At 49.7% G+C, this 140,903-nt stretch overlaps 6 protein-coding genes and 1 long non-coding RNA gene across 14 annotated transcripts in view; 3 read left to right on the forward strand and 4 right to left on the reverse strand.

Moving 5' to 3' along the window:
• HPS4 (HPS4 biogenesis of lysosomal organelles complex 3 subunit 2) overlaps positions 1-5,993 on the reverse strand; it is a 22,100-nt gene extending 16,107 nt beyond the window's left edge. The window contains exons 1-4 of the mRNA XM_081037789.1: positions 5,914-5,993; positions 4,022-4,561; positions 1,905-1,995; positions 274-417 (exon numbers count right to left, since the gene is read on the reverse strand). Coding sequence (XP_080893915.1) covers positions 274-417; positions 1,905-1,995; positions 4,022-4,062 — 276 coding nt within the window. The 5' untranslated portion in view covers positions 4,063-4,561; positions 5,914-5,993. The remainder of the gene's footprint in view (positions 1-273; positions 418-1,904; positions 1,996-4,021; positions 4,562-5,913) is intronic.
• A 14-nt stretch (positions 5,994-6,007) lies between these two features.
• On the forward strand, positions 6,008-14,110 carry SRRD (SRR1 domain containing). The gene is made up of 7 exons (XM_081037749.1): positions 6,008-6,198; positions 7,987-8,027; positions 9,420-9,679; positions 9,782-9,880; positions 11,028-11,182; positions 11,919-11,964; positions 12,381-14,110. The coding sequence occupies exons 1-7, from the start codon at positions 6,044-6,046 to the stop codon at positions 12,600-12,602; spliced, it is 978 nt and encodes a 325-aa protein (XP_080893875.1). The 5' UTR covers positions 6,008-6,043; the 3' UTR covers positions 12,603-14,110.
• Positions 12,890-26,837, reverse strand: TFIP11 (tuftelin interacting protein 11). Its single transcript, XM_081037748.1, has 13 exons — positions 26,750-26,837; positions 24,936-25,153; positions 22,813-22,966; positions 22,328-22,484; positions 21,681-21,808; positions 20,001-20,153; positions 17,896-18,423; positions 17,668-17,774; positions 16,802-16,970; positions 16,113-16,356; positions 15,489-15,631; positions 14,872-15,037; positions 12,890-13,324 (listed from the first exon to the last, which is right to left on the reverse strand). Exons 2-13 carry the CDS (start codon positions 25,142-25,144, stop codon positions 12,969-12,971), a joined length of 2,514 nt encoding a protein of 837 aa, XP_080893874.1. The 5' UTR covers positions 25,145-25,153; positions 26,750-26,837; the 3' UTR covers positions 12,890-12,968.
• Positions 26,838-33,560: 6,723 nt separating this feature from the next.
• Positions 33,561-83,803, reverse strand: TPST2 (tyrosylprotein sulfotransferase 2). 5 transcript variants are annotated; one of them, XM_081036613.1, is made up of 7 exons: positions 83,695-83,767; positions 45,811-46,013; positions 44,262-45,167; positions 41,210-41,408; positions 38,354-38,404; positions 35,933-35,981; positions 33,561-34,103 (listed from the first exon to the last, which is right to left on the reverse strand). In XM_081036613.1, the coding sequence occupies exons 3-6, from the start codon at positions 45,101-45,103 to the stop codon at positions 35,940-35,942; spliced, it is 1,134 nt and encodes a 377-aa protein (XP_080892739.1). In that variant the 5' UTR covers positions 45,104-45,167; positions 45,811-46,013; positions 83,695-83,767; the 3' UTR covers positions 33,561-34,103; positions 35,933-35,939. The 5 variants fall into 5 exon arrangements, with proteins under 5 accessions (XP_080892739.1, XP_080892740.1, XP_080892737.1 ...); XM_081036614.1 differs by lacking the exon at positions 45,811-46,013 and adding an exon at positions 49,873-49,944 and having other exon boundaries at positions 83,695-83,760; XM_081036611.1 differs by lacking the exon at positions 45,811-46,013 and adding an exon at positions 54,025-54,195 and having other exon boundaries at positions 83,695-83,755.
• A 6,666-nt stretch (positions 83,804-90,469) lies between these two features.
• On the reverse strand, positions 90,470-100,118 carry CRYBB1 (crystallin beta B1; the record flags this gene model as incomplete). The annotated part of the gene is made up of 5 exons (XM_081037117.1): positions 90,470-90,653; positions 91,865-92,007; positions 94,326-94,458; positions 98,446-98,564; positions 99,945-100,118. 5 exons carry the CDS (start codon positions 100,116-100,118, stop codon positions 90,470-90,472), a joined length of 753 nt encoding a protein of 250 aa, XP_080893243.1.
• A 5,701-nt stretch (positions 100,119-105,819) lies between these two features.
• Positions 105,820-112,039, forward strand: CRYBA4 (crystallin beta A4; the record flags this gene model as incomplete). The annotated part of the gene is made up of 5 exons (XM_081037198.1): positions 105,820-105,858; positions 106,509-106,627; positions 108,452-108,593; positions 110,160-110,302; positions 111,892-112,039. The coding sequence occupies 5 exons, from the start codon at positions 105,820-105,822 to the stop codon at positions 112,037-112,039; spliced, it is 591 nt and encodes a 196-aa protein (XP_080893324.1).
• Positions 112,040-126,885: 14,846 nt separating this feature from the next.
• LOC308492578 overlaps positions 126,886-140,903 on the forward strand; it is a 16,813-nt gene continuing 2,795 nt past the window's right edge. The window contains exons 1-7 of one of the 4 annotated variants that reach the window (XR_013992528.1): positions 126,886-127,052; positions 127,556-127,685; positions 130,092-130,175; positions 131,849-132,047; positions 133,411-134,668; positions 134,868-134,946; positions 135,473-140,903. The exon at positions 135,473-140,903 is cut by the window's right edge and continues 2,795 nt beyond it. This is a non-coding gene — a long non-coding RNA (uncharacterized lncRNA). The remainder of the gene's footprint in view (positions 127,053-127,555; positions 127,686-130,091; positions 130,176-131,848; positions 132,048-133,410; positions 134,669-134,867; positions 134,947-135,472) is intronic. The other 3 variants (XR_013992529.1, XR_013992530.1, XR_013992531.1) reach the window with 3 other exon arrangements.

A 140,903-nucleotide genomic window follows, 5' to 3' on the forward strand; every position in this document is an offset into this window, starting at 1 on the left:
TTTCAGAAGAGCGGAGAAACCCGCCATGTGCAATGCAGGATATGTCAGAAATGTTTTGGGGAGCACTCAGTTATGATGGGCACCGGCGGAGAGTGACCCAGGAATTGTGGATGATACTGGACAAAGCACATGGGGACAGGGTAGGAGATTGTAGGCTTGAGAGCCATAGAAAGCATTACTTTTGTAAACCTTATCATCCCAATTCTTATCACCAAGACAAATGACTCATGGTAGAAGGAACCTGTCGGCACTGGTTCTGCCTGGTAAACTTACCCAAAGGTAATCTCCATCAACCTTTATGGCGAACTTAAGTTTCCGCAGACGAATGAGAGCGGGAGGAGAGCCAGAGATGTCAGAAACACAGTGGACAACTCCAGCAATCTGTCCACAAAGCAACTCCTGTTGGTCAAGCAGGGTCTACGGGAAAGGAGCGAATTCCACACAGGAAGTTGAAACTGTTGAACTCTTGTGTCCTACCTTAGAGCAGGGGTTGGCACACTTTACAGCCTGCAGGCCAGATCTAGTTGGCACCCTGTTTTTACATGGCCCATGCGCCAAGGGTGGCTTTTACATTTTTTTTTAATGGTTGTCAAAATAACAACAAAGAATACCTGACAGAGACCTCAGGTGGCTTGCAAAAGCCTAAAATATTCACTCTTAGCTCTTTCTAGACAGCTTGCCAACCCCTGCCCAGATGAATGAACTGTCCCAGGACACCCACCGTGAACACACAGGTGACTGCACAGGACTACATTTTTGTTCCCAGGATTACATCCTACAAGTTAACCCACGTGCATGGTAGAAGCACGAGCCTTTCATCCCTATTCAAATCCCCTGCAGAGCGGCCAGAGCAGCATAGGATAACCCCAATTATCCAAGTCAGAGGGTAATCACATGAGCGAGTACATGTATACAGACACCCTAGTCGATCTTAGCATCAACTCAACAGTGGGGCGGCCACACATTGTGTGATGGACAGAAAATGTATGCCCCGCCTAGGAAGAATTCTTGCCTAAAAGAACTGAACTTGAACCTAATCAAGGCTCTAGATCTTACTACTAGTTTAAAGGAAATACAGCAGAGGGAAGACACTAAGTGCCACTACCATAAGGAAGTCATCAGCCAAATCCAGAGTGGGGACCTCACATTCTACTGCACAAATAACCGGGTTTCTTCAGTAATTCAGTGGTCTGGGGGGGGGAAGGATGAGTGGGTGAGGAGTATTAACAGTAAAAGGGATTTAAAACACAAAAAAACCAAATGGAATATGTGGATCTTGTTTGGATCCTGACTAGGAAAAAGAGAAAGGGAGAAGGAAACAAAGATGGAAGGAAGGTACGTCTAAGTAACATCTAAGGTAATAAGGCAAAATTTGAATACAGGATTAGATGATAGTAAGGAATTATTGTTAGGTATGATGTTAAAAGTCCTTTTCATTTAGCGATGTCACCTGATACCGGTGAGATGACACAATGTCTAGGATTTGCTTCAAAACACTCCAGGGGAAAAAAAGGAGGGGAGAGAGGTTAGGTGAGGTCATATAAAATTGGCAGTGTTGACAACTGTGAAAACTGGTGACAGGCATACGAAGGTTCACGATATTCTCCTTTCTACTTTTTATATGTTTGAATAAGTTTTATTTTTTAAATGAGGCGATCAAACATTGGGAGCAATGGGGGCAGACAGAAAATCATCATGGTAACAGAAAGCTAGAGAAGATGGAAGAACTGAGCTGCCTGGAAATTTTAAGGTCAGAACAAGAGACAGTACAACTAAGAATAAGAGAGTAGAATTGCCTAAGTTACCCAAAGGAACTTGTCCCAATATAAACCCTATACTTTTGAAAAGTTGTCCACTTTGAGGCCGAGGGTTCCCCACAGAACAATAACATATATGTGGCTTACCTGAGAGGGATAAAAATAACAAATGCCAGCTCTTGTTGGATCTCCTTCTTCCTTTACCTTTGAACCATCATAGAGGAAAAAATAGTTCCACCTGGCAAGAACACAGAATGGAGCCATGTTTTCTTTCAGCCAGTGATCAGGGCATTTGCAAAACACAGTTTCCTATTGAGTTCCCAGCCCAAGAGCTCATTACTCAAGAGTTTGAAAAGCCTTCTGGTGGCCCCAGAGAAGGGACTCAGAGGCTACAAATAGATAAAAACCATTTCGTAAGTGCAGTTGAGTCAAACTAAAAATATGCCCTTATCCAGCTGTCAAACCATCTGTGTGAAAGACAGACTAGTGGCTAAGGAAAAATGGGGCGCCCACAATGACACCTCTTATTTGAGACGCTGAACCATAACTGTCTAACCACATGGTTTGGTAAGCTGTCTTTTCAGGCTCTGAGAACACAGTAAGTTAGGGATGTCACAGATGCACTCCTGCTGGGCACGATGAGCTCCTGAATTGTGCTTTTGACCAGGAATTTATCGATTCATTTAACAAGCATTACTGAGGGCCTACAGCGGGCACTGCTTTTGCTGGCCCTGGGGCCCCTGGATGTTTCAATGCAGGATGGTGAATCTATAATGGGAAAAACAGGGGCCTGTGTGAGTTCACAGAGAAGGAACGAACCCCTCACTGTCTGTCAAAACCTTACAAGGAGGGCCGGCCCGGTGGCTCAGGCGGTTAGAGCCCCATGCTCCTAACTCCGAAGGCTGCTGGTTCGATTCCCACATGGGCCAGTGGGCTCTCAACCACGAGGTTGTCAGTTCAACTCCTCGACTCCCACAAGGGACGGTGGGCTGCGCCCCCGCAACTAGCAACAGCAACTAGACATAGAGCTGAGCTGCGCCCTCCACAACTAAGATTGAAAGGACAACAACTTGACTTGGAAAAAATCCTGGAAGTACACACTGTTCCCCAATAGCGTCCTGTTCCCCTTCCCCAATAATAAAATCTTTAAAAAAAAACAAAACAAAACGAGGACAACCCAAACATGAACCCTCATCCAACTTCTGACCCCCCGAGGAATCTGTCTTCTCCATTTCCACAACCCTCTGTTCTTCCCTAAGGTCGTGCAGTCTGCTCTGCAGGATAATGATAATTACTTCTTTAAGACCACAAAGCAAACTCCACTAAGGCTGGACCTGAGTTTTACTCCTAAACCTCCGAAAGCACACCTATCAGGCTAGAGCCTAAGGAGGAGGTGCTGTGACCGCTCTGTGCTCTTCTCCCCTGCACCCCCTCCCACCCTCTCTGGCTCCCACCTTACCTTGCTGATAACAAGCACTAACTCAATTTCCAATACTCAGTCTGCTTTCCTGAGTTCCAGATGTGCAACTGGCTGCCGGACAACTCCAGATCAAAAAGCCTTAAAAATGTTTCAAACTCAATTCGGAAACCCCACGGCCGGGCCCCAATCTTTCCATATGTTGTCTGGGGGAAAGCGCCCCCACTCTTCCAGGCACACACAAGAAAACCTGGGTGTCATTTCGAACTTCCCCATCTTTTTTACTTCCACACACATACGTCAGTCACTAAACCCCGCTCTTTCTATTTAAACTATGCCTTTCCATGCTCATCTCCTTGACTAATGTTTGCTGAACCCAACTACGCGAGAGGCTTAACTCATTTGGGGTTGAGAAAGCAACGGAGCTGCAGGCAGACGTTGCATAATGCCCTTTGAGAGCCAATCTGAAGACTGGCCAAACATCTCCTGGTGTAATTCTGCCGTGCAACCACTTCTGGTCTTTCAAAAGTGAAGACTCCCGTGCCCACAATAAACATTATCAAAGCCATATTAGCACGATCCAACAACCATGGCTGTCTCTTCTATAATCCACCAGTAATGCCGGACTCGTTTGAACAATGCAAGAGGATTGCAAGGTTACAACCTGTCAGCTTTGGTGAGAAATGGCTCACACGCTTCATTCAGCTGCTCTGAGGAAAATGGCTTTTTATTGTTTTCTGAATAAAATCAAGGTCTTCTGGCTGGGGGGGGAGGGGCTTTCAGGTAACCCCAAGCATCTGTCCAGCAGCCCGCCAGGAACTAAACCCTGGCAGGCCTCGCTACTCACCAGGAGCCTGACTTCGTCTCCGTTGAGGTAGAGGTGGCCATTTACTTTCCAGTCGCCTTCATTCTCTTTATTTGTGCTTTCTTTTCCAGTGATGGCTTCTTTCTCCCCAGCAGTGACCGTTCCTCTGTGCCCCCCGATCCTATGAATCCGGATGTGGGAGGTTTGGGTGTTTTCAGTCACAACTGTCACTTGCTTAGTTTCCACTCAGTATGAAAGTGCTACTTCCCTCCTCGCAGGCCCTGGGTTCCATGCATACCTCCACGCGTCTGCAAACTCTGGGAGAGGATATAAGAGGGCAAGAGAATTCTACCAGGAAAGTCAGCTCCACTCATGCGGTTCTGTGAGCATCAGCTCTCTGGCTCTCTGCAGAATCAGCTCTTCAAAAAACGGTTCGACAGGAAAGCCCAACAGGGGAGGTGCATGCTCGAGGCAGTGTTCTGGGGTGATTTCTCGTCTGATAGCTTGTCGGGTTCAAAGCGATTCCGGAGGTGCTTTTTAAAAAGTTTTGAAGCTTCCTGTTCACACATCAGTGCCTTGGCACTAAAATAAACACAAGACAGATTATTTCAGAAACCCACGAGAGAGCATGTGACTCAGCAGGGTTCAGCAAATGGTATACTTCAAAAGAGCTTTCTAGAAAACTTGTTTCAAAACAAAAAGAGATAGGGGAGCAGGATTTCTGAGCAAATCCCTTCGTTTCTCGAACAGCGACAGCTCACAGAAGGTTAAATACCGAGGGTGAAGCCCTGGGCGTGAAGGACAGCTGTACAAATAAGGCGGTGGCTGCAGTGATAATGAAATTCAAATTGAGGAACTGTCCCCTGGACAGCCCCCAAATAACCTGAACATGTAGAATTCTGGGGGCGGGCACATTTCCAAAAGACGGACAGGGAATTGAACAAGTGGCTGTCACACTCCCAGGGGGAAAGACAACTCAGACTACCGTGGAATTGCAGAGTCCAAAGGGACCCTGGCATCATTTCCTCTAACCCTGTGTCTTATGCTCGTCTCCAAAAAGGACCTGACTGTGCCTGGCTTAGTCCCTGCAGGGAGACCTAACGCAGTGTTGACTTCCTCCTGGCCCCAAGCTCACACTGTCCTCGCAGGAACCTCCACACGCTGGCCTGCAGGACACTGTCCAGGCAAGGAAAACAAGGTCTAATCCTTGCACAAGACGACCCTTTGTTCCCGCAAACGGGATGGCAACTGTCGCTTTCTCCAAGCTTCGAGTCCCCAGCGCCTCGGTTTCAGGCGCTTTCTCCGCGTCCGTCGCCCCTGGGGAACACAAGGGCGTGTCTGAAAGCGTGTTTGGTAGAAGGACGTGTCTACAGAGGCCCCCCCGGATGTCCGAGGCCGGTACAACCTGTCTTCTCTGGGCTGTCACCAGCTCGGGGTGGGTCCCCACGGGGCGACACTCGTGGTACATGGGGGTGCCCGTGGAGAGCACCCCGTTTCCGGGAGACGGGGCCCTCACTGCCAGGGTCCACTCCGTCTGAAAGGTCCGGCGGAGGCTGCAGATGGCCCCGGGGGAGGACGGGGCAGGACGGGGCTGGGCCGGGGCCCGACGAGGCCGCGGCGGGCGGGGAAGCGGCGGGAGGTAACGGCCCGCGGGGTCCGGGCAGGTAACGGCCCGCGGGGCGCCGCCGTCTGCCGAGAGCCTGGGGGCCGTCGGTCACCGTCCCGGGCACCAGGAGGCTCTGGCCTCGGCCCCAGGGCGCTGGGAACGCGCGAGCCGAGGCGCGGGGGCCCACGTGGGCCCGGTCACCGCACGCAGAGGCGTCCCGCGCCGCCCACCCTGCAGGGCAGCCAGTGAGCCCGGGGGCCGGGGGCCGGGGGTCGGGCCCCGGAGTGCGGGCGGCAGCGGGGCGCCAGCGACCCCGCCCGGTACCTACGCGCGCGGCGGAGAGGCCCCAGGGTCACGCGCCGCCGCGCCTCCCACCTCCGGCGCCGGAGGTTCCCGCGGAGCCGGCGCGCGGCGATGACGTCACCGCGTGCGCCGCGCGCGCACGGCCTCTGGGGCCGATGGCGGCCGCGGCGCTGGGACCCTGGCGGGCGGCGGCTCCGCGGAGAAGACGCTCGGCCGCTCGGCGTCCGCGGCCCGGGGAGGCGTTGGCCGCCGGGGGCCCGGAGGCGGAGGCGGGCCGCGGAGTTGTGCTCCGTCGCCTCCGGGAGGCCGGGTGAGTGCGGGACCGGCCCTGGGTCCCAGTCTCCCTGCTCGTGGGAACCGCTGCGAGCCTCAGTCTCCCCATCTGTAAAGTGGGAAGAACTGCAAACCCTTTACGGGGTGATTGGGAGGATTCCGCGGAGGGAACGAGTTCGTTACAGGCTGGATTATATAGGCAGCGCTCAATCAAGGCGGTCTGTGCCTCTTCCTGCCGTGACGGCTGCAAGTTAGGGCATCTCCGCCTCGGTTTGCTCATCTGTGAGGTGGGCATGAAAATAGTCCCCACATATAGGCTTGTGTTAAGAATTCAGTGACTTCGTTCACGTAAACCATTTCACACAGCGTGTGCGCTCCGCTCCCCCAGAATTAGGGTCAGGAGGCGATGGTGACCGAGGCCACCACTGAATTAAAATGTTGGCTGACCGGCTGACTGAGCCTGAGAAAACAGGCAGCAGTGACTTTTTCTGGGATCTCAGAAGATGCCAATCGCAATGAGTGTGGAAAACTCCTAAGGCACTTGCCGTACAACTTGACATTGTTACCCCTCCTCAACTCTTTCTTGTAGTTTGTCCACTTTGTTGTCATATAACTGTTCACCATAATCTCTTCTGACCCTTTGTATTTTGGTAGTGTCTGTTGTAGTATCTCTTCTTCCATTTCTGATTTTATTTGTTTGAACCCACTCCTTTTTTTTCTTGGGGAATGTACTAAAGGTTGGTCAATTTTATCTTTTCGGAGAACCAGGTTTTACTTTCATCGGTCTTTTCTGTATTTTTAGTGTCTTATTTATTTCTGCGCTAATCGCTGGTATTTCCTTCCTCCTACTAACTTTGGGCTTATTTTTTCAATCTCTTTTGTCGTTCCTTGAGATGTAAAGTTAGGATGGTTATCTGAGACTTTTCTTGTTTCTTGAAGTACGCATTTATGGTTACGAACGTCCCTCTTAGAACTGCTTTAGCTGCATCCCACATGTTGGTATCTCGTTTTACAGTCTGTTTTGACTGATACAAGTATGGATATCTCAGCTTTCTTTTGCTTTCCATTTGCATGAAACATCTTTTTCTATCCCTCTCCTTTAAGTCTGTGTGTGTCCTTATATCTGAAAGGAGTCTCTTGTAGGAAGCATCCAGATGGGTCTTGGTTTTTTATCCATTCAGCCGCTCTGTGTCTTTTGAATGGCAGATTCATTCAGTTCATTTTAATACACTTTTGACTATGTTTTGCTCTGCGTTTGTGGAAACAGTTGACTTGAGTAAGGAAAGCCTGGACACTGGGTTTGTCTCTTCTCTTACTTTCCCCTTGGAATTATTTATCATAACAAAGCCTGTTTATTGAGTACCTGCTGTGTACGAGGCTCTGTGCTGAGTGTTAACCATTTAAGTAATAGACAGGTAGTCTAATCTCTACTTTATGGAGATGAGGAAACTGAAGCTGAGAGAGGCTCCTTTTGTGCATTGAACAACTATTCACGGAGCTGCGCCTCTGTGCCAGGCTCTGTTAGGGACCAGGGATACAGAACAGACCAAGACCTATTCCGGGAATTGGAGACCTTCTCCAGGAGACCCCCTCTGCTACCCTCTGTGAGCCCCTGCTGCCCTTTCTGAGCCCCAGCAGTCTGTACTCTGACTCGGGACATGTTCGCCACGTCCTCTTGTCACTCAGGAGTGGGCTCTGCGTCTGTGTGTACGCCATCATGCTCCCACATCCAGATTACGGTCAGGAGGAAGGTCACTCACTGTTAGGGCGGCCCCGAAAAGGATGAGAGATGACCGCACCATTTTTTGTTTGTTTGTTTCATCAGGGAGGACCTGCTTATTTCCGATTTCTGGAGTTCAGCTCTAGGTGAGTACCACCTCACCAAGGCTGGGGGTTGTGGGGTGGGAGGAGGGCCTGAATGTGAGCAAAGACAGGAATCCCACCCTCCTTTGATGACAGTGTGCTTCACGGAGCAGCAGGGGACATGCTGGGTTCTAATGCCACTTCTGTCTTCCTTACAGCTATGTGTTTGGGGCACTAACGCTGACCCTCAGTTTCTTTCTCTGTGGAATAGAGATGAATATGTACTTATCCTGTTGCATAATTTTGAGTATTAAACGATTATTAAACTCATAATTTTGAGTATTTGTGTAGTTAAGTGCTTAGAACAGGGCTTGCCTGCTGCACAGGGATAATAAATGTTAGCTGTCATTATCATTCTTGTTGAAATTTTTATTTATCCTGCTCTTTTTTCTTCAGATTACAGTACAGACTTTACCACCCCCTGCCATGCAGTTGTAATCTCTTCTTAAACAATATGTGTGGGAACATAAATATTAATGCATGGAGTGAACATACCATAGTTATAATTTTTATTAAGGAACTTTTAAGTTTGTTTCCTTTCTTTGTTTTTTAGTTATTTTCATAACTTTGCAGTGAACACCCTTATGCATAAAGCTTTTACCAAATTTAGGATGATCTTCTTAGGATATATTCCCAGAAGTGAGATTATTCAGGGAAAGGCAGTGACCAATCTGATGTCCATTGTGAAGTGTTTTCTAAAAAGCTTTTTACCAATTCTTTTACCAGCAAGGACTAAAGGAGCAACTTTTCCTGACTGGGGTCTGATTTAAAGATATCTTTGCTAATAAGTGAAAATTGGTATCTTATTGTGGGAACATATGGCTTTTTGCTTTTTGTTTTGCATACAGATTTGTGCAACTAAATTCAGCACCCGTATAATAAAAGGAGAGACAGGAGAGCCCACCACTGTATGAGAAGATTTAAACAAAGTATTGTTCATTAGACTCTAGAAGCCCCAGCCTTCCATTTTTCCTTTGAACTTTTTACACATTGAATATTCCTACTTCCAGCCATTAATAGTGTGATAGAACTCTGCCCCTCTATTCTTTGTTACGATAAAAAAGTCCGTACTTCACACCATAGCTTGCATTTACCAGGTACCTCATATTAAACACGAATGAGTTCACATTAGAGTGGTAGATGGAAACTGTGTCCATAAATGAAGCCTGTTTTGTGCTGAAACGTTTTCTGAGGTTGTAGGCCATGGGTTTCCAGAGACCAGGACATCCTGTCAGTTTTGATGGACATGTCTCAGGTGTGTCCGGGAGTGGGCCGGCTGACGCTGCTACTGCCCTGCTCCTTTTCTCCCTGGATCTGTGGGCTTCTACTGTGGATGACTTGGTTCACAGGGTCGGAGCATGCCCTCTGACTAGATCCAGGGGCCTGTTCTTTCAGAAACCATCAACAAATGTCTTACGAAACATCTGGAACAACTGAAGGCCCCAGTGGGGACTCTTTCGGAAGCCCTTGGAAACCTGCATCTTGACTCATCACCAGAGGAGTCAGATGTGGTCCCTGGCTCCATCCGAGGAGAGACCCTGCTCACGGGAACCTGTCATTGGAAGTGTGTGTGTTACGGCATTGGGAACTTTTCCACCTGCGTCATAGCTAGAAACCAGCTCACGTTTTTGCTTCTCTTCCTGGAAAAGTGCCAGGTATATTTTTTGACTCTTTCTTTATTGCCCTTCCTTTGGTCTTGCATATGGTGTGCACAGGTATTTGGATTGAAATAAACAACTCCTTCTTCCCTTCTGCAGATTCCCAGAAGTCATTGCTGGGTGTATGACCCTCTGTTTAGCCAACTGGAAATTGCAGTTCTTAATACCCTTGGGGTGATTGTTCTCAGTGAGAACGAGGTGAGTGGTTCAGGGAAGTGGGATGGGGATGGCTGTGTAACTGCTCACCAACTGATCCCAGGCTCTGTTTCCTCTGAAACAGCAGTTAGTTATTCCTTCCTGCTGCTTGCTTGCTTCTCCTAAAACGCTGCCATTTAACTCAGGTCATCTTTTCTGAGTGCCTGCTCTGTGCTCGGCAAGGAGCATTGGGGAGACCAACATCAATGGGCGCCAGTCCCTGCCTCCAGGGAGCCCACGGTCACATCAAGGCATGTGGCCTATACACAAGTAAACGATGAATCAGTGAGGTCAAGTCATGTGCTAGGAACTGAGACGGGAAGGAAACCTGTGCTTTTGGTGGGATGGAGGGAAGTTCCCTGCGTCTGAGCTGGGATTGGAAAGGCGACCAGGAGTTTGCTAGAGGGACAGGCCTACGGTTGCAGGCAGCCTGTGCAGAGCTGGCCGTGTGTTATTAACAGAAAGGAAGCTGCCGAGAGAAGAGAGGAGGGGCCCAGGGGTAGCAGGAGCCAGACAGCGAGGGCAGGGCCTTGTGTTCCCTGCCAAGCAGTTTGGCTGTGCGTGGAGCAGTGGTTCTCAGGAAGGGACATTTGAAAAGGACTGCTATGGTAGGGATCAGCAGAGACACAGGAAGCATGACGGATTACCAAACACAGTATATGGGGACAGTAACTATTGCTGGCCCTCCTGCCCTTGCTGTCACGGACCCAAGAAGTCCTTTTGTTGATCCAGAGCTTTCTGTGTTTGTGGAGCACACGTTTGTTAAGTAAACAGTTCTTTCTGGGCATGATTTCCTGACGTTCAGTCCGATATAATTTTATAGATTTCATACACACCATTAATGTAACTATTCCACAATGGTACTTTTTTTTCTATTTCATACTTGTTTGCTTTCCTCCCAGTTCATTTTTTCCTGAGCTATTTTGATGTAATTGACATACAGCATTAAGTTTAATGTACAGTGTGATTGGTACACGTATGTATTGCAAAATGATACCACAATAAGGTCACTTACCTCATCTGTCACTTCACATGGTTACTTTTTTACTTATATTTTTTTGTGGTGAAACCTCCAGCTCATTCATCTGGCTTTGCCTCTCGCTCACCCTGTTGTAAGAAGTGTTTACGTCTATGCATACTGTATCCCCAGGAAGGAAAACGGAGTGTCTGTGACGAGTGCACCATCTTTTACATGCTCCATTGTGGGTCGGCCCTGTACAACAATCTGTTGTGGAGTAACTGGTCAGTAGACGCCCTTTCCAAGATGGTCATCATTGGGAACAGTTTCAGAGGACTAGAGGAACGGTAAGCCCGAGTACGCCGAGATTCTGGCAGGCCCTGAGCGGAAGCCCATTCCTCCAGGGGATCCACAAGCAGTATGCGTTTCCCTGACTGTGTGGTCCCTGGAAATGCTCTTCCACAGGACAGGGGACAGAAGGCTAGAGAACGGAGGTGTCAAGCCTGAGTCAAGCAGTGAAGCAGGTTAAGGAGTCTTTCTGCCAGTAATCCCTCCCTTCCCTTATGATGAACAGCAATTTTTTTTTTAATGAATTTTATTGGGGAATATTGGGAACAGTATGTTTCTCTAGAGCCCATCAGGTCCAAGTCATTGTCCTTCAATCTAGTTGTGGAGGGCACAGCCCAGCTCCAAGTCCAGTTGCCGTTTAAAATCTTAGTTGCAGGGAGCACAGCCCACCATCCCATATGGGAATTGAACCAGCAACCTTGTTGAGAGCTCGCGCTCCAACCAACTGAGCCATCCGGCCAGCCGGGAATTTTTTAATGGGAAAAAAACCATTGAATTTTTTAACAGCTACATACCCTCCTTCTGTTTTGGGACGCCTAGGTGTTTGCTCTGTCACCTCTTTTGATGAAATTGGTAGTTACTGGGGCATTCACATTTCCTACTGAATATTTAACCTACTCTACAGCCTTAATTTTTTAAATTCTTGCTATGTTTAAATCACCTTGTCTTTCTCTAACTCTTTAATAAAACTACTCTCCTACCTCTTAATCGTGCTTTAAATTTTTTTATTTCTAGGTTATTGACAAGGATTCTGCAGAAAAATTATACCTACATTGCAAAGGTATCTCTCTGAATGAAGGGGCTGGGATGGGAAGGGTGTGAAATCCTACTTCTCCAAAACTGTGAGGGATTCTGCCTCTCCATGTAGCGGAAGCTCGTGATGGGCTAACAAGGCAGAACGAACTTACTGCACTGTCAGTGAGCTCCGTCGATGGGTCTGGTTCCAGAAAGCTCTAACATGTTAGCGCATCTCTTAATTTTTTCCTAATTTCCTTTATTTTCAGTATCATATTCCAATGTAACCACTGCCTTTGGGGCTTCCAATGCATTGCACAAAAGCACTTAAAATATCCTATTCCTTTTCTTTTTGCACAAAGGATAACATGGAGGGTGAGGGGGTGACCAAAACATAACCCAGGAGAGCGGGGTTTACTGTGACTATCAAGTTTATACTTTTTACGTTTGAATTGTGCTCAGATTTTGAAAGGACTGGAGGAGCATGAGTTTCCTCAGACTTCCCAGTACGCGGACGTGTTTAATGATACCTCCGTCCACTGGTTCCCTGTCCAGAAGCTCCACCAACTCTCTGCGCACACGTGGGCGTTTCGGGAAGAACCAGACTATCGGGACTGTGAGGACCTTGAAATCATCAGGAACAAGACAGAGGATCTTTCACCTACTGCCTCGAACCCGCTGTAATGTATTTGAAGTGGGCTGAGGCGGAGGCAGCTGCCACCAGAGACTGAAGGGGACGTCGCCATGGCGGGACTGCAGAGAACTTTCTTTGCAGTCAGCGGGCCAAATTTCGAAGAGGACAGGCAATCCCTCAAGCTGGCTTTCCTGTTTAGAGGACACTAGGCTTGTGGAAGGTCGTGGTATAAAGTGTACGCACGTCTAAAGTAGCATTATCATGTTTTACACCCTTCGTTCCTCGCTGACCTGCTCGGATAGGGAACAGCTCCTGCAAAGAGAAGCTACTCTTTCAAAGGTGGTTTAAAACACTGTTTATTCACAACCGGGGCCCTGTCAGGTCCAGGCACCCAGCCCGCGGGCCTGCCAGGTGGCCTACTTGGCCATGTCAATCAGGCTCTGCAGGGAGGTGGGCACCCAGGTCTTCTCGCCCTGGACGAACACCACTCCCCGGTCAATATAGATGACAATGCGGCCGAAGGTGTAGAGCTGCTTCCCTTCGTGCCGCTTGCCGATGACGGGCATGAAGACGATGTTGTGCTCCTCGGCCTTGGTCTCGATGAGGTCCTTGAAGTTCATAGGCACGGAGCTAGTAGCCACGCCGATGCCCCTCTGGGCCATGTTCTCGGCCTCCCGCCGCTCCTGCATTGCCTCGTACTGGAAGTCCTTCCTCCGCTCTGTGTGGGTGAGGTAGGCGATGTTCTCACGCGCTCCGGGCTGCATGTAGGCACCTGGGAGACAGGGCAGGGTGAGGAGAGGGAGGTGTTCCAACACGCCCGGAAACAGACCGCGACGGGCCAAGTTCTGGGCATGCCCCAGGTGCCAGCCCCATAAAACCTCCAGGCTCACGGAAGGGCTGCTATGCCTCGGAGACACAACGCACTAAACAGATGATCAAATAGACACCTACACACTGGCTGGAATCCCATAAAAATTGGTCTGAAGACTCCTGGCTAATACCTAGCAACCAGAGAGATTATTAAATACTCAGCATAATATGAAATCTCTGCGAGGGACTTATCCTTCCCGAGCTGGAGACCTGTCAGCCATGCAGTTGTTAGCCACCACTCTGTTCCAGTCTTGCTTGGTAGTTTTCACTCCACACTGCCACGTGGGCAGCTCGGAGAATCTAGAAAACATGGCCTACACTAGTTCTACTTTTAACCTACCCATACAGGCCCCTGACCCTGGAAGAATTTAAAATGTAGGTGGAGAGCTGAAACATAGATGTTGAAGGGGAGAAATTACAGGACCACAAAAGCCCAGCGCTAACTGAGGGGTCCAGACAGGGAGCAGTTCCAGGAGCTTGGGGCCAGAGAGGCTAAGGAGTTTTTAGATGAAAGTATGAAAATGGAGATGGCCCACTGACGTCGCTTGAAGGACCTAGGTAAGCAGAGTGCATACAAGTAAATTTGCCTCATAAACATCATATAATTACATAACCTATAAATTCTAACTCTGTTTTCATATAATGGGTTTAGCAGAAAGAATTAAAGGCTCAGGAAATAGAAATTCCCATCCCAGTTGCCACTCTTCAGCTGTGTGACCTTGAATAAGCTCTTGGCCTTGTCGAGCTTCTCTGTGAAACAAGGTTGGAGTAGACACTCCAGTGGCCTCTGCTGCGAGAGGTGAGCTCACTGTGACCCGGGATTGGTGAGGAGGCCCCAACTCCTGATCTGGGCAGAGGGCCCCAGCTAGACCTGAGTCATTTGGGGAACAGGTACTAAATGAACAATTAACTGCCTACTTCTGACATAACAGGCACCACCTATTGAGCGCTATATACAAACAGCAGCTCACTTAATCCCTCTAGGTTTTTAAATAAAACCTAGAAGGTAGGTATTGCTGCTCTTTTACAGGTAAATAAAATGGTCTGAGAGAGGTTGGTAACTACAAAGAGTTAGTATTTGCTCCAGCGCCGTGCTATGAGCTGATACATGTCAGTAGCACCCCCAGTGCTGGCCGAGCAGACCGAGGGATGAACCCTAAAAAGCCACACAGCACAGGTTACGAAGGTGGGCCCCAGAGGTGGACCCACATGGTGTGAATCCGCCTAAGTCAGTCTCCATTCCGGGAAAGACGCCCCTCCCAGGAGAGCTGGCCGTGGGTGCCCGCTAACTGTGTAACCCAGTCTGGTGGGTAAGAGTCAAGGTCCGTCAGAGCTGAGGGTGCGCTAGCTGTAGGCAGCCCACGGGTACCTGAGAACTCTGTGCGTCATTTCTGTGTTCAGAGACGTGGAGCCCAGGGCCAGGACATCCACAGCAGAACCCCCACTCACCCACATTGGAGGACACCGCCCTGTTCATGATATCAAGTGCTTCATTGAACTTGTCCTTGATGGACGGGTGTGCCAGCACTTGGTCTGAGAACATGGACTTCCAGCCCAGGTACCACTTGGTGATCTCCTCATAATTTGGGCTGTTACTGAGCCAGGAGCACAGCACCTGCCAAAAGGAACAAATAAGAAACTTAGATCCACAATGGCAACAAATGGGGGCAAAACATCCAAAGAGGCCATTTGTTTTCTTTTGGTCCTGGCCCTATAAGCCGGTGACCCTTTAGGGGCTCAAAAGCTGGCACTTAGGAGTGTGGGGTTGGGAGGCAGCCTGCTAGCTAAGTGCCCCTGCACGGAAACTCTAAGCCTCAGCCCCCCGTTTACACAACAGGGCAGCACAATGCCTAGCCCCAAATGCAAACCAGGCTTGGGACATCTGGCACGTGGCAAATGGCCAATAAATGGTCACTCGTGTGATTGCCTGACTTGTTCCTATCCTGCCGTGCCATTTATTTTTCTTAGGTAATTGGGGCACTGTCACCTGACAGTTATCCCAGAATGGAGTGAATCCTCCCTGCCTCCATCCCATCCCCTCAAAAACGAAGCAAAACAAAGTGTACCTGAAGCCACTTGGGAAAGAAGTGCTTTTCAAGCAGCCCCACCAGGCTGGAGACGGAGATCATCCCCTCCCAGTCGATGACCCAGTAAAAAGCATCCATGTGTTGCTGGTGAGGGTTAATGACTAACTCTCCAAGACACATCCCTAGGAGAGAACCCAGTGGCTAAGGCCAAGCCCCGAAGCACAAAGAGCAGAGTCTTCAGCAGACAGTGTTGGTCTTTGGTCTGCCCTGAAAGGTCTGCCATTAACTCCTGACCTGGTAATTCTTACACATCGTTCTCTAACCCAGAAATAACTCTCATATTTAGAACTAAATACCATGAGGATTTCAGAACACCACTGGCTATCCTGTTACCGGAAGCCCAAACCACACCAATCAGGAACCAGGAGACACGCTGAGTGTGACATGGTCACTATAGCCTTTAGTCACTGCCTTAAGGATTCTGGTTTCATTTATATTCAGCCTGAGTGCACAAAATAGCACCTCTCGTACGGTGAGAAATGTCACGTGCTAAGCTTTGTCATCCAGCTTAAAGGCCACGTTTTAAGAACAATCATGACTAGTGGCCACAGAAACCAGGGCACCGCAGCTGCTGGACTGGGTGCGTTTTCCCCGTATCCTTACCCAGCTTGGGCACTATGTTCTTGACCATGAATGCCTCCCAGGAGCCAGGGGTGAAGACATCTTTCCAGGGCTGGAGGATGAGCTTGGCAGAGGAGTCGCTGGGGTGCCACTTCTGCAGGGCACTGGACAGCTTGCTGCGGATGGGGGAATACAGCGGCTCCAGGCGCGCCTGCATGAGGGGGAGCCACGGGTGGATCCAGGAGTGGATGGGGACGGTGTCCGTCAGTGGGTTCCAGCTTTCCACCTGCAGGGGGAGTGTGGGGGAAGCAGCAGTTCACGCAGCCTGCGAGGCCGACTCAGGATACCCTGTGTAGTTAGTGGTGAGGAGGCCACAGACTCTCCTGGGCCAGGTCCAGCCCTTTGCACGTGTGGGGGACACATTAGGTACAAAAAGGCAGCCAAGGTGCTTCGCAGGCATTCTGTACTACATTTCCCCAAAACAGAGACACTGACTCGCAAATAAATGCACCCATGCAGTTGTATTAAATCTCAGAAATGGCACAGTTCTAATTTTAATAAAGAAACCAAGAAAATGAATTCCTATTAACAGGAGCTTTGGGAAGAAAAGGGTTGGAGTTAACAGAGGGCAGTAGTTGTGCCGACAAACTGTAACTGCAGGTGTTTCAGCAGCACTGACATGAAGAGACATGCTGACCGCGTGCCCACGCTCTCCCAGGCCCCGGGCTTACCTCCTTCTGCAGCTTGGGGAAGATGAGCTGGTCCAGAATGTTATCCAGGACCCACACAGGGATAATGTGCACCCAGCTATCCAGGAAGTCCACCATCGGCTCACAGTTCCTGGGTTGCCACTGGGTGACAATATTTCGAACAAAAGGCATCCAGACTTCCCATATCAGCCTATGGGAGAAAGGCGGGCTAGCTGACTGCGCCGACGGTTTCACAGTACAGAGAGTACACCACCACCCACTTCTCTACAGCCAGAAAGAAAAAGGCAGCAGCATGGCAATCCAGTCAGAAAACCCGCAGGCCAGTCCCCACCCCGGCCAGACCTGTGCCTGCCTCCTCCTGCTTCCCATCCATCGGGCCTCATTCTCCTTGGCAGTACCTGCCTGCCTGGCAGGGTTGCTGGGGGCTCACGCAGGCTCATGGCTCCCACACGAGGGCTCGTCTCCAGGTGTCCTGTGCCTTCCCACCCACAGCTCTGCACAGCCGACGCCTCGCCCTTTGGCTCACAGCTCAGATGTCACCTCTCAGAGACCTCTGCCTCAAATCCTCCCCACCACTCCCCCAGTAGGTCCATGCCCTCGTTATTGTCTATCACATGCCCAGTGTGCACCCCGGGCTTCTCTGCCCACTTCCTGTGGACACAGGCTGCCTGCTTTATCCCAGGGCAAGCCTAGCACAGGCACCGTCTTCACCGGATACCTGGAGTGTAGGGTGAGCTAACGGATGAGACTTGAGATGCCCAGAGCAGCGCCGGCATGCAGCCGAGGTCTCATAAAGACATCACGCACCCCCCAACCCCCCTGCTGGTAGCGACCCTTGCCAGGCCCCAGGGCACGGCGGGAGTGCTGCGCCCGCCTGTGCTGAGTACCTGTGAAAGGCATCTGAGCACAGGTCCTGCCCACCGTGAGACAGGAGCTGGTCATTCTCTAGGAGGCTTTTCCACCTGGAGATGATCTCGGTGCCGTAAGTACAGTCCTGAGGAGAAACACGCAGCAGCTGAGGGCCGGCGGGAGACCAGCCCTCCTGCCCTCTGACGGTTTTCCAGCCGGGGCACACCTCAAACCAGAGGTGGAGGCAGGTCTCCCCCACGCCTCACCCTAAGGGGATCCCACTCCTTGAAGTGCTCCTTCACGAGCGGGTAGACGATGGCCACGGCCAGGTCCACGCGGTCGGACATACGGTACTCCTCGTAGTACTTGGCCTGCAGGGTTTCGAAGGTGCGGGCGCACTCGTCCAGGCTGAGCGGATGGCTGCAGCCGGGCTGCATGCGCCGCTCGCACTCCTCCACCAGCTCCAGGACCTTGCTGAGGTTGGAGATGGCCCGCTCCTCGTGCTCCAGGACCTCTGACATCTTCTCCAGCTCGTGGGACAGGTTGACCACCATGTCGCGCTCGTACCGCAGCTGCCGGTCGTTCTGGATGATCTCCTGCTCCGTGAGCTCGATGAGCAGCTGCAGGTTGTGCTCCAGCTCCGGCAACGCGAAGCCGGGAGCCTTGGCCTCCCTGCCGGACTGGGGCAGCTGCTGGGACGGCGGCGGCAGCCCGTCGTCGGGCATGCTGTGCTTGTGGCTGATCTGACTGTAGCTGTAGTAGACCTTCTGCTCCCGGCCGGTCATGTCGATGACCTTGGAGAACGGCAGAGGGGACACAGATCAGCACTTAGCACTGCTGCCCCATGAAACACCCCCCCGAAGCCAGGGCGGCACGACACTGGCGGGAAGGTGGAAAAGCACAGCGCTCGGCAGAGCTGCAGGGGGGCAGTGCTTCTCAGAGCGGGGTCCGGGTTGCACTAGGTGAGAGGAGGCTCAAGGGCAAGATGATTGGGTGCTCCCAGCCTGGAGCCCTCTGGACAAAGCAGGGACAGAAGACTTTTTAGAAAAATTGGTAAAATTTGAATACAGACTACCGGTTGAGATGAAAATCTATTTTCATGGAAAAGTAGGCTACTGATCAAAGCAGGGAACAAAGCATGCAATCAAAACACACTGGTTCAAAAAGTGGATATTGAAGCTAAGATCTGGAAGGATATACATCAAGGTGTTAAAACTGGGGAGGAAGGAAAATAGTATTTTCTATATTTTTGCCTCTATTTCCTAATTGTCTAAAATGTACTACATACTGCCCTGTAATAAAAAGTTTTTTATTTTAAAAACATGCAAAAAAAGTTATTGGACAAAGGCAACCTAGGAAATGAGCTAATTTCAACATTTCAAGAAAACCGAGGAAATCTGAGTATGGCCTGTAATGGAACCGAATCATTGGTCATTAATTTAAGAGTGTGAGCCAAGAGCCATCTGCATTAGAATCACATGGACAAACATAAACCCGGAGTCCTCAGGCCCCGCCTAGATCTGCTGAGTCAAAGTCCCTGGCTGGGGCCTGGACATCTGCATTTCTGACCCGGCCCGCAGACAGTCTGATTGATGCATGACATCCTGACACTGAGAACCAACCCCATTCAAGACTCTGAGCTGTGACACATGCACACGATCAATCCTACACCAACGACCACAGACAACTGCCACCACTGTTCTCTGTCTACTTGCGGGACAGAAGGAGAACTTAAGACCGTGCACAGAGCAGTGTCTGAAAACGTCATCTCTTCTTAAACAAGGAAAGACTCACCGCTGGTTGCCCTAGGACTCTCCTGCACTCCTGGTCAGGGGGTGAGGGCACCCTTTCCAGTATTTAAAAGCCATAGAGATCTTCCTCTTCTCTACCTTGGTGATTATACTTCTAAGAATCTATCCTTAAGAAAATGAAACAAAGATAAGACTTTGTTTCAAACAAAATACAAACTAGCCTGGCAAAAACCCAAACCAAACCAAACAAAGTTAGAAGTCTAGCAACAGAGGTGGGACCTAGGGACAGAACAGCCGCTCTGGGATTATGCACTCGTTACAGACGGTGTTCACCCGAGTTGTTAGTAACAGGAATGTGGTTCAACCACTGGCCCGAAGCTCCAGAAAGAAGGGCACTGTCTGACCGAGCACTCCAGTGCCATGAAGCGTACCTGGCACACAGTACCTTCCTCAAGTGTGAGTGCAGTGAACGGGAACATGCTGTTAGCAAGTGACAAGAGCCCAGACAGAAGCCACCAAGGGACCTTAGAAGATGTCTGGTGACTGTCGAATTATGTGTCGAATCATTTCTGTGTTTTCCAGCGTCCCATCCTGGACCAGGTGTCCAAGGGCTCACATACCTTGACCTGGGAAAGCTCCTTCTGGGGAGTGGTGAGCTTCTTACTAATCCTGCCCTTGGCTTTCAACTCTTCCACCGTCTTGTAAGAGTATTTGGGTTTCTTCTTGCTTCCGCTGGGGTCTTTCCTCCACTGGCTCAGCTCCTTCTGAAACTCCTGAACCAGAGGGATACAGTCCGTCACAAGACAGCCCACGTTTTACAGCAGGTGGGGTCACTGAGACCATTAACAGATACTCACTAGTTACGCTCTTAGACTTTCACAACGTCTTATGCTAAGGATTGTGCGGAAGTGACACTAAAACCACCTAGATACTCCTGGATACCCACTCCCGCCCTCACAAATAGTGAAGTTCAGAAGACAGGTGTACCAGACTCGACAAAGAAACATAAAGGCAACATTTACAGAGCACCCACATCACGTCAGGCAATATGCTAGTTTTAAATCTACCTCATTTGAAACTTAGAAATACAACACAAAGGATTTTTTTGTACTCAAAACTCTGGCTCTAATTCAAAAGAAGAGTAAAAAAGCAGGCCCCCAAGTTTCAAGGCAAAGATATCTTTTACAATCAGTGTTTGCACAACTTCTCCAAAGGAAGATCTAAAGTAACGGAGGGAACGGTTAGTCTGAGGGTGGCAGAGTCCAGCCCTCAGAAGTGGGTTCTGCGGTTGCCATTTTGTTTTTCTCACACTGGTTTAAAACTTGCCCTTTTTCTCAAAAAAAAATAAAAAGAATCTGGACTTCTACTTTAAGGAAATCAGAAAATCAGGCAATACTGAGCCCACCACACGACACTAATCGCCTCGTGCTGAACAGAGAGTCCCCCTGTAGATGGGCTGTGCCCTCACCTGTCTGCCTCAGGCCCCCCCATTCCACTGCCTCACACCGAGCTCGCCTTCCTCACTTTTGTCGGTGTCTAAGTCAGAGCCCCCAACTCAGGAGTAACCCCGCATTATCAAATGTCACCTTCCTCAGGAAAAGCAGGGGGTCAGCGACAAGAACAGTAACGACGTGTGTCTTTCCCTCATAAATGCAAAGGGGGAAAAAGTAACACTTCAGTCAAGAGAGCTGGCCCCTCCATCAGTGCAGCAACGCTCCACAGCCCGCGGCGGACGGCTCCCTGCTGCAGCTGGAAGGAGACCCCAGCACCTACCGCGGCCTTCAGGGCCGGGTGGAGTGGCCAGCCATCTCAGGCACCACCTTCCCCACCTGCTTGCTGTACGGCCATCCTGCCACAGCATCTCCTTCCCGGTTCCTCACCGCCACACTCGGAGCTGCTTCCTCAGTGTGCCCTGGCCGCTTGACTCTCCCTACGGCTGACGCCCTCTCTCCTGCCAGGTGCCAAATGACACGCTTCCTTCCTAAGAGGTCTTCCCTGACCACCCTATTTATTAAAAGTAATACATTCTTTTCATAATACACCCCTGCCCCCAGCCTTCTCCTTTCCCTTGGCACCTCTCAGCACCCACTGCTCTTTCCCACCCCACTGCAGCTGCCTGGCTGCCGCCGATCTCTGTCCACTGGGCTCTAAGCAGCCCATGGTGCCCCCAGGCCCAGCAAAGCGCCTGGCACAGGGGCAACCACCTCCTGAAGACTGAATGGATGAATGAACGCATGCGCGGAGGAACACGCACACGGAAGGGGTGCAGGCCCCAGACCCCCCGGCTGCTGACTCGTTACCTCCTCGGCTTCCTCTTCCGAGTCGGCCATGGGGAAGTCCTGCAGCGACTGAGTGGTACGCTCGGAGCCATATGCTCCCACGGCGCCTTTCCCCTGCCTCTGCTTGGCTTCGATGGGGTTGATGATACCTGAGAAGTTTCAGCAGAAAGAAAAAACACAGACTTCTGATCACAGCGATTCTGGCACTTGAGTAAGCCCCTCGGTGAAATCACACTTCCTCGGACCTGACACACAAGGACACACGACCCGGGAAGGACAGTTCTTCTCTGATGGTGCCAGGTGGAGCACGGTTCATGTCCTGTGTGATGCAAAACTGCTGGGCATTTATGCCGCCACAGAAGTTTGCTGACGTCCAGTTACCTAGGTCAACTTTTTTCAGAAACTCTGGACAGGCCAAAAAAAAGCCTATCTTCAACCTACGAGCCCGTGGTGTTTTTGACGCTAACCATTTTCCTCCTGCTGTAACAAGTATTTTATTGAGTTTGATAAGGCTAGGTAGCTTAGGAGCCCAGCTAGTCTTGTGCTGGCAGATCAGGCTGCGGGGTTTACGTGCTTTCAAAGGAAAAAAGGCAGACCACGCCCCAAACCACTCTTCTCTCCTCTGCCTTGCCGCCCTTGCTCAAGACGCAAGGGTGATGGTGCCATACCTTGTGCATTCTTCCCAAGGCCCCTTCCAGGGACGTAGCCCATCTTCTGAAGGAGCTTCTGTCCAATCCCTTTTGTATGTCTTTCCCAACTGCCAAAATCCATGAAAGATTTGGTTCCTCCAGCAAAACCTTTCTGGCTGGGTTTAAAATTGCCACCCTGAAAAGAAAACTCAATGCTTAGTTGATGGCAAAGAAAAGGAAGAAAAATCTAAGAAAGAAACCTTGGTTGATAGGAAAATGGCCAGCAGTCACAGGGCAATATGAAAAGCATCATGTAAACTGAAAATATGTCTGTGGTGTGTGTTAGGCAAGAAACGGACTGCCCCAAACACTTCACACCTCGCAGAAACCAGCACCACAAGGAGAAACCCACACAACCGGCCTCCAGCTGAGCCCCCCAGGCCCCAACTTGCTAGGAGGTGCTTGGGCTGAGATGACCTTCCAAGGACATTACTAAGGTCACAGTCCTTTGATGAAGACACTACCGTTTTTAACTTCTTTGGTCCGAAATCCTTAGGAAATTCATCCTGCTTCACAGGTTTCTCTTCATCGTCGGAATCTTGCAGCTCTGCCTCCTCGGCGGCAGCTTTCTTGAGCCCCGCGCTGATGAAGTTGACTGGCGCGGAGTAGTCGCGGGCCCTGCAAGCAAACACAACCCCCCACAGGGTGGGCCGTAAAGACCTCTTCTGCAGCCACCCGTGGCAGAAACGTTGCTGGCCAGAGAGAATTCCTTAGCGTGGACCTCACGGGATCCATTTTAAAAGAGCAACACATTCACTTATAACAGAAGGGCCCCAGATCTGGCTTCCTGTGATCACACTTAACATTTTATCTGACGTGTTTGAGTCATCTCTATGGCTGAACAGCTACCGGTATCAGTGTAGACTTGACGAAAAATTCAAACTATGATGTGATGATCCAACTTTCCTTTTACATTTTTTAAAACTGACTTACTTCAAAAACGCATTTGTTTTGGACACGATTTCAAGTACAAAAATCAAACAAGAAAAGACATTCTGATAGATAAAAATCATAAATAAAAAACATTAAGTGATTGTATGAATGGAAAGTATATTAGCAATGATATCAAACTCTAAGAAAAAGTTCATGTCCATTAAATTCATTTGTGTATGAAAACTAAACTAAAACACCTAAGAAATTAACTCTGTGAGATGAAAAGTACTGATTTGAACTGATTGCCTCAAGAATAGTACTTAAAATAAGTCATTAGCCGCAGCTCCCTTTTGGATAAACTGAAGCCAATGCCTTTGTATTGGTTAAAGGAACACAGAGAAAAGGTTCCAATGAAAAACCCTGGGAATAGTACCAAACAGTACCAAAGTGATGCTTTATAAAATGACTAACCTAGTCATTAAACATCCCCACAGCAGCTGTCAAATTGAGAGAATTCTTTCCTCAAAGATGCAACGTAACTTAAAGGTTATGAGCCCAAACTCTACGGTCAGGCCAGGATTCTCACAGCCTAGCTGTGCAGCCTTTGGCCTCAGTTTCTTAACCTGTAAAATGGGCTGATGATAACGGGGCCTTTCTAAAACATAAGGTAAATGAGACCAGGCATGTGTAGAACCCACAAGCAAGCAGCCAACATGCTGGCTGCTCTTACTGCCTTGTAATTATGCAGTCCTTGAGCCCTGCTCTATTTATCATCCACTTTTAGATTTCCTTGCCAGATGAAAAGAGGTTGAACTGCACTTTCTTCTCGGGCTCCTTTGTGAAAAAAAAGCATAATCTCAGTGGGCTGGAGCCTCAGAGGCCACGGATGGGGACAGGGAGACAAACCCAAACCTGCTGCACACTCTGCTTGAGCAAGTCGCAGCCCACACGTGTACATGACTTCACATTGAGGAGACTTTCGGCCTCAGTCCTTACCTCTCTCCCACCATCCTAGCCCAGGCCTCCACCACTTCTGCAGGGACTGGTGCCTCGGCCTCCTCACAGAGCTTCCTGTCCACCGCGGCTCCATGCCGAAAGGTCTGCATACCAGCCAAAAGGTCTCTAAATGTAACCCTGCCCCATGTCACACTCTTTCTACACAGAGCCACAGGCTTCTTCTCAAGCTGCATTCTGCTCCCTTCCCTCTCTCCGCTGCATTCTGCAAAGTCATTCATATCCTTATGGGTACCCGGGTGCCACCCATCAAGGGCCTTTACATACTCGTGCCTCTAGCACCTTTGTTACCTTCTATTTTTCTATCAGCTCAAGGATCACTTCTCCAGAGAAATCTTCCCTGGCCTTCCAGAACAGGTAAAACACCCTAAAACATGATCTCCCTCAAATTCTAAATCAGTTACAAACTTCCATTGTGTGAGCTGTTGAATGCCTGGGTCTGGGCTCTGAGCAAGGACTAGGCTTACAGCGTAAGGCCCTACATATATGCTCAATAAACATGACTGATTAAGTCAGTGAAAGAACAGCACTCAAACCTAAAGAGGAAACAGGGCCTCCCTACTTGATGTCATAGCTAAGGGACGCAGGAAGGCCGGGAGAGAAGTATATTTAGTGGGGTATCTCCCCAACTCCCTCCCCATGAACCTGAACCCTACCCCTTCTCTAGAGCAAGGGGAAGCAGCCCCAGGCTAGCCAGTACCGTTTGCCTCCAAAGCTGGGCCTCTCTTCATCCGAGTCTCGCTCTGCCCACACTCCGTAGATGGCCTCTTCCTTGGTCTGCCAGTGGCGCTGCCGGTTGGGGTTGAACTCATTCTGCAGATCCCAATCAGTGATCTCGAAGTTCTCCCGCTCGTACTCATCATCATCTATGTGGCCTTCCCCGTCCCGATACAGGTGGGACAGCGACATGGCCAGTCACTAACGGCAGAGACAAAAAGGGCACAGTCTGTGACGAGTCCTGAGAGCAGCAAGAGAAGGCTCCTTTCTGAGTTCCTGCTCCTTGCTACCTTTAGAACTTCCTCCAAACTCAGAGTCTGTTAAAATCATTGTTACAATTCAAAAAAGCAGACATTAAAAGCATGTTTTGGAAACCCATCAGTCCTAAGAAAGGTAGAACAGAAGACTAGTCCAACAGTCTACGTGATTCTTAAGCACGTATTTCCTTGTCCTACTGTCATCAAACTTCTCTCATACACACTCACACAAACCAAACAAAAATAATTAAGTTATTCTATATATTATTGCCTTAGAAATTGTGCAGACGTCATCCCAGATCCACATTTTACACTTTTTTTTTTTTTCTATTGTGAAGAGTTACATCTGGACCTTTGGCAGTCCCACAAAGGGATTTCTTTAAAATATGCTTTGAAACACGTTACTTGATGAGACTCTAACAGTTAGTTTTCCTGCCAAACGTGAAGATCTGATGAGCTGGGGGGCAGCCGTGATTAAGAACACCACCTCACAGTACAACATCTATCGACTGGAGCAGAAAGTTCGGTTCTTGGTAGCTGAGCGATGAGACCCCGCTCGTTCCTAAATGCACTGACTGCCGTCCAGCCTTAGAGAAGGCTCGCAAGGCAGAGTCAGAGAGGCGGCACGTGAACTCAGAATCTAAGCGTTCAGGGAACAGTCGCTGTCACTGTAGCCCATGCTTCGGTTCCTGAACGTCACGACCACCGGACCGGGGAGTGAACCTAGCTAAGTGACCGTGAACCCAGGTGCGAACCTCCCAGCCTAAGCTCAAAGCCCCACTCCACCAGGCACTCGGCGTGTCCGGATTAAAGGCCCGTGAAGCTCTAAACAGGGCGCACGGCCCAGGAGTACATTCCACGGACGATGGCATCGCGATCCTTCTCCACCAGCTGCTGCAGGCGACCCTCCGGGCCAGGGAACCCACTGCGTGTACGGGCAGCTCTCCCTGCGCAGTCTGCGCACCGGGGCGCCGGCTCGGGGCCGGCGGACCCCACGCACCCGGGAGGGCCGCGGAGGGAAGCTGCTGCGCGCCGAGTCTCGCGGGGCACGGTCTCGCGGGGCACAGGGCCTGGCGACAACCACGGCGTCGTCGCGAATTAACGAGCGCTCGGCTGGGGCTAGGGACCCGCGCGGCGTGGACAGCCCACCGCGCAGCGCAAGCCCGAAGACACTTCTCGGAGGCCGGGTAGCGCCGTGGGCGTGTCCGCGCTGCGGGTCCGAGAGGTCCGGCGCCAGGAAACCGCACGCCTTGCCCCCAGTTCCACGGTGGCGCGGCGCGACACCAGCTGGGCCTGACGCCCGACTGCAGGCGGCTGTCTCCCGACCGCCCAGGCTTCGCGGCGGACGGTGGGCTCCCCACGCCGCCCGGGCCGCGACTCCCCGGTAACCGCGGGCGGGCCCGCCCCTCTCCCGGCCTCGGCGGAGCTGTTTGCGGGCCGGCGCCCACCCCCGCGCGGCCGAGGCGTGCGTCCCGAGCCTCACACCCACTCCCCCCGCTGCGGAGCTCCCCCGTCCCCTTCCACTCCCCGGCGGACTCACCTAGCCTGCGCCCCGGCTCCCAAAGACCAGGTTGGGACGCGCGACGCTCGGACAGTCCGAACCCGGAAGTGCCGGAACCGGCGCGCCGGAAATGACGTTGTCCGGCAGCGGAAATGGGGCGCCGGTTGCCATGGCAGCCGCGGAAGGCTTCTGCGGCTCTGGCTCTAAAGCACCCCGGCTGAGATGCTAGAAAAGGAGACGCGGCTTTTCGGGGCCCCAAATGGCAAGGGGGTGCTTTCCCGGCTCTGTCAGCCCCCCTGCCGTGCCCGCCTCGTGGTGGCGCCCAGCCTGTAATGACTAGTGTGGACGTCGCCAAGCCTCCGCGGCGGGCTCCTTTGCCGGCCGGAAGTTCTACTTCTGTAAAAGAGGGCTAGAGGACGCGCTCGTAGGACAGTCGTGAGGGGTCGCGTGAGACGTTAAGGGGGCGGGGACGCGGCGTTCCTACGGGAATAATGGAGGTCGAGACCGCGTCCTGGATCTTTGGAGCCTCAGCGTGAGCATCGTGTGCACACAGAGCGGTTGCCGTATCGGGGCGTTTGAGGGACTGAAGGGCTGGATGGGTCAACTCGAGAGTATTCCCTCCAGGGAATCTTTCCATTCGCGTTCTTTCCCACGGGTTGGTCAATCCCTTCATTCGTTCGCTGATGGAATAAAAGTACATCGAGTGCCTACGTGGCGCGAAGCTCAGGGGACACAAGGCACAAGGCAAGCGCCCGCCGTCCCAGGGAATCGGGCCTCGCCAGCCCCGGACTCTGCGCGCACGGGCCCTGGAGCGCCAGCTCCGCGCGGCCGCCTTCCATCTGTGGACCTTGCGCAAGTCTTTACACCTAAGCCTCAGTTTCCCGTAAAAGGGTTGAAGATCCAATGGACAAAAAAAATAGAAGCAATTAAAACCATCCTCGGTCCACACAGTAGGTGCTTAGGAAGTGTGAGCTGTTAGTGTTTACTTGTGTCGTCTCTCCTCCCTACGATGGAAAGAGCCAAGAGGCAGTTATGGGAGTGAGCAAAGAGCACTGGACTTAAGAGTCAAAAGACTTGGGTCGAACCTCCCAGGGTTGTAATTAAGTAAATGAGAACCTACACGAAGTAAATTCAATGCCAGCTTTTTGGGAATGGGGACTGTGACGCAATGGTCTCTGTCGCCTCAGTGACATGTTGTGTCATTGTGCCTGACACGAAGTATGTACTCAAGAAAGATACCGGATAGCGCGGTTTTAGTAGAGGAGAAGGCCAGAGAGAGAGCGTCCAACAGACTAAAGTTCCACTGAGAAGCAGAGTGAGGGAAACAGGGAGATGAGATAAACCATTTTTGAGTCTGGGCCTGAAAATGTGCATGCATCTGTTTATAGCCCAAAGCCAAAAATATAAGTAAGCTCAGCTTGGCTTCTCTGTGGCTATGTCTATGGCTTTACAGCCAATTTTCTGGAGCTGCAGTTACTTTGATCATGAGGGACCGATGGATTTGCTTCACTGAATAGACCCCACCATGTGGCCTCTGGAGAAGAGACCTTAATGGACCGTTGTGGGGTCATTAAGAATGCAGGCTCTGAACCGAATCACGAGGATAGATCAGGCAAACCCAAATAAGGGACATTCTACAATACAATCAGCCTGTAATCTTCAAAAATGCCAAGGTCGTGAAAGTCAAAGAAACACCCTGTCACTGTTCCAGACTGAAGTAGGCTAAAGAGACATGGCAATTAAGTGCAATCCCACGAACTGGACCTTTTTGCTATAAAGGAAGTTATTGAGATAACTGATAACATTTAAATGGGATCCGAGGTTTCCATGGTCGTCATGTGCCCGTTAATTTCCTGATTTTGATGGTTGTCCGGTGATTACACTGGAGAATGTCTTTGTTTGTTGGAAATACTAAAGTATTTGGGGACGATAGGAAACTTAACCTCAAATGATTAAGAGAACAAAATGTTTTCTCTATGTACTTAGAACTTTTTTTTAAATGAAGGTTCTGGAGTAAAACTTCAAGGATCCCAGTCTCCTTTTGCTGCTTCCTAGGTTTGAGAGCTGGAGCAGGTTGCTTCACCTCTCTGCACCTCAGTTTTCCTATCTGTAAAATGGGGATAATGACAGTATGGCTCTAAGAGAGTTGTTTTCAGGACAAAAAAGAGTGGGGGAGTGTGCTAATTAAAATATGTAAATCTCCTGGTATAGTAAAAGCTTTGAACATGGTTGGGGCTATTTTCATTCAAAAGACCCAATCTCATACCTTTGTGAGGCAGGTTTCTCAGCCTCAAAGGTCAGTGGTTTTTCAGAATTTCTGGGTTCAAATGCACAGACTCAGGAAAAGCAAGGAGAGAGGCAGCCAGAGGTTTAGATTCAGGATCTTATATCTATCCTGGTCTCCTGTTACTGTCCAGAGAAACCCTTGCTTTGGGACTCAGGGACATCCAGGCCCAAGTGTAGATTCCCAATGAGGTATTCAGATATGTGGCCTTCCCAGAAGGGGTTGCTAGGCAACAAGGATCATCAGCAGGAACCTGGCAGGGCCCTTGGACACTCATGAGTGCTTCCCTCTCTTTTCATAGCTGAGGTGATGGAAGAGGCCACTCCTCGAGGAATGTGCCCAGGGCCACACAGCGAGTTTAAGGACAGAGCCAGGCCTGAAACCCAGGAGTTCAGACTTCTAGGCCAGTGCTTTCCCTGCTATGCCATGCATGGGGCCCCCATGCTATCACTTCCTATTAATTTGAGTTAATACCTCTAGAGTGATTCCTGTCTGTTCAAGTCACAAAAACAAAGCCTCTGCATATGTCACCTCTTAGGTTCCTGAACCTTCCAAGGTAGTTTCTATTATCACCTGAGTCCACACTCTTAATCACGCCTTTATGCAGCCTGTCCCATACAGCACAGTTCCCATACTGCCTTCAAAAGATTTGGGGGAGGAAATCCTTGCTTAGTTACAACTTTAAATAGTTTGGTACCATAGAAACAATCTGTAAGTGGTATTTCAAAGCTGATATATTTAAAGTCTAGCACAAGTACCTTTTCTAGGACAGTGACATTATACAATTGCACATGGCTTATTCTTATTTTGAATCTTGTCACAAAAATATATTTCATGCCCTGAATTGAAAATCCAGATCTGCCGAGATTAGCAACTTTGGTTTCCCTTCACTGTTTCTTACAGATGGTTTCTACTCTTTCAAAAACTTATGAACACTCTATCCCTATATAGAAAGCTGGGACATGAGGTTCTGTAGGCCTACGGCATTATCTGTAAAGCAAGCATCCTCAAAAGCACACAGGTGAGATGAGGAGCCACAGCCTTCATCCTTCATACATTCATTCATTCATTCACTGAGTCACTCATTAACAAGTATTTAACGAATTCCTGTGTATCATCTACTTCGATGTAACAATTGCCTTCAAATTGAGCAGCTGGGAACAACAGTGAACATTACCTCACAATTTCTTTGGGTAGAAATTCAAAAGTGGCTCAGCTGGCTCATTGGGACTTCTTCCTCGGGGTTGCATTCACGATGTCAGCTGGGGCTGCAGTCCTCTGCCAGCTGTACTGGAGCTGGAGGAGCCACTTCCACACACGTGACTGCAGGCTGGTGCCGGTTCTGGGCCCGAGGCCTCAGTTCCTTGCCACGTAAACCTCTACACAGGGCTGCGGAGTATCCCCGTGACATAATGACCGGTCTCCCTGAGAGTGAGTTGAATCAAGAGAGAACAAGGCCGAAGACATGACCTTTTTTTATGATTTCGTCTTCAGAGTCACACACTGTCATTTCCCTAATACCTGACTTGCTGCATAGTCAGCCCTATTTAATAGGGTTGCCCGATTGAGTAAATCAAAATTCAGGATGCCATGTTCAATTTGCATTTCAGATAAACAGTGAATAAGATGTTCGTGTATGTCCCATGAAGTATTGTAAAATACTAAAAAATGACTCATTGTTTGATCTGAAATTCAAGTTTAACCATCCATGTTGTATTAACCTGGAACTCTATTCAGCGTGGAAAGGGACAGCATCCAAAAGGGGTGTGCATACCAGGAGGAAAGGACCACTGGGAGCCACCTAGGAAGCCGGCTCCCATGCCCCTTCATATGCTAGGCACAATATGGGGATAAATGGTGAGCGATGAAAAATAATGGTTCCCAAACTCATAGTGTATAGTCTAGTAAGACCAACTTGAATCAAATTACCAGGCAAATAAATGGAAAACCTTGAGTATGATAAAGTGCTTCAAAAAGAAGTAGCTGGAACTTGGGTCAGGGATGGGGTCCTTTTCAGAACAGCCATTTTTATGTTTTATATTAATAGATTGAGCTTTTACATGTGACTGGGTTTTTATGTGCGTCGGGGGCAGTATATGGAAGATTCTGCCCCTGAAAGAAGGAAACAAAATCCTGAAAATACACACACACACAAATACCGTTTCCCCCAAAATAAGACCTAGCCCAACAATCAGCTCTAATGAACCTTTTGGAGCAAAAATTAATATTAAGATCCGGTGTCATATTATATTATGTTATATAAGACTGGGTATTATATTCATTTTTGCTCCAAACGACGGATTAGAGCTGACAGTCCACCTAGGTCTTATTTTCAAGGAAACACAGTAAATACAAGCAAAAAATGGTGAAAACTGAGTAAGGTCTTTGGTCTGTAGTCCGCAGCATTGCACTGTTTCCTGGCTTTGATACTGACTACAGTTGTATCAGATGTTGGCCCTGGGGAAACTGCAAGAAGGAACTTTGTCTTACTTTTGCAACTGTCATTATCAATCTACAATTATTTCAAAATAAAAAAGTTAACCAACCACCCATTTAAAAAACCAGCAACAACAGAAACAAGTTTAGATCAGAATGACCCAGACTTGTGGAAGGACTTACGTTGGAGTCGGGCCACTTGGTCAAGTGCACCCCTAGGCAGGTGGAGCTAACGCTTTCACCTGAAGGAAGGGGATTCTCCTTGTTAATTATGCTGAGAAGTGTTTGATTAGAACAGAGAAGGAGGATGGAGGTAAGAGATGTCCTCCTGGTTCTCCGCCCAAATTTCAGCGTGGGGAGACCTGGAGTAGCTCCATCAGTGAGAACTGTCCCTGGTCCCAAGGCGGAGGCTGAGAAAACCCCCCATGAAGTCTGGGGTTTTGGATGACCTAGCCTTTGGGAGGGTCTGGAATCACTATTTCAGTAGTAAAGGTATGTCTTTAGTTTGTACTCTAATTGAAGCAAGGGAACATCTGATGAATTCATACGTTATTTGATGATCTCCAGGTGAGGCTGATAAATTGGTTTTTATGATGACTGTAACTGATTCTATTTTCCACAACACCTGTCGCCTGACATGCCCTTCTGCATCGTGACTTTGCCATTCCGAGAGGAGTCTATTTCTCTGCTCCCTTGAACGTGGGAGGGCCCTACGACTGCTTTGACAAAGCAGAAGTGACACTGGGCTAGTTCTAGGCATATCCTGTAACTGATCAGTTGTGCAGCGTTGGGCCTCTTGCAACACTTGCTGTGAGGCCAGCTGCCACGTAAGAATTCTGACTATCCTGAGGTCGCCATGCTGAGGAAACCCAGGCTAGTTGTGTGGAGAAGCCACCCGACAGAGATACTCCCCTCCACCGCCCCCATGAAAGCCTCTAGATGCTTCAACCATCCCAGCCCGGGCACCAGACATGTGAATGAAGAAGACACCATCTGATGGAGAACCACCCTGCTCACGCTAGTTAACTCCCAGAGCTGAGAGATGTTACAATAGATTGTCTGAGGTCACTATGTTTTGGACTGGTCGGTTTTGCAGCAATAGGTGAGTGGAACCATGAAGGAGGCTGGATGTCTCGTGTTTCCCAGTGAGTGTGGACCATGAACTCCATCAGTGCCCATCCCACCACAGTCTCAAGATAAGGAGGACAAGACTCGTTTTGCACGGTGGGCTCATCACATCCCAAGCGCCACTGCCCACGTTACCCATCAGCTCCTCCTAATAAACCCAGGAAGTTTAACTTCTCCATTCTACAGACCAAGACAGGAAGGCTCAAGCCCCTCAGCTGGCAAACTGGCCTGATTCCAAAACTCCATGCCTCAACCACTGTGAGTCACTTCCTTCCCAAAGCCTGTAAGGATCTGACATCTTTCAAGATTTGAAACTGTTCTGAGCCCAGCGGATCGCTCAGCATTTGGGAGCTGTAGTACAAGGTTAACGCAGCAGACGTGGAGCGTTCAAACCCCACACATGCCAGAGACAGGATGGGCCCGTGACCAGCTCCTGGGAGGATCACCTCAGCCTCTGGAACATTCTCTAGTAAGAGCGTCCTTGAATACCTGGGACCTTGGACCACACAGTCTGTGATAACAATGTGACTTCTGATGGGGACCTTGGGCTGTGCTGTCTCGCTTGGCCCCTGGAGGACTAATTAAGGGTAGTCATACATATGGTTGCCCCACGCCTACGTGACTGCTGCCCCTCCAAAAAGTGCTGGACACCGAAGCTCAGGTGAGTTTTCCTGGGTGGCAATACTGCATACATGGATTTACTGGAACAATTAAAGCACATTCATAAGACTCCATGAGGAAAGAACAATTGGTAGCTCATGCTGGTCTCTCCTGGACTCTGCACGATGTGCCTTTTTCCTTTGCCGATTTTAATCTGTATCCTTTCATTATAAAAAACCACCACCATGAGTCCAACAGGTTTTCTGAGTTCTGTGAGTCCTTCTAGCAAATTACTGAACCTGAAGGTGGCCTTGGGGATGCCTGACACAGGAGTTCAGCTATGCCTTGAATGGACCTATTCTCGAGCCTTTACTTACCATCAATCCATCTGACAAAATTCAATATGGAAACACAAAATCTATTCACTCTGTAAAGTGAGGCACAGACAAATGAGTTCCTGTTCACTTTATTCAAATAATGTTATTTTTCCTCTGTGAAATGGAGTAGAACCAAGGAGGAATCAAAGAAAGCCTCATATATTAAATTCTTAAATAGATTCTTTGAATTCAAAAGGAAGGGTCAATAGGAGAGGCACAGGTGTGGGCCTTGTCCCAGCAAACAAAGCCACCAAGGCAGTCCTGCAAAAGAAGGAGGCGGGCAAATCCATTTCATAAAAAAAAGTTCTAGAGGGGAAAAATATAAAATACCTAAGTTTCAAAAGCCAGACTACTTCCACACTCTTCGTTCTCTAACCCGTGAGGGTCCAAAGATCAGAGTGTTTCAAGGAAAGTTTTCAAAGATTCAGGCTTTGCAAACATATGCAAATACATTCCTCATTAGCAGTCCTCTTTTGGCGATTAATGGCAAGCAATATGCTTGGATTAGTAGTCCGATTTCCACTCGAATGCAGCTTCTCTTCTTGGCAACAGAGCCACTTGCAGAGACCTGAAAGTCAGGGAGAAAACCACTTTAGGCCCAGAGACACAATTCTGAAATAGATCTTTTATATTTATACGTGTGATTGCAGAATGTACGGGGCTTCATGCATTCACAGAAGGTGTGAGGTTATCTATACGCATCCCAGATGGCCGGAGAGAATTTAAACTACGTTTTTTTGGGTTCTTCTCACATCTCCACCTGCACCCACCTGACCTCAAAGACACACTTTTCTTACTTGTGAAGAGCAAATGACAATGATTACAGGATAAATGCCAGTGAATGTTTCGAGTCAAGGGAAGAGTTAGCATTTCTTCTAGGCCAATCCTATACCAGGAATCAGCTAAAGCACCCTGTATACGATATCTCGTTTAAACAGTAAAGCAAAGAATATATCTGGCTTTGGTCAGCAAAAATGTTTGGGATTCAACAAATGAACCTGCAGATAGAGAGCAAGGGGAATAGAGTAAGGGAGAAACACACACACAAAAACATTTTTCCGTGTGAGGGTTATTTTCTCTGGAATTAAACAGAACTCCAGGATCTTAGCACAACTCAAGGTGGGAACCCTTCTTAGACAAAGGCTAAATGTCTCCAGCCTTGCAGGTTGGTGGAAAGTGGATTTCAAGAAAAAAGAAACAAAATATATGCTGATTATTTAAAAACAAGATAAGGAGACTAAAAATAGAATCTTGGCTAGAAGCTCTGTTTCTATCTAAAAGACTAGGGAAAATACCCATGCAAAGTTGGTTCTTTCTGTGAGGCCCATTTCCCTGAGCCTGATCAGAGAGGCTGGGGGACCTAGGAAGTGAGCCCACTCCCTGGAGCCTTAACTCCAGTGCCCGGGTCCACATCGATGGCCCAGCACTGCCACCCAGGCCATTCCACCTCATCTCCAGGCCACCCTTGGAAATGGACTCTGATGAATTCCCATCCTCCAGATGTGGAAAACGGAGGCTGCAATGAGTCAAACCTGAAGTGCGTTCTCAAATCTTTGATTTCCCAAATTCACAACCCGTTTCCCTACCCACTAGCAAAACATACGGATGGATAGATATGCCCTTAAAATTCTTCATTAAAAGACTCCAGGGGAGATGATTTTGGGAGGGAATTCTGCCATTTGGTGGCTCTGTGGCCTTGGGTAAGTCAAAGCCCTTCTCCTGCTTGATTGGGAAGCACATATACTAAAATTGGAACGATACAGAGATTAGCGCGGCCCCTGAACAAGGATGACACGCAAATTCATGAAGCGTCCCATCATTTATTTAAAAAAATTGAAAAATAGAAGGCAACTCTGGGGGAAAAAAACAGCCCTTCTCTGGGGCTTTGGTTTTCTCCTCCGTAACATGGGACAATCATGTCACCTGCCTCCCAGGGATGCTGAGGGTTAAATGTGTAACCCAGGAGGAGCAATTGGCCCAATGCCATGGGGCTTATTCTTAGACCAGAACTACTTGTGGCTATTATTAGAACATTAATTGCTTTGGGCCAAACCTGATGCTGTTTATAGAAGCTGAACTGGCAGACAGCATTCTGTGCAAAAATGGTTCTAGTCTCCCCCATCACACTGGTCCTCGGTACCCCGCCCTAATGGCAGAGAAACCTTTTTCTGGTTGGCTCAGCATTAATCCCTGCCCCCACCCCTGTCTAGAGCGAGGAGACTATGCCTTGATTCTATTCATAGCCCCCAGCCTGTCGCTGTGGAAACACCCAGAGGGCTGGGTCAGCCCACCTTGGTGGACACTCCTCCCCAGGGAGGCTCTGGAAAGACACGCTTTGGAAAAGCGGCTCCTGGGCTCAGAAGTGCTCGGAGCCCCCAGTGAAGTCCGCAGGCCTACCTGGAAATCATGAGCTTCCTAAGTGGGAGGAGGTGCTGTTCTGGTTCACCTGGAGGGAGAAAACATATAGAGGAAAGGGTCATGGCCAAGTCGGGGTGCCAGGGTCTCACTGCCCTGAGGTTCACCCCTTAGCATCGAGTCAGGTGTGCACGTGCACACACACACACAGACACACACACACAACTTACTCATTTATCAAATATTTACTGCACACCTACTATGTGCCAGGTGCTGGAGATATGTGAATATGACAGACCCAGTCCTATTCTCATGCAGCTTACATTCTAACAGGGAGAGAGACTGTTAAACAAACGCATAGGCAAGATAATGTCAACTCCGGGCAACATGGACCGATATGAGTGACTCTTCTCAGGGCCAGCTCATGTCGGGTGGTTAGGGAAGGCCGCAACAAGGGCCTAACATTTAAGCTGCAGCGCAAAGGAAAACATCTGATCTTTGTCCTGGATTCCTGGAACACAGCTCCTAAAATCCTTGGAATCCCCAAGCATCTTCTGTATGCTAACGAGATGACTCGGGGTTGGGGCTGGCCGCCAGAAAGACCAAGGCATGATTAAAAGGCTGGACCTTTCGGCCCCATACATTGCGATGTATGAGCTGCTTTGTTTTGCTGCCTTGATATTTTTCCATCCTTTGGGTTTCACGATTACCATTTTGGGTGGCTAGGTAGTATTCTATCGAAGGTATGTGCCTCCATTTACTTAACTGGTGCCCTAAGATTGTTTCCAATTTTTGCAAAATCCTGAGTGAAGTCATATGCACAGGGGAAGGCAGTGGAGGGGATGAGGGCGGAAAGCAGGGGAGTGACGCAATGTGCAGGGCAGCTCTCCTGAGGGTGGGCGTGCTTGCGATAACGGAGCACATGCCATTCCTTCAAATTTTGTTCCTTATAAAGCAAAAAACAGCCCCAGGCCAGCTGGATGTCTTGAACATGCCCTACACTGCAGAGGACTGTAAACTGGTCCAACTCTTTTGCGAAACAATTTTAGCCTTGTAGTTCAAGAGTCTTAAAAAAGATCTGGACCCTTCCACCCACTGATTCGACTCCTTAAACATGTATGCTAAGGGAATGATTCAATAGAACTCCCCCGCCACCCCTCGCCCCACCGAAGAGAGGCAAAATTAGGGTGATGGGTCCATGACATCGTTTGGGATATTTCCAAACACAGGCAACGAACTTAGGACAACAGTGAAGTAATTGGTGGCACATTACAATAACGCATTCCAAAGGACACTGGGTAGCCATCGAAAAGAGCAAGAGTGAAACCCACAAGACGGAAAAATATTCAGAACGCAAAACAAAGCAGCTCATACACTGGAATCGCCCTGAATGCAAAACTGCATATTTGGGTAGGCAAGAAAAGGCGATATGCAAAAGTGAAAAAAATGGTTTCGGATTGTGGCTATTCCCCTCACCCCGCTTCTGTGTGTTGTTCTTGCCACATCATCTTTTTGGTTAAAACAGATAATAAAGTAGTACTGACTTAAAAAAAAAAGTGTGTGTATATGTGTGTATATATATATATATATATATATATATATATATATATATATATATATGCACATATATATATACATACATACATACATATATATATAGTACTGACTGATTCCAGCAACATTTTTTCACAGTGGCAAGAGATGAGTCTCTGGTTCCCACAAAGGAAGCATGGACTTCTCCCCCAGAAAACAGAGATGTGCACAAAAGCTGTGTTCCCCGGGGAATCAGACTGCATAAATTTGATAATTAAATTGGGGACAGGCACAGGGTGGTGGCCCACCCTTTATTTGCCAAATTACATAAAACACATAGAAATGAAAACTACTGATTTTTAACCCTCCCTCCCCCCACGTCCCTTAAAAGGGAGTCCTTTAACAGCACAAGGACTACGGCTATCGTGCTGATCAAGGGGCACTTCTTCTTGACGTGATCCATGGATGGCCTCCCAGGGACAAGGGACCTAGCCGGGATGTATGAGTGGCACAGCTGTGGGGATGTGTACGGGGACCTGGGAACACATTTTGTCTACATCTGCACATATAACCACGTCACGTGACCTTCCTGTTACTCACTTTTTAGTAGATGGAAAATTTTGCACTGGGTCATATTTGAGAACTGCTGCTTTAAATAAAACGGATTTTGACATTCAAGACAGAAAGCTCCCACCCAAGTCCCTCCAACTGCATTGAAGCAAAGTGAAGAAAAGGGCTGAGGCAGAGGGGCTGCTGAGACCTGGCCCCCGCTGGCTCCGACACTAAGAGAGCCTCAATCCTGACCGCCCCCACACCAATTTTCTGATAGGGAAACTATCATCTACACTAGAGAAGTGAAGGATCCAAGGGCATACAGCAAGCTGCTGGTACCGATAAACAGTATTCGGAATTCCTCTTGGGGTTTCTAACCTGAAAATATCCTTTCAGATTGGCTGGTGTTTTATAGTCCCCTTTCAAGACCTGGGAAAAAGAAAAGAAATATCACTATCATGGAAGTGATCAAAAAATAAAATTTAGTCCATTATCTCCACATCCATCCACCCTCCCTCCCACCCATCCATCCATCCATCCATCCATCTACCCACCCAACCATCCGTCCACCCACCCACCCACCCATCCATCCCTCCAACAAATAGTTATCGAGTGCCTCTTCTTCCAGGCCTCATTCTAAGCTCTGGGGGTACAACATTAACCAGACAATTGAAATTTCTGTTCTCTTGGAGATTCCATTCTAGAGGGGAAGCCAGATGATCCACAGGTAGTAAGAAGCCCATATAAACAAGAACATATCACACCACGGGGAATGCTACAAAGAAAGTGAAACAAAGGGATGTGGCCAGGAGTGAGCGGGGGCTTCTTTTGAGTGGGTGGTCAAAAAGGGCCTCTTGAAACAGGTGACCTTTGAGCTGAGATGTCAAGACAAGGAAAACTAGCCAGGCTAAGCTCTGAAGGAAAAGCGTTCCAGGCAGAGGACGCAGCCAGGGCAAAGGCCTGAGGTGGGGGACAGAAAATTCCAGGCCTTTCCACTATCTCGCGATACAGAAGGCACCGTATACACCAGTGCTGTCCCATAGAATATAATCTGAACCAACTATAATTTACTGTAATTATAGTAAATTTATAAATATAGAGAGTAAATATATAATTACTAAAATAATTATATAAAATGTATATAGTAAATATATAATTACCAAAACTAAAATTTTCTAGCAGCCACATTAAAAAAAAGTGAATCAGGGAAAATTAATTCTATTACCTTCTGTGTAACCTGATACACCTAAAATATTAACGTAACATGTAATTATATAAACACGATTGAGAAATTGTACATACTTTTTTTGTTTTTTTGGTACTAGGACTTCAAAATCCAGTGAGTATTTTTCACTTCGAGCACCTCTCAATTTGGACTAGTCACATTTCACTAGTCGCAGTTCAATGGCCACACACAGTTAGTGGCTAGTGGCTACAAGGGACAGTGCAGGTACAGACAATTTCGTTAACATGGGGGTCCTTTCAATCACGGAGTTGACTGCACCCCAGGATCCATTACAGGCACAGACTGTCTACAGTATATGGACACACACACACACACACACACACACACACACACACACACACACACACACACACGGCTTTCAGAGGACACTTATCTTAGTAGCAATAGCAAAGCCACTGTGAAGACAAAACAAGTGACAAATGTCTGGCACTTGCCAAGACTTGTGGAACCCCCAGGGAAGATATCTCTATGGAAGAAAGCTAGAGACATCTTTCATTTTAAACACACAACCAAGGTCCAAAGAGCTGAGCTTAGCCATCAATGGTCAACATTTTTTTCTACAACACACAAGGTCACGGCTTTACTCCAGGGGCTTCTGACCCACCTTCTGGGGCAAGCCAGTGGCATCTGCCTTGTAAGGCAGAGGAGTTGCTGCTGGGCCCCTGGCTGAGAACGTGGGGAAAGGAGAGCACTGCCTGGGGGTGCTGCAGTCCTCATCCTGCCCCCACTGCTGCTTCTGAGAAGCACGTGGGAGCTGGAGTTCAAGATCATTTCAAGATTTCTTCTTCTTTTTAATCCAGTTCATTGACTTTTTATTGTGAAATATAACACATATACAGAAAAGTGTATAAAACACATAAGTGCAGTTTAAAGCATGAATGTTAAATAGTAATAAAAATTAATGGATAATATTTATAATAAAAATAATGAAAATAATAACTGCAAGCGTGCACACGGTTGTTGTGGTCTGGGGGTCTACACTGGAGCTCTGAGGATTTCCTTCCAGAAATGCGAGTTTGTAAAATCGAGTGATGTCACCGGGAAGAGCAAGTAATGAGACCCACAGAGGGGCTTACAGCTCAATCACAAGGGCAGCGCCCCCAAAGCTCAGCGTTTATAAATTCTGTGAGAAAGAGAGCTCACACATTGTCAGGAGAGGTGTGAAAGGCTTGTTAGCACCAAATGGAGTCTTTCTCCTTGAGTCAACCGAAGGACTAAAGGAGACTTGAGAGTCGAATGACTTTCTTTCTTTGTGATTCAACTGCTTACTTCCTAATATAAGGCCATGATTAAAATGCTGAGCTGACCTTAAATGAAAACTCTGGGTCTTAATAATCTAAGAACTAGGAGGGCTCTCCCTTGGGCCTGGGTCCCCTTTTCAAATATTTTCACTAACTTAGTGCCTCTAAGGAATTCAGAACACAGCACCCCAAATAAGCTAGAAGCTGTGAAAGCAACATGTAACTAAGATTATGAACCTGTGAACTCTTCTTTTACCCAGAATTAGCCTACTTTTACGCTTTCAAAACATACTGTCAAAGTTGATTCTCTTGACCTTAAGAAAAACTTAAAACTTAAAAAGTAATTTAAACTGCCCATCACTCATATTTGTCTGAGAAATCAACATTAAATCTTATGGGGGCAAAAGTTTATTGATACCCAATCTCAACATAGACTTGAAGTGCTTTCTAAACAAACAAACAGCCAGAGAAACGAGAGGGAGGGGGAGAGAAGGGTAAATAAGAGCATAAATAAAACAGTATTAGTGCACCAATGGGCCTGCTGTTAGATGCTCAATAGAGACAGTTGACTTTGCGCTTCCTGGTGGCCCAAGCGAAAACGGAAATACAAGCAGTCATATGATTCACCAGGTCCGTAAGACAGAAACAAAACAGCGCTTAGGATTCAAGAGACTGTTTTCTCAGATAGCGGGAGCTTGCACCCATCACCGCCCAGGAGCGTAGCTCCACGTGTGCACGTGCACTCACCCGGTGTGTGTTGTTGATAACGATGGGGTCAGGGTTGCCGTAGTTGGGTGGGTTTGCATAGGGGTCATAGCCGAGCCGAGCCAGCATGGGGGCAATCTGGGCCATGTCCCTCACCACGTCCCCAGGGATGTGACCGGTCCACCTGGAGAGCGCTTCCAGGTTCACCGGCTTGATGACCTGGTCTGTGGATCGCTCGATCCTGGGGAGAGAGGACAAGCTGGATGTGGACTCCGCAGACCCAGATGCTGCCTGGGTGGGGTCCCTGCTCATACACGCTGGGGCGGCAGGAACGGCTGGAGGGACCTGACCCCCAGTCAGCTCTGCCCCCATCAACTGTGAGACTGGGGGAGTCACTTGGCCTCATCATACCGCCTCTGTACAATGAAGATAAGTGTATGTGGTGGGAAGTCAGAAGGAAAGTACTAGGCAGTGCACACCGCTAACGTTTAAATTCTGCTTCTCTGATGTCTCTGACTTTTTAGAAATAACTGTTATTTATGTGACTAAGGTGGATATTTTGTTCCACAGGGACTCAGTCTTGGCATTTTGGAGCACATCCTTTCAATCCTTTTTCTATGCTTTAAATAGTAGAGTGGCTAAGAGCAGACTCAGAAGCCAGACTGTCCAGGTTCAAATGCCAGCTGTATTGACACTGGCTGTGTGGCCTTGGGAGAGTTACTATACCTCTCTGAGCCTTAGTTTCCTTCTCTATAAAGGGAAATAATGATAGTATCTACCTCACTGGGCTGTTCTGGGGAGTAAATTTTAATAATAGAAAAGTATATGGTACATTGTAAGGTCTCAGTAAACATTAGCTTTCTATTTCCCTCTCCCTCTCTCTCTCTCTCACACACACAGAAAATCTATGGTTTTGTCTGTAGTTTCTAAAACACAAATTATATGCTATATGCATTAGTAACTTTTTTTTTTCCTACTCAACATCTCAGTCTTTTTTCCAGCTGTGTAGCCTTCCTCCGTAGCTTATTTTTCCATTCCCCTAAAGATGGACAATTAGGTTGTTTTCCCACTTTTTGCTGTTACAGTGGAACAACCTCATCTTATGCGGGCTTCCTTACTCTCCCCTATAATAGGCTTACCCAGCCATCTGAATCAGGAAGATCCTACCATTGATGGTTCAGGGGTCCTGCAGGATGGCGGGTGGGGAATTCCTGGGATGGAGGGTCTATTTCTAGATGCTTCCACCCCAACTAAGAGATAACTTGGAGAAGAAGAACAGAAACAAACAAAAAAAATGTAGCAAAAGGGAGACAGGACGAGGAGTGAGAACTGGGGAGGGTGAAAGGGTGTGGATCGTGGGAAGAGCGTGGATTTAGAGTCTGCAGATCTGGATTTAAATCTCAACTCTAGCCAATATGTCAAAAATCTCAAATATGTATTTGGCCTTTGCCACAACCCTTGTATTTCCAGGACTGTATGGGACAGAAATAACATAAGACACATCCCCGAACATGAATGTGAGCAATGCTTGATGTGAGTCAATAAAACTAGAAATAACCAACGTGTTCAAAAACAGGGAGTATTAAATAGAATATGTAATAGAATATTAAATAGAATCTGTAGAGTGGATTATTATTACTCGGCCATCCAAAATGACATTGCAGAGACATGCTGGGGGGGTCATAGGCAAGTGGTCCCAAATACAAAGTGAAAAGAAGGTTCCAGAGAAACATGTTCAGTAGGACTCCGATTTTGTCAATACACCCCAACAGGGGTTCAGCAGGCCATATATCAAAATAGGGATCGTGGGATTCTAGGTTGTTTTCCTTTCTTGTTTTGTGCATTTTCCCAATTCCCTACAATACAGATGTGTTCCTTTGGTAATCTGATGTCTTCTCATGAGAATTTATAAAACGGCAGCTCCAGCACCAACCTAGCTAGGGTAGGCAACATGTGGGCACGTCACTGACATGGGGAGGGCTGCTGTGAGCCCCCAGCTCCACTCAGGAGCTGTTGGGGATGGAGCCTGGCAGGGACCAGCCATGAAAGAAACAGGGAGGCATGTCTTGGAAAGGACCATCCTTTCACTGGACTCTCTGGGATGCTCCAGCCGGATCAGGATGGAGACATAGAGATGGCACACTTCGATTCTGCACTGTTCGAGTGCTCTGTGTCTCAGGAGAGGGATGGCCTCCTGAAAGGAAGAAGGCAGAAACCAAGGGACAGAAGGAGGGTGGGAGGAGGGATCTGGACACAGAGAGTTTGAGAGCACATGCTCTGGAGTCTAACACCCCTGGGCTCAAATCCCAGCACCACACTTTGCTAGCTGTGTGGCCTTAGACCAGTAACTTCTCTCTGAGATTCAGTTTCTTCATCTGTGAAATGGGGATAAGTTCCTACAATGTCTTCAGGTTGCTGTGGGGCTTAAAAGAATAATGTTCGTTGGGGGCTTAACTCAGTGCTTGCCACATAGCAGGTACTCCTTAAAAGGTAGTGACGGTGAGGATGATGGGTATAGCAATAAAAGCAGTATCAACACTAACGAGAATAATAATAATAGTAGCCCCTAACAGGTACTACCCTAGTTGAGGCTCACAGGTATCTATCTATAAGCTAGACAGATTATATACAGATGAGGAATTGGAGGCACAGACGTTAAATCACTTGCTCAAGGTCACACAGCTGGGAAGTGGCAGAGGTGGGATTCGAATCCAGACAGACTGGTTCCAGAATCTGTGTTCTTAACCTTTACCCACAACACTCTTACTACAAAGCACGGTTGAAGCTTGCTGATTCTGCCAGAAAAGAGAAGACTGCCCTACTTTTTTTTAGATCATGAAGCTGAGCCTCTCAGAGGTACAGTGACTTGCTCCATGCCACAGAGCTACCAGTTGGGAGATCCGGTTCAAGGCCCCGGTCCTAACCATTCCCCTTCCCGGATCTTCTCCATTACAACAGAGGCAGCTGAGGCTCAGAGAGGCATAGTGACTGGCCCCAGGCCACAGAGCGTGGACAGGTGGAGCCCGTCTTCCCACTGACTGCCTCTGACTCCAGGGCTAGGGGTCTGGGTGGAGCGTCAGGGGGCTCCACTCACTTGGACAGGGAAACGCCGCCCGGCTTGCCAATGAGGTCCTCGTGGTGCAGCACTGCGTCGCTCCAGGCAATGCCCAGGAAGTCGAGGATGAGCTTGAGGGAGCGTCTAGGGTGCAACACCAGCTGCTCGTAGTACACGGGCAGGCACTTGTCCTTGCCCACCTCCATGCACTGGGCGTACATCACCTCGATGGCCTTGTTCCACTTGGTGAGGCAGTCGCGGTAGCTGCTGAGGTCGAAGCCCGCGATGGTGACCTTGCGCGTGATCATGGAGTGCACCGAGGCTCGGCCGTCCCGCACCATCAGCAGGAACTTGGAGTTGGGGAACAGGCGCGACAAGTAGACCGAGGACTTGAGCGCGAAGGGGTCCTTGTTGCAGAGCACGCGGGCCGGCTCCCCGTGCTTGGCGATCACCTCCAGGATGAAGGCCTGCATGGCGGCGTCCAGCACCTCGTCTGTCACGCCCGCCTCGTCCAGCCGCAGCTTCTCGCGGCCGGACTTGGACCAGGCCTGGCGCATGGCCAGCACGCGGGGGATGATGCGGGTCTCCTCGCCGCAGCGCACCTCCGGGTGGGCGTCCAGCATGGCGCGCATCAGCGTGGTGCCGCTGCGGGGCACGCCGCCCACGAAGATGAGCGGCATGGCCTTGCCGTAGCGGTACTCCACGCGGTCCGTGCCCATCATCACCAGCTCCTCCTGCTCCGGCCGCATGGCGCGCCGGGGGCTCCGCGGGCCTGCCAGCAGCGCCCGGCACTCCAGCACCTGCTGCCCCAGCTGGACTGCCAGCACCAGGGCCACGGCGCAGCCAGCTGCCAGCAGCGCCCTCCTCACCGACAGGCGCATGCTGGGCCTGGGGCGGGGGGCCTGCGTCAGCGACAGGTCGGGGGGAGGCCCGTGGAGCTCACATCTGGGGAGACAAAGGGGGAGACGCGTGGTGAGGGAGGCCTGGGAGCGGCGGGCCCTTGCCCATACAGACCTCAATGACGGCAAATGTGGGCATGGGGACAGTCGGCAGAGCACAGTGCTCACCAAGCGGGGCACCTCACTCGCGAGATCCTCCAGCCACCCTCGGGGGGGTGCTATCATCACCCCAAACGATGCTGGAGCCTGACCGCCTGGGTTCAAATCCCTTCCCCCCATTTCCTAGCTGTGGGACCTTGCCCTGTTCCTTAACCACTCAATGCCTCAGTTTCCTCATCTGATCAATAGAAAGGGTAGTCATTATTTTTACACTGACTATCAAAATGTGGAAAATAAGAATGCACTAGAACGTCCGACTCCAACAACACATCATTTCACAAGGAAAGGGTTTTTGCCTGTTTTGTTTATGGCTGTCTCCCCAGTGTCTGGCACCTAGTAGGTGCTCAATAAATATCTATGCAATGTGTCTTGGTGGAATGCGCAGCGCCTGGCACAGAGTGCTATGAAACGATCAGTGAGGAGAGAGGAAGAAACTGAGGCACTGAGAGGCTGCTCGCAGGCACCCAACTGGGAAGCAGCCAAACCAGGGTCCAAGGTTCGGACCCAAGCCAGCTGGCTCCGGCACCTACTCTGAATGATCACACTGCTCTTGAAGGAGATGCTTTTCAGAAGAAGGTGCAGACTATTCTGGTCTGGGCTTCTTCTAGAATCTTCATCCATATATTCCATCTTCATTCACCAAATACTTAAGAAACATGAAAAGGTGCCAGGCACTGTGCTCAGGGCTGGGGACACAAGGTAGCCAGGCCTCTGGTCTCAAGGAGCTTATGTCCTAGTGGGGGTGCCAATGGTCCACGTTACGGCCAGATCGTGGTTAACAACGTGCAAAGAAATGAGCTGGACACTGTGAGAGGGACCAAGTAGGGGGTGGAGGAGGGAGGTCAGGTAGGGACGGCCTCTCAGAGGAGGTGACAGTCAAGCCAAGACCTAGATTAGGACTTGGCCATGTGAAGATGGGGGAGAAGGGTGCTCCAGGCAGAGGGAACAGAGAGCGCAAAGACCCCAAGATGGGAGAGGGTGTGGGGTGTTCAAGAACCTGAGAGGAGGCTGCTGGGACTAGAGGGAAGGAAAAGGGGACATGGGGGGGGGGCACCTGCCAGGCAGGAGGACAGGGGAAGGAAAGAGACTGACTCTAAGGGCAGCCCCTGGGGAGAGAGCCTGCAGGAGAGAGAGTGGAGGTAGGAAGGTCAGTCTGGAAACTCCTGCTGGTGTCCTGGGGAGACTCAGGGACACTGGAACTGTGGGGGTGACATGGTAATGGGGGGGTGACTTAGGACATGACTTGTGACCCCGAGCCTCGGCTTCTCACCCCTCCCAGGCATTGCTAATAAAGATCCAACTTCAATAGCCATTTTTAGGGGGGCTTCTTTGAGAAGTAGGGCCCACCCAGCCCAGCGACCCCCCTTCTCAGGACACCTCGAATAACAGATCTGTTCTCCCCAGTTTACTCTGAAGGCCATTCAAGTTTACAACCAATGTCCAATAAAGAAGATGCAGACTCAGATACTGCATGGATACTCAAGCCACCTCTGACCACCCCAGCCCTCTGCCTCTGCTCTGCTTCTCGGACTTCGTTTCCTCTCTCATCTCATTCCAGAATCAAAGTGAGGGCTTGAGGTCTCTGGGCCTTCAGGAAGTCAGGCAGGCCTGGGTTCGAATCTCAACTCTGCCACTTCCCGTGTGGTTGTGTAGCCAGAGCAAGACTTCACTTCTCTGAGCCTCATCTGCAAAATGGGTCTAAAAGTGCCAACATCGAAGGTTAATCACGAACATTAAACAACCCCCTTAAGAACTTAAGAATGCCCCCAGGGTGTAGGGTGCATTTGAAAGGACATTAGTGGTTTCTACGACAATTATTGATTATTTATTTATTCTAACATTTAACGAATACCTACTGTGTGTCGGGAGTTGGGCTATGGAGCTAAGCCCCCCAAGTCCACATACACCATGGACCCACACCTGGGAGGGGGTGAAGGCTTCCTGCTGGAGGCAGCCCTCATGCTGAGTTCTTTACAGTGGATAGGTGAAGTTTTGAACGGCCAAGAAGAGGAGAGAGAGAAGAGTGTTCCTTGCAAAGGAACAGCCAGTGCAAAGGCTAGGAGATAACCCATATGACAGGAGCTGCCTGGCGACCAGTGAAGGGTCTGGAGTGAATAGGGACACAGCACTCCTCTTTGTGCATGAGGTTCAGCCCAAACCATCCAAGGTCCTGGTATGCAGCTAGACCAACCCCCCCATAAGGGCCTGGGCTGCCTGGGGCCCTCAGTCCACAGCAAGTGGCAAATAAACACCAAAGCCAAGGCAACACACAGTCTTGGGCCTGGGGTCGAAACTACTGAGAAGCCCTGGCATTTCCTGGTCATGTGTCTTTGGGAGAGTCACTTCCTCCATCTAAGCCACAGTTTCCTCAGCTGCAAAGAGAGGTGGGTCCACTGACCTCAAAGGCTGCGGGGAGGGTTCTAGAAACAGCTGGCAAAGATGAGTCTCCTCCTGGGGTCACTGAGCAGTGCAAAACAGCTGGAGACCCTCTCCCCAGAAACTCACTGCAGACAATGTTGAGGGTTCACAGGTGCACTGAATTCAGGATGTGGGATGGGGAACTCTAATTCCAGGGCTACTTTCAGAGGGGAAGGCGTCTGGGCAGGACAGACAGCCACTCCGAAATCTCCCCAAGGGCGGGCCCCCTCTATTTCATCAGGTAGCTCACTGAAATTCTCTACTTAGTCCTGAGACAGAATTCTGCTGATGATTAGTATTTCAGGGTCAATGCCCCTGGTGGACTGTCAATCACACTTTAGTTTGAATTAGCATAATCACTCTTTCTTCCTGACACTTAGTGGGGAGAGAGAGAATGGAGTTTTAGGGGGAACAGATGGCGACGGAGGAATGCAGAGAAACAGAGAAAAGGGGGTAAGGTGGGAAAGTTCTTTCCAGAAAGGAAAGGTATAGATAGTATGCATGTCACCGTGTGCATGCATGCGTGTGTATACAGTAGCCCCCCCATCCATGGGAGATACATTCTAAGACCCGCGCCCCCCCAGTGGATGCCTGAAACTGTGGATAGTACCAAACCCTATGTATACTATGTTTTTTCCTACACGTACATACCTGTGATAAAAATTTAAACAACTTTTGCACTTTGGGTCCATTACTAAGTAAAATAAGGGTTACATGAACACAAGTATTGTGATACCGTGATGGCTGATGTTACTGGCGGGTTACTAAGGTACTGACAGGTGGGGAGCACATACAGGGTGGAGGTGTCAGACGAAGGGATGGCGCATGTCCCAAGTGGGACAGGGAGCGATTTCATCATACTAGTCAAAACGGCGTACAATTTAAAACTTATGGATTGCTTATTTCTGGAACTTTCTATTTAATATTTTCGGACCCCAGTTGACCACAGGTAACCGAAACCGTGAAAAGTGCAACTGCGGCTAGGAGGGGACTCTCAAGCTTGTTCGGGTTGGAAGTGATCTGGATACTCAAGGCCAGGGGGCAAGGCCGGGAAGAAGAGATCAGACAGAATAAGGAACATGTTAGCAACTCACCAGTTTTGCTCAATACCGATCATTCAATGGGCAACGGCACTTTACAACAACACTTGAGTGCTGGGTTTCTGTATCTATTGAGCACATACTCTGCGAAAGCTTTTCCCACGCGTCCTGTAATGGGATCCTCTCCTACTTCTGGGGTAGGAATCCCTTACTCTAGCAGCTCAAAGATACGAAGCAACTGGTGCCACGTCTCACGGCCAGAGGCGCCAGGCGGAGGCTGTTCACTGTCCTTGGACAGGCCCCAGCAAGCGGCCCACGTCTGCCACCAGAAGACTACAGCTCAGAGCCGGCAGGTCAGACATGAGCAGAAGGCAGCAAAGACCTGGAGGGCAGACTGAGAAGCAAAAGCAGGGCGACTTGGCAGAGAGAAAGCAGCTGGCAACCTATAAAGCAGAAGGCAGCTAGCTTCCTGGCCACCCAGAGCCAGGAACCCAGTGCCACTCCAGGAGGGGCCAGAGGGCCCAGCCCAGGAACCCGGGCCTGCCCTCCACCCCATTACCCCGCTGGACCCCGTCAAGGGAGGTGTCCCCACATCCTGGCAGTGAGGAGGAGGGGTAAGAACCTCAGACTTGGAGCCCTACAGCGCCAGGTTCAAATCCCGCCTCTGCCACTTGCTGACCTGGACGAGGGCCTTCACCATTCATTCTGAAGCTTCTGCTTTTCCTCCAAAAATAAAAAGGGATGATAATAACCTTTGCTCAGGGAGCTATTAGGGGGTTCAGGGAACTTCTGGGTGAGCACACCAGAAGCACTAGCACTGGTGAAATGGGATGCGGAGGGTTTGGATTCTGGCTTTGAATCTTCTCAAGGACGCTGGATAAGACCCTGCCCACTCTAGGACTCAGCTTTCTCTATCCGATGACCAGGAGAACCAGCTTCCTAAGAGACGTGGGCAAGCAGAAGCCTGGCCTCTCCCTGCGGCTGGGGTCCAGATTTGTCTAGTACCAGATTTCTATCAGAGAGAACACTGCACTTGGGCGGTGGGGGTCCTCAGCTGCCCAGTGAAAGGCAGGTGGCTGTGCCTAGGGCTATCTTAGGAGGAGCTGGGAATCTGGGCCTTTGGGCTGCACTTACCTTCCCTGGGCATTCTGCTCCCTGGGCTCCAGCCCTAGTGGCCACTTGCCAAGGCTGTCTACTGGCTGACTCCTGCAGAGCAGAGGAGATGGGTGGGTGCTATGGAGAGGGGCTGGGCACACTCAGATGGGCAGAGGCTCTCTGAGGGCACCCAACAGTGACATGGGGAGAAGTACTCTGGGGGACAAGCTGCAGTGCAGGGGGAGACCATCTCAGCCCAAGATGTCACAGGTGGGGTCTGAATTCACCTGGTCCTATAAGGAATGAACTGGCTCACTTCCCAGGCAGAGAGGTGTGAGCTGAGAATCTGAGCTAAGGTACAGCTGCCTCATCGAGCCCCTGCATCTCTGATAACCCATTTTACTGATGGGGCACTTGAGGCCCACGAGGGGAAATCATTTCACAGAATCACACGTTGAGTCTGAGACTCAACTTCCCTCCTCTCTGTCCCATTTCACGAGGTAGAGTGGTTAAGAACAGTTCTGGAGTTGGACAACCCGCTGACTACATGGCCTGTCACTCCACCGAGCCTCAGTTTTCCCTTTCTGTAAAAGGTGCTATTGGGAGGTTTCGACAAGATAATAGCAAGTGCTCAAAAATCTCGGCTATTATTTTATTCGTACCGTGATGAAAATAAGGGGGGTGGAGGCTTTTACAGCATTTCCTGGTCCTCTCTCTCTTCCTACTCTGACTGCTCACTTCTATGCAGTTTTTTAAATCCTTGAACGCCCAATTAGTACATCTAAACCCAGATGGTGAAGGGTTCCCAGGTGTCACCACAGCAACCAGCTCCCTCCCTGCCCCACCTCCAAGCTACAGAATACACAGGCCTGGCACTTCTGGGACATGGATGGCCAATGATGGGAGGCCTGCCTCTTGGAACAAATAAGAACAATTAGGGACCAGGCACTTTCAGGGGCCAGATGGCTCCGGCCCAGCTGCCCTTGAGCAGCCCCTGAAATGCCAGAGAGTTCAGCCTTGCAGGGAGAAGGGACAAGGGCTGTCAGAGCCTTTAGTCACTTCGAACTCCGCGTCCAAAGTGGGAGCACGAACCACTCATTTAAACACCTAGGTATTTAAATTTAAAGTAAAATTAAACAAAATGTAAAATTCAGCTCCTCATTTGCACTGGCCACATTTCACGTGCCCGGCAGCGACTCTACTGAACAGTGCCTATCTAGAATGGGCTGGGCAAACGGTGGCCCAGGGGCCAAATCTACCCCTGGGCCTGTTTTTCTGTCTGGCCTACCAGCTGAGAATGGCTTTTACTTTTTTTTTTTTTTTTTAAAGGGAAAGGGGGGGAGGGAAGAAAGAGAAGCAGCAACAACAATACCCCTGTACACTGCACAAAACCGGAAATATTTACTCTTTGGCCATTGATAGGAAACGTTTGCTGACTCCAATCCCATCATTTGCACGAAGTTCTGTCGGACAGCGCTGACTTAAAAGACAAATGAGAGGCATGGGGATGGAGGTCAAAGAGTCCCCTTTTTATTATAGGCGGAGCAGCCGCGTTTATTATGTACCACGGTGTATTTAACACCAGGCCAAGGGCTTTCCATGCCCTGTGTCATTTTATCCTCACAACAGCCCCGCGGGGGTCGAGGGGGGGGGCGGTGAGGGCCCTGGTTCTCCAATGTATGGAATGATAAAGGTCATGTGGGTGGGTGCCAGGTGAGCATGACTTTGCCAAAAAGCGAACACCAAATCAATCCAAGCAACCAGCAAACAAAACAAACCACAGGTTTAAAAAAAAAAAAAAAAAAAAAAGACAAGAAGGAAACAGGTTCAAAATGCCACCAGGGGTGGTGTTCTGATGGTAGGTGATAATATTTTGCTCCGAAAAACATACTTTCATGGTGCTGTCATACTGTCTTTCTACATAATATTTTCTATGTAATATAAATACTTTCTATATAACATAAAATGACCAGTATTTTTACAAATTATGTGTCAGGCACAGTAGGGGGGCAGACTGTTCGGGCTCAAATCCCAGCTCCACCAGCCCTGGCTGTGTGACCTTGGCAAGTCACTTACTGTTTCTGAGCCTCAGTTTCCTTACCTGTAAAAAGGGGGTAACAATGTCTCACAGGAGGTGCACATGTGGCACCTGGGCCCTTGAAACCAGGGCCACTGTGGCCACTGTGAACCAGGAACTTGCCTCATAGAGGCGCTGGGAGGTGTAAATAAGAACAGTGCCCGGCACACAGTGTGTGCTCTTTACATGTTGGCTTACGTTTTCTAATTCCTGCCTCAGTAGAAACTTTTAAGATGGGGGGTTTTATCCCCACTTGATAGGTGAGGAGATCGAAGCTCTGAGAGTTGAAGTGTTGAGCAGAAGCCCCCCAACTAGTCAGAGGAAAAGCCAGTTTCCAAATCTGGCTCTGTCCCCAAGAGGACATGCTGCGCATTGCATCATGGCGGCTCATAAAATGGGGGCAGCAGGAGAGGATGGGAGGGGGCTTTGCTAGCTCTTTCCATTGGCCCATCGGCTGCCCTGAGTGACCACTGGAAGGGAGGGGAGGGGGAAAAGGGCTGTTCAATCTTTGAGATCCCTTTAGACCCAGATTCATTCATTCCCATATGTTTACTGAGCACCTATTATGTGCCAGGCACTGATGAAGACGCTGGGACACGCCAGGGGCAGCACAGAGGCCCCGCCCTCACGGAGCTGACATTCTAGTGCGGAGCAAGGAGATCAGCATGTGAGATAGTCATTACACCTGTGACAGATACTTGGAAGGAAATGCCCCTGGTGGTAGGGGGAACCATGCCCTGGGGAGTGGGGGGGATCATAGAAAGAGGTGATCTTTACAATGAGACCACACAGATTTGGGTTCAAACTCATTTGAACTTTCTGAGCATTTCTCAGCAGATCAAGAGGTTCCCAAGACGGGGGAGGGGGGCTGGAGCACACACTGCCAGGTAGCGTGGCGGGTCACTCACTTACAGAGTAGCCTTGGACGGGTGCCCAGTGCCCATATTCCCGAGCTCAGCCATCAGCCCTGCAAGCCCTCCTCATGGGAACCAGCTCCCAAACATTCCATCGCCATGGCTACCAACTACCCCTCTGGCCCCAACACTGTTCCTAGCCCCAACCCTCCCACGCTGAACTGCAGAGACCAAGTCTCTCTCTGATAGGACCTCTGGGGATCAGGGACTTCTGACCCACTCTGGCAGGAAACCAGCCAAGAAAAGCCTGCTAGGTTCCACGGGGGCAAGGGGAAGAGAAAAGTAATTATTCCGAGGTTCTGTACATGGCTTGAGCACAAGAGTGTGTGGAGTGGTTTAAGAGGCACGCAGAGAAGGCAGGCTGGCACACTGCCTCAAAAATGAGCTCGGGCTTATTGCGCACTATTGTGTGTGAGGTTCTGAGCTCAGGGACGCTGCATACATCACTGAATTTCCTCCTCTCACCCCCACCTATTACCCCACTTCACCCTCCATTATCAACCATCCATTTACCGGGCTCAGAGAGGTGGGGTCACCTGCTCAAGGCCACACACGTGGTAAGCAGGGGAGCCAGGAGGAAAATTGGAGTCTTTCTCCCTCTCTCTCTCCATAGCCCATGCTCCTGGATCTAGGATCTCTCTTTTCTGACTTACTTTGCATTTTTTACCTAAAATGATCAAGGCAGGCCCCCGACACCCCATGCTGCCCCACCTCCCATTTGGCCCAGTTCAGCATGGTTAGGCACAAGCTGCGGGTGGGAAATGATGAGGCCGGGGATCACATCTTGGCTCCCCCACTCAGAGTCTGGATTGTCCTGAGTCAATCTGGGGTGGCTCTCTTGAGTCTCATTGTTCTCGTCTAAGAAATGGCAATAACACCTGGAGGAGAGTCATGGGGATCTCCAAAACGTCCATCAGGCCTGGCCTGAGGTCAACCTGTAAAAATGCCAGTGCTGAATATTAAGACCATTGTCATCACAGCACAGGGACCGAGACTGAAAGGGACACATAACCTGAGAAACGAGTGGCCTGGTGAGGTGGGTCGGCACACTGTGTCTGTACACGGCCAGAAAGCCAATGATTTTGGTTCTTTGGTCAGTGGTCTCGTGTAGGTACTCCACTCAGCCTTTGTAGCAGGAGAGCAGCCCTAGGCAACAGATGCGGGAATGAGCCTGGCTGTGTTCCAGGAAAGACTACTTACAAAATCAGGCGATGAGCTAGCCTGCCAACCTCCTGGCCTGCAGGATGAGAAGACGTATCCTCGGAACTTGGGCAAGCCCAAGGAAAGCAAACGCAGTGAGCGGCGGTGAAGCCAGGGTGTAGTTTGGTTCTGGGCCCCATCTCGGAAGGGCCAGTAGGACTCACAGCCAGTCTTTGGTGGGTGAGAGAAAAATAAAAAACTCAGGAAAGCAAATAGTTTAAAAAAAAAAAAAGAAGAAGAAGAAGCATACGCATGCGCACAGAATCATCTGGCATCAGGTCTGCCATCAAGTAAAGACTTAAGGAAAGAGACTCGTACGCACCCGGCACTTTTCTGTACGGTTTGCCTCTAACAACCCTAGAAGACAAGGTACTATTATTAGCCCCATCTGACAGAAGGGAAAGCTGAGGCTCAGGGGAAGTGCTTGGTCTGAGGTCACACAGCTGGTATCTGGTTGAGTCTGAACTGGAACCTAGGTCTCCACTGCTAGAACCCAAGCTCTTAACCCCCTCCCCCCCCAATTCCCCACCCTGTCCAATACACAGATGGGAAAGCTATTTGTCCGACTCTGGGCCCTGGTCTCCAGGCTTCCTGCTTGGGAAAATGGGGCTCCCGCCTGGTAAACAATACAAACAGGAAAGGCCCAGAGTGACCTTCTGGGGGCCAGGGCCTCATATCTCTCTCTCTCTCTCTCTCTCTCTCTCTCTCTCTCTCTCTCTCTCTCTCTGTCACACACACACACACACACACACACACACACACACACACACACACACACGAGACCCTGTCTCCATTCCTCTGCAGAGAAGCTGCCAGACATGGAGGAATAAACCCTAGAGTAGTAGTCTACACATCTGGCTTGAAGGCCTGGTTCTGCTGAGCACTACCGTGTTTCCCCGAAAATAAGACCAGGTCTTACATTACTTTTTGCTCCAAAAGACGCATTAGGGCTTATGTTCAGGGGATGTCATCCTGAAAAATCATGTTAGGACTTATGGTTAGGTCCTTTCTGGTTAGGTCTTACTTTCGGGAAAATGCAGTAGCAATACAGCTCTGGAGGGGGAAGAGGGGGGGAGAAGGGAAAGGAAAGTGTTACCTAACTTCTCTGTGCCTTGGTTTCCTCATCTGTGAAATGGGGATGCTAATAGCAGTAGTGAGGATTAAATAAATGAACTGATGTACAGCACTCAGAACAGAGCTCTGTTACTATCCCAATTTCCTCCCTTTAGCATGGTCTCAAACTTCCCAGTGCATCAGCATCTCCTGAAATTGTTAAAAGACACAGCCCTGGCTGCTGCCCCCACAGATTCCAATTTGGAAGTTATGAGATGGGGCCCAGGGATCTGCATGACCAAGTGTGGTCCCTTCCTCCTGCTCTACGAAATACTGCTGAGGGCACTGAGTTCAGCATTTGAGGACTATTTCCTGGGCACCCACCCACACCAGGCAAGAGGAACGCAGTGCTCAGAGCGTGTGGGGGGTCAAAAGTTGGACAGGCCCACGTACAACGTGGGCTCGGCCACACATCAGCCGTGTGACTTTGACCCAGAGACTTCTCCTTGGTGCGCCTCATTTGCCTCACCTGCAGAATAAGCGTGCAAACAGCACCTGGCCAGGCGGCGTGAGGCTGGCACAGGGGTGAGCTAATGACATTAGCGACGATTACGCGTAGGTACTATTATTTCTCAGGACAGACAGGTCTGCCTTTAAGGAGTGCCACAGCAGCAGACACAGGAGAGGCAGGCCGGCCACACAGAGAGGGATGGACGTCACGAGGGGCATGTGCAGGGGCCTGTGGGAGCCCCGACCGCGGAACGCTGGAGTGGTCCAGGGACACACCTAACGGACAGACAGACGGACACCACTGCTGACCTCCCAAAACAACCCTGAGGGAGAAAGCTCCTCTCTGACCAGGCCACAAATAAGAAACACAGACAGGGGAGGTGGCTGCCCACGCTCACAGGTGCAGGACAGCTTGAACCTGGGTCTAATTAATTCTTCAACCTTTTTTGAGCCATGGACCCCTTCGGCCATCTGGTGAAATCTACGGGCTCTTTCCCAGAAGAGTGTTTTTATAGGGAATAAAATTCAGAGGGTTAAAAGGATACCAACTATAGTAAAATGTGGCTAAGAACACGGATAAAAAACTGCTGCGATGTAGTAACCCACACGCTCCTTGATTAGCACAATGAATAACAAGATGAGGGGCAGGCCTCACAAGGGCGGCCCTTTGCATGTGGTGATGAGAAGAGAGCCGCGCAGCAAGTGAAATGTGATGTAAAGATATACGTGGTTTCTCTTGGAGACCAGGGCCCACCTGCCACGATGTGTCACCTACTCTGACACCTGGAGGAAGTGTTAAATTGGGCCAAGAAAGATGTCATTTCCCCATCCTAATTCCTGAGTCCTTGGGGGCCATCCCCAGACCGTGGCTTCCGGGACCTCGGCAGGCGCCTGGGCTCCCATTCTGGCCCATTCCTGCCCATTTCCTCTCTGCACCATCAAACACAAGAGTGGCGGGGGTTTGTACCAGGGAAAACTTGATGGTATATTTGGAGCATGACTTGGGTGTTTTGATTTTGTTCAAAAAACATAAACGCAGGAAACAACAGAACTACTATGAAAGCAGCAAGGTGTCCACCCATGCTGGCACCACAGGCTGGCACGTGACCTCGGATATTCACTCAAGTCAGAAGTGAGTGGAGGACATTTGGGACAGGAGTGGAGTGACCTTGGCCCCAGATTCTGTACACATGGCCTCGAGGGAAACAGAACAAGCAGCCACCAGCAGAGGACGAGAGATGGACGAGAGACCATCTTAAAGGTGGACAGAGCCCCAGGCCTGTGGTCAGCCAGCTTGGGTGTGCTCTGCCTGTGCTCCAGACCCGGAGAGGCATCCTCTCCTTTCTCTGGGCCTCGGTTTCCTCATCTGTCAAATGGGGGCCAACAATTCTTACCAGCCAGGCTGCTGAGAGGCTTAAGGGAGATGGACGCTTCACCGTGAGGAAGACCAGTGGCTGTGGCTGATACAGTTCAATGATTTGAGAAATGCATGTCCCCTCCAAATCTGCTAGTTCGAAGTCAGCAACCGTGGGCAGGAGGGCAGGGAAAAGGTCAGCAGGGGCCAGGCTGTCCCAGGCCTTGACTGCTAAGTAAGGAGCCTAGGGTTATCCTGGGGCGGTAGGAAATTGGGAGTGCGGGTTGGGCTGGGGTCTGAGCGGGGGACACAGGCTCTCTTTGGAGTAGGACAGCTTAGAAGACGAGGGCTAGGGCCCAGGTAAGAGCTGCTGGGGGATCCAGGGAGCCACTTCAAAGACAGGAGGTGGGCAGGGAGAAGGGAGAAACATGAAAAGGAGCCAAATGCTCCTTTTGGAGCATTTGGGCCACAGGAGGTGACATGGAGGAAGGCTCCCATTCTATCCTCATAGCCTTTCTTGGGTGGGCCTCAGCTGTCACATGGAGAGAATCTGCTGGGAGGAGGAAAGGAGGGAGTGGCAGACAGGGCTTCGCCACCCTACGGAGAGCAACAGGTCTGCCTGGCAGGACCAGCGTGAGGACGTGAGGCCTTGTCCTCGCACGCAGCATTTACGGAGGTGCCCCCCAAATTCAGTAATCAAAAGCAATAATAGTTGAATGCAGTATTTTTGAATGAATACCCAAAACACTATGACGAACGAAAAATTAAAATTTTAGGGAGGATAAAAACATGGTACTCTGCCAAGCCACACTGGGCCCGAGACAGAAGGAAAAATCAGTATATTGATCCTGACTTTATTTAAAATTTTGATATATTGTTCATCATGGATATTTCTACATTGATTTAGATTTTTGTTGGTAACAGCTTTTTTGAGAGATAATTCACATGTCATACAATTCACCTATTTAAAGTGTACAATTCATGACAGTGGGGTAAAGACAGTCTATTCAATAAATGGTGCTGGGAAACCTGGACAGACACATGCAAAAAAATGAAGCTGGACCACCTCCTCACACCATATACAAAAATAAATTCAAAATAGCTTAAAGACTTAAATGTAAGATCTGAAACCATAAAATTCCTAGAAGAAAATATAGGAAGAAACTTTACAGACATTACCCGTAATAAGATTTTTATTGATATATCCCCTCAGGCAAGGGAAGCAGGAGAAAAAATAAACATGTGGGATTACATCAAACTAAAGTTTTTTTCACAGAAAAGGAAACCATCAATAAAACAAAAAGGCATCCTACTGATTGGGAAAAGATATTTGCCAATGATATATCCGATAAGGGTTAATATCTCAAATTTATAAAAAAACTCACTCAACTCAACTCCCAAAAAACAAACAACCCAATTAAAAAATGGACAGAGGACATGAAGAGACATTTTTCTAAAAAGGACATACAGATGGCAAACAGACATACGAAAAAATGTTCAACCTCACTAATCATTAGAGAAATGCAAATAAAAACCACAATGAGATACCACCTCACTCCAGTCAAAATGGCTATTATCAATAAATCAACAAACAACAAATGCTGGCGTGGATGTGGAGAAAAGGGAACCCTCGTGCACTGTTGGTGGGATTGCAGATTAGTGCAGCCTCTATGGAAAACAGTATGGAGGTACCTCAAAAATCTGAAAATGGAACTACCTTATGATCCAATAATTCCACTCCTACATATCTATCCGGAGAAATCCAAAACTGTAATTCAAAAAAATATATGCACCCCTATGTTTATTGCAGCTCTATACACAACAGCCAAGACATGGAAACAACCAAAATGCCCATCGGTAGGCGACTGGATTAAGAAACTGTGTTGTATTTATACAACGGAGTATTACGCAGCCATAAAGAAGAAAGAAGTATTACCATTTGCAACAACATGGATGGACCTAGAGAACATTATGTTAAGTGAAATAAGTCAGAGAAAGACAAATACCATATGATCTCAGTTATATGTGGAATCCAAAGAAAAGAATAAATGAATGAACTAATCAGAAACAATCTCAGAGACATAGAGGAAAAACTGAGGGTTGCTAGATGGGGGAGTGGGAATAAGGGGGAAGGTGAGGGGATTAGAAAGCACAATCAGCAACCACAAGAGGGCCACGGGAGTTTGAAAATTAATTTGGGGAAGTAATCAATAATGCTGTAAAGATTTTGTAGGGTATCTGATGGACACTTGTCTCGTTAGGGAGACCTCCTCAAGGATGATGTAGATGCCTGATCACGGCACTATACTCCTAAAGCTGAAGCTGAACAATAATGAATGTCAACTACAATTTTATATATATATATATACTTATATATTATATATATACTTACAAGAAGCGGAGTACAGCATAAGGAATAGAGACAGTGGAAATGTAATGGCTGTGTGCGATGTCAGAGGGGTAGTAGATAGGAGGAGGAGGGTTGTCACTGTGTGAGGGATATAAATGATAAATGTCTAACTATTACATTGTTTTGTGCACCTGAAACTAAAAAAAAAAGTGTGCAATCCAGCAGTTTTTAGTATATTCACACCATCACCACAATCACTTTTACAATGTTTTCATCACCCCCAAAACCTTCGACCTTTAGCTATCACCCCATCCCCGCCCTGGCAACCACTAATCTACTTTGTCTCTATGTATTTGCCTCTTCTGACGATTTCCTATCAATGGACTAGCTTCCTTCATTTAGCATGGTTTCAAGGTTCATCCATTGGTTTTGATTATTTTAAAATTTGCATTAAAATATTATTTACCTTGACTACTGAGCTTTTTGGCACTCCCTTCAATTTTGTACCTGAGGCACTCTAACCGCAGCCCTGCTGCCTGGGGCCCCACCAGGCCAAATCCGGGTTTCTACAAACCACAAATCAACACATGGTTCTGCTCACATCTGCACGCAGGAGTCAGGGAGCTCTGGAGCCCCTGAAGTCTCCTCAGCCTGCTTAGCAGGGGCTGCTGGGAGCCACTCAAGAAAACCCATGTCAAGTGGTGGAAACCGGTTCCCCACAAAGCTCCACTCATTCTGAAACTATACTGTCTCAACTCGCCCAGAAAAATTCTACTGCAACTTCTGCTTTGCAGGGCGCATTTATTGAGCTCTGGCTGTATATGCCTCTCCAGTCACTTCATTCCTTTTCCTCAAACAGTCAAGGTGCACCCACTAACACAGGCAGCAAGACGCGGAAAAAGGCAGGGGACAGGGGTCATGGGGCCCTGGAGCTGGGTTGATTTCTGCTGTTCCCTGGCTGGGCAGCTCTGAGCAAGACACTCAGCCTCTCTGGGCCTTGGTTTCCTCATCTGTTAAATGGGGCATACAGGGAGCTCTCCTCACAGGGCTGTTGAGAGGAAACAAGGACCGTCCTTGGTGAACTGTCACTTAGCAATGCAGGTGAATGGTCACTCATGCTCAGCGGGCGTGGAGCTAAGGGCCTTCTGAACACAGCACCAGCTGATGCTCCCAGCTGCCCTGGGAGGGACGCATAATGATGTCCCATTTAACGGATGAGGAAGCAGAGGCTCAGGGAAGTTAAGGACTTTGTCCACCACCACATAGCTAGAAGGGGCCAGGCCAGGATTTACACCGAGGTCTAACTCTAAAACACCGGGTCTAAAATCGAGCTGGCTTCATCTGCCGCGTCATGTGACAGGCTCTTCCATTCAAAGATCCCACGCCGGGTCCTTATGGGTTTAAGGGAGCATAACACACATGAACAGCTCCCCAGGGGGTACGAAAGCCCACCTCTGGGAACCCCCAGCCTTCCCTCTAGCTGTCCTGCGAGGTGGTGGGCACACCTCAGTCCTGTCTTTAGCCAAAGAGCACGTCCCTTCCACATAAAGTTTAGTCACCTCTGAGGGCAGGGAGGGGCTGGCCAGCCTGGAAAGGGACAGCAGAGAGTACTTCCCAGCCCCGGACATGGGGAAAGTGGGTTCCGATCTTAGCTGCACTGCCCTGCACAGCGCCGTGCAACCAGGACATGCCTCTTCCCTCTCCAGGACTCAGTTTCCCCACTGCTGACTTCCAGGGGGAGGCCCAACTCTGCCTCCCTCCCCTGCCCCACCTAACTTCGACGGCTAGAACCTGACTTGGTACTCTGGGTAAGATTTCACCTGAAAAAGGAGTTCATGGTTAACACTGACAAAAGTACAAAAAAGTGTCAGTTTTCTCTCCCGTGAAAGGACGCTGACAGCATCCGCCTCCATGGGTTGCTGAGAGGGAATAAGACAATATATCTGAAATGTTTACAGAAGCGCTGGACGCATGCTAACTCTCCAACACCCGTGGCCCAGAATGCCCCAACACGCCCAACTCTCTGAGACGTAAGCTGTGAAGGTGACTTTGGACGAGACTCTTAACCTCTCCAAATCTCAGAGTCCCCACCTGAAGATGGAATCTACTTTATAGGCTGTTGAGAGGGCACAACAGCTCAGGGTGACCATGGCAGGTAACCCGTCGCCTGGCACCCTGGACACTCTTAAGGAACAGAAACCACTGTATCCAAGGTCCCCCAGAATCCACAGGGAGAAGCCTTGGCCACCCATACTCTTAAAGCTTGGGGAAACCATCCAGCTAAGTCAGTCTGGATTTCACCCCAGACGGGCTGTGGAAAAGTCCTGCAGGCAGGTGCCTGTCTTGCCCAGGAGAAGGGGCTGTTTCCAGCAGGGACAGTCACCCTTTCTTTGGCCAACGCTGCACATCCAGCTACTGCCGCCCTTCTCCTAATTGGCTCTCCGTCCTTGGCCAGCACCCAGCTGGCCTGCCTCAAAGACACAGGGCACCATGAGAACACGGGAGGTGAGGCACATGGCAGGGTTGCCCAATGGTTAATACTTTCACCGCGTTAACTGATTTCAAGTTTTTCCCCCCAAAATGTGTCAAAATCCACAAAAAGGTTGATATTTTGACTATTTTATGCAGTTAAAAATAACATTTTGAGCTGCTTTGTATATAAATGACATAATTTTTATTTTAAACCTTTGTTATATGGTAATACATTTACCATTATATTGAATTTTAGCAAAAAAGACTCAAAACATACTCAGTGACATCAATTAGATTTAAGTATAGATAAATTAGAATCTAATGGCATGGCTGACATAAAGCATGTATTACGAAATGTTACACAACATGGCATACAAAACATCTGTGTCGTTGATAGTGCAAACCACAGGAAACCATTTAAAAATCTTGTAAATAAAGTCTTATAAATGGAAATATTCATTTGGATACAGCCGAACATTGCAGCAAAAAGGTTAATGCCATGAGTGGAGGGCTCAGGAGAGGCTGCCTCTGCCAAGGACAGGCCATAAGACCTGGGTTTGCTTAACGTCAATGGCCTCAGTTTTCTCATCTGTAAAATGGGGCTGAACTGACTGCCTCAGAGGGCTGCGGGGATGAGTCAAGTCCTTAGGACTCGGCAGGAGGGAGATTTCAGTAAATGCCAGCTATGAATTTACCATCATATCTCATTAGATATTCTAATTAAATGTTCATGGCACAACTAGTAACAGACCTGGATACGACTGTCAAAAAGGATTCATGACCCTGGCAGACATCTGGGATAGGATGTTCGGCGATAAATAGGTTACCTGATCCTATTCTGGTAAATATTTGTGTTGGAAAAATACTTCGGAACGGTATACCCTGACTGGGGCGTCTTTTATTTCTCCTTTTTACCCCGAATTCTCTAACTATTCTATAGTGGATATATGTCTGCGTCAATGATATGATCCAAAATAAAGGAACAGAAAAATGAAACCAGAGTGGTATCTAGGTGTGTTACATAATTTTGAGACCTTGAGTCCCAGAAGACAGAACCAGCCTTGGAGAAAAAGCCTGGTCCAAGTCCAGAGAGGAGAGTCCAGCCAAGAGCACACAGCAAGGTCATGGAGCAGCCGGGCCTGGCCCGGCTCTCCAGACACCCAGACCTGGGCTCCTCTCTGCTGGCATCACGCTGGTTCATTCTCCCAACAAAATTAGGCAGGCTGGCCTCCTGCTTCAAAGTCTCACTCCATAGTTAGTCTGCAGACCCTGGCTGGGCCATGGCTGCGTGACCTTGGACAGGACACTTAACCTCTGTGAGCATCAGTCCCCTCATGTGTAAAATGATAATCAGACTTGCAGCAATGTTATATGGCTTCTGTAAGGATTCAGTAAGATCATGCATGTAAAGCACTTAGTAGAATGCCTGGCAAACAGTAGGTGCTCTAATTATTATTACTATTACTATTATTGGTATTTGGAATCTAGCTATGTCATGGAGACTCTTTTGTATGATAATAGAATGCTAAGCCAGCAGACACAGGAAGGAAATTTAGACTTGGGTACTAGGGAGCCATGGCAGGTGTTTGAGACGGAGAGGTGCAATACGATTTTGAAGCCGCACAGGGGTAGCAGCCAGTGCCCACCTACAGGGACTGCCTCTGCCACGGTCCTCTATTACAGGCTCCACATCCTTGGCAGTTCTAATGCTGCTGGGCAAAAATACAGTGCAAATCCCACAGGTGACACCCCTACCACTTCCAGCCTCGCCCACCCCCTGGGTGCCAGCTGGGCTGCTGACACCAAGCAATCAACAAGCTGGGGTCTTGAAGCAACTCACACGGCCTCAGTGCACAGGTGTGATGACCAGGAGGCCCAGATGCCTGGCAGGGGCCACAGGGTGGCAGAGGAGATGTGGCCCCTACTTCAGTGCTGTGAAAACTAGTTTCCTCCTACTTTGCTGTGTGACCTTGGGAAAGTCCCTCCCTCTCTCTGAGCTCCACTTGGCCCTTATGCAAAGAGGGGCTTAACTGCTTCAGCAGGCTTAGGGGCTGCCAGAGGAATGCAACACAATAAAACAATGCTTTCCTTTGGCTGTGCTCCCACTATATTCCAAGCACTTCGGGTGCATATTTTCATTAAATCCTCATAACTCTAGAAGCGGCCCTTGTAATATTCCAATTTTTAAAATTTTCTTAATTACTCAAGCCACAGGTACAATCTCCATATTTAAAAAAAAAATAGAGAGGGCTTCATTAAGTCTCTTTGGAGGAAAGTCTCCCATTTTGACCTCGTCCCTTTTTTGTCCCAGTCACAAATGTTGATCAGTTTAGGGAGGAGCCCCCCACACCTGCTTTCTGAGGTTCCAGAGACATCACATAGGGCTTCTTTCCCACTCTCCCAAACACCGATCCTCCGCTCCTTCCATCTACGTGCTACCATATCACATTAGTGGTTCTCAACCGAGGATCCTTTTGCCCCTCATAGAAAAATTGGCAATGTCTGGAGACAGTTTGGGTTGTCACAACTGGAGGTCATCTGATGGGAAGAGGCCAGGGACGTTGTTTAACATCTTACAATGCCCAGGTCAGCCTCTACCACAAAGAAGCATTGGGCCCAAAGGTCAGTAATGCTAAGGCTGAGAGGCCCTGGATCACACGTATCCTTCTGAATCTTGCTTGGCTCCTTCCACACTCAATCATGGAGATCTTTCCATGCCAGCATATTTATTCCAGCATTCAGTAAGCATTGCCTGAGCACCTACTGTGTGCCAGACCCTGTTCCCGCACAGGGCCACATCTGTTAATGAAACACACAAAGCCCCAGCACTCAGAGGGTGCCCCATCCTCAGGGTAGAAAAGACACATCGATTTGCAAGACCCCAGTGGATCTCCTGCCCTCCTTTTAATTGATCTGGAATGTCCCCAGCTGACGGCCCACCATACATTTGGCCAAGGCCTTCCTGATGGACATGTAGGCGTTCATCTTTGATGCATGCCCCCATCATAAAGAAAATGGTGAGAGGTACCCGAGGGCCTTGCTAACTGCATCAGCAGGGTCCCCTGGAAGCTTGCTAGTATCATCCCATGAACCAGAGTTTGCATTTTAACTAGATCCCAGGCATTCTCGTGCACATTAAAACTTGAGAAGCACAGCTCCAGGTAGGTACCTAAAAAGGTTCGGCTGACTCAGGGGCCATGCGTCCTTTTCATTTTAGCAGAAACTGCCAAAGTGCCTCCAAAAAACCCTGCTGCCAGCAGTCTGCAAGTTCCCTAACTTTATATTGTGGACATTTCTGTTGATGCAGAGCTGACAATTCCTCCCATTTTCCAGATGTGGAGACTGAGGTCGAACAAAGCGTCTAGACAACCAGGACCCGAGTCGATGACTTCTAAGGCCTCTCTCAGTTCTGGCTTTTAGGATCTGGCCATGTCCTGCATGTTCCGTGCCAGCTTCCTGTCCAACCATTCTGGCTGTCAGAAAGCAGCTCAGAGTAGGAAGGCAGAGTTCCCGAGGGAAGGAACAGGCTCTGTGGGCTGGACCTCTGTGACCACTGCCCTGTGTCCTTTCATGTCCAGTCATCCAGGACGAAGGACCAGGTGGGGGCATGGGGCCAGCTCACGCTTGTCAAGCACAACAGGTAATGCCAGGGCTTCGGAGAAAGGGTGACGGTGGGGGCCGTGCAGTGGAGGAAATGGGCTCCAGAGCCAAGCACTGGTTGAGGACCCCAGTTTTGCTCTCACCAGCCACACATCTCAGCCTCAGTTTTCTCCCCTGAAAAATGGGCTCATACCACTCATGGCAGAGTTGCTGGGGGACTCAGTGGCCGCCACCTAGAGCCCTGCCTTGGGCTGCGCTGTGCTGCTATACTCAACATACTACATCCTCATACAACTGGCTGTGGTCAGCACTGCTACGTTCCCACCCGACAGATGAGTAAATTGAGGCTCAGAGAGGTGCAGTGCCCTGCCCTTGACTGCACACTGAGATACGGCCATGGGAGTGGCGGCCTTGGACCTACAAGGTCAGCATTCCTCATCTGAATTCTGCTGTGTGACCCTGAGCAAGCTGCCACACCTCTCTGAGTCTCAACTTTCTCAGCAGTGAACTGCGGACACCACACAGAGTTCAGAGATGGGGCACCGTCCTACAAACCGGAGAGTTCCGTGCACCCCCTCCCTTAGGGCTCCATGCTGCCCACCCAAAAGACCCAGCCCAGGAAGACCTGTCACCTGCAGGCATCTCTGATCTCTCCGGTGCTCTAGGTGTGACATGGGTAAGGCCATGAAAAGCTGGCAGCCCCCAGAGAGGGAAAGCCACTTGCTCAAGGTCACACAGCTGTCCTTGAGCAGCTGCAGTGGCAAGCAGGGCTGGGCAACAAGAGGTAGGATATCAAACCTTCGTGGGGTGCAGGCAGAAGCCAGGGTGGGGGTGAGGGCCCGGCTGGGCCGGCAGGTGTCTGGAGTGGTGGCTACCCGGAGCAGGCAGCCCTGTGATGGCTGAGGTCTCCCCTGCTGGCTTTTAGCTGGGAGGCCTTTTGAAGCATCAGCCAGTCCAGACGTATCCTCCTCTCCCCAAAGGCTCCTCCTCCCTCTGGGTCCAGCCTAGTCGCCTTCCCAGGGATTGGCAGCGGGCACGACCTGTCTGGGTGTCAAGGCTTCTCTCTGTGGCTAGAGCTCAGGCCTCCTAGACAATGAATTCTCCCTACAGCCAGACTTGCCCGTCTTCTGGAATCTTCTCTCACCACTGCAGCCAGAGGATTATAGCTACCACAGACACCTGATCGCGTCACGTCACCCTGGCCTAAAGCCTTCTAAGAGCCTTCAGCCTCAGCATGACATTCCAGCTACTCCCCGTGGTTTATAACAACGAGAGCCGACAGACATCCAGTGTGACCACGTGGGATTCAATTTTCTAGTCGTCACATTAAAACAGTAAAAAGAAAACGGTGAAGTGAAACCACAATGAGATATCACTTCACAACTGTCAGAATGACCATCATCAATAAATCAACAAACAACAAGTGCTGGCCAAGGATGTGGAGAAAAGGGAACCCTCGTGCACTGTTGGTGGGATCGCAGATTGGTGCAGCCACTGTGGAAACAGTATAGAGGTTCCTCAAAAAATTAAAACTAGAACTACCATATGACTTAGCAATTTCACTTTTCAGTGTTTATTCAAAGAAATCCAAAATACTAATTCGAAAAGACATATGCACCCCTATGTTCATTGCAGCGTTATTTACAATAGCCAAGATATGGAAGCCACCCAGTGTCCCTCGATAGACGACTGGATAAAGAAGAGGTGGTACATATATACAATGGAATATTACTCGGCCTTAAAAAAGAATGAAATCCTGCCATTTGTGACAAATGGATGGATCTAGAGGAAATTATGCTAAATCAGACAGAGAAAGAAAAATACCATTTGATTTCTCTTATATGTGGAATCTCAAAAACAAAACAAACAAACAAACAGAAACAAATAAAATAAAACAGAAACAAATTCATAGTTACAGAGAACATTTTGACGGTTGCCAGATGGTGGGGACTTGGGGGGCGATGAATGAAAAAGGGGAAGGGATTAGGAAGTATACACTGCCAGTTATAGTCATGGGGATGTAAAGTACAGCATAGGGAATACAGTCAGTAATATTGTAATAACTATATATTGGTGCCAGATGGGTAATAATCAGGGTGATCACCTCCTAAATTACATAAATGTCTAATCACTATGTTGTACACCTGAAACTAAAATACTGCTGTTAACTGTAACTGAAAATTTTTTTAATTAAAAAAAGAAATGTAATCTTTTATTTCACCCAATGTATCCAAAACATTATTATGAATCAATATGAAAATTAAAATACACATACTAAAAATCAACATAGAAATATAAATATAATAAAAAAATCAATATAAAAATAAAAATTAATTAAGACATTTTACTTTCCTTTTTCTTTTTTCCCCTTGATACTAAGTCTGAAATCTGGAGTGTCTCTTCTACTTTCAGCACGTCTCAATTTGGATGATAAATTTTCAGTGGACATACCGAATCTGTATTGAGAGTGCATAAAACTTACAGTTGAAAAAGCACACTCCTATCCCCAAACAGTTCTACACACATCTAAAAGTTTTCCAAGAACAGAATCAAGTATTTGTTTTGAAATCTCCCTTTAAATTGTATTAAAATACAAAATTCAGTTCCTCAGCCTCAACGAGCCACATTTCAGGGGCTCCACAGCCACGTGTGGTGTGGCGGCCAGAGTGGACACGCCGGGTGATTGGGTCCTTAACTGTCCGGTCCTCACAGCCCCCTCGTGCCTGCTTTGTAGGCTTGTCAGTTTCCCGTCTCTAAGTTTCACCCATGCCATCCGGGCCCTTCCTCAACATCCCCTGCTACCAGACAATTCCCACTTCTTCCTTCACGACTGAGCTCCAGGTTCATCCCTCTAGGAAGCTTTCTCTGACATCCTCTGGACGGGGTCAAGATTGCTGGTCCCTCTGCTCATTCCCCTAATTGGAATGTCACATGGTATTGTAACTGTCCATCTCGAGGTTTCTTAACCTCGGCACCAGACATTTGGGTCACACAATTCTCTGCGGTGGGGAGCTGTCCTGTGTACAGTGGTACCTTGGTTTTTGAACGTCCCCGTTGACGAACATTTCGGTTTACGAACGCCGTCAATATTATGGATCTATGGTATCATTAGATAGTAAAATTCATGCTAAATTTGCAGTTTTAGGGGTTGATTTTAAAGGTCTGAAACGGATTAATCCATTTTGCATTACTTTCTATGGGGAAACCGTGCCTTGGTTTTCGAAAGTTTCAAAACTCAACAGTCTTCCAGAACGGCTTACGTTCTAAAACCGAGGCACCACTCTACACACTTTAGTAAAAATAATCTTAAAGGGCCACACTTGTCAAACACCGAGGGACGGTGTTTGTTGGCTGGGCGTCCTCCCACCCACACACCTTTCCCGTCTGCTGCAGAGGAACAGACAAGACCCCATTCATTCATTCAATCAACACTCGTTGGCACGTGTTCTCCCAGGGCCAGCGTTGGTGCCAGATGCCAGGACCATAAAAGTGAATTGAGCCATGACCGCCGATCCTGCCACCCACACCCCAGTTCCTGGCACAGATACCTCCGAGCCCACACTCAATAAATGAGCGGACAGGCTGAGGTGCCTTTTGATCAGAGGCCAAGGAAGTGATGTTTGCTTGTCTTCCTCTCTCTCCCCACACCACCTCTTGGCACGTGACATTTTTCAGGCTTTTTCCTTAAACTAGGCCAAACCCAGCCATTCTGGCACAGACAGGAGCTGCAGACTCTGCTACTTGTCTCTGCCACCATCTCCCCTCCCTCCCCTCAGGCTTCCCTCTTCTGCAGGCTGATGACTCCTGGATTGTCATCTCCAGCCCAAACCTCTCTCCTCAACACCAGACTCAGATATCAACTGTCTCCTGGTCACCTCCATCTGAGCACCGAACTGGTACCTCAAACTTAACACATCCAAAGCTGATCTCCTGGTTCCCCCCCCAATTCATTGCACCCGCAGTTGATGGCAGTTCATTCTGCTTGACGCCTCTCTCTGTTTCCCACCCCAATCCAACCCAGCAGCAAATCCTGTCAACTGCGCCTTCAAAACTCACCGGGCCATGATTTCTTGGCTATGACACCAAAGGTACAGGTGACCAAAGGAAAAACAGACAAAACTGGACTTCATGAAAATTAAAACATTTTGTGTATCAAAAGACACAATCCACAGAGGAAAAAGGCAACCCACAGCACGGGAGAAAATATTTGCAAATCATGTATCTGATAAAGGATGACTATCCAGACCATATAAGGAAATCCGAAAACTCAACAAACACAACTCATTCAGAAAATGGGCAAAGGACCTCAATCGACATTTCTCCAAAGAAGATATATGAGGCCAGTAAGGACACGAAAAGATGCTCATCGTCACTAACCATGAGGGAAATGCAGATCGAAACCACAGTGGGATATCACCTCACACCCATCAGGATGGCCGCTGTCGCAAAACAGAAAACAACAAGGGTCGACGGGGATGTGGAGAAAGCTGGAACCCTCTTGCACTGTTGGTAGGAAAGTTAAATGCTGCAGCCACTATGAAAAACAGTACGGAGGTTCCTCAAAAAATTAAAAATAGAATTATGATATAACCCAGCAATTCCACTTCTGGGTATCTACCCAAAAGAATATCTACTCAAAGAGATATTTGTATATCTAAGTTTAGAGCAGCACTATTCGCATGAGCTAAAACGCAGGACCAACCCAAGCGTCCATCAATGGATGAATGGAAAAAATGTGGTCTAGCCATACAATGGAATATTATTCAGCTTTAAAAAGGAAGGAAGTTCTGACACACGCTACAACATGGAGGAGCCTTGAGGACATTATGCTGAGTGCAATGAGTCATTTACAAAAGGACACAGACTGAGTGATTCCACTTACACGAGGTCCCTCGAATAGTCAAAATCAGAGACAGAAACAAGGTAAACACATTTAATACCACTGAACTGTACGCTTAAAAATGGTTACGATGGTAAATTTATGTTATGTGTATGTAATACAATGAAAACAGCAACAAAAAAACCCACCAAAGCCAGAAGCCACCCACTTCACATCACTCACACTTCTGGGGTGTTTGTGTGTTTGGTGAGCCCCCCCTTCTCACCACCCTAGGCTCCCTCGTCTCTTGCCTGCGTAACTCCTAATTGGCCTCCCTGATCCTGCCTTTGTCTCCTCAGTCCATTGTCAATGAACAGCCAGTGATTGTATAAGGATGGAAATCAGATCGCAGCCCTCCTCTGCTCTGAATCCTCCGTGGCTTCCACTTCACTCAGGGAAAGCCAGGCCCTGCACAGCCTGCAGGCCCCTTACCTATCTGTCCTCATCCTCCACCTGCCCCACTTCACTCTCTTCCAGCCACGAGGCTCCCCTGCTGTTCCTCACACGAGCATGGTCCTACTTTAGGGCCTTCACCTCAGCGGTCCCCGCTGCCTGGATGTCCTTTCCCCAGACATCCACCTGGCCTTTCTGTCCTTGCTTGCAGCTCTCTCCCCACCACTCTTTTCATCCTGCAACCTGCCCCCACCGACACGTCACTGCAGACCCCCTTATGCCGCACAGTTGTTGTTCTTCTCCCTAGCACGCACCAACCACCTTTTAGCACAGAAGTGGCTCTCTGAGAGCCGAGACTGCCAAGTTAACAGGATGAATGCCTCAAGATGTTATTGGGGAGAGCATGCCTGACAAGGGAGCCATCCCAGAAGAAAGCCCATCTAAGAGGCAGAGCAAAAGAGACAGCACCTGGATACAACTGTACCTGAAGGCAATATGCCTTTGGACTTTCCATTTACCTGAGCCAATAATTTCCTTCACTTGCCACCTTCAGTTATTGGAAATTTGGACTCTACCAGTCACAACCAACAGATACAGATGGAAAATAGGCTCTTTTCGACCTCCACACACGTACCACTCAAATGGTTTTCTCCCACCCAGCATGATTAAAAAGTTTTGATAAAACTAAGCAAAATTGATTTTCAACGTCTGATTTGAAGACTCAGGGTGACGGCTGGAGTCAGCTAACCACTCTCACTTCTGTCCCAAAGGGTATGGATTTGAGTTTTCCATTTGGGAAGCTGACTGTCAGATAGCCTTACACAAAGGTCAGAGGGTCGTTCCGATACTTTTGGCTAAGAAAGTTCTTGGCTAACTCCTCCCTCCCCCTGCTCCAAATTGTAGCTTATGGCTTTTTCAAAATCGCATTACCTTCCATTTCTTTGTTGTGTAGGTTTTGAAATGGCTGCCGGCCAAAAGGTGGAAAAGCTTGACCATGAACAAAGCAAGCAAGTAATAAGTCCCTGCTGAATGTAATGTTCCCGGATGTCATGTTCCCAGATAAGGCTTCCTTTGTGGTTCACCTAAAAAGCATTAGGCTTACATCCTGTTCATCTTTTGCACATGAGTGAGGGATGGGGGTGGGATACGGGCGGGGGTTTTAAGAGTACAATTTACAGGCCTGGTTCTAAGGCAGCACAGAGCTGGACATCTAACTTCCCGGGTAACTGACCTGCCCCTCTGTCTCGCTGTTGGAAAAACACATCCCAGGAGTGGGAGACCCTCCTCCCACTCCCTTGCTCCTGAAGCAGACAGAAGAGGAAGAATTTCCAGGGCTTTGGGAGCTACTCAAAACACGAACACTCAAAAAAAATCAAAGGGAGAAACTCACGAGGAAGAAGGGGTAGCTCCTTATGGCTCAATATCTTCCGGAGGCCTAATCCAGAGTGAGGGAATGACCTTTTCCTAAAGAAAAATGGTCTGGGGCTCTGAGGAGGCTGGGGGCCTTGTTGCAAACTACTTCCATCAGCAGACTTGCCTGGACAGCGCCAAGCACAAGGTCAGGGAGCAAAACGCTGTGTGAGCGTCCCTGAGCTTCTCCAAGCCTCTGTTTCCTTATCTGTAAAATGGGTGAACAACACAGTTCTTGTATTACTGAGCACCTCTGTGCACCAGGAACCACGTAATCTTATCTATAATCACCACAGCCACCCAAGAGATGATCGCTAAGATGATCCCTGTTTTACATGTGAGGATACTGAAGTCCAGACAGGGGAAGTGGCTGGCCCAAGGTCTCACAGCTCATGCACAAGCCAGCCGGCATTCCAATCCAAGTGTGCCTGATTCAAAAGGCTACATATTTCCCCATGTCAGGGCTCCTCTTGATGCCTGCCTCCTGGCTCATTCTGCAGCTGCAATGACATCACACACGAAAAGAGAAAGATTGCACCTGTTGGCTCAAAACACTGGCAAGTCATAGGCAATCAGGTATTTGAGAAATGAATGGCTGGAGACAGACACAAGTCCCTGCTGCTTTCGTCTGGGCTCTCCCTGTCCCTAGTCCTAAGAAGAGAAGGTCCCAGAGAGGAGAGCCAGGAAAAGGTGACAGTGAGTCATCCCCTCCTTTCAATGAAGAAGGATACACCTGGGTGTCCTCACCCTCCAGAACGTGAGCTCCCAACTAAGGGTCTGGCTGTGCCCATCTCTTCCGGCCACAACCTCAGCCCCACTGGGAGCTTGCCACCCACCAGCTGACCCCACCGGAAGGAAGCCAGAGGGGAGCCATCTTTCCCACCCACTCTTGTGGAGCTTCATGCCACACTGGTTTTTCTGGACCAAACGATGATAAGACGGGTTGGGAACCTCCCCACCCTATCCACCCAGGACCACCCAGAGACTCCAGCGGGACATGCTCCACAACCTTTGAGGTGCAAGGCAAAAGTCAATCCCGCTATGTGGCTCTGGCCCCACCCATCTCACCTCCCATCACTCACCTAGGGAGCCCTCAGCCCCGCCCCTAGATGGAGGACTGGATTCGAATTCCACTCTTCCACTGCCCTAGGTAAGTGGCCTTGTTCTTCGGTGCCCCATTATTCTCATCTGAAAATGGGGAAATGAAAAACGCCTCCCTGGAAAGTGAGATGGTGTGTACTTAGGAAGCCCTTAGCAGAGTAGAACAAGACGAACCTGACTAGATTATGTTGTTCACCCATTTTCCAGATGAGGAAACGGAGTCTCAGAGAAGTTCAAAGACCTTCCCCACACTAGGATGTCAGTAAGCAGTGACTGTGATTATGACTCTGACACCAAATGCCTCCCGTCCCTGTACTGTTACTGACACTATTCCTTCTTCTTACGACACCTGCCTTCCCTTTCCACGTCCTCTCATCATTACAGTGATAATAACAATCACGGTTACCAATTGCTGAGGGTCTCTTATTTGCAAGACTGCACAGAGCGTTTCACATGGCCCATCTCCTTCCTGCCACATCCTTCTGGGACAACGGCACTGTCCTTTAGGTACCTCTGTGATGCTTAACTGTGTCAACCTGACTGGGCTCGGTGTGTGCAAGGGTGTTTCTGGAAAGGATTAACACTTGAATTGGGAGACTGTGTTTAACGATCACCCTCACCAAGATGGGTGGGCACCATCTAAGTCGTTGAAAGCCTGAATGGAGCAAAAAGGTGAAGGGCGAGTTGGCTCTTTCTTTTTTTTCTGCTTGAGCTGAGATAAATGGCTTCTCCAGAATTGGGTGAGCCAGTTCCTATCACAGATCTCTTACCTATATCCATGCATACCCGACTGACTGTTTCTCTGGAGAACCCTTCTACATCTCCCTTTGTCCCCTAAAACACAGCAGCTCCCCAAGGGCAGGGACGGTCTTGTTCACACCCGGATCCCGGTGCTTAGCATGGAGTCTGGCACACAGGAGGTGCTCGATATGTGCTGCATAAATGAGACGCCACTGAATCCTCATAAAAACCCACTGATGTAAGTGACGATAGTATCATTTTGAAGTGAAAAAGCAAAGGGCACGAATAATTAAGAAATTACCAAAGGCCACATAGCACTAAATGGTAAAAGCAAGATTTGTACCTGGGGCTTTCGGACGCCACCTCCCTCACTAACCCCACCGGGGATGGGCTCCACCTGAAGCCCCAGAGGCCTCCTCTGACCTCTGCTCTGCTGCCCATGGGCCCTGGCCTTCTTGTAACACATCCAGGCTGTACTTTGGGGGCAACATGCCCAGGGGACCTTCTTTGTGCCGGCCCAGCCCCGACAAGTGAGATCTGCGGGAGACTGAGAGCCAAGTAACCGGATAATTGGCAGAATGAAATAAGAGCTACATCAGGGGAATAAACAGACCTGCAGGTGAGCAAGTGCCCTGGAAATGAGGGGACTGGAAAGGGATTCGATGTACACAGAAGAGTTCTGGGGCGGAAAGAGCTAATAATAATGGTAATAAAAACAACAATAATACAATGACAGCAAACACATGCACAGTGCTTACCCCATGCTCAGGCACTGTTCTACCCACTTGACATTTATTAGCACATTTAATCCTCATGCCGAATCGCTGAGGACTGTGCTGTTATCATCCCATTTCACAAATGAGGAGACTGAGGCCCAGAGGGGTTAAAGTCCTTGCCTGTGAGCTCCCAGCAGGTATGTGATGGGGCAGGGTCTTGAACCTGCACTCTCTGGTTTTAGAGTGTGCTTACCCTCTACCGCAGTGGTTTTCTAAGTGGGTTCCCAGACCAGCCGCATCAGCACCCGGGAACCTGCTAGAAATGCACACTCTTGGGCCCCTTCCAGACCTGCGGAATGAGGGACGCTGGCATGGCATGCAACAAGCTGTGCTAAACACGTTGCCCAGGGGACACTGCTTGCTCAGAGGTGCTACGCTCCTATACACCTTCTCAGGAGGGAAGGAGGGGAGGCAGGAGAAGAGGGCAGGGGCCAGATGGCAGGGCTCCAGTGCCCTAAGAAGGAGCTCCCCCCAGTCCTGTGAGGCTGGGAGCCACTTCTCCTTCCAGGTTTGCCCGGCTAATGTGCAGGTCATGTGCTCTAAAAGGATCCTGTGATCCAACACAGCCAGGCGACATAGAACCCACAGGAGGGCTGAGGTTCCCAAGGTTCCAAGGCTGCGGCCACAGCCCCCAGGACACAACCCCCTCTGCAATTCTCAGCACGGTGCATCTCCACGCCAGGACACACAGAGACCCCCGGGACCTCAGAGGAGTCCCCTGGCAGGTGGGAGAGGGCTAGCTAGCCTCAAACCTGAGTCTCCCAACTCCTAGGAGGGGGTTTTCACTGGACACCCCCGGGGGGCCCATCAGAGCATCATCCATCAGCGACACTCTCCCTGCACTGCTTCCAGCTTGCAGGGGTTGGGGGACCCACACCCCATTCTGTACTCCAAAATTACACGATCCTGAGCAAATCACCTCAACTCTCGAGGCCTGTTTCCCCGTATGTGAGAGGAAGAGGCTGGACTCAATTTCTAATCTGCTGTTCTCCCCAAACCTCTCAGCCCACAGATATGCACTGCTGGCCTGTGGTGTTCCCCGCAGGGCAGGGAACACAGTTGAGGGGCTGATGGGGGGGTGGTGGTGAAGAGCCACAGCGCGCAGACTCACCAAGGGTGGGGTAACCAACACGCCCCCCCCAAGGGACAGAGCCTTGCTGAGCTCCCCAGACCAAATCAAACCAAGGGGCATCCTGCCCTCTTGCTGCCAACCCAGGCTTCCTCTTCCTCTCCCTCCCCCACAGCCCTGGGCCGGTGGGGCGGGGCAAAGGGCTAGTGGGCGGTTGTGGGGGTGGGATTCGGAATCCGAGACGAGCCACGTGGCCTCCTCAGGCTGCTGACCTCCCTGGGCCCCCACCGCCACACCACCACCTCCCACGCCTCCAGGAGAGCCTCCCAGGCTCTGCGAGGGTTCCAGTAGTTCAGAGGCAGGATGTCACTTACAGCCAAAGGAAGTGGGACAGAGTCTCTAATAAGAAAGGAAGAGCTGTGCTTGCTGGTCTGCACATGGGGGGGTGGGGGGGTGGAGGAGGAAGGGGAAGTAGTGCAGTGGGGAGTGGAAGAAGACAGACACACAGACAGGGATGGAGAGAGCTAGCCAGCCAGCCAGAGAAAGAGACAGTGATGGGGGAGAGACAGAGATGGGAGGAGGCAGAGTGTGTGTGGGGGGGTGGACACAAACAGGGAGAAAAGGATGGGAAGGAGATGGGGAAAGACAAAAATAGAGACCAAGCAGACCCTCAGAGCAGGAGCAGCCTGGGACTCGAACCTCAGCTCCACAGGGACAAATAGCAGCCCCACCCCCACCCACCACAGCTAACAGTCACCCCCTCCCAGTCCCTCAGTCAAGGCTCCTGAAGCTTCAGGGAAGGCACAGGACATTAAGACCAAGGTCAGTGCTGGCCTGGCCCCCTCTGAGCCCTCCCGACCTCCTGTCGTGGGGTTCCCAAAATTCCCACCTCCTGAGGACCACGTGACCAATGCTGGCTACATCCAGAACCCCCTTTATTCTCACTTACTTAATATTTTTGTTAAATGGATTCAATATTGCTAAAACAGATTTTCAAAGGAAGGTATAACCCACTGGCTTAAATTAAAAACATGCACTAATTAAAAAGTAACTGCAAAAAATAAGTGCAAAGGAAGCAATCCTTAGGCCTCCTAGCTGGAGGCCCCCACCTGCCCAAGGGGCCCAGGGGGAGCGCAGCAGGGATCTGTCTTTGTTAACCCACAAGAGTCTGGCGAGAAGCATTAAGTTAGCACCAACTGGAGGCTTTCTCCTGGACTTAAGTCATCAGGGCAGAGGGGGGCTTGCAGAGGTAAACTCTTTCATTCATGCTCTAGGTGCAAATCTAGGTTCAATGTTGTGGTGCTTTAAACCATGTTGTGACTTGACTTCCGCTGACTTCCAATGTTAACGCCCCAATTCCCACCCCCAACACACACACACACACACACACACTCTAAAGTCTCTCTGCCTTGAACTCTACCAAAGTACGAAGCCCAGCATCTCACACCTCCAAACTTTTGCACCTTTGGTGCTCTTCCCCTGGAAAACCTTTCCTGTCCATCTCCTACTGACACAATTTGTACCCCTCCTCCAGGAAGCCCTCCCTGTCTGCCTACCTTCCCAACTGCCTCCAATCCCAGTACCAGTGTCCCCCAAAGTGCTGAGCAGCTGTGTGACCTCTTTGGAATGCATAAGGTGGCACTTCCCCACATAGGCTCAGAACTCAGCAGGGTGCCCAATTCCCAGCATGGGCTGCAAGGATAGTTGTTGACTCAATGGGAGGAGAACAGACAAAGAAATGAAGGCTCCCTAATGCCCTTGGACAGCTTGAAATCAAAACAAAAACCTCTCTGTGCTCTGTGGAAAAGTTCCAGGCAGAAGCTCCTGTAAAACAAGAATGAGATGAGTTGGCTCCAATACGCCTCACTCACTCCCCAGCCCACAGACTTTGGGTCAGTGACCCAGCCCTTGTGAGCCTCAGTTTTCTCACCTATAAAATGGAGATAATAACATTACCTACATATGATAGAGTTAAACCAAGTACCCAGTAGGTACTCAAATATTAACTGCAATCATTTTTACTACAACCTTACACTTATCAAACCACAAAATATTATCACTTGAAGGGACCCAAGAAATGATTATTATCAGGGGTTGCCAGACTTTCTGTAAAGGGTCCAATAATAAATATTTTCAGTTTTGTGGACCATACGGTCTTTGTCGGAACCACTCAACTCTGCTGTTGTAGATGGAAGCAGCCATAGACAAAATATAAATAAACGAGCGTGGCTGTGTTCCAATAAAACTTTATTTATAAAAACAAGCAGCGGGCCAAATTTGGCCCACGTAGTTTGCCAACATCTGATCAATGCCCTCAACTGCTTCGCATCTTTAGATGAGCAGTACCAGAGTCCCATGGGAGCTGGTTAGAAATGTTGCAATAGGGCCTGCCCCAAACCTGCTGAATCAGAATCTGCACTTTAAGAAGTTCCCCAGGGGATCTGTGTAAGGATTAAATTTTGAGAGGTTTTGTACCCAACTTCCTAGCTCAGCACCTCTGGTCGGAGATGTGGTTCACTCTTTATCTCATCTGATACCTCCTCCAGAAGGTAAACTCCAAGAAAACTGGGACCTGGCAGCCTCCTAAATCCTGAACCCCAACATCTAGCTGAGAACCCGCCATGTGTCCCTATTTTATCCAGTATGTACTGAGTGCCTAGTATGACTTAGGCAGGCCCAGTGCCAGGCACCAGGGACATACAGTGACTGTAGACGCTGGCAGAGGGTGTTACTCAGTACAGTCACAGAATGGATGCAGAGTTGGAAGACCTGGATTTGAATCCTGGTGTTGTCCCATCAGGCCTGTGTGACCTTGGGAAAGTGACTCGACTGTCTCCAAGACTCAGTTTCTGGGAAGTAGGGTGGTCAGTAACAAACGCCTCCCTGGTACCTTGTGAGAACAGAGAAAGGGTATGAAAGGGTGCAGATGTATTGGGACACATGCACACACACACATGCCAGTACTCACAGCAGAGGGATGGCTGGCCCCAAATATCTCACTGTGTGTTAGGTGGGGGCCTGAACCAGTTAAGGAGGGACCCTGGGGCCCAGACACAGGGGCTCCTCATCCGAGGAGTATGGAATGGGGACAAGCTGCCGGTGTATTAAAAGCCTTGAGGGTTTACAGTGGCAGAAAAGGCATCAGGAGGCCTCAGACAGCCTCTGATGTCCTAGAAACGCAGAGCTGGCAGGACTCTTACAGAGCATTGAAACCAGTGGTTAACAATAAAATCTGTTTTTAAAGCAATGTAAATGCTTGTTCAAGTGACACCCAGGCAGGTCTGTGGTGTCCTCAGCGCCCTGAAGGCTACACTGGGCCAGAGGGCCCTTGAGGCCAGGCAGGGAATGCATGTGGGGACCAGGAGAGCCCCAGCTATCTAAGGGGCAGCTTCAGACAACTCCAATTTGGCTTAAGCTCCTGAGTTTCCAAAAGAAGTGAGGAACTGGAACTATTCTGTAAAAATATTTGACTGTTGGCTTGATTGAAAATAAAACACCATGGGAGTTAAACAAAAAACATCTAGTGGGTCCAACCATTGACAGGCAGCTTATATTACAGCCCGACACGCCCATTTCACAGATGGGGAAACTTTAGTGTCAAAGACGGGAAGCGCCTAGCCCAGTGTCACACACTCATCTGGAGGCAGAGTTGGGACTCCGCTGCCTCCAAGCTCTTGCCCACCCCCCCCCCCCACTGCTCATGAGAGTGTGGGGAGTGGCAGGGAATAGGGGGTCAGGGGGAGTAGGAACCTGGACTTCACAAGCCAAGGACCTGCTTGTTCTGTCCACCCAGGAATAAGTGTGGACAAAGGGACAGGAGGAACACCTATGGTTAATATATAATAATATAATATGTAACAATAATTATATAATAATGCAATCACTGACATTTTCTGAGTGTCTTCTGTGTGCTGGGTATCAAGATAGGGTATGGACAGGGGGTCAGACGGTCATTAAGAGTCCAGACGCTGCATTCCAATCCTGTCTTTCCCACTTCCTAGCTGGGTGACCTTGTGCAAATTACTTCACCTCTCTGTGCCTCAGCTTGTTCATCTCAAAGGGCTGTTGGGAGAGTTACATGAGTTAAAGTACACAAAATGCATTTATAAAGTACGCAAAATGCGCTTTGACAGATGGCTCACAAAGGGACACACTCAAGAGTTCAAAGAGCCTGTCTAACTCAGGGGCCCCACATTTTGCCTGGTGGCAGAGTATGTACTTTACCCCCATCCCCTTGGGTCCAACAACATCAAAAGGTAGGTTCTATTTGTGCCTCTGTTCTGCAGGTGAGAAAACTGACACAAAGGGAAGGTAGCCAATGGCCCCAGACACATAGCCCTTAAGTGGAACATTGGGATTCTAACACAGACCCAAGCCCTCGAGCATGCTACCACCGAGCCCGCTTTCTGGCCATCTGCCCGTCTATGACCACAGCAGCCTGGGTCAAAAGTCGGGCTGATGCAAGAATTCACTTGGGAAAGGGCCAACTGCCTGCCCTGTGCTGCCCACCATCTGAGCACGCAGGATAACATGAAGCTCCTCCCCAGGCGACGGGCACTCCCCAAATGCTCCCCAGGGCACATGGGCACTGCCCTCCAAGGTCCTTCCCTGCAATTTCTGGGGCTTGACCCAGCTCTAGGCCTTCTCTGAATGAATCATTCCCACCAATCATCCTCAAGCCGCAGCCTGGGGCGGAAGAGACCTGAGAAGACGGGGGTAGGAGGGGGCAGGCATCCCAGGATTTTCTCTGGAGAGGCCCCAGACAAGCAAGGGGACTTACAGGCAGTAAGAGGAGACAACTGGGGAGGCCAGGAGCTGCAGCTACCCAGACAAGCTTCCACAAATACCACACGGCCAATCCCAGCCACCAGCCCACACCAGGCTTTCCAATCACCAATACGAGCTACATGTGACCTGCCACTCTTGCTATAAATCAATCCACAAAGTCACATCGAGAATGCTCTAGGACAGCCTTACAGATCGCAAGGTGCTACTGCATCCGAGTTCTGGCTCAGTGCATGCCCATTCCCCAGGAAGGCACACTGAGGCCCAGAGAGGGGCAGTCCCTCACCTAGCCTCCTCAATCCTATTTTCATCTCCCCAGCCTGCCAGGAATTCAAAGGTTTTAAAAGGGCAACGAAGGGAAAGTATGCACAAAGGAATAAAAGCAGGAGAGGCCGGCTATAGCCACCAGAACGCCTGGTCTCAAGTGATTCACTTGGGCTACTCACGTGGCCACGGGGGGGGGGGGGGGGGGTTCACCTGCAGTGTGAGCATGGGGGGCCAGGGCGGAGCATGGACAGGACCAGTCTCCCTTTTGGGGCCAAGGGACAGGCCTTCCCTTTGGGTTGCAATCTAAGAAACCTAAGGGTCTCTCTGGCCTCTTGGGATCCTCACTATCAAGGGGACCCTACTCCCCAACTCCCCACTGGCCTGGGCCGTGAAGATCTGAGCAGTTTCCAGCTTTCCTTTATCCTTCCCATAGGTTCCTAATAGGAGCTACCAGGTGCTGTACCAGGTCCTGGGGTGGGTAAGCCCCTGGGTTCCTCCCTGCCTCCCCTTGTGGCACACAGGGCTGGTGGAATTCCCTCAGCCAATATGTGCCACTGTGACAAAAGGAACAAAAGTGTACACATATCTCGGGCTACGCGCTCCACAGGCTTGATCTGCTTCCCTAGTGGATGGTCCCAGAGATGTTGGTGTCCTGCAGGCCACTCCTTAGCCTCTTGATGAGGCACTTGATTTAATGCATATTAGAAAATGATTTATAACTAACACATCAAAGATTATAACTGCTTCAGAGAAGACTACATTTATATAAGATTATCAGAATCCTCACATGCTGCTGGTGGGAAAGTAAAATGGTGCAGCTGCTTTGGAAAACAGTTTGGCAGTTCTTCAACAGGTTAAATGTAGGATTACCACATGACTGAGCAATTCATCTCCTAGGAATACACTCTGGAGAAATGAAAATGTCTGTTCCTACAAAGATTTGTCCATGCACGTTCACAGCAGCATTCATACTAGCCAAAAATTGGAAATAACCCAAATGTCCATACATGATAAATAAAATGTGGTTTAGCCATACAGTGGAACATTATTTGGCTACGAAAAGTAATGAAATACTTTTTTTAAAAGGGGAAGTACTGATGCTATCACGCGGATGAACCTTGGAAACCCTATCACAGATTAACCTTGGAAACCTTATTCTAAGGAAAAGTCACAACAGGCCACGCAGTGCATGACTCTGTTTACATAGAACGTCAGCACACGCTAATCCAGAGACAGAAAGCCGATTAGAGGCTGCCAAGGGGATAGGGAAGGAGAGAGGTCAAGGAGTGACTGATGATGGGTCCAGGGTTTCTTTTTGAGTGATGAAAATGTTCTAGAATTAGATGAAAATGTTCTAGAATTAGATGGTTGCACAACTCTGTGAATATCCCCAAAACCAGTTAAGTGAAGACTTTAAAAGGGTGAATTGTATGGCACATGAATTATATCTCAATAAAGCTGCTATAAAACAAATGACGTGAGGTTTTAAAAAATAAGATGATGTAAACATTACATATTACATAGTAAGTAAGTAAAGTACAATTGGAATTCAATGGGGGTAAAATAGTTCATAAATAATGCAACAAACCCAATATGACAGTCATGGAAACGGAGGTTGAGTGAGGAAGGCCAGCCCAGGCCACATCACTACTAAACCAGAGTGAATCACACGTAAATCTGCCCAAATCCAGAAACTTGGCCCAACCATCAGGCAAGCCGTTTGGAATGAAAGGATATGAGATGGGGTATGTAAGAGGTGTCCACAGCCCAGGATGGGAGACAGACATGCAAGGAGGTGGGTGAGGTAAAGGACCAGTTACCTCTGTGGGGTTCACAACAGGAAGCACCCACAATGCCTAGGGAGTGCCAGACAGGGCTTCCAGGAGGGGGTGCTGCAGGCAGGCTTCTGAAGGATGAGTAGGAGTTGGCCAGCCCCATTCCCCAAAATTCTCACATAACCTGAAGTCATGAGGTCTGAGGGTGAGTTTCAGCCCTGCCACATCCTAGCTGCGGGACCTAGGACCATAAGTACATGACCTCTCCGAGCCTCAGTTTCCCCATTTGTAAAAGGGGGAGGGGCAAGGTGACAGGCGCCGTGCCTTCTTAGGACTGCACTGAAGCGGATGGTTCTCAGCCTTCCTCCTGAGTGGATGGGCCTTTGAGTGGGAATGCCAAACCTCCACTTCTTTCCCACATAATAATACTCTGCCGGGTCAGGCGTGCCCAACCTTGGCGACCACTGCCACCTTTCCTTTGCTGCCACGCCTCATCCCAGCTTTATCACTTCCGACCAGCTCCTCCGGAGAGGGGTGGGATCCTCTGAGCAAATTTCGCCCCACCTCTACCGAGTGACCCCCGAGTTCACGAGGGTTCGCGAGGGTTCGGTTTCCCCCAAGCCACGCTCTCGGCGCCCCCCTGCCCAGCCAGCGATTTTCCGCCTCCCCCTGCAAACACTTTTGATGCGCCTCGCAACTCCACGGAGGCTGCAAGTTAACTTCCACGCGCCCCCCCGCGCGTCCCGGCGCCCGCCGGGGGGTCCCCACGCGCCGGGAAGGGACGGGAGGCTCGGATCGCGGTGACACGTCGCGCTCCCCCCGCCCCCCGCCCCCCACGCCAACACTGAGCACCGCGCGGGGGCAGGGTCCGGAGCGGGCAGCGCGGGAATGGGGTCGCGTCTCTGCCGCACGCAGCCGGCGGAAAGCGCTCGGAGAGCCGGGCGGGTGCGGGTCCTCGAACCGCCCGCCCGCGCCGCCTCCCTTCCTGCTCTCAGCCCCGGAGCCCAGGCAGCCACGCCGGGCCCGGGAGGAAGCCGCGAGGGCCGCGGGCGCCCCGGAGCCCGAGGCCGACCCGCAAGCAGCCCCTGCCGGCGGCTGCAGCCCGGGTCCCCCGCGCCGCCCCAGCGGAACCTACCGTGCGGAGGCGCAGCGAGGCAGCCCCGCGCCACCAGCGAGCGACTCCTCGCTCGCCAGCCGCCCCTGCCGGGGGAGGGGCAGGCACCCGCGCGGGGGCGGGGCCTCGGCGCCGTGACGTCGTGCGGGGGCGGGCCCGGGACGCGGCCCCGCCCACGGCAGCTGCTCGCCCCGGGCCGGCCTGGGGGCGGAGCGGTGGGGAGCGGGCGCTCCCGGGAGCCGCCCCCGCCCCGGGAGCCGTGGTCTGCCTGCTGCCTTCTCCCCAGCACGGGCAGCTCCCGACTTTTCCCCCCGGGACGGCGCTGTTTAAGAGACATTCCCTCCTGAAGCAGGGAGTAGTAGAATGGTCGCCGAGAAGTGGTGTAAGAGAAAACAGACTAGACCCTGAGGAGGGTGCGTTTATGTTACTGTTTGCATGAAACAGAGAAAAGAGGGAAGGAATATTCATGTATCTGTATATATATATATATATCAGTAGCTCTCAAGGATGGGGCGATTTTGCCCTGCCCCCTTTGACCCCCAGGGACATTTGGCAATGTCTGAGGACAATTTTGATTGTCACAATTGGTTGGGGTTGTCCTACTGATGTGGAGTAGAGGCCTGGGGTGCTGTTAAACATCCTACCCCGTAGAGGGCAGCCCCCTCACCCCATCCCTAACAGAACCATCCAACCGACAATGTCAGTTATGCTGAAGTTGAGAAACCCTGATATACAGGAGTAAAATAAAACACACTGGTAGATTTCACTCAGTCTAAGATATTTAACCCCTCTGTGCCTCTGTTTCTCCTTCTATGAAATGGGTATATAATACACCTATGTGTATTAATGCATATGCACTGACTACCTGAAGGAAGAGGAGGAAGGGATGCTTTTCACTGTGAACCTTTGTTCTTCGTTCTGTTTGAATTTTTAATTTTTATTGTATGTATATGTTGCCTGTTTAAAATAAATATTTGTAATAGTTACAACCATAACAGCAAATATTTTACAGTTGACCTTCGAACAACACAGGTTTGAACTGTGCAGGTCCACTTATGTGTGGATTGTTTTCAATAAATACATACAATACTGTAAACATATTTTCCTTATGATTTTCTTAGTAACATTTTTCTCTAGCTTACTTTATCGTAAGAATACAGTATACAATACATACAACATACAAAGTATGTGTTAATCAACTGTTTATATGTTATTGGTAAGGCTTCTGGTCGACAGGCTATTAGTAAAGTTTTGGGAAAGTCAAAAGTTACATGTGGATTTTTTGACTGCACAGGGGATAGGTCAAATTGTGTGTGTGTGTGTGTGTGTGTGTGTGTACAGAGGAGGCCAAAAAAATGTATACACATTTTAAGAAAGGAGGAACTGAATTAAAATTATGCTGATCGCAACCACTTTGAGCACCTCTTGTAATTGCAGAAGTCAAACATGACTTATATTCATCTTTTGTTATCAGTGTATATTGAGTATTACAATTTTAATACAGTTTTCCTTTCTTAAAATGTGTACACTTTTTTGGCACCATATATATCTGTTTAACAATGTATTTTATACAGTCAATAAATGATAACTATTGCTATCTGCTTTTCCTCAGAGCTTTAGTTTCCCTAATATATATGCACACACACATACCACACACATGCATATGCAGAGGGTGCCAAAAAATGTATACACATTTTAAGAAAGGAAAACTGTATTAAAATTATAATAGTCACTATATACTGATACCAAAAGATGCATGCAAGTCACGTTTGACTTCTGCAATTACAAGAGGTGCTCAAAGTGGTTACATCAGCATCCAGACACTTCTGATTACAGCAAACTACTGCTTGAGCAACGTTGACCAAAGTGTCCACTTATGTACATTTTTTTGGTGGCCGGGTATATATATACATGTGTGTGTGTGTATGTGTGTGTGTGTGTAAAATTACCTGCCAAGTGTCAGACATTGCTCTAAACACTTTACATTTATATATTTAAACCTTTAATAGCCTTGTGATAAGTCTGTTATCATCCCATCTTACAGATAAGGAAACCAAGGCATACAGATATTAATTTTCCATAGCCAGCCATGTATTCCTTCATAGCTCATCCATTAATTCATTCATATAGCCAATAAATAGTGCCTGCCATGCAGAACGTGCTGGAACTGACAAAATGAAATCCCCTGCCTCCATGGAGCTGGCTGCTACTGGTCTGAAATCAGTGGAACAATATTATAGAGTGTTTATTGTGCACATATTAGAGGCTTTGGATGACTAACTGCATCGTAATCCTGCTGGGTGTTTTATCATGTGTCTTGTGGGTGGAGAAATGGAGATCAAGGGAAGAGGTCTGAATAAGGCATGTGTTTAATAACATTCCAGGTATAATATTTTCTGAGCACCCTGTGCTGGGTGCTGGGAGTCAGCAGGTGACAGGAGGACTCGGGCCCTGTGTCCAAGTGCGGGGAGCTGGACCCTTCAACCAGCATTGGGGAGTTGGGGACAGGGAATTAACCTGGTCCAGGGAGGGAGGGCCAGGGGTGTTTACACTGAGGCCTGAAACACGGTGAGGGTTCACAGAAGACAGACCTAGGGAGAGTGCCAGTCACAGGGACCCACAGGTGCAAAGGTCCAACAGGAAGCTCCTTTGTCGGGGCCTTGCCTGAAGTACAGAGTAGACCGGATGTGGGGAGAAGTGGTGAGAGGAGATTAGAAGGGTCTGCAGGGCTGGGTGCCGTGGGGCTGTGAGAAGGTGTCAGGACTTCCTCTTGCAGCATAGAAGGTGCTCTGCAGGGGAAGGACCTGGTTCGCTTTGCTTCTTGTGGAGATCCTCTGGCTACTGACAGAAGGAGGAGGACAGGAAGGGAGCGTGATTTTGAGGCTGTTGAAATAACCCCAAGAGAAGTTGGCTAACCCAGGGAGGAGGGAGGGGCTGGGGGCATGGAGGGAGTGTGGAGTTCCAGAGATGTCTGGAAGAAAGAATTAGCAGATCTTTTGCGGGGCTAAAGAAGAGGATCCGAATGACCTTCTGGTTTCTAGGTTGGACCTTTTCTCAGCTTCCCAACTCAGCAAACCCCTTCACATCTCAAGCTGGTTGTCACCTCCTTGAGGAAGCCTCCTTGTCCCAGAAGGAATCCTGATGGCATGGACATGGACCATGCATCCTGGGAATTTGATGTGACTTTGAAGGCAGACAAAAGAGCTCACTCTTATCTGTTCCTCCAGTCAGTGAACAACAAAGCAGGGCCTCTTCTGTCTTCTCCCCCAGCCTGTCTCCCGAGCGTCTAGAAAAACCTGGCACTTGGGAGGCCCTTGGTATTTGTCCAAAGCAGGAAGGATACATGTGCCATAAAGCAGGCTGATTCTAAAACTCTTTTCATCTCTGACATTTGAGAAGACGATTGCTGCCGCTAATGATTCAGGTGCTTGTTATGTTCTAAGCGCTTTCTACTAAGTATTATATTCAAGCTGATCATTTACCCCTTCCTACAACCTGCTGAGGTTTTAGTATCATTCCTTTCATTTTGCAGATGAGGAGACAGAGTCTCCCTCAGGTAATTTGCCTGATCTAGAACAACAGCTAGTAAATGCCAACTCAGTACTGTGGTGGGAGCAGGTGGCCCAGCCGCGGGCAGAAAGCCCTGGTCGAGGGGCAGGTTCCCTTCATCTGCTGGAAGGGTGTGGGGTTACCATGGCGAGTTGGGTACCCCGGCTTCACAAAGCACTCTGATCTTGGGTATCTGATTCAGGTGACTGGCTGCCATGGCGACATGGCTCTAAACAGATGCTCACCTCTCTAGAGCTTCCTCAGGGCACCACGCCCTTTTCCCCGGAACTCAGTTGCTGTGTGTCCATCAGCATCTGGGGCTGGCACAAAAGGAATCGCCAACTTCTGGTTAGTCTTCCCACACCCACCCTACCTCTCGCACACGCCCTGCTCATCTTGTGTCCATGCCTCAATGTCCAAAAGATGGTGGGTTACCTCCTGTGGCTGTCAATGAAGGATGGTGTTCCATAACCAAGGTGTTTTGTCTTTCAAAGGCCTGTGACGCAAAGACTCATGAGCTGGGATCTAGCAATGAAACACAGTGACATCGCCACCTGCCCAGGCATTGTGTTCTGAAGCCATTGTTTAGAGCAAAACTCATGCAGGGTCAACACCAACACCAAGGAGCCCCCAAGAAGGCGGTGAGCAACATGGCTGTTCTGTCGAGTACAGCCCCATTGGTCACCTCCAGCTTTGTACCCATCATGCTTTCTCTCATTGAGCACCTAAAAGAAGTCGAAATTTGAAGTTTCAGTTTCAAGGCAAAAATGTGACTTATCTTTAGGCTGTGAAATTCTGTTCCAGGTGGCGAGAGTTTCACATTTCGAGAGGCATGTTGGAACGAGGACCCACAAAAGGAACAACAGGTTTATAACTCGTATGTCACACTCCCTCCTGACCTTTTCATGTTTGTTTTCTTTTACGTGTTTCTTTTTATCTTTCTTACTTATTTTGGCTCGTCATTTTCATCGGTTCTCTATTTTTTATTACATGTTTTGTTTATTCATGAAGTCGTGAGCAGAAGTGAAGTGTATTGATAAAACACTATATTAAATCTAAAGTCATTACTTTGTTATTTTTTCCAGTTTTTATTTGTGTTGCCGAGTGTACATACCATGTGTCAGCAATGCAAATAGGCACATTGCTTTTCATAGAACACCTGTGAGAAAATAAGGATATTGACCACTTTGAGGAGAAAGCCATCCAGAAAATCTAGACTAAAAAGTTTTAGAACTTAACCGATGTTTTCCTTTCGTAGGACTTACTCTTCAATCAGAAAATCATGGCGCATCTTGCTTGCCATCAGTGAGATCTTAGCATTGAAGAAATATGGAAGTTAGGTGCGTGCAGCTCATATGCTTGTAAGGCTTGACTCCCACCACAGTAGAATTTTAGAGCCGCACTCAGAGGCCTTAGGAACTGAGGATGGGGATCTATGCATCTTGACTTTGGACTCTGAGAATCATGGAAGCTTTGAGGTAAATTACAGAATCTTGGAGAATCATGGAATTTTGGAAACCTAGAATCCCAGCGTCAGAATCTTGGGGCTGGATGGACATTTGAGCTGTCATCTCACAGATGGAAAGAATGTGTCCCAGGGAATAGAAGCGATTTGCCCAACCTTACAGCTTCTGACAGTAGAGCAGGGCTACCACCCGTATCTCCTGATTTCTGCCCAGGAATTTCATCTTCTAGGCCAAGACGGGACAACCTTTCTTCTAACACAAGACGGTGGAGGTTGGGAGAGCTATGGTAGAAAGAAAGGGGAGACTGTGTGCTCCGGAGAGTAAGACTTTCTATGTCAGGTGGAGCCTCAACTTCGAAGTTCAGTAAAACCACAGAGTTGACGTCGTGAGGCCCCATCTTTCTTTCCAACTTAATCTCCGGCCACACTCAGCATCTCCTCCCCACCCTACTTCTGCCCACACAACCACCAAGGTACTGCTCCCACCTCAGTAAGCATTACTTGGGCCCACCACAAGCTCTCTCAGCCTCGGTGCCTTTGCTTGTGGGGCTGCAGGTCTGCCGAGTGCAGTTATGCAAGCTGAGCTTAGCACAGGGGTGCTACATTCACACGGTAGACGTTATAGATGTAGGCCCATCATTTCTGGCAGGTGGCAGTGGGACGTCTTCAGGAAAAGGTATCTTTTTATCATTAGCAGGGGCCCTGCTGTTTGCTCTGACTGAAATGTCCTCCTCATTCCCCTTCTCCAAGAAGCAAGCTTTTGCACCATCCTTCAAGGCCTGCAAATATCCCCTCCTCCAGAAAGATCACCATGGCAACACCACCGCCAGGCTTCCGGCATGGATTAAAGGTTAATAGCATCAATCAGTGCTAACTGGTGATACCGGGAGTCAATATTGCCTGGTGTGGATTTCCCCAAAGCAGGGCATGTACCATTTATAGTGGGAGACATGATTCTAGGTGGAATTTGGACCCAGGATTAAATAACACTGAATCAGATACAAGAAAACAATGCTCTTTTTCAATCTTCTTTGATTAAATCGGGGAGGAAAACAAACCCTCCGTTCGGCGCAAGCATGTCTTTCATCCCTCTGACACTTGCTAATCACCCATTTTGTCAAAGCGAGCAGTTTGCAGGCTGAGCGCCTGCTGCAGGCAGTGGCGTCTGCTGAGAATTCTATACTTGGTCTTCTTTAAATTGTATTTATTTATAAGATTGCTTCCTATCTATGGCATAGGATGTTGATTTTCCATTTCCCGTAGCATTATAAAGTCTTATTTACAAATCAGTGCATTTAAGCAGGAAATAGTAAATCTATTTAAATAAAAATATTAAGTAAATAACAAAGCAGGTGGTAAGCACAGAGGGAGGAGTACAGTTTGAAAACACAGATTTGTTTAGGAGAGCATCCCTGGAACCAGACTGTCTGGGTTTAATTCTCGGCGCTCTAGCTGTGTGACTTTAGGCAAGTTACTTTCCCTTTTGGAGCCTCAGTTTCCTCACTTGTTAAATGGGAATGATTATAACACCGGCCTCTGAGAGTAGTCCAAAAGATGTACTGAGAGAATGTGTGTAAAGAACTTGGCAGTGCACCCTGCTATTATTATAATTAAGACTGAGGAAGTCACATGACAGTAATGATGGGGGAAATTCAGACACACATCTATCTATTCACAGACCCAGGAGATATTCTGGCTTTAGGATCTTTTATTTGCATGAGAAAGATAGGGACACTGAGCCTGAGGAAGGGGTGGGAGGAAGGAGAAAAGGGGAGTGTGGACTCATTTGGGAGGCTCAGCTGCCAGCACTGAGAAGCAGCCCTCACGGTGCCACTGCCTGTCACGCAGGCGACGCACAGCCTGCATTTGTGGCTGGAAGGCCCCCCACTCGTTCCAGTGCTGGAAGTCACCAGGCTCCAGGAGGTACTGGTACCCGCGGTAGCCGGGATACTGATAGCCGACCCAGCTGGGAGGGAAGCAAGGACAGTGTGGAGATGGCCAGCCTCACTGCCTGGCCATCCAGACCCCCAGGATGGACCAGGCAGGTCTCCATTTCTCCCTGCAGTCTCCTTTAGAAAGTGGGGATGGTCACCTTTCAAAGTCTGGCCTACATTCCAGCCCCCTCAGGTAAACAAGCCTCTGACCTGCCCTCCATTCTAGCACACACACCCAGGTCCCAGAACACTTCCTTCTTCCTCTGACCCCCTGGATGGACCATCTCTTACTTAGTTTGGTTGTTGGACATCATCTCACAGGTATGCTTGGGTCTCCCTGGAGGCCGAGTAAGCCCCCTGAAGACAGACACCGAGGCTTACTCATCGCTGCCTCCTCGGTATGCCTTGCACAGCGCCTGGCTCCCAGACAATGCTTACTACATTTCTGATGGCTTGGATGTAGGGATGTGGGTTTCAAGGAAGAGGAAAGGAGCAAGAAAAAGGCCAGGGCCCTGACGGGTATTACGGGAGCTCAGAAAGAACCTGCAGTGGAGAGGTAGAAGTCTTAGATTTGCCTAGAGGAGACCAGGAGGGTCTGGCATGGTTGTTGGGAGACGGGGAATGAATAAAGTGACTGCCTTTGGGCACCCAACCCTGCCCTTTGTTCTCACAGACATGGCGTCATGGGGCTCTTTTGTGAATGTTTCAAATCCTGAGAGTTCAGAGCAGAGAGTGCCCTTTTAGATCCAGGAGTCTGGTGTGCCCATTGTATAGAAGGTAACATTGAGATACAGGGAGGGGCATAAAGCTCCCCAGGTTCCACAGCACATCAGTGACAGGATCAAGGCCCTTTCCTTACACAGTCTCGTCTCTCAGAAGTCATTCGGCTCATTTCCCTGCAGGCTATGGATTTCCCTAAATAGTCTCTCTCCCTAGACACCTCTAGACTATCTGCATCGACACTGCCCTTCTTACTTCATTATTCCTTCAATCCCAATATGGGTTTGGAAGCCCCTATTCTCTCCATCTTTCAGATTTTTAGAACCAGTCGCCAGGTCTGATTACACCGACAGGTAATTTGTCAAAGTATGACTGTTGGAATCCTAACTGTCAGCACCGGGACAATTTCAGAGGGGCCGTGGCCTTTCTCCTATGTGTCTGATGTTATATCCTGTAAGGGGGCAGCCATTGAGTGTGTCTGTGCTTGAAGCAGGGGCTGTGGGCCTGGCTGGAAGATGCTTACGTTCCACTGGTGACTCTCGCACTGCCCACGCGGTCACAGAAGCCATAGACCCAGAGACTGGGCTTGTCATCCTCCTGGATCTCCACGCTGTTGCCCTTGAAGTTGGCGCCTGCAAACAGGCAGATCTTATGCTCCTGAGAATCCTGGGGAAGGAGAGACTGGGTCAGGCATGGGAAGTATGAACGGGGCAAAGAGCAGTAACTTAGCCGGGCTGTGTAGGTGTAAAGAGAGAGTGCTGAGTGTGGTAGGCCCCTGTGGGACTCGCTCAGAATTGCCACTGTCCAGCCTAGAAGGGGCCTCTTCTTCTCTGAAAAGAGGCTACCAGCTTCTACTTCCTGGAGTTGTCACGAGGAGTAAACGAGTTAATCCACTTAGCATGGTGCCTGGTATCCACCAGGTACTCAAAACAAATGTTTATTGATTGTGCTGGTTGTTATGGTCAGGAATGCAGAGGCTCAGAGAGGTAGGTTCTTGATCAATGTCACACAGCCCCTGAGGAGCAGAACCTCTCAGAGAAGCATTTCATTCCTCCCAGTCCACGTGGTCCGCCTCTCCCCTCATCTCCCTTTGCTGCAGCCACACGGGCCACTGTTGAGTTCCTTGCTCACACCTACTCCATCCTAACTTCCAGAGCTTTACATTCACTCATCCCTGGAAGGTTTCTCCACCACGCTTCACGTGGCTGACTCAGTTCTCATCCTGCGGGAGCTGTCTTCTCTGATCACCCCCTGACCAATCCCTTCCCCCAACAATGGAGCTCTGGTTCCTCTCTTCTGCTCTCCTAATAAACTGCACGGTCCCTGTGTAGCAGCACGTACCATAGGGGTTTGCCCTTCTAGATTGATTGCCGTGATTAGGTTGCCATCGCTGCCTCCCATGGAATCAGGGACTCCTTGCCTGTCCCATGCAGAGGTGTGGCACCCAGAGCCTACAACACAGCCTGGCAGAAATAGATCAACCGATTGTGGTCGAAGACATGGCGGTCAGTGGAAGATGGTCCGGTTAGAGATCCCTCTATCATGCCAGAAGAGAAAGCTGGAAAGGAGTCAAGGAAGCTGCCCAGGGACAAGATAAAGGTGGCCCACGCCAGGACAGTGGCAGGGATAGAGGACAGATTAGCCCAGACCGGTGGCTCTCAGCTCTGGCTGCATAGAGTCTACCTGGGGACAAGGAAAAGATCTCAGTGCCTGCTACCAGCCTCTACTTTCCCCCGGCCCCACAGATTCTGATTTCGTTGGTCTGGGAAGGGATCCAGGCATTGGATTTTTTTTTTCTACATCCAAAATATTATAATTTAAATATGTAACCAATATAACAAGGTAACGATAGTTTACATTCTTATTTTGCTCTTTTTACGATGTATTCAAAAGTTGGTGTGTATGTTATGCTTATAGCACTTGTCCAATCAGACTAGCCCAAATTCCAGTGTTCAACTGCCACCTACGGCTACCGCCAACTGTATTGGACAGCAACGTTCTAGAAGCTGCTGGAAATGCCCTAGTTGAGGGCGCTCCCAAACAAACTCCCTTAGCATAGATTGCCATTTAAGGACCATTCAATGATTGAGAGATACATCTATGCATTGGTACAAGGGGTCCATTATAAAGGCTGATTATTCAGCCTCCAGTTCTGAGAAGATATTGAGAATGACCTGGTTGGATAATCCATTAAGGTAAGTCTGGGGGTGCCCAAACAGTTGGCTGTTGGTACCTGATAGCCTCAAATGGACACCCGTGAAAATTCTTCAGGAAAATGCCCATCCAGGAAGGCAAAAGTTGGTTACCCTGGGAAACTGACATGTGTGAAGGATGCTGTGGTTGGTTGATGAATCGTAATCGACACACTTCTGGAGAAACTGTGAATTGCTTAAGGATAACTCCACCTCTTTTGGCTTCGAGTCTTCTATAAGTTAGACTTGTTAACTTAGTTCAATATTATCAAGGGCTTATGCAGTATATTGTCTTATCATTGAGAAGTTCAAGACTCCTTTCCACCACACCCCTCTTCCCAGCCACTACATAAGCTTCAGCCTGCTTATGTTGGATGTTTCGGATGAGCACTGGGATTTTCAAAGTTCCCCAGGAGGATATAGTGTGCAGCCAGGAATTAGAAACATTCCACAAGGAGAATCAAAGAAGACGCCGAAGTTTCTAGCTCCAGAAACTGGGAAGTCAAGTCCACTGTTGAGAGCAGCAAGGAAGGAAATAAATGGGTTTATGTTTCTCATTTGCCCAGGGCTCCTGGCAAGGGCTGGGCATATCATGAGTGTGTCAGAAACACCTTATGAATCCCTGAGCATGAAAGCCCACTGCCTTTGGACAACTCTGAGGTCGCCATGCCTCCCTCTTCACCATTCCCTCTTTACCCTGCTCACCCCCATTTCCTTGCTTGCTGTCAGACGGTAGACCTGCCCCTGCCCTCCCCACTCACCACCCCCAGGCCCTGTCTAAGAGCCACTCACCATCCTGATGGGCCGGAAGGACATGAGCTGGTCACTGCGGTAACTACTGGACCAGGTGTCCCAGCGCGGGTATTCGCCTTTCTCCAGGATGAACATCTCCCCCCGGAAGTTGGACTGCTCAAACGCGACCCAGCTGGACATGAGTGGGATGGGGAGGGTGGGGTGGGGGCAAAGGCAGACAAGAGAGAAATTGTTAGCAAAAACCCACCCCCTCCCCTTGGAATGCAGCCCCAAGGCCAGTGGGTTTGATTCTAGTCTGTGCCACCTACTGGCTGTGTGACCATAGGCAAGTGGCTTCACTTCTCTGAGCCTCGCTTTCCTCATCTAATATGCCTATATTCTTGGAGTTGGTGAAAAATTAAATGAGACAATGTGTGTATTATGTGAGCAATACGTTTACCCAGGTGTAGGATTCATACATGATTTAAGTACTAGGAGGATCGGGGGTAAAATCACACAGGAGAAGACATTTTCCTTTAAACTTGATTCCAGCTAGGAGAAAGGCTCTGTCGGGTGCTCATGTGTCCTTAACAGTTACTAATCTCTCTTTTTGGAACAAAGGAAGACCAGGCCACCAGCTCAGAGCCTTGAGCAGGCAGCAGTACAATAGCAGTGCTCTGTGTTCATTGTATCGATTTTCTATGGATGTCTGTTACTTATAGGAAGTGGCACCAGTTTTCTATTTGTAAAAGTGATATAAAGGTTCTTTTAAAATATGTTTATTTCTATGAAAAACGGTCACTTTAAATGAAATACATTAAATTAAAATACTCCTGGAGGTATAGAGCTAAGGGAAAAATTGACACAGGTTATTGAATCATATGTCAGTATTTAGTAAGGACTGGCCTGCATGCAGGAGACACTCAGTAACTGGTACGTTGGTAGGAGGAGGGAAATGATAATAACATCTAGTTCTTAGATACCTAAGAGAATTAAATACGATCCTGCATACGAAGGTATTTGGTCCTCTGAAGGACTCATTACAACTTTGAAGTCCAGTGGAGGCTTTGACTAGATTTCCCATTGCAGCCTGATCAAGGATGGAGAGTGAGCTTGTGTTAGGGGGACCAGGGATTCTGGGGGATCCCTGTTTTGTAGATGAGAAGGCGGGGACTGAGGGACCCCTTGACCTTTGCTCTATATGTTTTCAGGAGTTCTCTGGAACAAGAGAAGACCGTGACCTTAGTATCATCTCCTTGGGACCTTCCTCTCCCCAGAAGGAGATAGGGGAAAACAGGGCGGGGAGCTACCACCGTGGACTGAAACAGACTGTGTCCCAGAAGGCTGAGGTCTTGTCTGAGGAATGAGACAACCCGTACTGGAGTGACAAAATCGAAGAGGCAGACTTATCCTCCCAGAATAGAAGTGAATCTGCTTCAGCCCTCCCTGGTCTGGAGTAGATGAGAAAAGGATGGATGGATGATGAAGAATGGATGGATGGAGGGAGGGGTTAGCAGATGGATGGATAAATGGATGGAGAATAAATGGATAGATGGATGGATGGGTGGATGGGTAGGTGGGTAGACGGATAGATGGGTGGATAGCTGGGTCTGTGGATGAGTGTCTTGATTGATGGATGGATGAATGAGGGACAAGGGATAGATGGAGGGAGGGGAAAGCAAATGGATAGATAAATGGATGGGGAATAAATGGATAGATAGATGGATGGATGGGTGGATGGGAAATGGGTCCTCGAAAGATAGTGCCATGTAGGAATTAAGAGCATAGATTCTGTATGCAATGTCAGAGGGGTAGTAGATTGGGGGAGGGGGGTTGACACAGTGTGAGGGGTATAAATGATAAATGTCTAACTATTACAGTGTTTTGTACACATGAAACTAAAAGAAAAAACAACATAGGTTCTGAAAACAGACCTGAGCTCTAATCCCAGCTCATCATTAATTTTCTGTGTGGGTTTGGGCAAGTCACTTAGGCTCGTTAAGTCTCAGTAAAAGAGGAAATGACTGCATCTACCTTGTCAGGATGTTATGAGGATCTAAAAAAGGAATGCACAGAACAAGCCCATCACAGAGAAAGCACAATAAATAATATACCGGGGGTGCCAAAAAAATGTATACACGTGGACACTTTGGTCAAAATTGTTCAAGCAGTAGTTCGCTGTAATGGACGCTGATGGGAACCACGGTGAGCACCTCTTGTAATTGCAGAAGTCAAACGTGACTTGGATTCATCTTTTGTTATTGGTATATATTGAGTGTTACAATTTTAATACAGTTTTCCTTTCTTAAAATGTTTATTTTTATTCATTGTTTTTGACACCCTCTGTATTTTATGATTGAAAAGGGAGGGAAACTGTTGGAGATCTGAGCTCATGTGCTCTTGCCACCCTGCCCACTCTCCCTGCCAATTCCCCTGTCTTCTTCATAATGTCCAGTGAGGAACTGTTACATAAGTGAGAAATTTAAAATATTTTTTTCAGTGTCTTTTCTCATCTCCTATGGCTCATGTGAGCCTTACAAGTGAGGAGAGAGGTAGGGCAGGAATCTTAATTTACAGATATGGAAACTGGGGCTCAGAGGGGTCATGTCATCTGCCTACGGTCATGCGATGGTGTCAGGTTGAAGTCCCCCAAGTTTCAGGGAGACATGCCTCTGTGCGGAGGTCGTGCCTGTCCTCCCCCCTCCCCTGCCCACCTCCTCCTCTCCATCCTTTTTCCATCACCATTTTCCCCACATCCCTGCTGTTCCAATGCAGACCGAGGGCCCTGGACCATTGGCTCTTGTCTCTTCCCATTGGGGTGCAGCCCCAGGACACACATCAAAACCCAGCTGCATCTTTGTTGGAGGAGAAATACTTTGGAGTTGAGTCACTAGCACTGAAAAAAGCCTAAAAACCCAAATTGGCCACATCCGGCAGCTTCTGTTCCCAGCTGGGCTTTGGGGCTGGGTGGGGGGTGGGGAGCGAGACTGTGTTGACCACACTGGGGTGGGGGTGGGTGCAGGAGGTAGATATGCCCTTTCCCCGCAACTTTCCCCCACTCCCTCCCAGTCCTCCTCACCACCTACACTCCACCAGGATGACTCTGCTGAACTCACAGGACCATGGGCTATTAATCATCACCGTCACCTGCCATGTTTGGACACCCACAAAGCACCAGGCCCATGATGCATTATCTCCTTAAGGGCTCTGAATAACTCAGTGGAGAGTAGTGGGGACCGTTCCTCTCCCCATTTCAGGGATGAGAAAACTGAGGCTTGGAGACTGAGCAAAGTCTGGGGGAGTTGGGACTCGAACCCAGGCCTGTCTGAGCTCAAAGCCCATCTCTGCTCTTTGTGTTGCAAAGAGCCCCGGGATGTTGAGCTTAGGGGCTGACCATACTCCTTGGGGGCATTCAGGCTGAGGAGACAAGAAGCAAAAGGGCCACAGGGGTCTTGTCATGTACCCTGACCTCAGGCCACTGGGGCTGGAGCTGGTGCAGCCACCATGTCTAAAGGACAATTATTCCTGCGTTATCGAGGAGTCACTAAGAGCCAGAGAAGTCCACAGAGTCAGGGGCAGGCCATGGAGCAGGCGATAAAAGCCTTGTGGGGGAAATTCATTGACCTGAGTTGAACCAGGCTCTGCTGCTTACCACCAGGAGGCTTTGGCCAAGGGACTTAACCCCTCTGAGCCTCAGTTTCCCCATCTGTTAAGTGGGCAAAAGAACAGCCCCTTCCTCATAGAGCATTGTAAAATCATTCAGGTAAAGCCCTCAGTCAGTGCCTACCACCTCCTGGGTGCTCAGCAGGTGCTTCTTATTACCCTTAGGGCTGCTTGATGCCTGGGAGAAGGGACAGCTAGTGGGCACATGGCTCTTTCTTCTCCTCCTACCCTCAATGATGGGCAGGGCTACTTCTATAGTAGAAACAGCATTTCTCTGGAGCTCAGAATCATGACTGACTGTCAGAGTGACCTTATACTAATCAAATCACCTCTGTGAACCTCAGTGTCCTCATCTGTAAAATGGGAAGGAGAATAATAGCTCCCTCTCAGTCTTGAAATGAGGACTAAAAACAATACATGTGTCTTTGCTAGCACAGCGGCAGGCACAGAGCAGATGCCCAGTAAATTGTTATTTTATTCTGTCTGCAGGAGTGTTCCTCCCCTACTCAACACTCACGGTCCAGAAGTAACAATGAGGCTGCATGCTCGGTTGAAGCCACGGTCTCTCAGGTTCAAGCATTCCCCGGAGAATTCCACCCGACGCCCCTGGAAATTCTCCTTCTCGAAGACCACCAGCTGGGGGAGAGAAGCCCCCATGCCCGGGGGTAGGGGACAGAGTGAAAGGGGAGGAGTGTCTCCAAACTGGAGAGGCTCAAAAAGGTCATTAAATCCCTATATAAGTAAAAGCAGGCCGTGCACAGATCACATGAGAGTGCGACATGAGCAAGGTAAGTGTCTTTTTTTCTCAGAGCATCAGTTTCCCCAGCTGTAAGAGGAGGTTCACATACCCTTGACTTAGCCCTTCTACTCTTACACCTGTCCACCCAAGAGAAACTCCTGCGCGTGTGTCCCCAGGAGACATGGCTAGAACATCCTGGCCGTGCTGTTCCCCAGTGCAAAGCTAGCGACCACCCAATTGCCCCTCAGGACAGATGATCGCATGCTAAAATAGCATCCAGGGACCACAACGAACGACCCACAGCAACGCCCAATGTGCATGACCATCAGGGATCTCAGAGTGAGTGAAAAGAAAAGAGTAAAACGCAGAATGATTGCATATAACATATGGCAATACATTAAAAACACATAAACTACAAATACAGAGGGTGCCACAAAAATGTATACACATTTTTAAAAAGGAAAACACTGTATTAAAATTAAAATAGTAACCCTCAATATATACGGATGACAAAAGATGAATACAAGTCACGTTTGACGTCTGGGATGACAAGAGGTACTCATAGTGGTTCCCATCAGCGTGATTTCAATACAGATTTTCCTTTCTCAAACCGGGTGTACATTTTGGGGGCACCCGCTGTGTGTACTTTGAAAGGAATACTGCATAAAGATACATGAAAAAGCAAGCAGTTGAGGGACAGGGATGAGAATGGCAGTTGCCTTGAGTAGGGGAGGAAGATGGGGGGCTTTTGGAGGCATTTTAGAGCTAGAGGATTTTTACCAAGTCCTGGTTTTTAATGTAGGTGATGGCTTTGTAGGTGTGTATTAAAAACTACATAAAAATGAACAGTTCAGTAAGTGTAAACTTATTATTTTATTATGTAAACTTATTATTAAGTTTACATAATAAAAGCCAGCCATGCGTGGACCACACGAGTGTCATGAATCAAGGGTGGTGAAATGACCCATTTCCGTGCACCTGAGGTTGAAACCAAACCCGACCCCACCCCGGGGGACCCCATGCCTTTGCTCTCCAGGAGCCCTTACAGCCTGACCACGGATTTTCAGGAGGATCTGAGGCCATCCTGCTGCCCTAGGGAACCTCCTGGGACAGGTGGTTCCTGCTCCTCAGCCAGCTCACTTTCTTTTTTATCCTCTGTTTCTTGCTTTCACAAACTGTAAGCACAGTGCTCGTGCAGGTCAGAGACGGGCAGGGGGAGGGGAGAAGGAGGAGGAAGCGCTGGTTGGAGCCCAGCCCCCCCAGCCCCAGGTCCTTACCCTGTACCTCCCAGGAGGCAGGTCCGCCACTTTGGCAGTGGGCTTGGGTACTGATGCTGGGACCAGGGCAGGGCTGGGGTCTGGGGCAGGTCCTGTGGGTGGCGCCCCCTTCCTCTTGCCATCCAGCCCTGGGTTCCCTGCAGCGGTCGTTAAGGCCTTCACAGCCTGAGACATGGCTTCCACCTGCAAACGTCTGTAAAGAAACTTTTGGCCTAGGTTAATTCAGGGATGGCACCCCGAAGCTGCCTTACCACTCTCATATCCCCTCACCCTGGGTTTTTAGGCTCTTTTCAACACATGTCCTCTTTTTTTCCTTCTAAAGCTTAAGCCTGGAAGTTTTCTAGCCTTACCTCCTGCCCAGTCAAGAATTTCCTTTCTGGGGACCATCCTCCCTGAGGCCTTCCTCCCAGCCTTTGACCAATCCCATCCCTTCACCAACCATGCCCTCCCTCCTACCCCCTATTCCCCTGCCATGTCCTTCCTTCGCACCCTGTAGTTTTCCACACCACTTATCACCCTTTTTGCCCCGCGCTTGTGCAGCTTCAATTAATAAGTCACAGATCAATAAGAAGGCACATTTGGGAGAACGGTAGGTACGCCGGGCTCTGTTCCATGCGTGAATGAACTCATCTGTTTCTCACCCTAACGGCATGCAGTAGTAGGTGCTGTCTTATCCCCTCTGAGCAATCTGCAGCCCAGAGAGGGGAGGTAACCTGCCCAAGCCCACACAGCCACTAAATGGTAGGACTCCAATTTCAGCTCAAGCAGATGGACTTAGCAACTGGCTTATGAAATGCTCCGTGGTGTACTTATGCTGATTTATTAACCATTCCATCCCCAGATCTTGGCTTAGTCCCTGGCACATACAGGCTTCTCATCTAACATCTGTTTAGAGAAGGAATGAATGCAAGTCCTGTCTCATTTCCCAGTCAGACTACTGCCTCAGGCATTCTCTGGGAAGGAGTGTGTGGGTGCAGTCAAGCCTAGGACTGGGGCCTAAAGGAGACCCTAAGGACGTTTAAGTGCATGTTGGGGGTTCTAAAATGAGGCCTGTGGCTGTGTAGGCGTTGGGTGGAGAGGGCTCTGGTCAGTTTCAGTGGTTCCTTGTTGCTTTGGGGTCATGAAAGCCCTTGAGTGTTGGGCGAGTGCCTTGTCTTTATCCCCAGGGGAAAAAAAATGCCCCCTTTCATTTTAGAGGCAATTCCCAGGGATTTGAGGACCCCCTGACGACACAAGTTGAGACCAGCGGATCTCAGATCCCCATCTGCGTCTGCCTTCCCCGAGAAGGACTGTCCTTATTCTGGGCTGCACTGCCCACGGTGGGCAGGCCTGACATCTGGGCCACATCTGCGGCTTCCAGGCTCTTGCTTACCCTCCTATGTGCTTCTGTGAATCAGTATTCCCCTGGGCTGGTAGCTGGACTCATTCCTTCCTAGGGAGATGTTTCTGTTCTCTCTCTCTCTCTCTCTCTCTCTCTCTCTCTCTGTCATTCTCTCTCTCCCTCACCCCCAGAATCTTGCTCTTTTTGTATCTCTTCCTATCTCTTCTCTATTACTGTCTTTCTCTCTCTCTCTTTTCTCCTCCCTCCCTCTCTTTGTACCCCCATCTTTAATTACACTGTCTCTCTGACTCTCTTCTGTAATTGCTCTCATTGCCTCCCCCTTTCTCTGACTCCCCTCTCCTCTTCCCCACCCCCCTGGCTCTCAGCAGCGTGGTGGTGGGTTCCCTCTTACCTGGGGCCCTGCTACTTCCTGCTGGGGGCCAGGCAGGTGGGCGGGTGACTAGGGGCTGACCCCCATTTTATAGTCTGGCAGACACCAGGGCCTATGGTCTGTGGCACAAAGAGGGAGCTGGCTCAGCAGGCCCTGGGCGTGGAGTTGGGGGCCTGAGGCCCCAACCTCGCCTGAGTTACTGCAGAGAGCAGCACTTTCCATTATGAGTCCAGCACGCACCGCAGAAAACCTGGTCAGCAGGGACTTCACCTGCTTCCTACCCTGATACCTCTCTCTAAAACCCCAGCCTGCGTGGGGCCATGGGGTCCCTGCTGGTTGCCAGTTCTGGGGCAGGGAAAAGGAGAGCCTGGAGAAGGCAGGAAACCTGGACGTGAATCTCAGCTCAGTCACTTTGTACTCTTCAGGACCTCTGCGACCGCAGTTACAAGTAGACACAAGTGTCCCTGTTGGATGCTACACAGGAAAGAAGGTGACACTGAGCATAGGAGATGGAAAAATGCTTTGTAAAGGCAGCTGTGGGTACAATATCCACAGCCCCACTCACTGAGTGCTTACTCCACATGGGTGCTAAGCCCAGTACCATGTTACCCACGCAGCCTTGGTCAATCCCCAGGACAACCCGACTTTTGGGTACTTTCATTATACCCATTTCACAGATGAGCAAAGCCAGGAACCAGTCCAGGTATGGGGGCCAGTATGCTTCATTCTCACACTGCCTGACCTTGGCCTTGGCTTGACTTCCTGCTTCGAGATATAGGGGTTGGGGCAGGAGGATCTCCCTGGGCTCAGTGAGTTGACTATTTAAGGCCTCAGTTCTGTTCCTCTGCCCAGGTTGGAGCCAAATTCCTCCCCCACTGTTTTCTGACTTGTCTGTATCTGACCCCAGGGACAGAGTTGGTGGCCAGGAACATCTGCCCATCTCAGTGCTTCCTCTGGGAGGCCCCAAACTTTACCACATCTTGTTCACTCCGAGGCCTGGCACAGAGTGGGCCCTAAATCAATTTTGGGGGATTAAATGATCATACCAGTGGATCATAATGGAAGGTGGGGTACAGGGGGAGATAGAGAAACCAAGATGGGGAGAGAGAAAAGGGGACCCTGATTGGGAGAAGTGGAGAGTGACAGAAAAAGACACTATGGAGACAGAAATACAGAGGGGGCAGGGAGGGGATTGGATAGTGAAGGAGAGACAGAGACAGATACAAAAGAGCAATAAAGACTCAGAATAATGGAACCAGTGCCAGAAGTCATATCGTCCAATTCTCTCATTTCACAAATGGAGATACTGAGGCCCAGGTGGAAGAAGTGACATCAACAAGGTCACATGGTGTGACCTCAGTAGAGCCAGGGCTGAGGAAGCCAGGGAATGGCAGAGCCAGGTCAGCCTGCAGCCTGACGCCCCAGCCCCAGGCCGGCTTGTGGGGGAGGGGACTTTGTGTAGGTTCCTGGCTCTTCTGCAGGGCTCCAGGGACCCAGATACTCCATGGAACACAGCTCTGCCTGGAGATCACCATGGCCTGGGGCCAGCTCTGCCTTCTACCCCTCCAGCCCCACCCAGCACCCCCTCACTTCCCAGTCTCCTCACTTTCATCCTGGGCCAAGGTCTGGGAGGGGGGCAGGAACCACAGGACCGGGCAGCCATTGGAACCAGGGCCAAAATACAGTGGGTGGTGTTTGGTGGGTGGTGGGGGGCCACCCACAGGTCTGGCTTCAAGGCCAGGCTGTCTGGGGCTGTTTCGTGTGCTCTGTGGCAATGGGCCACCTGTTAACGATGGGGCAGAGGTGGGAGATGGCCCCCTATGCTGGGTGGCTCCCCTCTGAGCCCATTATTGACTTGGCTTCCATAATGCTCACTATGACAGTGGGGTCTCTGGGATTAATCCTATTTGCAGATGAGGAAATTGAGGCAGCTTTCTTTCCCTTCTCTTAGCCTGTTTCCTCATCTGTAAGATGGAGTTGGGAAGTCACATTTTTTTTGACTCCTGAACCTGATTTCTTAAAACTATGCACTCCTGGGGTGGCCAGTTAATTCAGTTGGTTAGAGTGTGGTGCTGATAACACCAAGATTGCCGGTTCGATCCTTGCATGGGCCACTGTGAGCTGCACCCTTCTTAAAAAAACAAACAAAAAAACTATGCACTCCTGCTTTTATATAAACAGTCAGTATTTTAATTATTTGCAATATGATGACAATGATGATGGAGCCGCCTAATGTTTTTTATGTTCTAGGAGCCGTTCTAAGTGCTGTTCACGAGTCGTTCATGCTTCCCCTCACTATACCCGTGTCTCTTAGGCTAAACCCCATTTATGTTTTGTTGTACTCATTTTACACATGAGGCAACTGAGGCTCAGAGAGATGAAGTAACACGCCCAGCCAGCAAGAGTGGGATGTAAACACAGACAGTCTGGCTGCAGAGGCTACATTCTTCGCTTTTCATCTTCAAGGCAACCCATCATCAAAGACATGCATTTGATGGGGCTGCTTTTAACCCTCTCAGAAGAATGAATATTGCCGTGGTACTGGCCATGAGCTGAGATCAGAAATCTTCCGGGTCACTCAGCTGTTTAGAAGCAAGACTGGATTTCACCCAGAGTGGTCTGGTCTCCGGCCATGCTCTTTCCTATGCTGTGAGGCCCGCTTTAGGTCAAATCAGAGGGTGAGAGTGTGGGAAAAGGGTGCACAGGACAAATTCTGCAAACCCTGGCTACAGTTTGCAAAGCATGTGCGCACCCACCAGCTCCTTTATTCTGCCCACAGAGCCATCTGGACTCTTCTTTGGGCTTTGTAGGAGCCCAAAGATGGGAGTCTCTGGCCCAGCCCATCTTTCCTGTCTGGCTCCCTCTGCTCCACTTCAGGGTCCCAGAACTCCAGCCCAATTGGGCTACCAGCTCTTTCTCATGCACGTATCCCAAGTTCCCACCTGTGCACTTTTGCTTAGAAAAAGCATTTCCTTCCATCTCCCTTTGTACAAATCCTCCTCACCCTTCAGAGTCTAGTTTAAATGTCATCTCCATTAGCAAGCCTACCCTGATTGCCCCTGCTGGAAGAGGAAGGGGCGTAGGAAGGGGGAAAGGCATAGGCCTTTGTTGAATGTTTATTCTGTGCCAGGCATGTGATGTAAAATCACAACAACTCAGTGATGTAGTTTGTCCCGTTTTATAGACAGAAACTGAGGCGAAATAACGTGCCGCAGGTCACACTGCTAGGAAGAACCAGGTTTTTGGACTCCTTGTCCAGTGCTCATTCTCCTGCACTAGTCAGGGGTCACATGGAGCTGATTAAGGCAGATCTTCCTCCTCTCACCTTCTTTGTGGCTTATCCCTGAGAGAGGCCACCTGCCCCTTTCCCTTCCAGCTGAAGCCAGTGTTGCTGACACTTCTCTCCTGGGGCTTCAGCTGGGGCTGCCTTTTGTTCCTACTGCTCACTAGCTGAGTCAGGGCTTTATCTCCCAGAGGCCCTCTCCCCTCCCTGCCTATAAGAGCCTGAACTCGGCTGGTCCCATGTCTGGCATTTTTTCTGGGTCCATCTTGGTAAGTCCCAGGCTTGGAGAAGGGGTGGGATACGAGCTCTGAGTGAGCATCTTGGATGGCAGGGGAGCCCAGGTCCCCATCCTTGGGATATCCCTGTGTCATCTTAAGTGTCACCCTCATCTTAACCCAGGCCAGGCCCCAGACATCAAGACCGGTACCTGCTACCCTCATTTAAACCCACAATTATTCCCATAGCGCTGTTGCCTCAATTTCCACTGTTGGAGTCACCTCTTTGGGTCAGGTGCTGTCTTGGGGATGTTCTCATAAGCTGGGATCTTTGGCACTTTCCCAAGTGATGCCTTCATCCACAGGCAGCCACAGAAAATTGCCCAGAGGGAGCAGATAAACCAGCACAGAGTGGGATTCAGAGGCAATGGGACCCAGAATGGGTGAATTTTGAGGTGGTGACAGAAGGAACCAAAGGAGATGGCACTGATCACAAATGGAAAGGAAGGAAATGGGCAGGCCAAAGCTGCATTTTGCCCCTCGCCCAAGCCCATCGATCGGGACCCCATCTGGATCCTGACCCCGCCTAAACTAGAGTCAAGGAGGAATGCAGAGAGTCAGGGCTAAGGTTATTATTATGCTCTTCTTGTGTAGGAGGGGGCAACATGACCCTGCAATGCACCAAATCAGCAGGACACTGGAAGGTAGGAGGAGGCATGGGGGTGTTTGGGAAGTGGGGGATATAGGTGAAACCCAGCTCCAGAGGACCCCCATCTCACCTCCATTGAATCCCCACCTCACCCCTGGGGGGTTATGAGGGCCCATTTTATAGAGGATGCAATCGAGGCTCATAGAGGGGAAGGAACTTGCCCAGATTCAGACATAGGGATCTGGGTTTGAACTTGGGTCTTCTGGTCCCAGAATTTAACTGATACACTCTCTGGAGGAGATGGCAAACTGGTGATTGCACAGTCTTTGGGGCATGATTTCTTTGACCTCCTCTGTGTGTTTTTTTTTTTTTAATCCTTAAATTTGTCATCAGCTCTTAAAAACCTGGAGGAGCCACAGAAAAGTCTAGATTTAGTGACCGTTGAAAAATCCCAACGTCGGCGGGCATTCCCACCTGGCAACAATAGGTGGCGCTGAGCAGAGACGCCCATTTAATGCAGGGCCTGTGCTCTCCAGTTTGCCCCAGCCCTCACCCACCTTACCTGCCTGAACCCTGGAGGCATCTGAGTTTGCAATACCTACTTTACCTGTCCCGCCCCGTCCTGAGTCCTGGGGTGAGCCCCTAATCTTACCTGACCTCCCACAGGACTCTGATGCGGGTCTCCATCTTTCCTCTCTCTCTTAGATTGTGGTGTGGGACGCGGAGGGCTTCCAGGGCCGGCGGCATGAGTTCACGGCTGAGTGCCCCAGCGTGCTGGAAGTTGGCTTTGAGACTGTGCGATCTTTGAAAGTGCTGAGTGGCGCGTGAGTCCGAGGGATGTTTGAGTCGGGGTGGGGGAGACAGGAGGGGATCTAGAGAGGGGTGCTGGGACTTTCAGATGATTTAGGCCCTGTCTTCCTAGGCTCTAATTTCCTGATGGGTCTGAAGTCCTGGGAAATGTGCACGACCACAGTGTAAGGTTATGCAGGTTGTGCACTGCGCAAATGTAGGGGGTGCCATTCACACTGTCCACTGGATGAGGCCGCCTGCAGGGACAGACCTTTACAATCGAGCGCTGGGTCTGAAATGACCCTCTTAGGCATAAATTGAAAGCCAATTATCACTCGCGGAAAGTAGATAGTGACTATATACGAACATAGTCGAAAACAATGCTATTCATCTTTAGTTGAACATTGTTGCTTGAGGCTCTGAGCATGATTTTTTTTTTTAAAGAGAGATTAATGAGATGTAGACAGGTGTTAAGGACACATCAATACCATACTGAGACTTTCTTGATCAGCACCATTCCATAGAACTTTCTGCAATGATGGAAATATTCTGCACTGTCCGACTTGGAACCCCTGACCACATATGACCCTCGAGGGCTGGAAATGTAGCTCGTGTGACTAAACAACCGAATTTTTTATTTTATTTAATTTCAATTTATTTCAGTTTAAATTTAATTAGCAACATGTGGTCAGTGGCTGCCATATAGGACAAAAGTTTCTAGAACGTTGGAAAGTAGATTGAAAGGAGAACCATGTTCTCTCCATGTGATTTGGAGTCACCTCGTGCTATGTCTGTGAGATGCAACGAAGGTTCTCTTGGGTGGCATGTATGCATCTCACACCAGGGTCCACGTTCTTGTAGCTGCTTCTTCTCCCAGGTGGGGAACTGGGGCTCCGATGGGAACAGTGGCCTGTCCAGGGATATGTCGCGCAGGCCAACAGATAGGACCAGAAAGGAGTCCACAAGCTCAGTAGATGTAGACAGTGCATTACGGCACGTCCTCGAATAACGTTTCCTTCAATGTCGTTTCATTATAACATTGATGAATGCTGTAGAAACTTAACTATTGTGTGTATTAATTAGCCTGTGGTTAAAATTGGTGTCATTATACATCCTCTCACCCCAGTTCCAAGAATCTATCAACAACGTTAGGCGAGGACTTGTGCTTATATAGTCAGTATGGTGTCAGCTTCCTGTCACCCTTATCCCATAGGATGACACCAAAATCACAGGGGCCAGGAATGACAACAGGAGTGGTGGTGCCCTGCTGTGGGGGAGTCACTCCATGCTTCAGCTATAGCCTGCGCTGTACCCTCCAGGGTGGCAAGTCCCGTATCTCATGGGAGCCAGAGAGGTGGGTGAGACATGGTCTTGTGGCAGCTCCTCACAAGACTGCCTGTCTCCTCCTTTTCCCGGAGAATTACGAGGACTCCCACCAAGGCGTAGGTCAGCCTGGGGTCGAGCCTTGCCTGTGTGGCCTAGAGACACATGCAAGGTTGTCACGCAGCTGCATGGAGCAGTTCCCCTACCTGGGAAACACACAGCACATCAGTGGGCGTCTAAGTCTAAGCTGGGTTTCTCTACCTTGGCACGACTGACATTTGGAGCTGGATACTTCTTTGTTTTCATGGGGACTATCCTGTGTCGTAGGGGATGTGTAGCAATATTTCTGGCCGCTATCCACTAAATGCCATTTGCAAACACCGCCTCCTGCCTTTTCCCACAGGACAACTAAAAATGCCTCTACACTTGACGCATGCCTCCCTGGGGTGCCAAGTCACCCCTGTATGATAACTATTGGTCTAGAGCTCAGGGTGAGTGATCTCTTACCTCTTTTACTCTCTATCTTCTGTTCACAGGTGGGTGGGCTTTGAGCACACCGGCTTCCAAGGGCAGCAATATGTGCTGGAGCGGGGCGAGTACCCATGCTGGGACGCCTGGAGTGGCAACACGGCCTACCCCGCCGAGAGGCTCACTTCCTTCCGGCCTGTGGCCTGTGCTGTGAGTCCCGCCATCCCCTCCTCTCAGGGAGCCCTGAGCCCCTCCAGTGGAGGTTTGGGAACCAGATATCCCAGAGTTCAAATTCTCAGTCACTTCTTCAAGCTGAAGAACACGGAAATCCCTCACCTCTCTGAACCTCAGTTTCTGCATCTTGAAATGGGACCATAGTAACCTATCTTGTGGGGAAAAGGAATGGTTAGTGTCTGGATAGAACCTGCCACAAAAATTCTGCCCATAGAAACTTTGGTTATGATATAAGGAGGTCCCCTGGATCCCCTTTTTATGACTTTGTATCCCATTTTTATGACTCAGGGATACTAGGGGAAGCTGGGTGCCAGAGATGGCAGGGCAAGGTAGGGAGGAAGGGTCCTATTTATTTTTCCTGATTGATTATCAATGTTCCTGAGTTTATATTTTAGCCACTGTTTATAGAGTATGGGGGGAGGGGACTGTTATTATCCCCATCTTACAGGTGAAAAAACTGAGGCTCAGAAAGGTGTACGTTTTTTTCTTCAAAAACACTTTTATTGATCTAAAATCACAGAAGGCACACATATTTATTATCTAAAATTCAGGGGGAAAAACTGCTATGGCAAAACAAAAACATACAGATCGCTCATACCCACACTTCTCAGACAGAAGCCCAGTGTTCACAGTCCTGGAGATTTCCTATGGTCTTGTTTGCTCTCCATGGATTATACCTGTAGTGATTGATACTGCTATCTATGTCTATACACATATCATTTTGTTATAAAAATTAAATCATAACAAAGTAAAGGCTTGGAAACCAGCTTTTCTCACTGGGCAAATATAGCCCAGTCAGCCTCCCAGGTGATTAAATCTCACTTACAACATCATTTCCATAGCTCCCTAGAATTTCATTGTGTGAATAGGTTTATTTATTCGTTCATTCTACCAACGGCCCAAGCCTTGTGCCAACATGGGGACCCATGGTAGACTCCGACAGGTGCAAATCTTGCTTTCACGCAGTTTACAACTTCCAATTTCATTTAGTCCCCTAAACAATTCTGAAAAGCAGATGTGGCTAGTTTCACCTTATACATACAAAACAGGCTCAGAAATGCTTGTGGCATGTTTAAGCTCAGTCAGCTGGTAAGTGGAGAGCAGCAGGATTTGAACCCAGATCTCTGCATCCTTCTGTTAACTATAGCACAATACCCCAGTGTACCACCTGAACCCTCTTGTTGAATATTCAAGTTGTTCCTCCCCTCCCCTCCGCTCCCCTCCCCTCCTCTCCCCTCCCCTCCCCTCCCCTCTCTTCTCCTTCCCTCTCCTCTCCTCGCCTCCCCCTCCTCTCTCTCTCTATCTCCCCCCCTCCTTCCTTCTTCTTTTTTACTGTTATCACCAAAGCTTATTTACAAATGTCTGGAATGGCAAATAGTATACGTCTTCTAAGGTTTCTAGTGCCTGTTGCCTTATTGCCCTTTGAAAAGGTTTGCAAGTAAGGCAGATTTGGGAGACAAGGGAGGGGTGTGCGGGCCAGCAGAGGCGCCTGGGTTTCCAGCTGGGCACCTGATGGTCTGACCCCGCTCCCTGTGCCTGCAGAACCATCGTGACTCGAGGCTGACCATCTTCGAGCAAGAGAACTTCCTGGGCAGGAAAGGAGAGCTGAGTGATGACTGTCCCTCCCTCCAGGCCATGGGCTGGGATGGCAATGAAGTGGGCTCCTTCCACGTCCAATCGGGGGCGTAAGTGGATCCAGGGCTCTGCCTGTCGGGAGAGGAGAAAATATGGGGAGGGGAGGGACACTTCCTGTGACAATGATGTGTTAGGGACATTTGGGCTCCGAGGCCCACATTCCAGAGGACACTGAGGCACAGGGCGGTATCAGGCCGGATTTCTGGGATTGCAAGCAATGGACACTCCGATCAAACCGATGTGAAGTCCAGAGGATATTTATTGGCCCCTGTCATTAGCTTCAGACACAGATGGCTCCAGGTGCTTCAGCGGGGATCCGCCCTTCTCCCCCTCGTGTTCCCTGTTCCGTCTGCCTCAGTGTGGCTATATTCTTGGTTAAGCTCTGCCCACGTGAAGGCAAGAGGACAACTTCACCCTGACGTTTCAGCCAGCTCCAGGGAAAGAGTGTCTTTTTCAGTGATTCCCGCAGATTCCAGGCAAGGCTGTCATTGGTCCAACTTGGGTCACTTGTTCAACCCTGCACCAATCACCAGTGCCCACAAGAATAGGGTGGTCTGATTGGCTAGGCCTGGTCACAGGCTAATTGCTAGCGCAAACATTTCCCCACGTGGCAGAGAGGGGGCGGGGTGACAGGCTCTGGCACCAGAAGAGCAGAGAATGGATGGCCCGCCGTCACCCTGACGTGGGTTAAGCAACTTTCTCCAATTCCAACAGCTGGTAGGTGACCGAATCCAGCTTCCAGTCCAGGCCTGACTGACCCTTCGTACCCTTTTCACTCAGGAGGTGGCAGGTGAAGGCTAAGGTATGAGGTTCTCAGTGAGGGAATGCATTTAAGCCACCTTTTGCAGTGCCCTTTGGCTCCCCATAGGCGGGGCGAAGGTGGGAGGCAGGTCTTTTGAGTTAATTTTTTTCAGATACCACCAGACAGTTATGTTGTTTCAGAATAGAATGGACCTCTTGTGGTTCTTGAGTCTACTTTCCTCTTACAGAAAGGGAAATGGAAGCTCAGACAACAAGATACCAATTCTTGTCCAGTTCTGGACAGCATAGGGATCAATGAATTGAAAGAACAATAGCCCTGTTCTTGGAAGTGCCTCTGGGTAAGGAAGGAGGAGGAAAGAATAAAAGTCTTCATTCATTCATTCATTCACTCACTCATTCATTCATTCATCAAACGTTTACCAAGTACCTCCTCTGTGCCAGGCACTGTATTAGGTGCTGGAGATAACGACGAACCAGACACACACGCCTACACCCAGCAGTTTACTTTGGGTGGAGAAGGGGGACATTTTACAAATAATCTGTTAATTACCTCATTACATGAGTATTCCAAAGGCTTAGGAAGGGACTTTGGCCTAATTTGGAGAACAGCTCAGATCGTCCCGATGAAGTGATGACTGAGCTGAGACGTAAAAGATAAAGACAACTTGTTTGAGCAAAAGAATGGCTGGAATGGTGTTCCTGGAAGAGGGAACAGCATGACGAAAGGCTCAGTGGTGGAAAGAGCAGGGCACGTTCCAGGCACTAAAGGAAGGCCATGATGGCTGGAATTGTGTTTCCAGTGTGAGTTCCTTTGCTCTGTCTCAATCACCATGCTCGTGTCTCTCTAGGGTAACAGCCTCCCTCTTTCCTTCCCCAGCTGGGTTTGCTCCCAGTTTCCTGGCTACCGAGGTTTTCAGTATGTGCTGGAGTGTGATCGCCACTCAGGTGACTACAAGCATTTCCGGGAGTGGGGCTCTCATGCCCAGACCTTCCAGGTACAGAGTGTCCGCAGGATCCAGCAGTGAGCAGTGAATGTGTGCTTGTCTGGAACAGAGGAGCTGTGGAGGCTGTTACATGCTCTCCTCTGCTTCCCCCGGTAACCCCATGTGAACCCAACACCTGTGTGAGCCAGTCCATGCATGCACATTCAGCAGGAAAAACTAAAAGTAATAAAAAGTCTACTGTTCGCTTGTGGTCTTCAATTTTATTAATCCTTCCAAAGAACCAACATTTAGCGTTGTTAATTTCCTCTATCATTTGTCTTTGTTTTATTTCACTGAGGTTTGCTTTCATCTTTAGTATTTTTTTCCTTCTATTTACTTTGGGTTTGCTTTATTCTTTGTTTTTCTAACTTTTAAAGGTAAACTCTTGGGTTATTAACTTAGGCCCCTTTCCCCCACCCCCAATATAGTCATTTAGAGCTATGAATTTCCCTACCAGGACTGCATTTGCTGCTTCCTGCCAATTACAATTTGATGTGTTTTCATTATCATTCAGTTTGATATTTTCCAGTTTACCTTGTGATTTTTCTTTGACTCATTGGTTATGTTATCTAAATACTTGGGATTTTTCTAGATATTTTATTGTTTTTGATTTGTTATTTCCGTCGATTGTGGTCAGAGAAGAGACTCAAGATTTCAATATTCTGGAATGAATTGAGGCTTATTTTATGGCCCAGCATATGTTCTTTTTTTGATAGATATGAACATTATTTAAATTTAGCAGTTGTTGGGTATAGTGTTCTGTAAATGTTGATTAGGTGAAACTGGTTGATAGTATCGATTAGATATTTCTATATCCTTCCTGATTTTTTTTTTAATCAATTACTGAGAAAGGGCTGTTAATATTTCCTACCATGATTTGGACTTATCTGTTTCTCCCTTTAGCTTTGTCCATTTTTGCTTCCTGATTTTTTTTCTTCAAGAATTTGACATTCTGTTATTCAACCCACATATATTTATGATTGCTGTCTTTCTGATAAATTGTTCCCAGCTGTTTTTTTTTTTTTAAGTCATTCACGGAGAGAGGCAGTTCTCTCCCCTAGCAAAACTTCTATTCGTTTTCTCCTTCCCTAATTCTCTCTCACACACACTACACTGGAGTCTCCCATTTCACATCTTTTATCCTCCAAAGAAAAAATTTTTTAAAAAATATCTTTCTTCTTTTTTTAAAAAATTTTATTGGTGAATATTGGGGAACAGTGTGTTTCTCCAGGGCCCATCAGCTCCAAGTCATTGTCCTTCAATCTAGTTGTGGAGAGCTCAGCTCAGCTCCAAGTCCAGTCGCCGTTTTCAATCTTTAGTTGCAGGGGGCCGCAGCTTGTGCTCTAACCAACTGAGCCATCCAGCCGCCCCTCTGGAAGTCAGCGGCAGCTTGGTATCTTCAATCTAGTTGTGGAGAGCGCAGTTCACGCCCATATGGGAATTGAACCGGCAACCAGGTTGTTCAGAGCTCGGCTCTAACAGAGCCATCCAGCTGCCCCTCCAAAGAAAGTTTTAAAACAAAGAAATAAATTTCCATTCCATTTGCAACCTGAGTGGCAAGATCATATTTCTCTCTCTCTCTCTCTCTCTCTCAAACACACACACACACACACACACACACACACACACACACACACACCTTACTCTCTCTTGGTTCTTTATTAGTAGATTGTCTTAACAACCATAGCCATCTGGCTCTTGTTCTGGGGGGACTACCTTCCTCTGCCATAAATAAGTCTCATAGAGACAGGAAGGGGTGGGGTTCTGAACAACCTGCTGGAAAAGATAACATTATTTGGCTTAGAAAAGGGAGGGACATGTTTAGGAACATTTGCACTTCGGTAAGTTTTAACCCTTCATTGTATCATCCCATTCATTCAAATGATCATCTGCCTGGGAACTACTGTGCCTCAGGGCCTGGGAAATGGTAAACAAGACACATAAAGTCCTTTCTCTCACCCAGTTGCATGGGTAAGGCAAAGTCTATAGTGAATTGCAATATCCTGTGATAGGCGCCCTGGTGGGGAAAGTGTGGGACTGTTGGCCTGGGAGAGGTTAAGAATGGGTCTGGGAGAGGTGGGGAGACCAATTCTCCTTGGTGCTTATCTCCACTCAGACCTTTACTCTGAACTTCATTCCTGAACATCCAATTGCTTACTCCACAGATGCACATCTCACAGAATCTACCCCAAACCTAAAGTACGCTTTTCAGCCATTCAGGCTCAACTTTAGGAATAACCCATAACTCTCTTTCTTTCACACCCCCCAGTTCAATCTATTGGCAAATCCTGCTGACGATACCTTCAAAATGTACCAGAATCCAATCACTATCTCCATCCGCATTGTTACCACACTGGTCCAAGCCATCCCTTTGCTCTGCTTCCATCTTTGCCCGTGAACAATCTGTTCTCCAGTGGTCCTGTTAAAAATGTAAGATGGATCTTGTCACTTCCTTTCTCAAAATCCTCCGACGCTTCGCATCCCTCTCCAAGAAATAAAACGAAACAATATTTTTCCTAGTCCTATGAAGCTGGTCATCATCGGCCTTCCCCACGGCCTCTCTGACCTCATGACCCTGTAGTGACTCTTCCTTAAACAGGCCAGCTGTTTTGCTACATTTGCTACCACAAAACACCGTACTGGGTATTTTTGATAGACCCCATTTCCACCCCCATCTCCTTACCTGGAACATGCCTTCCTCATGATGATGCTTATGATACACATTAGTTCCTTTCACTTGTGATATAATTTAAACCTTATAGTAACTCCTTGACATTATTATTATCCCTTTAAAACCTATCAGGAACTTGAGGCTCAGGGAGGTCAAGCAATTTGTCTGAGGACACTCAGCCTGTAAGAGCATCAAACTCACTATGGGTTGTATAAGGTTTTAGGAGAGCATTAAAGAGATAATGGGAAAAAATGGTATTTATAAACAGTAAGTTGCTAGGTTCGTGTCCTCCTTTAAAAGAGTTAAGAAAGTAGCCCTTCACACTTTAGTATGAAGAACTAGGGAGCCTCTCCTCTATCATAGGAAAGCCTTGGCTCCCTGGGGACAAAGTAGGTAATATTTGCTGAATGAATGAATGAATGAATGAGGGAGGGAAGGAGACTCACTGGAATTTGATGGCAGCCCTATTAAGAGCCAGCCCAAGTTGGAGCCAAGGGTGAGGCTGGCAACCATAAAAAATGGTACCCCAGATGTGAGATGATGGCTGGAGTGATAGGCAGTAAAGAGACAATTTCTCAGGGGCGATCTTAGGAAGGGAGGAAAGATAGCGTGAAGTTATTTTTCGTGTCTTGCCAAGAGACCAATTTTCCTACTTTACAAAGAAAAGGCAACTTGAATTATTGATGGTATTTGTTCAGAAGTAAATGGTAAGCAGGGAACACCATCATCCACAACACTGCACTCAGCCTACAGGACTCACCACAGGGTCTGGGACTGCAGATCCCCAACCAGTGTGTTCTTGGCCCAGAGAGGGGAAGGGACTTGTCTAAGACTACACAGCAAACACAGCCCACGCTGCTGCTCTTTCCAGCCTCATCACCCAGCTACTCACACCCAGAGTGGGCGGCATGCCACAGAGGATGACAACACATTTAGAGTTGCACACACCTGGGTCTGAATCCTGGATCCTGAGTTTTGCAGACAGGGAGACCTTTGGAGGGGCCACTTTGCCTCCCTGAGCCTCAGTTTTCCCACCTGTTAAAGGGGAGGGCTGTGGCAAGGGTGAAGGAAATGGATACCTGAAAAGGTGCTGTGGAAAAATAAGATGCGATGGCATGTGAGGCTTCTTTTCCTCAGTTGCTCCTTCTCTGTTTCCCTCCAACTGGTCTGTCCAGTTCTTTCTCTTGCCCGCATGCTCCGCTCACTACTGCCTCACTGAGTCACTCCCCTGGGAGCAAAAAAGCTGTGACAATGACGTCGGTGGACACCAAGAAAAAGGAAAGAAACCACCTAGAATGAAAGGAGGTGACAAGTTGCTGCGTGGAACACTGATTATTCCTAACAAGGACCAAAGCAACAATGATCACAACCGATCCCCACAGCCTTTCGTGGAAAGGAGAAAGAAACAGCATCTATTACGCATCCCTCAGGCTGGGCACAGGGCCAGGCACTCACCCCTCCATTATGTCTGAGCCCGCAGCTGCCCAGGGGCAGGCCCACGGCCCCCACCTCGTTGCGGCTTAACAGGGAAATGAGCAAGTGAGGCCCCACCTGGCCCTGGGGGTTGGGGGGCAAGTCTTGCACATGCCTTAGCTGTGGGTGGTGACTCTCCGCCCATCCCTACTTCCTGGGGCCTCTGTTTACAGTTGCCTTAATTACAAGACCAATAGAGGGGAAATATCTGCCAGGTGGGGAGGCCCTTTCCTTCTCTGCCAGGTGCTCCTGAGTCTTGTCTTGACACAAAATGTCAGGGAGGCAAGCCTGGGGGTTGTGACAGTTTCCTCACAGAGGTGGAAGTCTGCTATTATCACCCTCCAGGGATCTTCAGCTGCTTCTGGGAGGAGCCCCAGTTTTAGTTTAGAGAATCATCCTCCCTCCTCTTTGAGTCAACACGGCCAATGAGGTCGACCCACTTTGACTGTAGAGGTGAGGACGTGACCCAGGTCTGGCCAATAACAGTCACAGAGGCTAGGGATGGATGGGTCCGTGACCCATTCTGAGCCAATGAGAGTCAGCTCTGAAACTTTTGTTGGAACCATCTGGAAAGAGAAGCTCTGTATGTGTGGGGCTTGGGAAGTGACAGGATGGAAGCGTGGAATTTGCCACGAAAGGCAGTCTGGAAACAAAACCCATGCAGGGGAAAGCAGAGGCTAGAAAGAGAGAGCAGGAGTCTAACCATCCTATTATGGAGACACTCATGCACTTTTTATCACATGGACCCAAAAACATCCTCTCCCCACGTTTTTTTGGCTTAAGACTTTTAAAATGGGTCTCTGTCACTCATACCTGAAAATGTCCTGACTCTTACTCCCCTAAACCCACCCGAGAAGACAAGAGCTCACCACTTCCCCTTCAGTCCCCAACTAGAGGCCCTGGTGGCCTTTCTTCCTAGGAAGATAGGCCTTCCTTTTTGGTTTTTCCTCCCCTGTAGCTCAGAAGCACTTGAGATCCTTCACCCTGACTGTTCTTGGCATTAGTGGCCATAATCATTCTCCATCGCTGTCTCAGGCTCCTCTTCCCCCAACAGGCATTATTCACCCCTTTGCTCAGATGAGAAGACTGAGGCTGAGAGAGGAGTTGATATGCTCAAGTTGGCACAGAGAACCAAAGACAGAGCTGAGAACTGAACCCAGGAGTCCCCTCTGTCCAGGGTTCATCCTTTAGCTCCCCGTGGGTTATTCTGCTGATCATGAGACTGATTTCTTTGCTGAGGTTCAACCAAAAGCTCTGCCTCAACTCTGAGTTTTCTCAGGCCCATCCTGGCCCCTTCCACCAGCAGGCTGCTCAGGCACAGAGGTATATCTAGAAACCTCCTCCTGAGACCTGCGCTGCATTGCCACCTGGTGGTGAAACACACACACACATCCTCCAAGGTGCTGTCAGAAGACTGTTCCGCCTGGGGATAGGAAAAGTGATGGATGGGGGGAGGGATCCATGGGACAGTTTCGGGGAAATCAGGGATCTGCGATTAGATGAGAAGCCCTGAGGTTCCTTCTCTGTTCTTAATACCAGCCACAGCTGTGTCTCTGTGCTAGTTTCTTCTTGTAGAACTTGGAAACTTGTGAAACGAATTGAGTCATTCCCTTGCATTGGCTGCCAGGATGCTCAGATCCAATGTCCACTGGCTTATTAGCAACTGGATAGAACCACTTGGTAGGCATTCGAAAGAGGAACTTAGCCCTGACTCCCTATTCCTTTCTCTGGCCCGATTTTTAAAAATCTTATTTTATATTTAGTTTTCTGGCTATGCGGAGGGCATCTTTGTAAACCACCTTACCTCCCCTTTTTTGGTGGGGGAGGGAAGACCAATCAGGGTTATACATTCACAAAGAGCTTGCCAACTTTCTGGAAGCCTCAATTTCCTCTCTTGTGACGTGGGCCCATGAATCCCTGCTTTGCAGGATTTTGTGTAGGTTTCAAGAGATGCTCAGTTCATATTAGTGCCCACCCTATTTCCCGTCTCTCCACTCCTTACACTTCTCAGCTTCTTGCTTGGGGTAGGCCAAGATGCAAAGGGATCCAAAGCACAGATCGCTTTGTCCCCAGTCCCACTCTGTGTTCTGCAGACCCACTGGGTGACCTGCTGGAACTGGGTACCCTGTTCCCAGCCTCTGCCTGCCTCCTGGGGGACTTTTGGCCTCCACAACCCTTCTCCTCCCGACTGCGGGTGCTGCAGCATTTCTGGCTGATTTGCAGGGAGCCCAGATGCATCTCATAAATAAAGAATGTACTGTTCTGCAGGACGGCTGCGGCATGGCTGTGCGGGGGTGGGAAGGCTGGATGAGACGGGCGCCATGGGAGGCAGGGAGGAGCTCACCGGGCTGATGGTCAGGCAGGGGTCATGAGAGCCTGGGAAGGTGTAAAGGGACCAGGGAGGGGGCATCATGAGGTCAGAATGTGGATGCAGACTGTTGGGCTGAATCTTGGTTCACACACCTTCCAGGTGGGTCCCTTGAGTCTCATTTTCCTCATCTGTCAAATGGGGATGATATCAATACCGGGCACCATTGCAATGTTATAGAGATTGCATTTATAGCATTTAACCCGGAACATAGAAAACAGTAAAATGCTCAGTAAGTGTTATGATTTGCCCCAAACTTCCTTAGTGTCTTCCCCAAGAGCTTTGTGTTGTTTCTGCTATGGGGGGGCCGCTGAGGGTAGGGTTGGGGCTGTATCTGTGTCTGGGAAGAAGACCATGGGCTCCAGGCACGGGGAGAAAATAGGCAGAGGTGCTCAAGGCAACAGGGGCAGATGTTTAGAGCAAGAAACAGACACAGTCACCACTCACAAGAGCCAGGCAGGTCTCTGATAGAGACTGCATTTCTGTAGCCATTTCAGGGTGGGCACTTGAGGTGTCTGATTGGCTTCTAAAGGAGAGAGGGCTCTTTGGAAAGCAGAAGGATCTGGGGCCCCTGGGGATACTGGGATGACACCATCAGGATGGCCACATTGGAGCAGAGACCTTAGGAAAGTCACTTTCCTTCTCTGGGTCTCTGTTCATCTCTAACATGGTTTCCGAGAGGGCCTTCCAGAACTGCAGCATTTTAAGCTTCAAGGTTTAGTCATTCCTCTGACAAACATACACTGAGGGCCTCCTGTGTGTCAGACCTTGTGTCAAGCCCTGGTGGTGCTATGGTGGAAAAAATAGAGAAAAATAGACTTCCCCTGTGAGGGGTTTGACAGGTTGGTAGCGGTGTGTGTGTGTGTGTGTGTGTGTGTGTGTGTGTGTGTGTGTGTGTACAACAGACAAGCAAATGAATATATAATCCCAAACTGAAAGCAGCCCTGAAGGAGAAGGCATGGGTCAGTCCAGGAGTGTGTGTCACTAATGGACTTGATTTTCACCTGGAGGTCAGAGATGGCATCCCAGAGATGACGAGGCTCAGGCAGGGCTGGGCTGGGCTGGGCGGCATGCGGCTGGAGCGGGAGCTGGTGAGGGATGGAGGTGGAGCTGTCAGTGGTGGCCAGGGTAGGGCCTTGCATGTAATGGTAAGCGCTTGCTTTTCCTCCTGAGACCAGAGGGACATCACTGAAGGGCTGTGGGCAGGGCAGTGATGAGGTCAGCTTTGCATTTTGAGATACTTCTGGCTGGGGTGAGGGGAACAGATTGGAGGGGCCTAGAGTAGAAGCTGGAGGCCCCAGGAGGGGATGATGGAGGCGGAAATTGCTGTGGCAGTTGGGGGGGGTGTGAGGATGATTTGGTGAAATGTTTGAGCAGACACATTGATGGGGCTGGGGGTGCATTGCATCTGGGGTGAGGGAGAAAAAGGGAAAGATGACTCCAATTGGGGGTGTGTGTGGATCTTTGTAAAGTCTTCTAGAAGGCTCCTCTCCCCCACATCAATTCCTTCAGGGCCCCCTCTCGGGCTCTGCCAGCATCTGCCCATGCAGGAAAGGAGCTGAGGTGGGAGGGACCAGGAGGGTGGGGGAGGCAGGCACGGTGCTGGGGGCTGCAGCCTGTGCCTTTCTCTCTGCAGCAGTGAGGCTGGCCGGCTGCAGCACCTGCTGTGAGGGCTGGGGAGCAGGTGCAAGGCGTCTGGAGGAGGGCTGCCTGCAGATGGATAATGAGACGGGATAGATGAGAGCGACACACACTCGGTTGCCCTTCTCTGTTGTCTGCACACAAAAGCTGAGACAAAGAAGCCGCAGGGACACAGGCCACGGTCCTACACACACACATGCTGGAGACAAAGGATGGGCAGGCAGATGCAGGCCCCCAAAGAACAAGGAGCGCAGGAAGGGGAGGTTTGGTGACCTCAGGCAAGACCGCCTTCTCTCTAAGCCTTGCTCTGGGCACCGTAAATGAAGAGCTCGGGGGACACCACTGGGCCCCAAACCTTGCTCGTCCCACTGGACTTATTCTTAAAGGAAAATGGATCACGGACTCTGCCAAGTGGAGGGCACCCTTTTAGGTCCCAGGGATGGAGAAAAGGCCTGAGGATAAAGGAAGCGACCCTGAATGTGGTGTGGCGCTGACCTTGACCTGTATTAAGTTGAACCAATAACAGAGATGCCCGCGGGAAAGAGAGCAAGTGTAACTGTGGATAGGACTTGTTATTTATGTGCTGCTGCAGGCAGGCTTGGTGTTTGTCTAGTTTCCTAGATCCTTATAATACCTTGCCAGGAATAAGAACTGCAAGTCTTAGAGAGTCTCTAGTGACCCTTCCAGCAGACAGATAGAAATCAAGATAGAGAGAGAGAGAAAAAAAAGGATATTGAGAGAGCACCAGCATTTACTGAGCCCACGATGGGCAATGTGGTCTCCTCACTCACATCACCTTATTCCGCCAAAAGAGACGTTATGTTATCCCCGTTTTACTGAGGAGGCTCAGAAGGATGAAGTTCCTTGCCGGAAGTCATATGGTGAGTAAAGGGCAGAGGTGGGATTGAAATTCAGGTCTGCCTGGCTCCTGCATCCGCTACTTGGCTGCTGGCCCTGGTTGAGAAGGAGGCAGAGAAAGGAAACAGGACAGCGGGTCGGGGGACAGCGGGTTGGGCGGCAGTGGGTCTGGCAGTCCCTGGTGGATGCCTCCCCACGATACCTGCAGACAGCTGGAGAATGCCAGATGCCTGGTGATGTTTAAACACCTGGATACAGCCGTGCCTGAAACGGGGTTGCCTTGGACTTGTTTCTGCTACTCGAAACTGAAAAAAGTCATGACCAAAAGAGTTATAGTTGTTCTTATGTTTCTTGCTCCTCAGTACCTGGTACAGTGTCTGGCACTGGATAGGCTTCCTCTTGACCCCGAAGACTAGCTGTGTCTCTAAGATGTACTCCTGTAAGCCCTTCCTTCCTTCATTACGGCACTGGTCATACCTAGTGACTTCTACTCTCTCCCCAGCTAGGCTGTGAGCAGAGCTCTCTCTGCGTGGTTCAGCATCACAGGCCAGAGTGGCATATGATGGCTGGAGCTTCTCAAACTAGAGAGATCCTGGGTTTGTTGAGCTCAGGGTGGGCTCTACTGCGGTGGGATTGGGCAGTGGGAGGGTCATGGGAAAACGGATGATCCTCTGTCCCCTTTAGCCCAGGCACACCAGTGGCTTCGTACTGCAGGCACGTGACTCCCTCTGATGGCTTTCTCTGGCCAAGAGCTCGTGTTTGGTCTGTGGCCAGGCAGCTGGGAGGTGGTCAGGGATTGATGGGCAAGACGCATCCTTCAACTAGGACATAGTGTGTGAGTCCCCCAGCTTCCTTGTCCTTAGGTGGGACACTGCAGGTATGTCCCACCTGGAGGACCTCAGGACCGACTCCTACTTGCTCACACAACGTGCTCATTGAATGTGGACTGAATCGTGTCCTGAAATTCAGCTGTTGAAGCCCAAACTCCCCAAGGGGACTGTAAGTGGACATAGGGCCTTTATGGAGGTCACTCAAATTAAGTGGGGTCAGATAGTGGGTTTTAATCCAATAGAACTGGGGTCCTTATACGAAGAAGAAGAGACACACCAGGGGTTCACGCACAGAGAAAAGACCCTGTGGGGTCACAGTGAGAAGGCAGCCCTCTATAAGTCAAGGACTGAAGCCTCAGGAGAAACCACCTCTGCTGGCACTTTGATTTTGGATTTCCAGCCTCCAGAACTGTGAGAAAAGTAATCCTGTTGTTTAAGCTGCCCAGTCTGTGGTATTTTTTATGGCAGCCCTAGCAGACCAATATGCTCATTAATGCACGTACTCTGACTTTCTTCTCTTCCCCGTCTCACTACTCTACTCCCTTATCAATGCTTCTCGGTATCACCTCCCAAATAAACTACTTGCACTTCAATCCTTGTTTAAGGGTCTGCGTCTTGGGTGATCTCGGCTAACAGCCCCATCCACGCCTTATGTAGCGGGACGGCTGGCCTTCACACATTCAGGTACCCACAGGGGGCAGGACAGAGAACACCAAACTCTACTTATCCACGGCCATGGTCTTGAACCAGTGAAATCTCTCTGGAACTGAGGCAGAAATTAACTGCCGCTGTGCCTGCCCAGGGCAGGGAGACAGAATGGACATCCGCGTGACCCCAGCAAGGTGGCAGGGTCATTGTCCAGCTGCGGTGGGGCAGTGTATCCTTCCTACGGGTAGGAGGGGGTGAGCCTGAATGCAGTCAGGTGGTTAGAGCTTCTGAGCACAGCCGCTGGAATCAGATCATGCTAAATCTGAATCTCAGTGCCCCCACTTTCTAGGAGGCCGAACTTGGGTAAGTCACTTCGCCTCTCTGAGCCTCACTTTCCTTATCTGTCAGAAGAGAGGTGATATTGATACTTCTCCAGAGGGAGCAGGGAGGGAATGTGGGTAAAGGGCTGGGAACAGTGGCAAGTAAGTGGGCAGGGGGTCAAGTTCATTACCTCTGAAGGTGGTTACAGGGGGGCAGGGGAATTTTGTAGCTACAGGGAATTGTTGAAAGGCATTTTTTTCTGCCCACACGCTGCTCCCTTCTGCTGTACAGATACCTCCCACTAAATTCAGGGAGCCCCACCCTCACCCGATGGCTGCTTGCATGAGTCAAATGACATTTTGTATATGGGTGAAACTTGCTCGGGGAACAACTGTCAGAGATGAGCTCCCTTGATGGACGTACATGGTCTCCGTTCATAACATGGCTGGAGGGCAGACAAAAGCTGGCTCTCCCTAGAGCCTTTCCTCAGAGGCTATGGTGTGGCAGGTGCAGCCAGGCAGAGAGGTGGCAGTGTGTGTGTGTGTGTGTGTGTGTGTGTGTGTGTGTGTGTGTGTGACTAGTTTAGGTAACAAGATGAAAAAGCCCACCCTGCCTCTCCTCTAGAACCTCTTGACTAGGTACAATGGGACTATAAAATGAAATGAGGCACAGAGAGGTGTATACCCCAAAAAGGGGAAAAGAGGGACTCAGAGAAATCCTTGTACGTGCACGTTCACAAGAGCATTATTCATAGTAGTCAAAAAGGGAACCCAAATGTCCATTGGCAGATGAACAGATAAACAAATTGTGCTATATCCAGACGATGGAATATTATTCAGCCATAAAAAGAAATATTGTTGCATGTTACAGCCTGGAGAAACTTCCAAAACAGTATGCTAAGTGAAATAAGCCAGAACCAAAAAGCTGCATATTGTATGATTCCATTTATATGAAAAAATCAGAATAGGCAAATCCGTAGAGACAGAAAGTAGATTTGTGGTTGCCAGTGGCTGGGGGGAGGGGAGAATGGGGAGTAACTGCTCAATGGGTATTATTTTGGAATGATGAAAATGTTTTGGAACTACAGAGAAGTGGTGATCATAAAACATTGTGAATGTGCTAAATGCCACTGAATTGTTCACTTTAAAGTGGTTAGTTTTATATTATGTGCAGTTCATTTTAAAAAAACAAACGAACAAACAAACACATGGCTCAGTGGCACCCAGGGGGCTGATGACAGAGTTGCAACTGGAAACTTGGTTTCTTGGGGGCACCTGCGTGTTCTAGGGGCTGCTTTAGGATAAAGAGAAACCTGAGTCCCTTCTCTTGGGCATGTCACCAGGGTCAGAATTCCCCTGGAAATGTTAGGCTGTGGGACAGACTCATGAGGCAAAGACTATCTAGGTGGCAGATCCTTGAAGCTGTAGTGTCTCATGAGAATAGGGGAGGGAACCAACCATTCCAGTTTAAAGAGGCAAACTTTATTCTGAAGTAGATCTTTAGTGCGACGACGCTTCCTCCTGATGGCAACGAATACTCCCGTAAGAAGCAACTCAGGCCATTTTCAAGAGAGGCAGAAGAGAGAATGCTGATGCTTCTCTTTGGGAGCTCCATCTGGTGCTTATCTGCTCCTGGGCTCTGGGGGGCCCAAGTCAGCCCCGTAAATGTCACCTGGATGACTGGAGCTCTTGGCAAGTTGTGGTGAGGATGACATTTACCATATTGGGGTATGCTCTGCAATGTCCTGGGTTTCCCTGTAGGATAAGGTGAGGGTCAGAGTGACATTGATGGGGAGACAAGAAGGAGGCCAGGTCTAGCTATCCAGCTAGACGTGAACCCCAAAGGAGTCAGTCGTAGTGCCCAGAGCCTACAGGAGATGAAGGGGGCCCTGTGGCTCTGTCACCCTCCCCAGGAAAATGGACGAGGCCAGGGAAGGTTTTGCTCACCAGAAGGACGCTCAGCGGACAGATGGAAGGAGGGCAAAGGACCAACTGAATCGCACGAGACAGCCAATTGGGTCTACCTGTGATAGAGAGAAATGTGCCATCTTGGAGAACCAGGGACAGAGGACAGCAGGCAGGACCGTGCTGCTTTTGGTATCCACTGGACATGGAGTCTGGCTCTTCCTTGCAAGGCTCACCCTGAGTCCACCTGAGTTAGACATGGTCACTTTGCAGTGAGCGCACAGGAGCTTTTCATGATGACCTCTTTCGCCCTCCCCCCCATTTCCCGTTGCTGCTCTCCTTGAAAGGATATCCCTAGAATCCAGAGACGGGGAAACAGGACCCTGGATTCGTTATTGTTCATCTTTGAGAAGCCCCAGGGAATAGAAGTGTTGCCAACTGAGAGCTGGCAAGTATCTTGATTTTTTTCCAAATGGATATTGGAAACGATAGGCTGATACTCAGGAGAAATTGGGAACAGATTATGACACAGGTGGCTTGGGAATACTTAAAAAAAGAAAGGGTGATCCCTATGCATTCCATGTTCATTTAGAACATGTCACATCAAAGCCCATCTCCTGTTTTGTTTGTGGTTTGGTGATCCAGAAATGATCACCAAACTGTGATCCGAGAAAATCGTAGACCTGGTTATGACAACAGTTGAGCTGGGGACTCTGGGCAATTCTGTGACTGCATCCCATGTTGCTTTTTCTCTGTTCCACGTGGGTCATACTTCTCTGGCAGAGCCGCTAGCCCTGCCAGGGTGGAGGCTGTATCTGGGACCTCCTGGGACTGTCAGGATTCCTGTAATGGCCTTGGGCTGGACTCATTGGAAATGTGTTATAGATGTGTTGAATCAGGTTTGGATTTTCTGAAGATCAAGATAGGAGTGGGGGGGGGTGGGCAGCAGGAGATAGGCAGTAGAGAGGATAGCTAGTCAACTTGGAATAGAAACTAGTGGGTTCAAATCCCACCTGGGACCTTTAGAGTGGCTGTGGGCAGCTCTCCGTGCCTCTCTGAGCCTTAATGTCCTTACCTAAGCAGTGAAGACGCTAAATATTGTACACAGAAGTGTGCCAATTAAAGGAGATAGAGTATTACAAATAATAAACTATGTTTTTGAGCCCGTACGAAATGCCAAGGGACTGTGCTAAGCACCATGCCCCCCATGCATTTCCTCATTTAACCCAGACAACCCTTAGATGTGGATTCTAATATTATCTCTACTTTAGGTAGCAGGAGACTGCATCTCAGGAAGGGTGTGCAGCTTGCCCAAGGTCATCTGTTAAGGAGCATGGACAGAGCTGAAATTTAAACCCAGGCTGGTCTGGTTATAGAGGCCCCTGGGATCGTCTAGAACAGTGGTGCTCAAGCCTGAGTGTGCATCCGAATATTCTGGAGGGCTTGTTAAAACACAGATCTCTGGGCCGCACCCCAGAGTTTAAGGTCCAGGAGCTCTGTGGTGAGGCCTGAGAATTCTCCTGTCTAATAAGTTCCCAGGTGGGTGATCTAGGACCACTTTCCAGCCTCACTGCTCTAGCTAACGGTAAGTACTAAGGAGAAGGTAGTTAAAAAAAAGTAAAAGACCAAACTTAGACAAGTTAGGACAAGCAATACAGTGGTATGAACATGGGCGGGAAGAGTCAGACGTGGGTTCACAGGTTGATTCCACCATAAGCTCGTGCCCATCTCGGGTTAATTGAGAGGCGTACACCGGGGCTGTGAGGATTAAGCAGGTTTTCCTCCAAGGCCCGTCTCTTCATCCTCATACGCCGGGGTCCAGGCTTCTGCTTCCCGAGTCCGCGGTCGCGCGCCAAACGCGCCCCTCCATCCTGCGCTCAGAGTCCAGCCCCGCAAGCGTTGCCATGGTAGCACAGTGGGCCAGGTTGCTCAAGGCTCAGCTTGCCGCTGGGCTCGCCCCTTTGTGCGGCAGGGATGGCGGTGTGCTCCCCCCACTCCTGGCCGCACCCTACCGCCCCGCCCAGACCCTCCGGAGGCGGTAGGCGATAGGGTGTGGGATGGCAGGGGCGCAGGGAGGAGGACCGGGGCCGAACGAGGGGCGGGGGGGGGGGGTGCGGGCGCCTCCGTCTGCCAGCCGCTCCCGCATTAAAATTTCATGGGCGCTGCAGTAGCTACAAAGACGACGCTGGCTGCGCTCGGGGGACCGGAGGGAGGGAGGCTGCGGACGAGTGCGGGGAGGAGTTTGCGATGGGAGGTGCTTGCAGGGGCTCCCCCAGTTCTGCACTGTGAGCCCAGGCACAAAGAGCCCTCTGCACTCGTGCCGCAGGAGCGCAGACCCGAGGTAAGCTACCACCTCATCCTTACAGCCCTCCCTCCCCAAGCGTCCTTGTCCCCGCTCCGGGAGCTGCCTAATTCCCCGAGGCTGGGGTCCGGGAGGGGAGGTCCCAGGGTCCCAGGCAGTGTTCCGGGGACGGCAAACGCTGCCTCAAGTGGCCCTCATCTGATGGATGAAGAGCCTCTCCAGCCTGCAGTTGTCAAATTTAGCCTGGACTCGGGCTTGGGTGGGGCAGCGGGGAGGGAAAGGGGAGGATGCTCTGGGAGGCCACGGCGGATGGGGGGGTCTTACAGTCATCATCTGAGGGGGAACAAAGATCCTCCCTTCCCCGTCTACTAGAAAGACAGGACGGGACCCCGGACCTTTTCGCTCGCCAGGTTAGCCGGTATCTGGCCAAGCCTTGGACAGAGCCCAAATGGTCTCAGACCTGGGGGTGGGGCGTGGCGTGGCGGAGGGGGTCCTGGAGCACCCTTCCCTCATACCGAGACCTCCCCCCATCATCGTCTCAGCGCCCACCCCCAGCGCCTGCGAATGCTCCACTTCTGGGACCCAAATTTCCGATGTCCGGCGTTCTGTGTGGCTCCCAAAGAGGTGGAGAGGGCCCGAAAACCCTCTTCGTTGAGAAGAATAATGACATTGGTAATGATACTACCTTCGTTTACGGAGACCTTACTCTATGCCAACAACATGTTCAGGGCTTTGCACGCGTTACCACAACAGTCCCGCTAGGGGGGGGGGAACCCCATTTTAAAGATGAGGAAATTGAGATCCAGAGAGGGTGAGGCATGCATGCAAGTTCACACAGCCAGTGATTTTGAATCTAGATTGGTCGAACTCTAAAGCCCTTGTTACTTACCCAAACAGGGCTGGGGGGACGCCTGAACCCACCAGCTCCCTTCCCCCCTCTCCCCTCCAATACACTCTCTAGAGGGGCTGGGCACTGGGGAAGGAAGGGACCAGATCTCTCCTCTCCCTCCGCGGAGGGCCCTGGGCTAGAGAACTTGCTTCTCAGACCGTGCAGGGGGGAGGCCCTGGGCGCCTGGATTCCTCACCCTCATCCCAGGCTCAGACCAGCGGCTGCGGCGCTCGGGGATGGCTGGCGCGCGTCCCCCACTGCAGTGCCGCGGGGGGAACGCGCCCCCACCTGCTGCTGGGGGGGGGAGAGGAGGGAGGCAGTAGTGCGGGGAAGGGTGGGGAGAGAAAGGAGAGAGAACACGGCTTTGTGGTTTTTTTTTCCAGTGCCAGCCTCAGCCTGAGCGCTGGCCCGGAAGGCGCGGTGCTTCCCTTTCCAAAGCACATTCCCACTTGGGAGCTTCTGGGGGCTTTGCAATCGCTCGGCCTGGGGTGGGGGCAGGGTAAGGATGAGTAATTCCTCTGGACAGACAGGGAAACCTGAGGACAGTGGTTCTCCGACTTCAGGGGCGGTGCTTCCAATACGCAGACGCGGGGCCACGTGGCCAGGGATGAGTCAGCAGGGGTGGGGTGGGGCTGGGCGTCGGGGGGTGTGTGCTCGGGCCTCCTCCCGCTCCTCTTGCAGGAGGTCGGGTCGTCCCGTGAGAGAACGGTGCCCCGCACTCCCCCCTTCACCCCTCGCGCAGGACCGTGTCGCAGTCGGGGCAAAATGGTTTCCTTGGGGACCCTTCGCCAGCCCCGAGCTTTGGGTGGCATTGAACTCATCCTAGGCCCAGTTTCGTTAATTTCATGTTGAAAGAATTTTGCGGGTAACATCCCTCATGCCCCCAAGGCCCACCTATTTTGTTATTTCATGACCTTTGCCATTGAGAAAGGTTTCGCAATGTACCCTGCATCCTTCTTGCTACAATTTTGACCTCTCCAATCAATGGAGAAGAGAGGTAAAGTCTTCAAATAACGCCTCACCGTCAACTTCAGAAGAACCACTCTCTGTGCCCTGTTTAAAAATGAGAATTTTCACCTGAAATCTATGTAATTTCACTAACAATTGTCACCCCAATAAATTAAAAAAAAGGAGAATTTTATAATTTTGGTGATTTTTTTTACCACATTTAATAATTAATTAATTAATAAAAATGCATGATAATTGTGGAAGACGTGGGGGGAACAGGGAAGAAAACTCCGTAGTCTCATCATCCAAGAGTAACTACTGTATTTACCCTTTTCATGTATTTCCTTCTTGTACATATTTCTATTACTGAAAATACTAATTGAAATTGTGCTATACGTATACTGCTTTTAAAAATTTACATCAGATGTATTTCTCCGTGTTGTTATGCCCTTTGCAGACATCATTATAAAAGGGTTAGTGTTTCGTGGAGTAGACAAACATGCTCTAATCAGGGCCCTATTGTTGGTCCTGCAGTTGTTTCCCTTTCCCTTGCCTTTCCCTTGCCTTTCCCTTGCCTTTCCCTTGCCTTTCCCTTGCCTTTCCCTTGCCTTTCCCTTGCCTTTCCCTTGCCTTTCCCTTGCCTTTCCCTTGCCTTTCCCTTGCCTTTCCCTTGCCTTTCCCTTCCCTTCCCTTCCCTTCCCTTCCCTTCCCTTCCCTTCCCTTCCCTTCCCTTCCCTTCCTTTCCCTTCCCTTTCTAATTGATCATACATTGAGGCATTGAGGCAGTGTGCTGTGGGGGAAAGAGAAGAAATTGAGAGTTACTGTTACCTGTGTGTGAATTATTCTCCCCACCTGTTCTTTGTGTCAACTTCAGTAAGGAGGTATTTTTCCCTTGTCTGAGCCTCAGTCTCCTTATCTGTAAAGTGGGGGATCATAGTCCCCGCTTTAAAAGTCTCTGTTGAGGCTATGAATCAGCGTGTGTAAAATGCCTGGTACCCAGTAGGTACTTAATAAAGACATGGCTGCTATAGGGCACCCCTTGTGTGCAGGCTGAGTTCACTCACTGAGCCCCTGAATCTTGTAGAGATCCTTAATTATTTGTTTTTATTTGTACTGGGATGTTGCTTCCTCTCCTGGGAGATCCTTGGGCTGTTTGAGCAGCCATGTTTCTGGAGCATTGGGTCCATTGTGCAGGTTCAATGGGCTGGTGAATAACTTATAGGCTTGTCCTTTGTTCCCAGGGGTTCCCTCCTTAGGTCTCTGCAGCCTGGCTCATCTGTCAGCTGGAGCTCTGGAACAATAGCCAGAGATACCCAGGGGCAGAGGTAAAGACCAGCTGAGAGTGACAGCTGTCTCCCCATCCCTCTGTAGGTTGATTGGATCCGATGAGGCAGGTACCCCCTTCTCCCTTGTGATGCCAGGTGGGCCCCTCTGGAAGCTACTGAATGAGTCGTGGAAGGGAAGGAGGGGCTGAACTATCCTGTACTCCATGCTGTGGAATAGATCATTAAGGGGAACCAGCTCCTTCTACCACTGAACCATTTATCCAGGTTCTTGCTGGGGGCTGCCTCATGGGCACGCCATGACAAGGCTGGGAGTTGGGCATTACAAACTGAGGCTCAGGGAGGGAAAGTGACTAACTCAGGGTCACACAGCAAGCGAGTTGCAGACTCAGGATTTGAACCTGGATGTAGTATAACTCTGAAACGTGTGTTGTAACTGCTACGTTACTCGACCGTCTCTCCTAAGAGTGAACTCAATCCGTTGCCTAAAGACCAAGGAAGCAACTGGAATAAACTGATCTGAGATTAGTCAGCAATCATAGTCTGATTTTTTCAGTCCTAGCAATGCTGATGACTGCAGTGTTTGCCATTTACCCGTATCTTCCTCAGGTCTTTTCCCATTTAATATCTCCATCCCCCCACCCCCGCTCCCATATTTGAACATAAGTTTTCTACCCCTTTGTGGTGCAATAGGCCTGTTTAGAATTCAATTGCACCATTTTCTATCTGGGTGATCTTGGAGCAAGGCACTTGACCCTGAACCTCAGTGTGATCATCTGTAAAATGGGGACAATAAAACCCAACTCTTGTTTTGTCAGGTAGGTATAGATGCCCCCAATGAGTATCTCTTCTCAGGAAATGTTAGCTTACCTTCCTTTCCCTCTTTCTTGCTTTTCTCTCTCCCCTCAACGCCCCCCCCCCCACATACATATCAGTGTGTCGTCCTTTGAGGGAGATTTGAATTCCAAAGCTCCTCTTTTGTGTATGTTGTTTGAATTCATCCAGAAACAGTGTGTTCTGCTCCTCTCCTGTGTGGGGCTCCTCACAGCACAACTTGTTATTCCCCGGGAGCTTCTCTTATTTCTTAGCACTCACTCATCAAAGCAATTTAGGTCAATGTCTCCTGTATGCTTCCGCTCTCTGGGTAGCTATTTTATTCCAGAGTCAGGGAAAAAAACACCCCAAAACCCAGAGGGATCCTGCAATGCGACCGAATGCATGTTTCCCTGACAGCTGTTCATCCTTTACCAGAAGCAGTGCTCCGAGTTTAGGGGGGGAAATGAATAACCTGTGGATGGTGTTAATGAACAGTGTGGACAAGGGCAGTAATTAATAATAACGTAAGACATAATAGAATGCAAGCGAATAGATCATATTTACCGTCCCCTTTAATCCTCACAGCAGCCTTGGAGGTGGGCACCATTATTTTCCCCATTTTACAGATAAGCCAGGTCCCGAGCGGTGATGCACTTACTCACGGTGGCAGAGCAGGATGGGAATCCACGCCATACAGCCCGTGTCCTTTCCAAGGTGTTAGGATATTTGGGTTGGTACTGGCCTGACCGAGATACCTCCTGTCTTGCTTCTAACCCGCATCCGAGGAGATGGGTTTTTGGCAAATGCTGTCATTTCAGACCAAGACCCTGGCATCCGTTCTCCAACATGCCCATGGGTACGTATTTGTTCCCCCACCCCTCTTTCTCTCTTGATGACAGCTGGAGGCATCTCCCTGCCCACGCATGTGGTTCCAGACATGCTCACATGGCCGCCGTGACCCTAACAGCCTCAAAGGAGTAACCAAGGTGCCTCTTCCTCTCCTTCTGTGCACCCCTGGGATGGTAGCGACCAGCATCACGCTATTTGTTCAGGTCCACCGTGAAATTCATATATGCTGAGACCTCCTGAAGCTCAGAGGTAGGCGGGACCTCTAGTGTCCCCTCAATCAAAGTTTCCCTAATGGGGCACCTGATCTTGGTTTGAAGTGTGTGTGTGTGGGTGGCTTATGTGGGCTAGTGGGAGCTGATGGGGCCCTGGCGCCCTGCTCCAGGCCTCTGTGCTCAGACCCTTCTGGGTGCTTGTCCTCTAACTGAGTTTTGAAAAAATAACTTTATCGACACACAATTTACATACAATAAAATGCACCTATTTAAAGTGTATGTTTCAATGTGTTTTCATAAATGTATACACCTGTGTAACCACCACCACAGTCAACATAGAAAACATTTTATCACTCTCAGATGTTCCCCTTGTCAATCTCCTCCTAGCCCCGTTGCAGGAAACCCCTGATCTGCTTTCTATGACTATAGATGAGATTGTTTTTTCCTAAAGTTCATGAATATGGAATCTTTTGTGTTTGGCTTCTTGCTTCGCATAGGAGTTCTGAGGTGCTTACTTGCTTTTGCTTGTATCGGAAGTTCTATCCTTTTGTGGGCCTGGCTGACTTCGTGGAGGCATAATTTAAATATCATGTTTCTCCCCCATTTCAAGTGCACCGTTCAATGGTTTTTAGTAAATTTCCTAAGTTGTACACCCATCCCCATAAATCTGTTTCACAGTGTTTTCATTGCCTTCAACAAGATCCCTCTCACCTATTTCCTGTTATTCCCCATCGTACTCCTAATCGCAGGCAAACACTAACCTACTTTCTGACTGTCGTTTTGCCTTTTCTGGACATTTCTTATAAATCGAATCATCCAGCATGTCGTCTCTTGTCTCTTTCACCCTGGATAATATTTTTGAGGTTTGTCCATGTCATAGTACATATCAATACTTTGTCACTTTTTGTCATCGCTACTGAGTAGATTGCATTATAGGAGTATACCACAGTTGGTTTATTCAGTCACCAAGACTGGGGGTTTGAATTTGATCTGTGCTTCCTAACTGGGTGTGTACATGCCTACCCTGGGAGACATCTATGCTGCAGGATAAATACGGCCTGTATTTCTGGAACATTAGTGTGCCACAAAGATGTAGTCAAAGTTTAAATAATTCACTGGTGAAAACAATTTTTGGAACACTCATTGTGTGCCAGGCGCTGGCTAAGCTTTGAGAATAATTAATTTTGAGTCACATGTTGGGTACGTGGGCATATTTGTCTGACCTGAAAGCCCATGCCTTCCTTTCTGCCCTCCTAGACGGCTGTCAGCGTGACCCAGGAACTAAAGCTTCCCTGAAACCTTCTCTTATTAACATCAGGGATTCTGGGTCCACAGGGCCAAGGGATAGGGGATTTGTGGTCAAATGCTGTTCCTTTGAGCTTCCCAGGGTCTCTTTACAGAGTGCAGCAAGTTCCTAGGATAGAGGAGAGAGAAGGGAATTTCTGAGTGCTTCTGGACCTTCAAGAACACACTGGGAAGCAGCCTTGCAGATAAGTATTCAAACTTACCAGCCCACAGCCTACCAGCCTGCCCTCTCTCCTGGTCTGTGCAGGAAAAATGCAGTAATCCAGAATCCTCAGGTGGGAGGGGAACTGGTGATGCAGCTAGTTCACTTCTCTGCCTCTATGCCACAAAGAAAGCTTGTCACCCCTTTATGGGGCCCCATAAAGGGTAATTCTCACACCCCACTTTTGGCATCAAGGCTGGTATTTTATAAACTCCATCATCAGGAACTCCTGAGGAGCCGAGGTTAATGACTTTACCTTGAGTACTTGTAGAGCTGGTGTCAGGAGGAGGCTGGAGGCTCCTGGTGGTCTGGGCTGGCCCTTCTCTTTTCAGTTCTGGCCCTTTGTCATCATATCTATAAAACTCGGGCCAGGCTCCTTTGCCTGGCAGTCCAGTGGGGACCTGAGCACTGTGCTTGCAGGGCACAGTCTTCTCAGTGCCAAGGTCTGAGTATATCTCCAGCCCCGGACCTGTGCCCCAAGTCCCAGGTGCGGACAGCAAACTCTGAAAATATGCTGAGTGGGACCCCGACTCTCCAGGCCCAGGTCTACCAGTCGATGAAGGTAGCTTAGCTGTCACCAAAACCTGGGAGATGGTTCGGGTCAGGATTAGTGGGCATTTGATGGTGGGGAGGAGTGGGGGGTAGAAAAAGAACCAGCTGAGGGCAAGGGCCCTTGCTATTTCCCACCCACTGCCTCAGACTGTGGGTTACCACTGTGCGTCTTGGGTGACTGCCAGGGCTGGAAGGGTCCCATAGCCCAGGGGGAGGGACAGACTTTCCAGGGCTACACAGAACGGCAGAGCTAGGAACTCAGCTCTGAGTCTGATCAGAACTCCTCTCCTGATTCTGTTCAGCTTTTTCTGGTTCACATTCTGCTGTCGTCAGGGACCTGGGAGGTGGGTGAAGGATGTTCTGGGGTAGGAGGAAGGCAGGTGGAGGGCGGTGTGTCCAGGCCCAACCTCCCTGTCTCCTGAGCCTTCTTATCAGCATAGAGGTCTGGCCGGGCCAGGACCTGGCGAGGGGGCCCGGGTGCGGTTTTCTTCTGCAGTGTGGTTGGCTCTTTTGTCTTCCAGGATGGGCCTGTGGGATCTACAGAGGAAGGAGCCGAAAGCTGGGCCCAGGCTGCCAGCATGTTGGCTGGGCGCTGCCAGGTAAGTCTGGGTTGACATTGGAGAGGGAGGTTCCACTGAGCTTAGTTAGGTGGGATTGTCCCGCCACCTGCGGTGCCTGGCCAGACACTTCCGCTCATGAAAACAAAGCCTGGGAACCAGGTGTCCGGAAGGCTTGTTCTGCATGGTCTTGGTGGGAGGTAGGTTGATGGTAGAGATTTCAGCGTGTTCCTTCATTCAGCACGAACGTGGACCAAGCCCCTTCTCCCAGCCTGAGAAGCGAACACCAGAGATGTGGTTCCACCGTCTCAGATCTTCATGTAAGAAAGTGCTTTATCCCAGTCTCAGAGAGGGAGGGAGCTCCCCGTCCTGGGAGGAATGCATGTGCGTGTGTGCGTGTGTGTGTGTGTGTGTGTGTGTGTGTGTGCGCGTGTGTGTGCTGGGGGAGAGTGGTACAGAGGTGCCCTCAGTGGGAATGTTGTAAAGGGAATCCAAGCCTCCTGAGGACTCTGAAGGTCCTTTCTGCCCACTTGAACCCTTGCCCCTTCTCCATGCACAACGCCTGTGGGGCTGGCTCGGGGCTCCTGTTATTGTTTTTCCAGCCTCCGAGCTAGCTAACCCTGCCAGAGTGGCAGCCATGGCCTTCCTCACTTCGTCTCTAGTCTTTAATTTCTTTTAAAAGTGATTAGTATCTAGAGACCCCCCCCCAGTCTAGGTGTTGGGGGCCCAGGAGGGAGGCTGGTGGTCTCTGAAGGCATCCTCTTCAGATGTGGGGTTAGGATTGGGGGTTGGGGAGGCTGGGGATAGAGACTGTGTCCTCATCCTAACTTGCTGTGCCTCCTCCAGGCAGCTCTGCCCTGCCACACCTCCAGGACTCCGGGCCTGGTCTTGTCTTTGGAGCCCAGGTGACTCTGGCAGCAGCCTTTGGTGGTTTTCTGGAACCCCGGACCATTCCCCCAAGATCTTATTCTTCCCAACTCCTGGGATGGAGCCTCCCGTGGACAAAGGGCCCTCCTGGTTGGTGCCCAGCCAAGGACAGGACCTGGCTTAGGAGGCCAGCTCAAGGGGTGCGAGGGTGGCCGTCAGCCCTCTGTCCCTCTGCGCCCTCCTGGACCTTGCTTGCTGGGCCTTCCGGTCTGGGCCTGGAAGCCAGTTCCTGACCTTGTGAGGACGTGGTTACTCCACACATCTCTGCTGGTAATCAGACAGAGCTTGGCCTGGGCAGAGGCCCCACTGACTGTACCCTCCCTAAGGTCAGGTCCCGAAGGACAAGGATGCTACTGGACCCAGCAGGAACCTGCGATGGGATTTGGGAGGAGCAGCCAGTGGGAGGGCGGGGAGACGCAGCTCAGCGGCCCGTTGTGCGCTGGAGTCTGTCTTGAGCCGTTTGCCTTGTGAGTGATTCTCATTTTTGGGGTGTTTCTTGGATGGGGCTTTTCGGTGCTTCTCTTCTTCCTGATGGTCAAGGGGAGGAGGCAGTCGCGGTCTGGGAGGAGCACGGGCCTTCCCCCAGGTTGAGCTCTGGGAGGGGCAGCTGGAGGGGGAATGGGTCTGCTATCCTGAAAGGGGAGCATTTCCAAGAGAGGAGGAGACCCAGGCCAGGGGGTGTGGCCAGGAGGCGGACACTGGGCCTGTTCCCACCATCCAAAGGGAATGGGCTGCAACCAGCCTTGCCTCGAGGCTTGAGGGGTAACTCAGCCCGATTTCTGAGCCTTACTCCTGTTGTACCCAATCCTCGATTCTGTCCTTGTGGGGCAAAGGCAGGCAGGCAGGGCAGCACCCAGGCACACACGTGCAGTTTCCCCCACCACACAGATTCACTTCCACGCCTGCCTCTCCCTTCTCCACTTGTTCTAGTCCCCTCCAGGGGGGCTGCTCCCAGTGCTTGCGCAAGAGCAGCTGTGGGCTCCTCAGGCCAGTTTCAAAGCTGCATGTCCTTTTCTCGGCTGAGGGTGGGGGCCCATTATTAGTTTGCTGGAGCTGCCATCACAAAATACCACAGACTGGGTGGCATAAACAGCAGAAATATGTTTTCTCACGGTTCTAGTGGCTGGAAGTCCAAGATCAAGGTGCCAGGGTTGGTTTCTCCCCAGGTCTCTCTCCTCAGCTTGGAGAGGACCTCCTTCTTGCTGCCTTTTCACATGGCCTTTTCTCTGTGCACACAGTCAGGGGTAGGAGGTGAGGTGGGTAGGCGTGGGAGGGAGGGGGGAAAGGGAGAGGTCTTCCACTTTTTATAAGGACACCGCGCCTATCAGATCAGGGCCCCACCCTTATGACCTCGTTTAGCCTTAATTACCTCCTTAAAGGCTGTATCTCCAAATATAGTCACCTTGGGGGTTAGGGCTTAAATCTCTGAATTTGGGGAGAGACATGATTTAGTCCAGAACAGGCAGTCACCACAAACGTGGAAAGCTGGAGCCAGCTTCTCCTCACAATCCCCACCCCCACAGGGAGCGAGAGGAGGAGCAGAGGTTTGGGAAGTGATAACAGTGTGAGGGGGGCTGTGCTAGGGTGGCCCTGGGTCTCCTGGGGACACACAGAACAGCAGGTCCTAGGGCAGCGGGGAGGGGCCCTCAGGAGAGGGATGTTCTGGAAGAGCCCAGGCTTTGGACTGAAGGTGTATACTCTGCAGTACCACCTTGGGCAAGTTACCTCACCCCGATTTCCACTCTAAAATGGGTCATCTGCTCCCTTGGGGACACCGGGAGGGGAGTCGATGAAATCATGTGCTTACACAGTGTCTGCCTCTTAAAAGGTCCTGGCTAAATGCTCCCATCCACCTGCGAGTTGAGTTTTAGGGCTTATCTATTTTGGGAGCTCTGGACTATAAACTCAGCATCTTCAGATCCAGAGGCATTTCTGACTCTCCCTTCCCTTCCTGTTGCCTGAAGATGCCTCTCTGACTAAGCAGCTTGGGGAAATGGCTGTATTTCATGGCCTCCGTAGTAGCTCCAAATGGTTCTGAGGGTATTTCACTTTTACTCTCATCAGAATTGAGCATCTGCTCTGCTGATCGCCACTTGGGGGACATATAGGTGAAGATCTAGGCATGGTTCAGGATTTCATAGCCATGCGGACAGGGAGAAAACCAGCTCGCCACAGAGAAGTGGAGAATGGGGCGGAAACCCGTCTACTGAGGCACAGGTTCTGAGAGTGTGCAGGGTGGGAGTGACCTCTCAGCATGGGCTGCAGCAGTCTGGACAGGCTTCCCAGCAAGGCTGACCCAATCAGGGCCTTGAAGGATGAGAAAGATGTGATTTAACTGAGATCTTCCAGGGGAAAATTAGAGCAGAGATTCCCAAAGTGAGTTCTAGGAGATGTCATTGATCTTTAAAAAAAAAGAAAAAAAGGAAAATGGGTTCGAATTCGGCAGCTTTCTGTAGTGCAGGACTTATCAGAGCCTTTACAATGCCAGTGGGAATTGTGAATACTCAAGGACAGGCAGAAGATGAGATATTCCCCAAAACTTGACGGGACAGAACCTTTTTTTTTTTTCTTTCAACAGTATCATTTAGAATTGTGGGAGATGTTAGGCTGGGTTTTCTGTGGGAAAACTATAGCAGTGATAGGAGATGACGTAAGGAGGACAAAGACAGGTGCTTTGCAGCATGGGCTAGAAAGACAGCAGACCAGGGGGACTAGGGAGTCTGACCTTGGTTCTAGGAGTCAGGCAAGCTCTATGCAGTTTTGGTATGAAGAGACAGGCTAGTAGTGGTTGGAACAGCTAGAAGCCTGGCTCTTGGTGATTCGAGGAGATGTCCACTGGATATGGTGGCTCTGGGGCATCAGACCTTTTGTGGGAAGGTGCTGGTGTGTGCGCGCGCGCGAGTGTGACAGGGTCCAGCTCTCTGGGAAATGGGCTGACCAGGGGCAGGCAGGGCGTTTCTAACCAGGACAAAGAGGGACTGTTTCTAGGGGAACTGAAGTATTTGGCGCGAGGGTCTCTGAGGCCCAGGCAAGAAATCGGGAAGCCAAATGCTTCTGGGCAGGGTCCATTTGGATAGGCTTGATTCTGGTGGGGCTGAGGGGCTGGGAGGCAGACCCCTGCCCTGGTCAGCCCAGCTCCCTGGCTGGTGGGGACAGTGGGCGTCTGGAGCTGCAGCTGAGGGGCCGGGGCAGTGTTGCATGGTGTGATTAACCTACTAACCCAGGGCTCGGCCGGGACGCTGTGGTGTGTGACGAGGTGCCTGGCCTTCTGACTAACCCACTAACCAGGCCCGAGCATGCCCTACTAACTGCCCGCAGCCAGACCCTACTAACCTTGCAGCTCAAGGGCCTTTCTCGGCGCTGGGACGTGGGGGTACATGAGGCTCCCGAAGGCCCTGCCCATGGCCTGGCATCTCTGTGCAGACCCACATGCCAGGGCAAGGCATGTACATAGGACTCGCCGGTTCTGCCACTTCCTGCTGGGTGACTTGGAGCAAATCACCTCACCCTTCTGAATCCATTTCCTCAGCAGTAGTCTGGGAGTACTGATCATTATTACCTCAGTGAGGAGTCCTGTGAATATTAAGGTTTTGACAAATGGCAGATACTTAAAAAAACAAAAAGCGGGAGGGTGGGGGTGGGAGGCCCCGAAAACCTGGTTGACACATTCCCCGCCTAGGCCCTGGTCCCTCTGGGTATTCTGCACATAGACCCGTCTGCCTGGGGCCAGACACTCGCTTTGAACCCCTAACCATCTCTTCCCCCAATTCTTCCTCCTCCTCAGCTTTTTCTTCCATAGGCAGCTCTTTTGTTCGGTTACTAACCCGTCTAACCTGGGGGTGCCTCAGGTGCACCTCGACCATCCCTTAACCAACTAATGGACCTGCGTGTGTTCTTCCTTTTATCCTAGTGACTCCTGTGTGTGTCCGCTGAGGTGCCCCTGTCTGCTGGTGCTGTGCTCTGACTTACTAACCCAGCCCCTACTAACCCTGTTTTCTCTTCTTACTAACCCCAGCCCTGCCGAGCTCTGGGCCCCCCTGGGGGCTGGTCATTCCCTCCTTTTGGCAAGCATGTTCTGGGGCTGGCCCTGCAGACAGACGCTCCACTTGGCTGCCCCGATTGGCTTTGAGTTCAGGCCACTGGGCCAGGTCTGAGGCAGGGGACAGCCCTATGGACCACACCAGTGGCCCAGAGGAAGAGGCGGTCATGTGGATATGGGCGGCTGGCTTCTGAGCACAAGCCTCTCTCTTCTGTGCAGAAGTGTGCTTGCCACTGGGAGTGGGTAGGACCAGGGAAACCTCTGGGGTGTGAGTGTGGAGGCCTATGGGTCTAGAGTGTGGAGCACTGAGCTTTTTCCGGCCAAGGGAGCAGAGAGAAGGGGCCCGTGCGTCCTTCTTTGGAGGGAAGTGAGGATAGATTTTCCCCATTGAAAGGTGGGTGGGTTGGTGTTGCACAGGAAGTCAATGGGGTGTCGGGGGGTGGGTGGGTCCCACACCACAAGTCAGCAAAGGGACGTGTCCCGCAGTGGAAGTCAGTAAGTGGAGACTTCTCTACACTGCAAGTCAATAAAAGGGTCTTGTCCCCACTGGAAACCACTGAGTGGAACATTTAGTACAGGAAGTCAGCGAGAGGGGGCGTTTCCCATATGTGAAGGATGGGAAGAAGGGCCTTTCTTCGCGAGAAGGGAATTTCTGGCCTTATCACCAAGTGGTGAGAAGGAATAGCCAAGAGGTCAGTGAGAAGGTCCGTTCCCTCAGCAGGAAGTTGGCTAGAGGGGCCCTTCCCTTGCCTGAGGCTGGCGGATCTGGGTTTCCCACACTGGAAGTAGATATGGGCCATTTTTCCTATGGAGGTCGTTGAGAAGGACTGTCCACCCCTGGAAGCTTGAGAAGGCTGGGAAGAAAGCTGATGTAACCTGGGTTTGAGGTTTGCAGGAGGAGGAAGTGGGAAGCAAGAAATGAACCCCAGGGCCCCACAGGGTCCTGCAGCCCCTGAGGCCAGACGGGAGCTCCTCCCTGGCTTCCTGTCCTGTGCCCACCTACATCCTGGCCCCAGCCTGCCTCCCCCAGAGCCCGCCAGCCGCTAAGCCAGGGCCACACCTGGGGGTGATTTTATTCCTCACCCCCAGTAGGCACCATGGTCTCTTTGGGCTAACCTCTGGCTCCCCTGCACTAACTCTTGCTCTCACTCAGCTAATCCTTGCCTTGCCCTGGCTGTCCCCGGAGGGCTGACCACTAACAGCCAACCCTGCCCATCTTGGGGCTCCAGGCAACTGGTCTGGCTCTGACCGGCTCTTAAGTCACCTCTCCTTCATCTCAACTAACTCCTGCAACTCCTGGTCTGTTCCTTT

Source organism: Rhinolophus hipposideros (genome assembly GCF_964194185.1).
Source record: "Rhinolophus hipposideros genome assembly, chromosome: 24".
Taxonomy (NCBI): Eukaryota; Metazoa; Chordata; class Mammalia; order Chiroptera; family Rhinolophidae; genus Rhinolophus; species Rhinolophus hipposideros.

Bases quoted from the DNA above. Each gene is read 5' to 3' on its own strand.
- SRRD (XM_081037749.1), top strand. From the start codon at position 6,044: ATGGCGGCCGCGGCGCTGGGACCCTGGCGGGCGGCGGCTCCGCGGAGA. The intron at 6,199-7,986 runs GTGAGTGCGGGA...TTGTTTCATCAG, and splicing joins CGTCGCCTCCGGGAGGCCGG to GGAGGACCTGCTTATTTCCG. The intron at 8,028-9,419 runs GTGAGTACCACC...CTGTTCTTTCAG, and splicing joins TTTCTGGAGTTCAGCTCTAG to AAACCATCAACAAATGTCTT.
- TFIP11 (XM_081037748.1), bottom strand. From the start codon at position 25,144: ATGTCGCTGTCCCACCTGTATCGGGACGGGGAAGGCCACATAGATGAT. The intron at 16,971-17,667 runs GTACTCAGCACA...TTTCTCCCATAG, and splicing joins TGCTCAGATGCCTTTCACAG to GCTGATATGGGAAGTCTGGA. The intron at 13,325-14,871 runs GTGAGTGGGGGT...CCTGTCTCCCAG, and splicing joins GGCGGTGTCCTCCAATGTGG to GTGCCTACATGCAGCCCGGA.
- TPST2 (XM_081036611.1), bottom strand. From the start codon at position 54,164: ATGGGGCCCAGAACCAAACTACACCCTGGCTTCACCGCCGCTCACTGC. The intron at 38,405-41,209 runs GTGAGTGCACGT...TCTTTTTCCCAG, and splicing joins TTATCAACAACACACACCGG to GTCTTGAAAGGGGACTATAA. The intron at 35,982-38,353 runs GTTAGAAACCCC...TTCTCCCTCCAG, and splicing joins ATCTGAAAGGATATTTTCAG to GTGAACCAGAACAGCACCTC.